We start from the raw sequence: 144,179 nt of genomic DNA, 5'->3' as shown, positions 1-144,179 counted from the left end.
GTTAAAGATAGGTGATGTTCTATAAACACGTAGGTCCAAGAAGTCTTGATGAAAATACACACATAGCTTAAAATGATATTACCTTATAAAGAAAATTTCACCAAATATTTAAGTCATATGTTGAGGTCAAGTGGTTTGTTTCCTTTTTGAATTTCGCGCAAAGATGCACGAGACAGCTAGTGCTATCTGCACTAGCCGCCCATAATTTAGCAGTGTAAGACGAGAGGGAAGGCAGCTAGTCATCACCACCCACCGATATCTCTTGTACTACTCTTTTACCAACGAATAATGGGATTGACCGTCACGATATAACATTCCCAAAGTTGAAAGGACGAACATGTTTGGTGACGGGGATTCGAACCCGCGATCCTCAGATTATGAGTCGAACGCCTTAACCCACCTGGCTATGCCGGGCCGTATGGTGAGGTCAAGAGGTTAAGGCATTGGACTTGCAGTCTGAGGGTTGCGGGTTCGAATCTCCGACACCAGACATGTTCGCCCTTTCAACTTTGGGAATGTTATAACGTGATGGCCAATCCCACTATTCGTTGGTGAAAAGACTAGCCCAAGAGTTGGCGGTGGGTGGTGATGACTAGCTGCCTTCCCTCTAGTCTTACACTGGTAAATTATGGACGGCTAATGCAGATAGCTTTCGTGTAGCTTTGCGCGAAATTCAAATCAAGTCAAGTGATATGTTATTAGAAGGGATGCCATGACATTAATATATATGAACAAAAGTGTTTATCTTGCCATAAATTTTAATATCTTTAAATGACAGCATTTTTATATAATTTAAATGGATTGTGAAGTGAACTGACATATTTTATTAAGTGTTTACATTTGATAAACAAGGTAGAGTAAGTTTGAAGTTCGTGTAATTAATGTCATAGGAAAGAATTGATGTTGCAGTAAAAATTAGATTTTGTTCATATATGATGAATAATAACATGTTTAAGGTTTTCACTTTATCATGTTTGTCACAATGCCTTCTTGCTGTCTGGAAATAATTTGAGTATAATTAATATGATCTGTAATTTTTCAGAATTTGTTTTAAAGCTGACAGAAAAAAGTTAAAGTTAATTAACAATGTTTAAAAACAACAACAACACGTTAATAGAAACCCTCTGTTGTTGTTTTTGCCTGTGGTGGAGTAATGTTGTGAAAGGGGCGTATACGAAGTGCTGATGTTGAAAGTGTTGGTATCGGATATCTAACAGCATCGACACAGTATCTTAACAAGATTCATGAACATTTTATGGTCGAAGTGTACTTTTGCTGTACAGTCGTTTTGCTTTATATATTTTCAAGTTTCGAAAACTAAAACTAATCTTTCTTCTGAAACAAGAAATAGGCTTTTATTTTTAACAAACTTTCTGGTATTATTCTACAAGTTAGGACTAGAAGTAGTACTGGTCTAGGTGAAATGCGGAAGGTTGAGAGGAACTTTATAAGGGTTTAAATTGAGTACAATTATATAGAGTCTAACAGATCTTCCTATATTTCTCGACTAATTTCCTACCTAGTTCTTGACGCGTAGTAGTTCTCCGCTAGTACAGCTGTAAGTCTACGGATTTACAACGCTAAAATCAGTGGTTCGATTCTCCTCAGTGGACTCAGCAGAGAGCCCGATGTGGCTTTGTTAAATAAAACATACACATACTTGACACGTTCTGAGTAGAGACTTAAGTGTGGCGGACAAAGTTCTATAGGAGGATGGATGCGTTATATTAAAACGGTTTTGAATATGCAGACCATTAAGACACGTGACAACCACAGCCATTATAAAGTCGTAGGTGGAACGGAATGTAAAAAAATTACATTTGAACGTTGTTTGACTTTTGTAAGTAGTGTTACGCCATCGATAGTTTATCGCTTTTGGGAAGTGTATAAACAGAATTTTCAGACAAAATATACACTAATATGACAGAGTTCAGTTTAGAGATGCAGAATTTTTAAGTTGGGGATGCCCCTCATGCTCTATAACATTGAAAAATAAACGAATATGGATCACCTTTGGGGTCAAGAATTATCTAGAAGGAAATTTGTAACAAGTCGAACCCTAGTTGTGTAAAAGTTTCTACATTAGAAATATTGGTTTACAAGATTGTGAATAGTCTCTTAACCATTGCTTTCCTGTTAATAATATAAAAAAACCTGGTCGAAGAAACAGACAATCTACAGACCATAATCTGGTGATAAAGATTGTCACCAAGAAAAATGCGATCCTCAGTTGCAAAAACCGCCAGTTTCTTACTACCATATTTGAAGTGCTCAAAGCCTTAAATGAACAGATCATACAAAGAATCCCTCAACTGTATAGCTTCTTCTAAAAGTATATATGTGTAAAAAAGACTCAACACCAAAGTCAATGTAATGAACATGGCTGTAAATTTCACTTTTTCTACTTAATAAAAGAAACTCAAAACTGTACCTCAAAGTATATTCATTAGTAGTCAAAGTCTTCAAGAAATCACCTAAAAACTAACTAAAGCATAATTACAAGTTTCATTATTGGAAACTATGGGTCATAACAGGCTCTCTTGTTTGTAAATTTTAGGATGACCATAAAAATTCTTTTATTTCAAAAAGCACTTCTATAACTAAATCTGTTTCTCCAGATCTACAAGGATTATGATATAGCTTCACGAATTTTGATGAATTACTTAAAACGTCTTCAGCCTTTCTTAAATATCCCTCTTTGCCAAAATTAATATATTATTTCTTTTAGCAGATTTAGAAGTAATATGATAGTTTCTATTTACATTATTCAAAGTTCTTGTTTTTTCTGTACTTGATTTTTTTCTCTTTTTTTGTAATTAGAATTTTAAAAAATTTAAAAAATATTAGGGTTATTTCACACACTTGAATTGTAACATTGCTTAAAGACTTGCCAGTTTTAGACAAGAGGAAATAATGCAACAACGAAACAAAAACCACTCAGACAATACAATATAATCCCAGAACTTAATCCTTCAGTGGGTTTTATTTGTTTTGTTTTTTAATTTCGCGCAAAGCTATAAGAGGGCTATCTGCGCTTGCCGCTACTAATTTAGCAGTGTAATATTAGATGGAAGGCAGCTCGTCATCGCCGCCCACCGCCAATTCTTGGGCTACTCTTTTACCAACGAATAGTGGGATTAACCGTTATATTATAACGCCCCCACGACTAAAAGGACGAGCATGTTTGGTGGGACGGGCTCTCAGTAGGTCAGCGTCAAATTTAGGGACTCACTACTCCAAAATCTGAAGTTTGTGGTGGGCACAGCACGGACAGCCCATTGCAACTTGTTTGAAATATTAAATTTTAAGCAATAGGCTAAAAGTTTCTTTCTAGTATCGTTTATAACACACTTTAAATATTTAACAACAACCTCAACTGGCAATTCTATAGCCAAATGGGTGTTTTTTTAATAGTAAACCACATTGGTATATCTGTTGTTCATCAGGAAATCTTACACCTGAGTTTCATGCTGCAAATCCGAAGATTTACTGTTGGACCACCATGGACATAGCTAAATGTTTACCTCACTGTTGTTTAAACTTCGTGAACTTAACAAACTGTGTTTTTTATGTCGTGTTTCAATTAAAATTTAAAACATCTAAATCATTTACTTGCTTTTTAATGGAGTGAAGGCTACTTTATTGTTGTTTTAACAGTGCAAAACAATGGGCTGTATGTGTTGTGTCCACCAAAAATATCAAAACCAGAATTTTAATGATTTATCGTACAGTATACAAAAACTCAAAGTTCACATTTCATACTTTAAGAGGCGGCTAAGGCTTGTAATGTGGGTATTTCCCCTCCGTCTGGGGACATTACCCAATAAAGAGAGTCTACTGTTGGTACAGCAGTAAGTCTACGGATTTACAACGCTAAAATCAGGGGTCCGATTCCCTTCGGTAGACTTAGCAGATAGCCCGATGAGGCTTTGCTATAAGAACACAAACAATCAAGAGAAGCCACATATTTTTGGACAGCTGAATTCTTAGATAATTCAACATCAAATCTAATATTTCATCAAATAGTGTGATTCCTTAATAATCTTTGCCGGTTAATATGATGGAATTTTAAGACATGGGCCAATGTACAGAAAATCTTTCTGGTGTGGGGTTCTGACTAAATGACATCGGTACTGTATGATGTTCTTTCAGTTGGTGTGAAACGCTAACCAATATTTATCTCAGTTGTCATGCTTTCGTCTTCCGAAAACAATATTTGGACATGAGATGTTATTACACTATTCATCTTGAAAGCCATTTGATATATAAATTCAAATGTTCACTTACAATGACTAGAAAAAGACAGAATTCCAAGTCTAAAGTTTTTCAAAGCAATAAAACTCACCAGTTGTCCACAGCCACAATTATCATCGTAAACAACAAATTCTACTGTGCTTTTTCACAGTAATTTTGCCGTAAAATACAGTGCAATTTTATTCCCTTTGAATGATTTTCAAATGACAATTTCATTTTGCGCTGCCTTCAATAAATAATAGCAGTTTCTGGACTACTGCAAAGACATTTCTTGTCATTCTGGGCTTGAAAGATGTGTCCCAAAACATGCAAAGCACTGGACAAAATATGCCCTTGGAGTCAAATGATTCATACGCGTGTGTAGTCCATTGTAGTGGTCAGACATAGCTGTGCATCCATTACATCCTTGACCATATATGTTGCCAAATAAAAGCACATGAAGATCATGTTGCCGACTGAACATGCTCTGAACACACTTACTTCAAGATTCCTGTAACAACTAAACCATTATTTAAAAGAAAACCGAAAGTAGGCTTGAATAAGTTGCACTGATATCTGGTATCAACTAATAGTTCAGTACTGTAAGCAATCTTATAAATCACAGAATCTTGATGGCAAGCTGGGGATTAGGTAACTATGCTTTGTTTTACAATCCGTAGGTCAACGAGGGTTTGAAGATTGTAATTACATATAGCACAAGTAATATAAATATTTACAGTTATGTAGTCCCAAGGTGTTTCAGCAGCAAGTCTGCAGACATAAGATGCTAAAATTCGAGTTTTGATACCCATGTTAGGCAAAGCACAGATAGCCGAATATGTAGCTGCGCACTTAAAACAATCAAACAAAAAACAATGTGTTACGACTTAAATGTGAGAGAAGCGTGGTAACTGGACAAAGTAATTACGTGACAAGTCGCATACTGTAGCCTCCACTTTGTAATAACGTTCATTTAAACGACAATTTTAGCTTCTATCTAATTTTATTTTGTTTTACAAGAAGATAGAGCTAAAATGCATAATTATTCATGAAGTAAACTTCTGAAAGGCCCGGCATGGCCAAGTGTGTTAAGGCATTCGACTCGTAATCCGAGGGTCGCGGGTTCGAATCTCGGTCGCACCAAACATGCCCGCCCTTTTAGTCGTGGGGGCGTTATAAGTTACGGTCAATCCCACTATTCGTTGATAAAAGAGTAGCCCAACAGTTGGCGGTGGGTGGTGATGACTAGCTGCCTTCCCTCTAGTCTTACACTGTTAAATTAGTGACGGCTAGCACAGATAGCTTTCGTGTAGCTTTGCGCGAAATTCAAATCAAGTCAAGTGATATGTTATTAGAAGGGATGCCATGACATTAATATATATGAACAAAAGTGTTTATCTTGCCATAAATTTTAATATCTTTAAATGACAGCATTTTTATATAATTTAAATGGATTGTGAAGTGAACTGACATATTTTATTAAGTGTTTACATTTGATAAACAAGTTAGAGTAAGTTTGAAGTTCGTGTAATTAATGACATTATAGGAAAGAATTGATGTTGCAGTAAAAATTAGATTTTGTTCATATATGATGAATAATAACATGTTTAAGGTTTTCACTTTATCATGTTTGTCACAATGCCTTCTTGCTGTCTGGAAATAATTTGAGTATAATTAATATGATCTGTAATTTTTCAGAATTTGTTTTAAAGCTGACAGAAAAAAGTTAAAGTTAATTAACAATGTTTAAAAACAACAACAACACGTTAATAGAAACCCTCTGTTGTTGTTTTTTGCCTGTGGTGGAGTAATGTTGTGAAAGGGGCGTATACGAAGTGCTGATGTTGAAAGTGTTGGTATCGGATATCTAACAGCATCGACACAGTATCTTAACAAGATTCATGAACATTTTATGGTCGAAGTGTACTTTTGCTGTACAGTCGTTTTGCTTTATATATTTTCAAGTTTCGAAAACTAAAACTAATCTTTCTTCTGAAACAAGAAATAGGCTTTTATTTTTAACAAACTTTCTGGTATTATTCTACAAGTTAGGACTAGAAGTAGTACTGGTCTAGGTGAAATGCGGAAGGTTGAGAGGAACTTTATAAGGGTTTAAATTGAGTACAATTATATAGAGTCTAACAGATCTTCCTATATTTCTCGACTAATTTCCTACCTAGTTCTTGACGCGTAGTAGTTCTCCGCTAGTACAGCTGTAAGTCTACGGATTTACAACGCTAAAATCAGTGGTTCGATTCTCCTCAGTGGACTCAGCAGAGAGCCCGATGTGGCTTTGTTAAATAAAACATACACATACTTGACACGTTCTGAGTAGAGACTTAAGTGTGGCGGACAAAGTTCTATAGGAGGATGGATGCGTTATATTAAAACGGTTTTGAATATGCAGACCATTAAGACACGTGACAACCACAGCCATTATAAAGTCGTAGGTGGAACGGAATGTAAAAAAAATTACATTTGAACGTTGTTTGACTTTTGTAAGTAGTGTTACGCCATCGATAGTTTATCGCTTTTGGGAAGTGTATAAACAGAATTTTCAGACAAAATATACACTAATATGACAGAGTTCAGTTTAGAGATGCAGAATTTTTAAGTTGGGGATGCCCCTCATGCTCTATAACATTGAAAAATAAACGAATATGGATCACCTTTGGGGTCAAGAATTATCTAGAAGGAAATTTGTAACAAGTCGAACCCTAGTTGTGTAAAAGTTTCTACATTAGAAATATTGGTTTACAAGATTGTGAATAGTCTCTTAACCATTGCTTTCCTGTTAATAATATAAAAAAACCTGGTCGAAGAAACAGACAATCTACAGACCATAATCTGGTGATAAAGATTGTCACCAAGAAAAAATGCGATCCTCAGTTGCAAAAACCGCCAGTTTCTTACTACCATATTTGAAGTGCTCAAAGCCTTAAATGAACAGATCATACAAAGAATCCCTCAACTGTATAGCTTCTTCTAAAAGTATATATGTGTAAAAAGACTCAACACCAAAGTCAATGTAATGAACATGGCTGTAAAATTTCACTTTTTTCTACTTAATAAAAGAAACTCAAAACTGTACCTCAAAGTATATTCATTAGTAGTCAAAGTCTTCAAGAAATCACCTAAAAACTAACTAAAGCATAATTACAAGTTTCATTATTGGAAACTATGGGTCATAACAGGCTCTCTTGTTTGTAAATTTTAGGATGACCATAAAAATTCTTTTATTTCAAAAAGCACTTCTATAACTAAATCTGTTTCTCCAGATCTACAAGGATTATGATATAGCTTCACGAATTTTGATGAATTACTTAAAACGTCTTCAGCCTTTCTTAAATATCCCTCTTTGCCAAAATTAATATATTATTTCTTTTAGCAGATTTAGAAGTAATATGATAGTTTCTATTTACATTATTCAAAGTTCTTGTTTTTTCTGTACTTGATTTTTTTCTCTTTTTTTGTAATTAGAATTTTAAAAAATTTAAAAAATATTAGGGTTATTTCACACACTTGAATTGTAACATTGCTTAAAGACTTGCCAGTTTTAGACAAGAGGAAATAATGCAACAACGAAACAAAAAACCACTCAGACAATACAATATAATCCCAGAACTTAATCCTTCAGTGGGTTTTATTTGTTTTGTTTTTTAATTTCGCGCAAAGCTATAAGAGGGCTATCTGCGCTTGCCGCTACTAATTTAGCAGTGTAATATTAGATGGAAGGCAGCTCGTCATCGCCGCCCACCGCCAATTCTTGGGCTACTCTTTTACCAACGAATAGTGGGATTAACCGTTATATTATAACGCCCCCACGACTAAAAGGACGAGCATGTTTGGTGGGACGGGCTCTCAGTAGGTCAGCGTCAAATTTAGGGACTCACTACTCCAAAATCTGAAGTTTGTGGTGGGCACAGCACGGACAGCCCATTGCAACTTGTTTGAAATATTAAATTTTAAGCAATAGGCTAAAAGTTTCTTTCTAGTATCGTTTATAACACACTTTAAATATTTAACAACAACCTCAACTGGCAATTCTATAGCCAAATGGGTGTTTTTTTTAATAGTAAACCACATTGGTATATCTGTTGTTCATCAGGGAAATCTTACACCTGAGTTTCATGCTGCAAATCCGAAGATTTACTGTTGGACCACCATGGACATAGCTAAATGTTTACCTCACTGTTGTTTAAACTTCGTGAACTTAACAAACTGTGTTTTTTTATGTCGTGTTTCAATTAAAATTTAAAACATCTAAATCATTTACTTGCTTTTTAATGGAGTGAAGGCTACTTTATTGTTGTTTTAACAGTGCAAAACAATGGGCTGTATGTGTTGTGTCCACCAAAAATATCAAAACCAGAATTTTAATGATTTATCGTACAGTATACAAAAACTCAAAGTTCACATTTCATACTTTAAGAGGCGGCTAAGGCTTGTAATGTGGGTATTTCCCCTCCGTCTGGGGACATTACCCAATAAAGAGAGTCTACTGTTGGTACAGCAGTAAGTCTACGGATTTACAACGCTAAAATCAGGGGTCCGATTCCCTTCGGTAGACTTAGCAGATAGCCCGATGAGGCTTTGCTATAAGAACACAAACAATCAAGAGAAGCCACATATTTTTGGACAGCTGAATTCTTAGATAATTCAACATCAAATCTAATATTTCATCAAATAGTGTGATTCCTTAATAATCTTTGCCGGTTAATATGATGGAATTTTAAGACATGGGCCAATGTACAGAAAATCTTTCTGGTGTGGGGTTCTGACTAAATGACATCGGTACTGTATGATGTTCTTTCAGTTGGTGTGAAACGCTAACCAATATTTATCTCAGTTGTCATGCTTTCGTCTTCCGAAAACAATATTTGGACATGAGATGTTATTACACTATTCATCTTGAAAGCCATTTGATATATAAATTCAAATGTTCACTTACAATGACTAGAAAAAGACAGAATTCCAAGTCTAAAGTTTTTCAAAGCAATAAAAACTCACCAGTTGTCCACAGCCACAATTATCATCGTAAACAACAAATTCTACTGTGCTTTTTTCACAGTAATTTTGCCGTAAAATACAGTGCAATTTTTATTCCCTTTGAATGATTTTCAAATGACAATTTCATTTTGCGCTGCCTTCAATAAATAATAGCAGTTTCTGGACTACTGCAAAGACATTTCTTGTCATTCTGGGCTTGAAAGATGTGTCCCAAAACATGCAAAGCACTGGACAAAATATGCCCTTGGAGTCAAATGATTCATACGCGTGTGTAGTCCATTGTAGTGGTCAGACATAGCTGTGCATCCATTACATCCTTGACCATATATGTTGCCAAATAAAAGCACATGAAGATCATGTTGCCGACTGAACATGCTCTGAACACACTTACTTCAAGATTCCTGTAACAACTAAACCATTATTTAAAAGAAAACCGAAAGTAGGCTTGAATAAGTTGCACTGATATCTGGTATCAACTAATAGTTCAGTACTGTAAGCAATCTTATAAATCACAGAATCTTGATGGCAAGCTGGGGATTAGGTAACTATGCTTTGTTTTACAATCCGTAGGTCAACGAGGGTTTGAAGATTGTAATTACATATAGCACAAGTAATATAAATATTTACAGTTATGTAGTCCCAAGGTGTTTCAGCAGCAAGTCTGCAGACATAAGATGCTAAAATTCGAGTTTTGATACCCATGTTAGGCAAAGCACAGATAGCCGAATATGTAGCTGCGCACTTAAAAACAATCAAACAAAAAACAATGTGTTACGACTTAAATGTGAGAGAAGCGTGGTAACTGGACAAAGTAATTACGTGACAAGTCGCATACTGTAGCCTCCACTTTGTAATAACGTTCATTTAAACGACAATTTTAGCTTCTATCTAATTTTATTTTGTTTTACAAGAAGATAGAGCTAAAATGCATAATTATTCATGAAGTAAACTTCTGAAAGGCCCGGCATGGCCAAGTGTGTTAAGGCATTCGACTCGTAATCCGAGGGTCGCGGGTTCGAATCTCGGTCGCACCAAACATGCCCGCCCTTTTTAGTCGTGGGGGCGTTATAAGTTACGGTCAATCCCACTATTCGTTGATAAAAGAGTAGCCCAACAGTTGGCGGTGGGTGGTGATGACTAGCTGCCTTCCCTCTAGTCTTACACTGTTAAATTAGTGACGGCTAGCACAGATAGCCCTCGAGTAGCTTTGTGCGAAGCCCGGCATGGCCAAGCGCGTAAGGCGCGCGACTCGTAATCCGAGGGTCGCGGGTTCGCGCCCGCGTCGCGCCAAACATGCTCGCCCTCCCAGCCGTGGAGGCGTTATAATGTGACGGCCAATCCCACTTTTCGTTGGTAAAAGAGTAGCCCAAGAGTTGGCGGTGGGTGGTGATGACTAGCTGCCTTCCCTCTAGTCTTGCACTGCTAAATTAGGGACGGCTAGCACAGATAGCCCTCGAGTAGCTTTGTGCGAAATTTCAAAAACCAAACCAAACCTTTGTGCGAAATTAAAAGAAACACTTCTGAAAATATAAGATATAATACAAGTATTATAGCGGTTTTTTAAAATAAAACTTTATTATTAAATATAAGTAATTTTTTGAACAATAATAAAAAATCGATAATGATATAAAAAGTATTATAATAATTTAAATAATTATTTAAAATGTCAAAAGTGTTTTCTGTTAAAAATATAATGAAATAAACACATAAAAAATAGATTAAAGAAAGACATAAGATCAAATTGCTTACCATAGGACTAATTAAGGTTTAATACTAGCGCGTGAATATTTGAATTTCTTAAAATTGCTGGTTGTTGGCTTAACTTTTGGATAAATTAGAAAAATCGGTTCGTAAGGTTCCAGAAAACAAAGTCATCATTTATGTTTTACCGACAACAGAACAAAAGTTTTTCTAACGTCTTGTAATGACTTTACAAAATAAATTTTAAGGCAATTTTCTAAGTTTTTCGCTAGGCGGAAGATAACTTTAATAAAAACACTTTAAGCATAACAATATACAGGGTGGCCCGTAAGTATCTACCCATCCATATGTTATTATGTTATATTCAATTACGCATGTATTATAAATTTGTTTTTTTTTAGAGAAATATGGCCGATTATGCAGTGAGAATAAGGGACATCACACAGATACACTGGATACATGAGATATATGGATGGGTAGGGACTTACGGGCCACCCTGTAGAATATCGCAAAGCTTGGAACAATGAACCTTGCTTAGCTGTCTTACGTAGTTATTTTAAGCCTAACAATGTAGAATATCGCATAACTTGAAACAATGAATTTTGTCAAGCTGTCGTAATGGGGAAACGTACAAGAGATGGCGTGTTACACCACAGTGGTATTGTTTTTTAGCACAAAATACGCAATAAGTTACTTGCGCTTTCTACACCACGAATAACAGAGCCCTTGATGTGACGACTTATATAAATAAAATAATTATATGTGTTTCGCATAATTGATTAAAACAAATATGAACTACTCTTATATTCAAGTTGTCTCTCGTCTAAATTTGAAAGCTTGCGCTCAATAAACGTATTTTGTAGGTAACCACAAAGTTTATTTTTCTAAGTTTATGCCCATTGTAAGAAAAAAATTCTTATTACTTACTTTATAACGACTGTATTGAAGTCAGTGTACGCAGAATTGAACTTTTGCATCATTAAAGTTCATTTGCTAAACGATAAGACAGCAAGACTATTCAATTATATTAATTCATATTTTCAGAGAGCTCAATTTTTGTTCCGGATGTGAGGGCCTAAAGTTCCGATACTGCTGCTTCTGAAAACGATACTAATTCTGTTTTAAGACTTATTTACGATTTTCCCATGACAACCCTAATTCTTCTCAAAATCTCTCTCTATATATATACATATATATATGTATATGCCCCCCAGTGGCTCAGCGGTATGTCTGCGGACTTACAACGCTGAAAATTGGGTTTCGATACCTGTGGTGGGCAGAGCACAGATAGCGTATTGTGTAGCTTTGTGCTTAATTCAAAACAACAACAATGTATATATATTTATCTTTAAATAAAGATGACTATACATAAATTTAAAACGCTACACTAATAGAAAGGATGTATAAAAGGGGTATAAAATGTACACTAAGTTTCGCAGGTGACTGCGAAGTAGGACCCACATTGTGATGGGGACACACCATCTACCAATCTTATCATTTGTTCACAAAAAGAATAATAAAACAATCAACGTCCCACATCTATATCATCATTCACTGTCTGCAGGGAGTTGTTGGAAGGTATCTGTTCTCCAAAGTAATGAAGAAAATAAAATAATAATAAAGTATTATTATTATTATTAAACTTAGGGGTTAATTAAATAAACTTATCTCATTCCAGCGCCTATTATGTTGGTAAGGCACTAATTAGTAGTCCACTAGGCATATTATACTAGTAATGATGAAGTTAATAACTTACCTTGTGAGTGTGAAAATAGTGTATTTATTGGTACTTATGATAAACTTATTATTCCTGGTAATTTGGAAATTATAAAAATAAACTATTATGTGAAGTACTTAGAAAATGATTTAAATGCAGTGTAGCCACAAAATGTAGAAAGCAAAATATTCCAAAGTCTATTGAAAACAAAATTGATGAATATATATTTTGAAGCTTCACGATATTACATCTTGGGCACCTAGATGGTTTTTGGAATGGAAGCTTAATGTACTTTTAAAAACAATATTTACATTATCCCGTATAAATTTAAAGAAATACCATACAGATTTATCATTTTCTTAGTTAAAAACATTGGATTCAAGAACTAAAAGACAAATATGTTGTAGTTCCTATTGTTAAACCTAACTGTAATTTGGGTTCCATTTGTAAAAACGTTTTACGCATTAATTATGATAAAAGAAATCAATAGTACACAAACATTTAAACGCATTAACTAATCTAAAAATACAGTAATTAATAATTTCGTTAAAGCTTATAGAAACTTTATCCTAAACAAAATTATTATTTAGATTTACCTTTTCTATGCGCTATCCCTAAACTTCATAAATCTCTTATTAAGTTTAGATTGATTTTTTAGTTCAATAAGAACAGTTATTAAACAACATTTAATAATAAATTACTTAATATTTTATTTGATAAAATTAAAAATGTAAATATTAGTAATAAGAAACATATGTTTTGGATAACAAAAAATAATCAACCCATTTTAGATTACCTGAGAAATTGTGAACAAGTAAATAATATTCAAATATTTTATTTCACCTTACAGGACACCACAATTATTAAAAATTCGTTAACAGAACAGTTTCGTTATCCTTTCATAGGATTCGAAGAAAGAAAATTTAGCTCTACTGTTCTACTTGTATTGTACATTTATATCTTTACTATTATGAGAACAGATTTATCGAAAACTACATAAACCCAGATATTTTTGCTTTAACTTACAGATATATAGATTATTTAATTATTACAAACAATCCTGAGAAGAATCTGGTAGAATTAGAAATTGAAAATATTTCAATGTCTAACGTATGGACACATTATGTAGAATTAAAAATTAAAATAATTGATAATAATATCAATATAAATATTTTTGATAAAAGAAAATATTTTGTTTCAACACCATTAAGTTCACCTTCTTTTAATACTAATGTACCATACCATTCTGTTATAAGCATTACAACTTCACAATACTAATGTACCACACCATTCTGTTATAAGCATTACAACTTCACAATACTAATATACCATACCATTTTGTTATAAGCATTACAACTTCACAATACTAATGTACCATACCATTCTGTTATAAGCATTACAACTTCACAATACTAATGTACCATACCATTCTGTTATAAGCATTACAACTTCACAATTATTTAGATTTTGTAAAATTTGAAAGAAATTACAATATTTTATTATTAATGTTGAAATATTGATTCAAAAATTACTATTCAATAGATTTAAATAAAAACTATAAAAACTTATTAAAATATTGTGTGTTTGTTTGTTTGGGAATTTCGCACAAAGCTACTCGAGGGCTATCTGTGCTAGCCGTCCCTAATTTAGCAGTGTAAGACTAGAGGGAAGGCAGCTAGTCATCACCACCCACCGCCAACTCTTGGGCTACTCTTTACCAACGAATAGTGGGATTGACCGTCATATTATACACCCCCACGGCTGGGAGGGCGAGCATGTTTAGCGCGACGCGGGCGCGAACCCGCGACCCTCGGATTACGAGTCGCACGCCTTACGCGCTAGGCCATGCCGGGCCAATATTGTGTGATAAATGTAAGAATGTATTAAATAAATGTAAAGTAGTTAAAAATTGAGAAACTTTTACTGAAATTTTCTGATAACTATTTTCAGTTGACGTGTGTGTTTTCTTATAGCAAAGCTACATTGGGCTGTCTGCTGAGTCCATCGAGGGGAATTGAGTCCCTAGTTTTAGCGTTGTAAATCCGTAGACTTACCGTTGTACCAGCGAGGGACGTTACAGGTGACACTACTTTACGCAGATGAACACCTTATCGTGTATATATATAGTGATAGTTATAATAACGTTAGTGGCTGGTGGTCAGAAATTATATTAGTTAGTTTAAATAACTGGTTGGGATCCTCTATGCTTGTAAAATTCGTCTGAGGTGCTTTTTGTGCTGACTTTGTTTAATTTGATTTAATACATTCAAGAGTTGTGTGCGTTGACCATGATCGAGTGTGATCCATGTTGGGAAAGTGGGCAAACCTTTTATGCGTCTTCTTCGAGCAGGGTCTTAGTAAATGGATACTTGATTACTCCCTTAACATCTGTCAGAGTGTTCGTCAAGGATGTCCATTATCACCATCTTTCTATACATTGGTGATAATGTCTGCTCTCTTATCTGTGTCACTCGGTTTCGATGCATGGCCTTCAACTGCCAAGAGGGGTGTAAATCAAGTTTGTCAGCCATGTGGATGATGTGAATCTATTTTTGGCGAACCAAACATCTTTGGGTTCAGTATTGGCAATTGTTAATGAGTACTTTCAGCCCAGTGCAGCCCGACTTAATTACGCCATGTCTAGGGCTCGGTGGGTTGATAAATGGGCCTCATTGCAGACACCTCGTTTGGATTGGCATGGAATTCCTTCCTCTCCAGTTAAATGTTTTGGCATTCACTTCTTTGCAAGTCTTGAGGCTGTCTGGGAAGAAGTGGTGCAACGTGTCAGTTCGACAGTTAGGGACTATCGTTACAGCCCTGCTAACTTGTCCAGGAGGGCAGAGGTGATGATGAGGAGGATACTTCCCTTGGTGTGGTATCTTGGGGCTATTCTTCCTTTGAACAACTGCAATGTATAGGCTGTTGAGGAGCATGTCTACACCTTCCTGTGGAGTGATAAGTCTGAGGCAGTGCCTTGGTTATCTTTAAATAAGCTACTCCACAAGGAAATTCTGGACATCCCATGTGTCCAGACCAAGTGTCTTTCCCTCTTTCTGTCTACGACTATCTGCTGTCTGTCTTGGGAGGATCATCCCTGTAGCCAACTTGCTCGTTTCTTGATTAGCACGGGACTTAGGCATGTTGGTATTTCGCCAGGCTTGAGTAGACAAATGTATTTTGATCTTCCTGATTGGTACACTGGCGCTGTTGCGGCGATCAGACGTTGTCGCGCCATGTTACGTGACTTTTCGATGGACTCCATTTCTCTCTACCGTCTGCTGGCGCTGGAATGTACTCACAGGATAGAGCAACACTACCCTGCTCTTCCGTGGGACGTTATTTGGGACCGAGTTGCGATGCGCCATGTTGATAGTTACCTCCAGGATTTCAACTGACGAGTCATTCATTCGTAACATCCTACCGGTAAGAGAACGTTTACTTCTTTTAAATAAGAGTGTTACCAAGTCGTGTCCATTGTGTTACACTCGGGTGGAGTCTGTCTTCCATGTGTTGGTTCTTTGTTCAACGTCGGAGGCAATATGGAAAAAAGGTGGCTCGCCTTTTCCGTGTCTCTCCGATCTCGGCCAGGACCATATTGTATCACGTGCCGGTCCCCGTTCGCAGTTACCTGGCCATCACGTTTCATTACACAGTAACGGTTTTCAAGTACGTCGTCTAGCTCGTTCGAAATCAATTTGTTTTTGAGCAGGCCCCGGTAGCGTACTTTAAAATACTGGTTAAGGCCAGGTACAAGCTGTTACTGCGTCTTCAGGCCCGCTATCAGCTACTGTATCCGAGGTACTTTTATCATCGGTGGCACCCGGATGTTTCGCCGATATGCACGCTTATAGGTGATAGGATTAGCCTGTTTTTTAGACTGCCCCTATAATAGGTGTATTTTTTAAATAATATTGTTTTTCGTATTTTCTTTTTGCATTCCTTTTTTTATAATTTTTCTATCGTATTTTGCGTTTATATTTTTGTAATTATTTCCTTTAAGTAGTTATAATTTTTGTTTTTTGTATTGTTATTTTCAATTTGTACACATTTGTATATTAAATGTAAAGTTGCATGTAGAGTTATTCGTTGTAATTAAATTTAAAAATTTTGATTTCATTTTTTTAACTTTGTGAATATGTTTCTTATAATTTTTCGACTTGTATGTTTTCGTAATTTTTCTGTTGTATTTTGTTCTGATATTTTTATTCTTTTTAATTCAGGTTTTATTTATGTAATTTTGAATTTAATTACATGTATATAAATTTGCCTTAATTGTCATGTTGTTGTATGTTAATGTAATATCCACTTTTCGTGTATTCTTGTAATATTTTTGTTATAAATAATTTCAGTAAAATACCAATTAGTTTAGACAACTGGTTGGGACCCCTTATACTAATATAATTTGTTTACTAGGCTACAAATTAGTGTCTTACCACCATAAAGGGCGTTGGAATGCCAACTTTAGGAGGTAAATTTGTTCAATTTACTTATCTCCAAGTGGTAATAGTTTTTTTTTTCTTCTTTACTTGGGAGAGCAGTCTCCTTCTTAGAACTCTCTGCAGGCAGTAGGGCGTTGTAGGCTTCAGCACTCACATATCGCTCTCCTAATTTATATTTTTATTCCTTTGATTAAATTATTGTTCTTCATGTGAGACTGGTGAACGAAGGCTAATGGACAGTGTATCCCCACCGCGATGTGGGTCCTATTCTTCAGTCATCTCCAAAACCTAGGGTATATTTATATCCCACATTATAGCTTGTATACTGGGATCCTTTCGAAAAGTGCAGAACTTTTAATTTTTGTTTGGGCTTGTTTATAACAAATTATCAGTAATTAGAGGTTTGGATTTGCTGTTTATAACACAGTCATTACTTTTGATTTTGTTTTATTTTTTTGACTGTCCAGTATTAATATTCTTTGTATCTCCCTATATATATATATATCACTTTTGCAACCACTCTAAACCCATTAAAGACCTATTATGTAGCCTTCAAGCGACCATCATATTCCCATTTGAAATCATTCTAATCTCATTACGAGATATATGCAACCTTCAGATTACTACACTGAACTCATTACAAGGTTCATATTTGACCTTCTTACGTCCACCCTCGTTCTATTAGCAAATTGATATTTTACAATTATTCCATTAAGGTTTGTAACTTAGATGTTTAAATGGAATGGCGAATTTACTTTAATTATAACGAACTGGATATTCGGTAAAATGTGGTTCGTTTTCAGCCTAATATGTGACTGTTGTGTACGATATTCAAACGAATTTCAAGTAATCTTTAAATAGCATAAGGTAGTTGACACTCTTCAAACGAGTGTTAATCTTATGTCAAACATCATTCATATTTTACATTAAAACGACAATTAACACAGTAAATATATGAGAGAAAACTCTCTTTGATGTTTATCTTGTCGTGTTGGGATTACACAAATATTAATGAATCTCACACTGATTATCGCCATCTGACGAATTAGATAACTCATGGATTACAAGTATAACTTAGAATCACCATCAAGCATAGCACTAACTCTAGGTTAGGCTTAACATTTAAATTTACGATTTAATACATTTAGATTTTAAAAAATCTACAAATTATTCGACAGGTAAGACATATATTTAAATATATAGGTTTAAAAATGTTCCTAGTCTAAAAAATAAATCACGGATGAGTCTTAAAGCTCAAGACAAATGAGGAATTAGCACAGAAATGTAAGTTTATCGTCTTATTTTCATAACCAAAACTTTCAACACGACGTTTATATATATTTGTACCAGGAATATCTTAATCTAATGAAGGACTAAGCATCATTTTTCTATTATTGTTAACCACGATATACTTCAACATTTGAAGACTACTTTTAATTCATTGTTTATAGTTTCGTTCATGAAGCAGTAGAACCTGGAATCAATGAAGTATTTCATAAGGTCAGTTGAAACGAATAAAACGATTATTCCTATTCAATAAAAGGTACAGTATATCTGTTAGACACAAAGAGACGTTTCAGTGGATGGCTAGATGGAGAGCATCACGTCCCATGAAACAATACTCAAGAATTATAAATTAAAATACCACGTGAGGCCTGTCGTATAATTTCGATGCGAACCTCTAACATATTGATGCTAAGGCGATACGTACTGATGAGTTATGAAAGCTGGTATGAAGAAAATAATTCACTGAAAAGTTTTCGTTTCTTCTCCAGAAATTAACATCACGATTCCGGACGTTTCGTTTGCTTGCAACCCAAAGTGGGTGATTACCATGAAGTTCATCATCTAATCATGATTCCATTAGGCTTTAGATACAAGCAACACATTCTAGTTTCAATAACGTTTCTCAAACACAATTAATATGAGTGTTTTAACGGACCCAACACTGTTATTCTTTTTCGTGTGGGAGTGTGTGATTTCTTATTGCAAAGCCACATCGGGCTATCTGCTCAGCCTATCGAGGGGAATCGAACCCTTGATTTTAGCGTTAGAAATCCATAGACATACCGCTGTACTACAGTATAGGAGCTTAGGGTGATGGGGTATATTTTAATAAATGCGTATAGTTATGTATATATTTCGTTTTTATAACCGCATTTTATGTTTCGATCTTCGGTTCTATCAGTTATAATGTTAAGATTAAGGCTTTCCCCTAGGTTTTATTAAATTAGACTGTGCGTTTTATAATTATACTGCAATTAAGAATTACAAGTTCTTTTGACTATTTATGAATAAAAAATAACATTACCTTCTTTGAAGTGCAAAGCATAGGAATAAAATGTGATTGGGTGGGAGTTTGAATCTCCACTATGTTTCTCTATTTATTTTAAACAGATATTTTGTAATTTTTAGTCCATGAGAAAACAATGAATATAGTCGTTTAACCATTTACTTAATATGTGACAGTGGTTCTTCGAAAATACTGTCAGTGACAAACAAATACTACCAAAGATCGCAGGAAAGTAGTCTTTATACCAATACTATAGGATCGGCGATAATAAAATACCACTACTAGCAGGCAGGCCCATGAGAGTTAAATACAACCAAATATAGTAGGAATAGAGTATTGATACCACTACTAGAAGGTCAGTGACAGTCACATACTACCAAAGATAGGAAGAAGGGAGTATCGATACCACTATTAGAGAGTGACAATCAGATACAACCATATACTACTACTAGAAGGTCAGTGACAGTCACATATTACCAAAGATAGGAAGAAGGGAGTATCGATACCACTACTAGAAGGTCAGTGACAGTCACATATTACCAAAGATAGGAAGAAGGGAGTATCGATACCACTACTAGAAGGTCAGTGACAGTCACATATTACCAAAAATAGAAGGAAGGGAGTATTGATACTACTACTAGAAGCCAGCGACAGTCAAATACTACCAAAGATAGGAGAAAGGGGGTCTTGATGCTACAACTGTGCAGAGTTTTTATTTACTGTTAAACACAAAGCTACACAACAGGCTATCTGGGTCCTACTCACCGCGGGTCTCGAAAGTGGATTTTTCTCCTCTAGCCATACCTTGAGCCACAAAATGAAAGATAACTTCCACATTAAATGTTTAAAACTGTGTGCATTTAGGTATTTGGACACATCAATCGATAATAAGAAAATACGTACCGCATGAAGTCATTTTGCGTAACTAAACGAAAAACGCTCTCAATGCACTAACATATGCCACAAATTTTATTAGTAGTTAAATATTAACCTAATAGAAAATTAACTGGCCAAATTGTTACATAAATATTTCATTGAAATGAATATGGAATTATTAACGTTCCTAATCGAAGATTTTGTTTATGGATATAATTTAATTCTCTCCAAAAACCACTTACTTTCTCCAAATTTACATGTTCATGAATACATGGGTATATCCTTCTGCTTCAACCCATAAATAGTAGTCACGCGATACTGTCATCTAGTTTTAAAACTCTATCCTTATACAGGTTGCTCGAACATGAAAATTATAATAAAATTACCTATGATTAAATTTAACTTCCCATCTTATACAATAACTGCGCTTCCGTTTAGATAATTTACTTTCTGTATTCGTTATTTAGTGTTGTTAAAGATATAAGCAAGGCCTTTTGGGTCTTACTTATTTGACTTGGGATGGGCTGATGGTTAGCCCACTTGACTCTTAATCAGGTGTGGTAGACGATATAAATACGAAGTTCAATTCCATTATTCGATCAGAACAGCCCAAGAGCTGGCGGTGGGTGGAGCTGACTAGCTGGCGGTGGGTGGAGCTGACTAGCTGCCGTCTTTCTATCCTGCCGCAGGCCCGGCATGGCCAAGCGTGTTAAGGCTTGCGACTCGTAATCTGAGGGTCGCGGGTTCGCATCCCTGTTGCGCCAAACATGCTCGCCCTTTCAGCTGTGGGGGCGTTATAATGTGACGGTCAGTCCCACTATTCGTTTGTAAAAGAGTAGCCCAAGAGTTGGGGGTGGGTGGTGATGACTAGCTGCTTTCTCTCTAGTCTCACACTGCTAAATTAGGGACGGCTAGCACAGATAGCCCTCGAGTAGCTTTGTGCAAAATTCAAATCTATTCTGCCACTTCAAAATTAGGGAAAGCTAGTGCAGATAGCCCTCTTTGCGAAATTCAACGAACTAATGTATTGTTCTACTTTTATTTATTAATATTGAATCTTCCCTTTTACCATCATGCGCCTTTTAAAATTTTCTAGTATATCACTATACTCACTACCAATGTTACTGTGTTTCTGTTCTTTTGATTATTTTTAGGCTTTGCCCAAGGAGGGAATGAGATTCTTCCGAATCATTAGATGACTTCTTGGTTGTGCCATTTCTTTTTGCAACATAAGTTGCTTTTACTAAACCTCACTAAAATAACGTTATGTTAATTTACATAGACAAAACGATGTAACTGGAAAACGTGGTAATAAAATTTCTAAGGGTTGATTAACAATTTAATGGGTGGTAGTTATTAGAAGTGAAAATGGCGTAGTAATCCTTTAGTTGAGTTGATAGAGTACTTTTGTTGTAGTGCGAGGTTCGATCTCCGCTTCACCAGAAATGTGGATGTTGGAATATTATTACTGCATAAACATTATTCAAACAACGTTAAAGTTAGGGTTACCTCATTTCTTATTAAGTGAACAAACACCAAGAGAGAGAACATAAACAGCTACAATTCTAAGAACTAATGAAAGTTAGACATGTCTGAAGCTTATAATACGCTATAATGTGTTTACAATTATTGGAAGTAGCTAAAATTAAATAAAATATATCAAAAACTTGTCTAATATGAATTAAGAGTCAAATAAAACCTACTACAGTTTTAATGACTGGTATTAATCTTCCACGTTATGTAACCCTAGTATTTAATATACCTACATAACGTATAAAGCTAAGTACAAAGGTAAATCTAATACTTAATATTAAGTTGTATACAAATAGAGGTATCTCGTATTTAAGAGTTAAAAATTATAATGTAAATAGCTTAAAAAGGGTGCCTAGAAAAAAAAAAAAAAACGTTTAGAGACAAGAACACCTGAACACTTACACCCACGACACAGTGTTTCACCACCATTAAGAAGGCAAAGTCTTGAGGCAACCATGCTCATTAGTGATGCCGTGTTTAAGGTGGCAAAAGGTGGTAACCTATGGTGTAATTTTCTTTTAAGTTTTGTCTTTAGCTGTTTTATATAGATATTTGTAGATGTGACACTGAGATTGCAATAATCAATATAACACTCTGTCTTCATTGCTTGGGATAGAACAATACGCATGAATGTCTCATATTTCTTGTCATCAACAGAGCCAGGAAGCTGACTTTGCATGCATCGCACAACCATGTTGAAACCTTGCAGGGTTTTCACGTTCGTGACAAAATGAAGGATTTCAACAAACGTCTTGTGGTACCAGCCACTTAGACAACATGTATGATTACGTGACTTAAGGAAGAAAGGCAGCCCATTAATAGCCTGTTTCTGTTATTGTGAAATGCTAAGACTCTTTGATCTAAGTTATCCTATTAAAACAGTCACCTTGAAACTTTAATTGTATATTGCAGTATTACTTTGGATGTAACTAATACCTCACTCTCTTAAAATATATAATGCCTCTTAGCAGCAGCTACAGTCAAAATTATATGTTTATCAGGTAATGCAAGGCTTCGAACTCCAAAGACACATACGTTGCAGTATTCCCGATAGAAATAAAGCGTTATATTAGCTATCACATGTGCAGTAATTGCCGACAAATGTCTGAAAGCTTCTGACTGGTACACGTTAAAATACATCCATAATAGTGAAACTCTGAAAAGTTTTCCTTCATCTTGCTTTTGTTGTTAGGTTTAATCTCATGCAAAGGTTTTTAGTTGCATTCAGAAACTTTCTAGTTTTGTATTGATTTAGCACATAACCGTTAAAACTCAGCAAAATAATTTCAACCCATAGACTGCAGCGTGATCACCTGGATAACTTTTAACCAACCCTTTAACAGACCACGTCCTCATTTCCAGGTATTTTTTTTCCCCAAGTTGTTATATAAAATGTTTACTTTTAAAATAACCACCCTAGTAAACAAACAAGAAATGTGAATGTTTTATAAGATTAATAGTAATCTTTATTCAAACACTAGTCAAAACTATTGTTGATATATAACTTATCATACTTGAAAACTGTTTAAAGAAAATTCTCTTTCCTATGCAGGATCTGAGAGAATGACATAAAAAAAACAAGACAAATTCATCAGACATCATCAGGAGATACCTGTTAAAGTTATCATGTCAGATTAGCTAAAACCCCGTCGCATTTTTGATAAATTTTATCATAAATCTCAACCAAAATAACTTCATTTTGGGCATTAATACGAACTAACTGGTTGAAGCGTCATCTATTAAGTGGTTTGTCCTCTATCTCACTAACTTCAAATTTGGGAAGGCTCTTCAATAAGATATTTTTAACTGATTTCATTAACTACGTAAACAAATGCGATGAACAGTTTCGAACTCACATCATGGCGGAATTTTTTTTTTTTTTCAGAAGGTGACAGCAAATTCTTGATTTATAAGGAAAGAACGCCACCTTACGATGTTATCAACTTGGGTTTAAATTGGTAGAGAAAAGACCCCCCATACCTTAGCCTAGAAAGTCAGGAATACGAGTACGTAGAAGGTGGGCATTGCTCTAGCAATCACTACGGGAAACGACGCGTGCTGCTAGCAGGAACACCATCATTGTTGAAAACCTTTCATTGGTGCGACTTAGGTGATGATATGTAGCATGTTATTAGGGACATAAGAGGTGTGATAAAAGAACAAAAACATTGGTTTGGAATCTTACAAAAACAGATGTTGTTATAGCATGGTCTCATAGTTCGGATCTGAAAAGAAAAATACACTTTCGCAAATTAAACTTTCTAAGGTCAGTGTATTAGTTAAGTATCACACAAATATGAAATTTTTGTTTTTATTTCTTGTTCCCCCCCCCAGTTGCATAGCGGTATGTCTGCGGATTTACAACGCTAGAAAATGGATTTCGATATCCGTCATGAGCAGAACACAAATAACCCATTGTGTAGCTTTGTGCGTAATTCTAAACAAACTATTTAGTTTTACAAAACTTACCATTGAGTTTTCAACTTTGACCTTCAGATTAAACTGATATTCAGGCAATCTTCATATTAAATTGTCTATTTAGGATAAAATTTAACTAATGTAAAGGCGCAACTGTGATATATTTAATTACCGGATGACGAACATATTCCAAAATCATTTTTCAATACGAAAAACCTAGTGCAAATCTTTCAACCTATTTGTTAAGGTTATTAGCTGACCTTCATATGTACATCCATAAAATTGATACTTACGGTTTTTTTGTGTGTTTTTTTGCCGCGGCACCGCTTCTCATAGGATGACTCTGAGTGTTCATGTTTTTCTCAAGTACAAATTTGTGGCTCACAGCTCCATCTCTTGACCAATTTGAGATCTAATTACAGCCGCAACTATTGAGAATTTCCTCTTGTCTTTACATACATCGCATTATACATCTAACTTCTGTTTATATTACAGTTTTTGAACAATTGATAAGAGTGGTATATCGGTTTGTTTTGTTTATTTACTGGTATATGAGCGTGGATGTGTATGGATAAGAGAGTGAAGGTGTCGCTTTCTCAAAGGTTTAAGAACAGCTTCTCTGAGATGTATATGTAATTCTCACTGTGGACCTTGATAGTCGTGTTTTAAGTGACACATACTCTATACTACAGAATTAAATATTTATGTTTTTTTGTGTTTCTATGTTTACCAGACTATACTACTCGGTAGTTGCGTTATAAGCTACATATACGTTCACTTTACACGATCATATATGCACGTTCTGGGCTTTATACACATAACACAAAAGATCTCGAGTTTCAATGTTATGCATGATAAATAAATCATGACTAAGGGGGGCCTAAACACATTTTTTACTTTTATTTTTACATAGAAAAAATCGAGCTAAACATTACATCCACAAATATCTACAAACACCACACTTACGTTCTATCTCTCTCTGTTCTTTATTCGACAGCACGTGTAATGGACCAGTGGTTTATTTTGTGGGGGATAGCGGATCCAGAGTCTCTACTAGAAACACCTGTGTTGTGAGCTAACAGCTACCGATACTTAGTGGAAACTGGCACGGCTAACACGTGCGTACATTCAGTTCTCCTGTATTAAATGAAGATTGTTTGTTCTGTTTGCACGAGATCGTGTTTATGAAGCAGTTGGAGGGGAGGGTGATTGCCACGTGACCTTTGTAAATCATTGGATCTTTCTAGGTTGACATTAACAAAGCAAGCAAGTAAAGGAAGTCCGTTGTTGCGTAATCCATTATGGTCTCCTCTTCAGCCATATTTATGTATATTAATGTATATAAAATAAACTATCTGCAGTGGTATCCACGTGGAGAGTAGGGAGTTGGAAGTGGAGAACATTTCTAGCTATGTTGGGCATTAACTATTGAATGGATTATTTTTATCACGTGATATAAAAAGCAACGAATAAGAAAAATTCGAGTTTTTCGCTTGTCCTTGTTGGCGTTGTTCATCACAAGTTTATTTAATTTAATTTGAAAATTGTCATGAGACCAAAATAACCTTTCACTCCACCAAATTACTTTGATCATTTAGAACTTTAAACAAACTTAGTTCAAGGATTACAGTTTAAGAAGACATTTAAAATAAGACTAGAAATATCAAATTTGTAAATCAAACTTTTTATCAGTTACGTGACTTGTGTGTTAAGATACCTAGATAATCTAGTTTTTAGCCGTCGTATAGATACTCAGTGAACAGGATCTGAACAATTAGACATGTATTGAGTTATTACACTTACTGGGTTGTTTATTGAGATGTTATACGGTAGTGATGTTGCTACTGTTCTTACGAAATGTTTTGGTTTGATTTTTAATTTCACGCAAAGCTACACGAGGGCTATCTACTAATTTAGTAGTGTAAGACTAGAGGGAAGGCAGCTAGCTATCACCACCCACCGCCAACTCTTGGGCTACTATCTTACCAACAAATAGTGGGATTGCCCGTTACATTACAACGCCCCCGCAGTTGAAAGGACGGGCATGTTTGGTGTGACAGAGATTCGAACCCGAAACCCTCAGATTGCAAGTTGAGTTCTTTACGAAAAGCTAAACGTCTTTCGTATTTTAGGATATTTTTATATACAGTTTCAAAACATCGCAGATGAAACTTATAAATTTAGTTTTCATTCTCATACATCTTAAACTATTAAGTGCTACTTCCATTTATATTATAATATAGTTTTAAACATTATCGCTGACACAATAACCACTGAGATCGCAAAAGGCTCACCTACTTGTCTTTTACTCGGCATTGTGTTTTACTTACGTGTGGTTTTCTCAGTTTCGTGGAACATAGTGTTTTACTTACGTCTGATTTTCTCAGTTTCGTGGAACATAGTGTTTTACTTACGTGTGGTTTTTTCAGTTTCGTGGAACATAGTGTTTTACTTACGTGTGGTTTTCTCAGTTTCTTACCAAACTCTGGTTGATTAGATAACGTTGTTGTTGTCTTGTAGGTTTCATTATTGTATTTTTGTGAAGTAACTTGTTGTTTTTTGCAGTTTTACCACTTAAAACTGCGTTTGATATTTGTGGTAAACACAGCACGGATAACAGCAAACAAAACAAATCTTAGGTGATTATATAACGCTGTTGTACACTGGCAGGTTTATACCAGGTCTTGTTACTGTAATTTAGCCATGAGCATAATCGAGATGTTGGAAATCTGCATTTTCGAGAAATCTCTTTGGATGTTAAGGCTCAAAGTTGCGAATCGTACAGTCACTAACCACGACTCCCGCTAAATCTAAAAATACGGATGGTAGCAAGAATTGTCAACATAAATAACCATAATAATAATTTGCTGTTTTAAAAAAACTTTTAGCATTTTAAAGAATACGCAAGAATTGGTTGCTCTCTTATGAAGTTTAATTTTTTTTTAGAATCTGTGATAATATTAAATTAAATATGTCTCATTTATGTTGTCTTTTCTTCCGGTCTGAGGCGTGCTTAAGGCACGCAAACATGGACACTCAGCAACTGGTTTTTGTGTGTTTTCTTACAGCAAAGCCACATCAAGCTACCTGCTGAACCCACCGAGGAGAATCGAACCCCGGAGACTTACTGCTGTACTAGCGGGGGACAACTGGTCTTTATATATATAATTTGTTATTTTGACTCTAAACACATATATATATATATATAATGTGCTTATGTTCAAGGTCTCTCTCCCCTCCAAGTAGCGATCAAATTTAAATTTTAGCGCTTGTTTCTGCTATCGACCATACATCTGAAAAAAAATCCAAATTCCGATTAAACAAAAATTAGGATTTTTTTTACCAACTAGATCCTTCAGAGAAGTGACATGATTATCAAATTCAATCAATATAAAATATAGGCAATCGTATCAACAATATAATAATATTATAATATAATATTATGTAATACAATATAATATAAGCAAAGAATAAAACGAAAAAAAACACACACACAAAACCAAGGTTGTGCTGAAAACAAACTTAGTTTTGATGTGATTACTGGAGTTCAGGTTTATGTATTTTTTAGCTGTATTTGGGTATCACGTAAGAATGTAGAAGTTTTGCCAATAATAATAACAAATGAACGTGAATAATTTTGCGTTACTAAATTTATATAAAGTCTTAATTTTATCAAATATTTTACAATTGTTTTTCGGTAGTTTTAGAGTTTGTTGACATTAGAGCATGTATGATAATACTACATACATTACGTTAAATATATCAAGGTTTTCTTCCCTTTTTCATTAAAAATATTTTATATTAAAATTTATCCAAATGTATTTAATACTCTTCTTTCGCACAAAGCTACAGAATGTATTATCTGAATTCTGTCCACCACCAGGATTCAAACTTCATGATTTAGCTTTGTAGATCCGTAAACTTACCGCTGACCCACCAGTTGGTTCTTGGTTTTGTTATTGTGTTAACCACAAATTACACAACAGGCTATTTGTGCTCTGCCTATCACGGGTATCGAAGAAGGACTTGTAACGTCGTAAGCCCTTACAAGACTTGCCGCTGAGTCACTGGAAGGCCTCACCGGGGTGAGGTGGGAATCTTTTATAGAGGCCTTTAATGTTATCTGTTTCTTTTGAGTTTTGTGAGACTGTTGACCACTGAATTCATCATAAATATAAAATATAAAATCAGACATAAAAAAAACGTAAAATATTAAAATAAACACATGAAAGATAAAAAATATATAAAGACAGGCGTTGAAAGTAGTAAATAGAAAAGCTGAATATGTTTTAACACTGAGGACATTAATGATAAAAACCTCCTATTGAGCTACTGAAGGCTTCGGCTGAAAAATAAAACAATGCATGAAAGGGCAAGTGGAAACAGCTCTGAAGCACGTTCTAGTTCACCATACAAGTATTTCCAGTTTTTTTCTGTTTTTTCAAGAGCATCCTTTACGTAGAAAGTGGAACACACATTCACTCGAACCAGTGTTTTATTCCCATTTGTTATAACGGGATGAACTTTAACCTTTTCACCTACCTTGTCACAGAAGTTTCCACCTTCATTTATCATCGATAATGTCCTACAGATAGGTTAGTTGTTCTTATTTTTTGCCTTCTGCTAGCTGATTTTGTTCAACGAACACACACTTTCATAAGCTTATCGTGAGCACCTGGTACGAAAAAATAAATAAACAAAGGTCAAAGTGGCACATCAGATGAGCTTTGAAAGTAAATAAACACAGAAAAATGTTTCACTCCGACAAACACATTTGTCTGTCACGATTGCTGGTTACCTACATGGAAAGATACAAAAACGAAACAAAAACCAACAACAAACACCTGGTTTGAAATTGCTTAGGACCGATTTGATGTTTGTCACATTAAAAACAAAATCCCACTTACCCCGTTATTATGAAGCGCCAATAAGAAACAATGTCTTAATAAGTTTATTTTAGTAATTTTCTGAAGAAATTCTTCGTTTTTTTAAAGAACCTTTGTTTTAGCTTTATTTCTGTCAGTTTGGGATTCCGGAACGCTTTATTTTTCCGTAGAGATTAATTACTGAGCAAGGTTATCCGATCCGCCATGATTGTTCTAACTCGTGCAATCTTCCTTGAGGTTTTATAGTCCAATATTTACCTTTACCAGTATATGATATTAGTTTCTAACTAAGCGAACAGAACAGGATATTGTGTTTACCTTGACTTAATCCTTGTCACAAGATATTACTGTTATAACGAAACAAGAGAAACATTTACTTAATAAACCAGTACACTAATCCCTGATGTTCGGATAATGAAAAACGATTGTTCGTGTTCCGTGAATGTAACTCAAGACATAAACCCAAGAGATAAGAGATGATTTTGTTGTTGTTGTTGCTCAGAAATCTTTATTAAATATGGACAATAAATATGAAAAGTGACATTATTAATATTGTAAAATAAATTGCTGAATTGTTAATAAAATTGTTCAAAGAATTTTCATGTTGAATGACTTATCTTGGCATGGCTCTGACATCTGACGTCCCAGATAGATAATTTTTTATTGTTTTTTTTTTAATTTTGCACACAGCTACATGAGGGCTATCTGCGCTAACCGTCCCTAACTTAGCAATGTAAGACTAGAGGACCTTCACATTTAACGCCCCCGCTGCTGAAAGAAAGAACATGTTTGGTGGGGCTGGAATCAAGCGTCCTAACCATGTGATCATGCCAAGCTTTATGTGTTACTAAACAACAAACATTGTTAGGCTCGGCATGGCCAAGCGTATTAAGGAGTGCGACTCATAATCTGAAGGTCGCGGGTTCGCATCCCCGTCACGCCAAACATGCTCGCCCTCCCAATAAACATTGCTTGACTAACTGTTGTAAACCTCTGACAACTTATTCAGTTCTTTAATAATATTTCTTCTTGTTGTTTGTTTTTGAATTTCGCACAAAGCTACTGGAGGGCTATCTGTGCTAGCCGTCCCTAATTTCGTAGTGTAAGACTAGAGGGAAGACAGCTAGTCATCACCACTCACCGCCAACTACTGGGCTACTCTTTTACCAACGAATAGTGGAATTGACCGTCATATTATAACGCCCCCACAGCTGAAAGGGCGAGCATGTTTGGCGCGACTAGGATGCGAACCCGCGACCCTCAGATTACGAGCCGCACGCTTTAACACGCTTGGCCATGCCAGGCCAATATTTCTTCTTAGAAACTCTTTTTATTAACTTAACAGGAAAATAGTCTAGGATTCTAAATTGGAATTCTAGCTACTCGTCACCACGCACAGCCAACACTTGGGTTACTATTTCACCGGTAAATAGTGGGACTGATCATGACATTATAACACCCTAATGGCTGAAAGGACGAGCATGTTTTGGTGGACGGGATTCGAACCTGTGACTCTCAGATTACAAGTTCAGTACCCTAATCACCTGGCTATACCAGACACACAGATTTGTAAAGCATATTAAAATTAATGATGGTATGAAACTTGATTGATTGATTGATTTAGTGTTTTATGGCACAAAGCAGCGAGGCTATCTGCGCCAGACATTCGGTAAAAATGTAAAAAAAAAAATATAAATAAATAAATGTAGTAATAGACATAAATGGAAATGAAGGTAAAACAAAAAAGTATAAAACCAATGTTGACACCTAGTCTACAATGTTAAGATAGAAGGCAGAGTATAAGAAGTTGTAAGGTATTTACTCTAGCAAAAAGGTAATGATCATAACCCACCAGGAAGACTAACAGGTAAGTTCAAGAACCACTGTCAGTCACCTGAAGTTGGTCTTTCCAGTCCTGGTTCCGGGTTATGTGTCATAGCAGCTATTATCAAAATGTAAAAGAATAAAAGTTTTAAAAGACACTCCGCAAAATCGTAATAATGAGTAGCCAAATGTCCAGTAAAAAGATAAAGTCAAGTAAATGGAGTAAAATTTGTAAAAGTAAATGAAGGTAAAAACAAAACAGCAATTAAAACAGAAAATGGTGTAAAAACCAATGGTGACATCCAGTCTTCAAAGTTGTAAAATATTTACTCTAGCAAAATGTTAATGATCATAACCCGCCAGGAAGACTAACAGGTAAGTTCAAGAACCACCGTCAATCACCTGAAGTTGGCTTTTCCAGTCCTGGTTCCGGGTTATGTGTCATAGCAGCTATTATCAAAATGTAAAAGAATAAAAGTTTTAAAAGACACTCCGCAAAATCGTAATAATGAGTAGCCAAATGTCCAGTAAAAAGATAAAAGTCAAGTAAATGGAGTAAAATTTGTAAAAGTAATTGAAGATAAAAGCAAAACGGCAATTAAAACAGAAAATGGCGTAAAAACCAATGTTGACATCCAGTCAACAAAGTTGTAAAGAACTACCTGTAGCAGAATGGTAATGATCATAACCCGCCAGGAAGACTAACAGGTAAGTATAAAAACCACCGTCAGTCACCTGAAGTTGGTCTTTCCAGTCCTGGTTCCGGGTTATGAGTCTATATGGCCAGTATTAAAAAGTTAAGTAGTAAAAGTGTGAAATGATATGCAGCAAAAGTATAATAACAACTCGCCAGGATGATTAACGAGTAGTTCAAACAGGAGCGTTAGTCACCTGAAGTTGGTCTTTCCAGTCCTGGTGTCGAGTTATTTAATGTTCTGGCCATTGTCCAATGTCAAATTGAAGGAGAGAGATTAAAACTGTAATAAAGGAACCACAATTAAAAAGGTGTAATGAATAAATATGCAACACTTAAATGAGATTAAAAAGGTTAATGGCCATTAAAAAATTAAAAACATTATCAAGGTGGACAGAGTCACCATCACCAATAACTCTGTCCAATGTTACAGATTGACCCTGGGAAAAATATGTTTAAAATATTGCCGTCGTTGAGAATTGTAACGATGGCAAGAAAGTAAAACGTGGCTGATAGTGATTTGAGTGTTACACAAACTACACATTGGTGCATCAGTTCCAGATAAAAGAAAATGATGAGTTAAAAAACTGTGACCAATGCGTAGCCTAGTGAGAACAACTTCCTCCTTCCGAACTTTACGGAAGCTAGATGGCCAAAGTCCAATTTTGGGTTTGATTTGAAAAAGTTTGTTGTCGCGTTGCTCATTCCAAGTGGACTGCCAGCTGGCACGGAGCCGAGCCTTGAAGACAACACCATAGTCCATGTACGGAATAGGCATAGGAGTGATGGTGCTGAAGCAGACATATTTAGCTGCCATGTCTGCAAGCTCGTTCCCGCGAATACCAACATGGCCTGGTATCCAGAAAAACTGGATTGAAGTAGCTGCTAATGAGAAATGGGCCAGTCGGTTTCGAATATCAACGAGAATAGGATGTGAGCTAACGTGTAGCGATTCCAAAGCAAGTATAGAACTAAGCAAATCAGTATAAATAGTGCAGTTGGAGTACTGCTCAGCTGCAATATGATCCAGGGCAAGAGATATGGCATACAGTTCAGCAGTGAACACAGAAGCTGTAGAAGGGATTCTGCGCGCAACTACTGACCCATAGCAAACCATAGCAGAGCCCACTGAATTACCTGATTTGGAACCATCTGTATAAATGGGAACTGAATGATTGTTTGAAAGATATTCATTGAATAAAAGACGGTACTTCCAATCTGGAGTATCTGCCTTTTTAGGTGACTGAAAGAAAGGTCACATTTGGGGGCTGTAATAAGCCATGGTGGGATGGGCCAACCTGTGGAATCTGCAATGTTATCAAGGACAGACCCATTCATCCAATTGCTCCCGGATGCGAAGGCCAAACGGAGCAATGACAGATCGTCTGTTCTGAAAAAGTACTGCCCACCGAGGAAGGAAAACACATTTCCAGGTGGGATGCTTTGGTAAGGAATGAAGTTTCGAAGTATATTGTAAAGATAGTTGCAAACGGCGAAGGTGTAGAGAAGGTTCATGAGATTCAATGTATATACCTTGAACTGGAGAGGTACGGAAAGCTCCAGTGCAGAGTCGAAGTCCTTGGTGATGAACGGGGTCCAGCATCTTTAAGGCCGAGGGTCTGGCAGAGCCATAGACCATTGATCCATAATCGAGTTTCGATCTAATAAGAGCACGATATACCTTTAACATTGAACAGCGATCTGCCCCCCAACTGGTAGAAGAGAGAACACGGAGGATGTTCAGCGCTCTTGTGCATTTGACCCGAAGCTGCTTTAAGTGTGGTATAAAGGTCAGTTTACGATCAAAGATAAGCCCCAAGAACTTGGTCTCCGGGACCACTGGCAGCAAAACTTCACCGATATGAAGTTCAGGATCAGGGTGAATACCCCGTCGACGGCAAAAGTGCATGCATACAGTTTTGAGAGAGAGAAATTAAAGCCGTTCGCCAGAGTCCACTTCCGTACACAATTGAGGGCGGTTTGTAGTTGCCGCTCAATATATCTCATGTTTGACGACTGACATGAGATGTGAAAGTCGTCGACATACAGCCCATTCGCAACAGTGAGAGGGAGTTGTTCAGTGATGGCATTTATCTTTATACTGAAGAGTGTAACACTCAATACACAGCCTTGAGGGACTCCAAGTTCCTGTACAAAAGAACGGGAAAGTGTCGAACCCACACGAACTTGGAATCTCCTGTCCATTAAAATTTTTTAATAAACATGGGTAGATGGCCACGTAACCCATATGTATGGAGGTCTCGCAAAACGCCATACCTCCATGTTGTGTCGTAAGCCTTCTCTATGTCAAAGAATATTGATACAAGATGTTGGCGGTTGAGAAAGGCTTCTCTGATAGATGTTTCAAGACGAATTAGGTGGTCTGTGGTGGAGTGCTGTCGACGGAACCTACACTGGGTGGGCGAGAGGAGGTTGTTTGATTCAAGGAACCAAACAAGACGAGCATTAACCATCCTTTCTAATGTCTTACAGAGACAGCTTGTCAAAGCAATTGGACGGTAGTTTGAAGGAATCTTGGGATCTTTCCCTGGCTTAGAGAAGGGTAAAATAATAGCCTGGCGCCAGGCATCAGGAAAAACATTCTCCTGCCAGATCCGGTTGAAAACAATCAGAAGGACATCAAGAGAAGCAGGAGATAGATGGTGCAGCATGTCATAATGAATATCATCAGGTCCAACAGACGTACTGGCAGACCGATGAAGGGCCATTTTTAGTTCCACCAGGGTAAAGGGACAATTATAGTCAAAGAAACAGTCAGTTCGAAAGGAAAGAGGTGATCGCTCTGCCCGAGTCTTGATGGCCAGGAAGGTGGAGGAACAAGTAGAAGTGCTAGATACCCGGCAAAAGCTTTCACCTAGAGTGTTAGCGATGTTCCGAACATCAGTCACCTCCTGACCATCAAAGAGTAAGATCGAGAGGGGGATAGAATTGTAGTGTCCATTAACCTTTCGAATCCTGTCCCATATGATCTTGGAACTGGTGGTAGAAGATATACTGGTTGTGAACTTAATCCAAGATTCTTTCTGGCTGTGACGTCTTACCCACCTAGCATGTGCACGGGCCCGTTGGAAAGCAATCCGGTTTGAAAGTGTGGGATATCTACGAAAAGTATCCCAGGCCCGCTTTTGAGCCTTCCGTGCTAAGTGGCAAGCAGGATTTCACCACGGACGAGGATATCGTGGAAAACGTGTCGAGGTTTTAGGAATACACTGAGCAGCTGCATGTGTAACACAGTCAGTTACCGCTGCTACACAGTCGTCTATTGATGGCTGATTTACGATGGCAGGATCAAGTTCTGCGAGAGCAGTGAAAGTGGACCAGTCTGCCTGATCCAGCTTCCACCGGGGCACGCGGGTAGGGTGGCATCGACCACGGCCAGTCTCTCTCAAAAGGATCGGAAAATGATCACTGCCTAGTGGATTACTGTCAACCCTCCATGAAAAATGTGAGAATAATGAAGGGGAGCAAACTGAGAGATCAATAGCGGTAAAGGACTGACTAGGTGCATGAAAGTAAGTGGAAGAACCAGTATTGAAAAGAGAAAGATTGTGATCAGAGAGCATCCGCTCTACAGATCGGCCCCTCCCATCAATAATAGCACTTCCCCAGAGGGGATGATGTGCATTAAAATCCCCTAGAATTAGAAATGGAAATGGCAATTGTTCAATGAGAGCATCAAGATCTGATTGATCATATGTCTTTCCAGGGAATAGGTACAGAGAACAAACAGTGATGGTATGACCCAAGGAAACACGGATGGCTACAGCTTCCAAGGGTGTGTTGAGTGACAAAGACAGGGTGGGCACGTGTTGATCAACCAACAGTGCCACCCCCTCCATGTACTCGACCATCACACAACCTGTCATCTCTGTACAGAGAAAACTGCCGAATGGAGACAGTATCAGCAGTTTTGAGAAATGTTTCTTGTAAAGAAAGACAAACAGGATGGTAGGAAGCAATCAGCGTTTTGATATCATCCAGATTAGAACGTAAACCTCGACAGTTCCATTGTATCAAGGTGGCCATTTTTAAGAACGGGTAGGTGAAGTGGCTGGAGAATCCTTCGGTTTACGACCACGTCTTTTTTCTTTACTGTCTTTAGTCGGAGGAGGTCTATCAACCTCCATGGATCCTGCTCTGTGTCGGGTGGGCAGGTTTTTGTTATTGGAAGGGGAATCCAGTGACTGAGGACATGAACGAATAATTGTTTTGTCTCTTGTGGTGGGAGAAAAGATGTACCAGAAGAAATGCCTGTATTTGAAACTGAAGGACGTGGATCTTGAGGTTTGTTGGAAGGTATGGGAGGAACAGAGATGGGTGTGGAAGTCGATTCATCAACCTTTTTAACCACGGAGGTCAAAAGGCTTTTCATTTGTTTTGAAAACGATTCTCTTGGAGGCACAGAGAGATCTGTCTGCACTCCCACTGTAGTTGTGGAATGAAGTGCAGCAGCATATGTCCGAGATGGAGTTGTGGACAGCAATTTCCGAGCCTCAGGATAACTAATGTTATGTGTCGTTTTCAAACGCTGCACCTCTTTTTCCTCCAACCATTTTGGGCAAGAATGAAAGTAAGAGGGGTGAGAACCATTACAGTTTACGCAATGTGGGTTCATGTCACAGTCATAGGCATCGTGGTCCTTGCCTCCACAACAAGCACATGTCAGGGAACAACGACAGGATGTCTTTGAGTGGCCGAATCTCTGACATTGGAAACATCGAAGAGGGTTTGGTATGTATGGCCTAACCCTGCAAATGAGATAACCTGCCTTGATGGTGGCAGGTGCACGTGGTGAAGTAAATGTTAAAACGAGGGTATTTGTTGGCAGTGTAATTCCATCTTTGCGAGTGGAGATGCGCCTCACTGCAGAAACTCCTTGAGTGGAGAGACCAGCGAGAATCTCTGACTCGGGAACGTTCTTCAAATCCCTTTCAACAATAACTCCTCGTGAAGAATTCAAGGTAGCATGGGGTGTAACCTCAATAGGTATATCCCCAATTGCCTTTGAATTCAAGAGGAGTTCACTGTGTTGGGATGTGGATGTTTCAACTAATATGTCACCAGATCGAAGTTTCTTTACTGATTTTGGAGAACCAGCAAGTCCCTCTAGTCCCTTTTAAATAAAAAAAGGGGACATTTGCCTTAAAGGTTTTTTCTGAAAGAGAATGTAATATAAGAAAATGAGGTACGTGTGTTACTGATGTTGAAGATTGCTGTTCTGAGTATTCAAGACGTGGTCGCTTACCCATTGACTTTTTTTTTACAATTTTATTTAAATTTTTAGAGGATCCATAGGAAAAAGAAAAAATTTCGGTACCCACTGACCCCACCCACCATGGAGCCCTACAAGGGGACGCACTACAAAGTCACGCAAGGACAATGCAGCAACGCCAGGGTTTCGTGAACACTATAACCAAACACCAGCATCAGGCACAATGTCCACAACACTCGTTGAGAACTTCCAACACTGGTACTTGGTTGACTCTAGCCCAAGTGGACCAGCCGATTGACCCAAGGGGGGCCACCCAAAGGCCGCCCGTCTACAGGAATTCGAGGCCAAAGTGGTGTGTTAGGGTTGGACCCCTCAACCACCAGGATCCTCTCCTCCCCTTCACGGGTCGCCACGCACGGCAAACACGTGGGTGGATGTTTAGATCCCAGAGAAGGTAACCAGATAGAACAGAACCTTCCCTGGGAGGTCCCCTCACCACGTACAGGAATCCACACCGAGGGGGTTATGAAACCTGTCCTTAAAATGTCTAAAATAATTTCTTAATATACGGTTTTAGCGAATCGCTGCGGGTTTACGAATATAACTATATTTATGGCGCGATGTCAGAAGCCAACAGAATAGTCATAAATGTAGACAGCCCCAGAATATTTTAGTGTACGACGTTTGTTGTTTTTCCCTTCAGTATACCTGAATAGTATATTGCAAACAACTCAACGTCGTAAACATCCGAGTTATCTAAAATATTTAATTTAGTGTGTGTTCGAGTCGTTGTTTATATTTCAGATACAAGGGTATTGGGATGATCAAATTTTTGTTTCACCAACGGTCAGGATCAAGCCTGAAATCTCTCAAACGCTTAACGTGCGCTCTACTGACTGAAGCAAAGAATTAACCGGCTACAAGTCGTTAAGTAACTTAACTCAGAACGCACTTCATGTATCCACAGGCTCTTTTCAGCGTTGAGCACTTGTTTGTTAGTAGCACTTTCCAAGAAAGGACCTTAAAACACATCTCTCTCATTTCATCTAGAAAGTTACACATTCAAGACGTAGTCATGATTGTGTGGACTCTACAAACTGTTGTTTGAGCTCAATACTCAAAGGGCATACGCAAAATACAATATATAATACAGTATATAATCGGTTGACCATTTTTCATCATTGCTTGCAAGAGTGTGATATTATTATCCCCAAGTGGCATAGCGGTATGTCTTCGGACTCACACCGCTAGAAACCGGGTTTCGATACCTCTGATGGGCACAGCACAAATAGCCCATAATGAAGCTTTGTGCTTAATTCGAAACAAACAAATTAATATTACATCAGACGAGTTCGACGTTTTGGGAAGTGGCGGCAAACGTACAGATGCTTAGCTCTAATGAGAACTCGTGAACATATATGTTGCGTCCCGAGTTAAATGTAAACCGATCGGTGTCATCTTTGATTCTGAAACTCGAATCATTACAGCATCACTCTTCTGATACCTGTAGTGTTGATAATTCTATGTCAGGTTTAAACCTTGTTTCGATGTTCAAAGTAAAGTAATTAATTTGTATATACTTAAAAAAAATTGAACAACCAAAAAGATATTCTGGATTTATATGCTTTACGTTGAAACATGATGAATGAATAAGATGTTTTGGACAATTCTTATGGGGCACTTATACTCCGGCCCGGCATGGCCAGGTGGATAAGGCACTCGACTCGTAAACCAAGGGTTGCGGGTTCGAATCCTCGTCACACTAAACATGCTCGCCCTTTCATCCCACTATTCGTTGGTAAAAGAGTAGTCCAAGAATTGGCGTTGGGTGGATGACTAGCTGCCTTCCCTTTAGTCTTACACTACTAAATTAGGGATGGTTATCGCAGATAGCCCTCATATAGCTTCAAAACAAACCAAACTACTTATCCTCCCAATTTTTTTTATGGGTATAATACAAAATTTTGATAGAAAACCTTCATTCATATCCTAGCTACATAAGTTACCCCAAACATTTTTCTAAAAGACGGAATAAAACTTTTGATAGAAAAGTCTCATGCATACATATCCCAGCTACAGAACTTGTCCCCAACATTTTTTTAAATGACAGAATAAAACATTTTGATAGAAAATCCTCATCTATATCCTAGCAATAGAAGTTGTCCCCAACATTTTTTAAAGGATAGAATAAAAATGTTGATAGAAATTTCTCATACATATCCTAGCTATAGAAGTTGTCCCCAACATTTTTTGAAGGACAGAATAAAAGTTTTGATAGAAATTTCTCATACATATCCTAGCTACAGAAGCTGTCCCCAACATTTTCTTAAAGGACAGAATAAAACATTTTGATATAAAATCCTCATCCATATCCTAGCTATAGAAGTTGTCCCCAACATTTTTTAAAGAACAGAATAAAAATTTTGATAGAAAATCCTCATTCATGTCCTAGTTATAGAAGTTGTACCTATTTTTTGAAACCAAACTGTAATTTATACTTAAAGATTCAATTTTTACGTGCAAGATAGTTTATCATAACGATGTCTAGTTAAAGTCCACGTATGGTATGGAACATGATATTTTATATGATATCTAAATTAAGTTTAAGGACAAAAATGCAGATAAATACGATGCTCGTAAAGTATCGTAAGATTTGATTGGCTAATGTAACTAGACTTTAGTCTTTCATTGAATTTTGCTACGCCTACTTTTGATGCCTAAGAGTAGAAAAACCATTCAAAGTCAGTCGCATACTGATATCTTCATGTGGATTTTTTTTCATATCCAACTCTTCAGGACGAGAGCAAACTTTTAAGTAATACCAAGTAAAAATAATTAATAAATTTGGGAAGTCTCACTTACTTAGTAACACTAGTTTAGACAAGAAAAGCTTTAGTTTAAGGAAAACTTAAAATTCGTGAAACTTAACCGTTCTGCTAAAGACTCAGTTCGTTAAAAGAAAACATACTTAACCTGTCAAATTAAAAACTCGCTAAGTAATCTAAACGTAGTAAAATAAAACGTTATAAAAATGCATGTTAAAACCGTTAGGTGACGCCTTTGAGAAAATTTGAATTATTCCCAGAAACGATAATCATTGACCTAATTTATATTCACTAGATTGAAGATATAAAATTAAGTGATGTTTACATCGGATGTTCTTTTATCTTATCATATCTCAGTCAGGCTTAACAAATGTGCTATCGTATACAAAATGGTTTGCCATTATAACGCTTGAATAGTTGAGACAAACTATCGAGCAATGCCATTGTAATATCTAAGTCAAGTTTTAAGCTTTGGCTATGTTGTAGAAAATGATGTGGCTTAATTATACCTCGGTGAATATTGCATTTATGGTAAGGTTATCTAAGCTATCAATCTGATACTATTCCTAACTCTGAAGTTTCTGGTGGGTCATCGGTAAGCTTAGGGACTAACAATCCTAAGACCCGTGGTTCGATCCTTTATCGTAGACGGGATGCAAAATATATTATTGTGTAGCATTGGTATTCAGTCAACATCACCATACCACACATAATCCACTGACTGTCACCTTTGTAACACAATCGAAGCTCCAACTACAAAGGATATTTAAGTCCGAAATTTAGAGATCCATCTCTTCTACACGATCAACTTGGTTGAGATACGATATACAAGTTGACTTGTTTTATATTTAAATTATGTTCACTGGTTGAATCGTGATACGACGAATAATATGGTTTTGATTAATAAAATCAGATTGGTCATATAGTTAAGATATTTAAGATAATCTCACGTCTAGTGTGAAAGAACAAAACTTTGTTAAGACGAAAATTTCTACTCTGCTTTCTCGCACGTTTTTGTGTCAAAAGTCAAAGGATGAAACATGGTCACTGTCATCTTCAAAGCAAGAGGAAAACTTGATATCTAGATAATTAGTAACGTTAACCATTCTCGTAAAGTAACGTAAACAAACGGAGTAAAGGGTCACTGGTATTTCTAGTATGTTTATTTTGGTTGAATTTTCGCGCAAAACTACACGAAGGATATTTGAGATAGCCGTCCCTAATTTAGCAGTATAAGACTAGAGGGACGACAGCTAGTCATCACCACCCACCGCCAACTCTTGGGCTACTCTTTTACCAACGAATAGTGGGATTGACCGAAACATTATAAACCTCCCACGGCTGAAAGGGCGAGCATGTTTAGTACGACGGGGATTCAAACCTGAGACCTTCAGATTACGAGTTGAGTGCCTTAACCACGTGGCGATGCGAGACCTTGCGAGAACTAGATCCGTCTGCGCAACCTTGAACTATAGAGTAGTATCTCGTGTGGCCTGATGGTTAGGACATTCCACTCGCAGGCCATAGAAAACGGGATCAAAACATGTCACTGAACACGCTTGTCCCTTCAGTCATGGTAACGTTATTGTATGGCGGTCAATTCCACTATTCGTTGTTAGAGAGTAGTCCTGGAGTTGGCGTTGGGTGGTGCTCATTAATTGCCTTCTCTCTAGTCTATGACTTCTGAATTAGTGAAGACCATCGTACGTAGTTCTCGAGTAGCTTTGCATGAAATTCAACAAAGAAACTGTGTTACCTACTTTATTGGAAATTAATAAATTTTGTTTAAGAAACAGCATCGTCTATTGTTAAAGTAAGGTACCGTTTAAAGTGTTAAACTGTTATTTAGAAACAACACGTGTTCTTTATATGTTAAGATTGTTGATGGATCATTTAATAAATTGTGCCATTCATTGTTAAATTAAGACATTGTTCAAAATGGTTGAAGGGACGAAACTGTATGTTGTTAAAAATTCGACATGAGTAATGTTAAAAAGACTGGTATGCATATTGTTAAACTATGGTGTTGTTCATGAGATGGGTTGCACAGTTAAATGAAAAGACAACTATGAATTTTAGCGCATTTTAATCTGGTATTTATTACATGTTTTCATATTTTTTTGAAAGTTCTGGTGGTCTTACGGCATACTACAAGTATGATTTCTTAGAAGTAGCCATCATTTGGGACCTTCCGACACTGAACCTGGAGTTATGACGATGTTTCTGGAATTCCAGACATTTCTTCTCAGAATACTTGACAGAGTCCCTGGTGGCAACCGGACGAGTCAGCCATGATTAATAAATCTTCAACTTGAAAGGAAGTGAAATCTATTTTTTTCTGATTTATAATGTAGTGTTTTTTCAAGAAAATATGTAAGAAAAGTTAACAAATGGAAAATTAAATAATATGAAAAGCTGTTTAACTCTTTGCACTGTGCTTTTTAATCTATTGTTTATTTATTCGTCCGTTATCCAAAGATTCGCCTAACTTTCTCTATTTTATATTTTGTAGCTAATCAGCAGAATTTAAATATGTTTTTAATGTGCAATATTTTTGGAACAGCCAACTTTAGCTACTTGTTAAATATAGACACTAATAGAACGGGTAATGTAACAATATTCACGTAAATGGAACAATACAGCCAACTAACAGAAATGACGTGAAACTATGAAAATACCTAAAAATTTCATACAAGTTTATTATAGTGAAATAACCAAACGGGTACTGATTTCAAGTATTTTAGCGTTGTTGTATAAACGGTATTAAAGACGATTTTTGTAAACAGATACGCAGCCGTTAAGATTAATATAAAAGTTAACCAAATACCTAATTCTTACAGATCGTATATTTATGTGTGTGTGAATGCGTCACGTACAGAAGTTCCCGGCCTAGCCAGGTGGTTAAGGCACTCGACTAATACCTTGAGGGTCGCGGGTTTGAATCCCCGTCACTCCTGAACATGCTTGCCCTTTCAGCAGTAGAGGCATTATAATGTGTACAGTCAATACCACTATTCGTTGGTAAAAGAGCAGTCCAAGAGTTGGCGGTGGATGGTGATGACTAGCTTACACTGTGGTCTTACACTGCTAAATTATGGATGTCTAGTGCAAATAGCCCTCGTGTAGCTTTGTGCGAAATTCAAAAATAAACGTACAGAAGTTTCCTAGAAATCACGGTTTTTGGATAGAAATATTCAGTGTATGAAATTAACTTCTCCTACAAAGAATAAGCCTAAGTCTAATTTCAAAATATTTTCGAATGCAAACACAAACATATATTTAGCAAGTTCGATTTACGTACGTAATTTCGACTGCTGCAACGACAAACATGGCCGAAGCAAAAATCCTTCATTTTTCTGACTTTCAAAATGTAAAAATCAAGCAAAGCAACAAACTTTCCATCTCGTTCTTTAAAACTAATTTCATTCTTTACTAAGAGGATTTCCGACTTCACTGCTAAAGAAGCTTTTGGAATCGAGAGAGCCGATTACTCTAACTGATTTACATATGTGAGGTTGTGACATTTAAACTTCAAGGTTCTCGCTGTGTTTAAATATGATTTTCTTAACCTTCGTGCACTTAACAAAGATGGTTCACAGAAAGCACCATTATCGGTTTGTCTACTGAACAAGGTATAAAGCATTAATTTAAACTGGAAAGAAAACCTTTTATTTTCTTTCCTTGGGTAGAGGAGGTGGGCGCGAAACTATTCTTTTTTATTCTCGTTTATTAATGTAAATCCCAATGATTAGAGAAGAGAATTCGAAATCGTGAGACTGCTGTTCACAGAAGAACATTTTGTTTATTGGCTAGAAACTGTTACGTAATAAAGTACTTGATATCGATTGTTTGCAATAATAATATATTAATGAGATACAGGCAATAGAATGAATAGTTGAAAAACACAGGTTTGAGTAAACACGGATATAACCCCTTTAATACTTATGTTTTAATTATCTCGGTGGACTGGAGTTCAGACTATTTGTTTGATGTTTGTTTTGAATTTCGCGCAAAGCTATATGAGGGCTATCTGCGCTAACCATCCCTAATTTAGCAATGTAAGACGAGAGGGAAGGCAGTCAGTCATCACCACCCAACGCCAACTCTTGGACTATTCTTTTACCAACGAATAGTTGAATTAACCGTCACCTTATAACGCCCCCACTGCTGAAAGGGCGAGCATGTTTGATGCAGCGGGGATTCGAACCCGCGACCCTACGATTACGAGTCGAACGCCTTAACCCACCTGGCCATGCCGGGCTACCTGGAGTTCTGATTCTGATATTACCGCTCGTCAAAAACATTATATCTGTATATGTATCCACATATAAATGATATTTTAAAATAATATATTTTATATCTGCATAAAAAAAAGTCTGTCTGCTCTTTCATATAGATGTAGAAATGCTCTTCAGGTTTCAGTTTCCTTTTTACTAATAATGCAAGACAACATTTTCTATTTTTTACATCATTAGAAACTGTTTTACCAACATTTCTCTTTATCTGTGTAAATGTTTATTAAACATTGTTTGTAAATTTGTAGACTCACACTTATTAAAAATTAATATTTTTGTCATACTCTTATGTTTTATATCTATGTGAAAAAATAGAATTTTTACCTCCTTAAGTTAACTTATAATTTGTGTGATGGTAATATTTCTGTTTGTTTGTTTTTTGATAGAAATATTTGTCAATTTCCTTAATTTTTTTAAATCATCTTTCCTTTCTCACAAAAAAAATGTTTGTGTAGTTCTTACGTTCTCCACATCCGTGAAAAATGTTTAATTTTCTATTCCTTTCATTCTATATTAAACGTTGTTTTTAAAAAAATTTCGTTTCTTAATAGCTATTCAGAATGTTTGTTAAACTCTTGTTTCACTACATTTACACTGAAATGTCCGACAGGAGCGCTGTTTCGTTCTCATATAAATGTATTTCCAAAATCTATGAGATCTTGAAAATTTGGACAGAATCAATTATTTTAGGACACTTTCTTTCTTAATGCTTCAAGGAATTCAAAGATCTGAGTATAAATGAAATCTTTCTTTCCTTATGTGTATGTCTCTCATCGATCCAATACTTGTGTCTTACTAGTCAAGAGGCCTTATAAAGCGCACTAGGGGGCAGCACTATCTATCGCAAAATATGTTAAAATGTGTAAATAAGCATAGTAAAAGGCTATCAGGATTTTTCTTCTTGGATATCCAGGAATAGAAAGCAATTATACAAAACAGGGGCACTGTGGTTAAATAACAAACACCTCGAAATATCGAAGACTACAAATTTCAAAATCAATCAAAACGTGTTTATTATGTCAGGTCAACGTCGTTAGAAAAAAAATTACCCTCGTCACTCATCATTGCTAAATAGATACTAACATCATCTTGTTCGAGAGTATCCATGAGAATAAGAGTTAGGGCAAGCGACTAAGTTATTTTCGTCTCTGCAGTTAAACCACTAGAAATATGTTATTGTCTATTTACCAAGCTTTACGTTTCCCGCCATTAAATACGCCGTATAATTTTACATAACATTCAAGCGGTGATTAATCAGTGTCTAGAATTAGTTACAAAAATAAAAATTGCAATTCATTTTCTACAAATAAAAACCGAAACCTTTCTAGCTTACACCGTAACTTTCCGATGAGTTTGTTTTGTTTTTGAATTTCGCACAAAGCTACTCGAGGGCTATCTGTGCTAGCCGTCCCTAATTTAGCAGTGTAAAACTAGAGGGAAGGGGCAGTTAGTCATCACCACCCACCGCCAACTCTTGGGCTACTCTTTTACCAATGAATAGTGGGATTGACCGTAACATTATAACGCCCCCACGGCTGAAAGGGCGAGCATGTTTGGCGCGACGGGGATGCGAACCCGCGACCCTTATTTACGATTCGCACGCCTTAATACTATTGCCCATTACCGATGAGAAGCTATTAAACAGACTTCAGATAAGCTTAAAAAATACATAGATAGCATATGAGAAATACGGAGTATACGATAAATGAAGAGTGACACACATAAACTATTACAAAGGATGTTGATTAAAGTGTAAAGAACATACACACATTGTGCTTTGTCTGCTTGTTTGAAATTCGTTTTCATTTAATATAACCAAAGTTTTATTTTATTCGATAGGTTAGTATACTAGTTTATGAGTGTAAGCAACCACCGTGACTCACTAATCAGTATGTATTTGTGTGACTGTGTCGGTGACTTTCACTCTCTGCCTAATCGCCTTGTGTTATTAGTCTGATTATTTACAGGTCTCTGTCTAACTAGACTCTACCTACTGTCTTACGCTCTACCTTAGTAATATGACCAAAGTATATGTTTTACTGAACATGAAAACTTTATTACTTCTTTCTTTGGCCCGGTATGACCAGATGGGTTAAGGCGTTCGACTCGTAATCTGAGGGTCACGGGTTCTAATTCCTCATCGTACCAAACGTGCTCGCCCTTTCAACCGCGGGCGCATTATTATCTGATGATCAATCCCACTATTCGTTGGTAAAAGAGTCGCCCAAGAGTTGGCGGTGGGTGGTGATGACTAGTGCTAGCTATATTTTCTCTATTATTATGCTGTTAAATTAGGGACGACTAGCGTAGATAGCTCTAGTGTAGCTTTGTGCAAAATTAAAAACAAATGAACAATAGTACACTTTTTGGGTAACTTACTCCCAGGTTCTGTCTCACCAGGATATAGTTAGTGTATTTGTTTGAGTAAATGACCCATTCTCTGTCTCAAAAACCTGGTCAATATACGTTTCAGTGAATATCCAAACTTCATATAATTAGAAGTCTTTGTATTTATCACGTTTAAGTTTCATCTTGCAGATTGCAGAGTAACAAAAAACAGTTAACCAATTAGGTAAGAAGCGAAGATTATTTATGAGTAGCGCAAAATTTAAAACCTAGCAAATAGTACTTCTAAATATATCTGAAATATTGCAGTGTTACAGAAAAGTGTTCGAAATAATACCTTAGAGACAAATATGTGAATGTACAATAGAGTGTTAATTGGAGGCCTTATGAAAATACATGCTGTATGATTCAATGTAAAATAACTTTGTGTATGAAATTTTAACAACAATCTTATTTGAATGTTCTAGTGTATTTATATCTTGTTCTGCAACCTTTCCGTTAAAAAAACAAGAGAGCAATCAACATTTTAGCAACGCATGTATGAAGATTACGCAACCGTTCTGTTAACCCAGAATAAAATAACAACTAACATTTTAAAACACTACATTTCAAGATTCTAAAACCGTTCTATTAAGAGAGAAAGAAGAGAATAATCTCTTAAACGTCCATTAGTACCGAAGAGAATAAGTGATATTTTACTACTTTCGAAGATCTTACAAGCATTTTGTTAAATCTGAAGAGAATTAACCTTTCAGCATCCTACATTTAAAGATTCTACATATTAAGAAACCGTTAGTATAGAAAAAGAGAATGAATGACATTTTAACAACATGCATTCGACGATTTTACAACTGTTCTCTTAAAAGTGGCAAAGAAAGTTCACTTCTCTCATACAAATGTCCAACTGTTACACTTCTATCATAAAAATGTCCTACTGTTACACTTCTATCATACAACTGTCCTACTGTTACACTTCTATCATACAAATCTCCTACTGTTACACTTCTCTCATATAAATCTCCTACTGTTACACTTCTATCATACAAATGTCCCACTGTTACACTTCTCTCATACAAATGTCCTACTGTTACACTTCTATCATACAAATGTCCTATTGTTACACTTCTATCATACAAATGTCCTACTGTTACACTTCTATCATACTGTTACACTTCTATCATACAAAACTGTACACTTCTATCATACTGTCCTACTGCTACACTTCTATCATACAAATGTCCTACTGTTACACTTCTATCATACAAATGTCCTACTGTTACACTTCTATCATACAAATGTCCTACTGTTACACTTCTATCATATAAATGTCCTACTGTTACACTTCTATCATACAAATGTCCTAACTTCTATCATACAAATGTCCTACTGTTACACTTGTTCATACAAATGTCCTACTGCTACACTTCTATCATACAAATGTCCTACTGTTACACTTCTATCATACAAATGTCCTACTGTTACACTTCTATCATACAAATGTCCTACTGTTACACTTCTATCATATAAATGTCCTACTGCTACACTTCTATCATACAAATCTCCTACTGTTACACTTCTATCATTTAAATGTCCTACTGTTACACTTCTATCATATAAATGTCCTACTGCTACACTTCTATCATACAAATCTCCTACTGTTACACTTTTATCATTTAAATGTCCTACTGTTATATTTTTTCTCACAGACAGTGAAACACATATTTCTGTGTTACAAATCATAAACAACTTTCAAAGTTTGTAAGTGAAGTCCCCAGTGGCACAAATCTGTGTTTCAATACTCCTGATAAACGTAGCTCAGGTGACCCATTGTGTAGTTTTGTGGATAACAACAAACAACAACTGTGGATAAAACTATTCTGATTAGAAAGTTTACTTTTTGTTAGATCCAGATATTTTCTGTGTTCTATTATAATCTCCTACATTCTCTACCTGAAAATTAACTCCATTACAACAAAGTACAATTCTTCTTTTTTATTCTGTTTTAAAAAAACGGTATGAATAAAACAATTCATCTTTTTTATTCTGTTTAAAAAACGGTATGAATAAAACAATTCCTCTTTTTTATTCTGTTTAAAAAACGGTATGAATAAAACAATTCCTCTTTTTATTCTGTTTAAAAAACGGTATGAATAAAACAATTCCTCTTTTTATTCTGTTTAAAACGGTATGAATAAAACAATTCCTCTTTTTATTCTGTTTAAAAACGGTATGAATAAAACAATTCCTCTTTTTATTCTGTTTAAAACGGTATGAATAAAACAATTCCTCTTTTTATTCTGTTTAAAAAACGGTATGAATAAAACAATTCCTCTTTTTTATTCTGTTTAAAAAACGGTATGAATAAAACAATTCCTCTTTTTTATTCTGTTTAAAAAACGGTATGAATAAAACAATTCCTCTTTTTTATTCTGTTTAAAAACGGTATGAATAAAACAATTCCTCTTTTTATTCTGTTTAAAAAACGGTATGAATAAAACAATTCCTCTTTTTTATTCTGTTTAAAAAACGGTATGAATAAAACAATTCCTCTTTTTTATTCTGTTTAGAAACGGTATGAATAAAACAATTCCTCTTTTTTATTCTGTTTAAAAACGGTATGAATAAAACAATTCCTCTTTTTTATTCTGTTTAAAAACGGTATGAATAAAACAATTCCTCTTTTTTTATTCTGTTTAAAAAACGGTATGAATAAAAAAATTCCTCTTTTTTATTCTGTTTAAAAAACGATATGAATAAAACAATTCCTCTTTTTTATTCTGTTTAAAAAACGGTTTGAATAAAGAAAGAAAAGAGTCAAATTTTAAGACGCTTTTATGTAAGCAAATCCAACTATATTATTTTATAAGTATCTCTTCTTACTTTTAAGAAATGCCTGCTTTAAATATAATAGTCCTTTATTAGTACAGACATGTATATACTCTACAATCAAAATCTCGTGCATCTCTCGAGATATTAACTTTTCTTTGAGTAGAAACGACAGTATGTTATATGTACTTTCAGCAGGGTGTAGAATACGTTATTAATTCATGATGTCTCCGAACTAGAGAGGGAAACTAACAAGTTTCTGGATAAACCACTGATAACTACAGGCAACAACACGGCTTGGAAAGTGAAACATCAGCTAAAGTTGCGGCCTACATATTCTAGTGACAGGAACTAGTACTTTGTTTTTATCAAGGTCTTTAGGAAGTCTTTTCTGCCGGAAACTTTAATGAATTATTTACAATGACGTAAACATCTTATGCCGCGTAAATGGAATCAATCTCAGCTTTTTTTTTTAGGAGTGTTATTCGAACACAGTGATTATTTCTTTATTACTTCATATTACAGGGCAAGTAGGCAAACATATAAACTGGCAGCTTTCACTGAGACAGCTAATTCCTGTTCCCTGAATCATAATCACTGCCACATTTTTTTCCCATTAAGAATTCATTGATTTTTACAAGAGGTCTTTCTTTCGTTTACTTCTTCCAACTGCACTCCTTAAGTTGTCCAAAAATTTCCGAGTAAGGTGGAATTCCCACTTGTATAGCTTGCCACCAGGTGGTTGAATTAGTACGCACATAGAAGAGCGGGTCACGAGCACTGCACGCTGTCTGCTGCGTCATCAATACACCAGGATGTGGTACTGGCTGGTATTATATGTGTGGGTGAAAGTGGGATGAACTTATTAAGTTTCCGCTAGCATTGCCGAAGGCTTCGAATCTGCAGCATGCGTTCTTTTGAAGAAGAGAAAAAATCGAATTAGCCCTAATCAAAAGAATAAGAAGGCATCTGCAGTCAGTGGTCATAAAAAGGGGAAGGGAGTGCATAGAGAGACCATTTTCCAAACACCACCTCATCATTCACTGTGATCTAAATCTCATAATTTTCAAGTAGACGCAGGCGCAATAGTTGCACTCGGCAGTACCTCATAGTAGAAGCGGGAAGTGGTATGGCTCATTGAGAAACGGTCTGTCTCGGCCGTAGCGTGCACAGAACAAAAGCTTTCCAACAGACGGTGCTTTGCTACCAGACCCGATGGGTACAGCACCACTGTGGGTAGTTCTGCCGCAACTCCTGATGATACTGTCACAGACTCCAGTCTTAGACGGTCAGGGTTCCTCTGACCTTCGCCGCACTCAAAACGACCTGTCCCCACAAGTCAGGCAGCAACATCCCGAGCGTAATAAACCGTTATTATTTCTCAGACCATGGCAACCTAAAGACATCCTCGACCAGTGGCCTTTGTCAGCTGTCGGCCACAGACAACAGAGAACGTTAAAGTATGGAATGTTTGTCCGACAGCGCCGGGGATCCCATCAATACGACGTACCCCAGATTGGTAAGTTCTTATAGCCTGACAGGTTTTTTTTTATAGTTACACTGAAACCATTACTTCCCAGAATAATCGAGAGGAGAGTTGATTGTATATTTGTAATGTTCAGTCAGATTACTGACCTTTGTTGGTTCATAAATTCCCCTGTAAAACTGTTGTTTCCTTTCGACTGAAAAACTATGCAAAGCAACTAGTGAGGGTGTTTGAGTTAAAATGCAGTTTGTATATTATAGTTACGGAAATATCTCGTAAACATTTCATCTCACGTGTTAATACAAACAAAAGCTTAGTGCATAAATTGAAATATAGCCTAACAACTGAGATACTTGTGGTAAAGGGATGAGTAATTTTATTTTTAATTAATCTTGTTTGTAGACACAAACCTCAGAGTTTTCTCTGCGTTTTATTATAGCTGGTGAGCAATCTTCACAAATTAATTTTGAAGTTATCACTTAGATATTTTTCTCCTACGTTTCATTCAAATTATAAACCTGAAGGTGGTATAGCGTATCATCTGCATTCGCTCCTGTCTATTGCTCCTGGAAGCACTTTAACAATGTGGACACTTTACTGGATATATTAACCGGCTTTGCATACCTCCCTTTGCTCCTAAATTCTCACAAAGACTCCTTTTTCATCACTGATACACAAATTTAGTGATAAGTAAAGATTCCGGAAACAAAATATGTTATCCTCCAGTGGCACAGCGGTATGTCAGCAGACTTATAACACTAGAAACCGAATTTCGATACTCGAGAAAGTGGAATATATTGTACAGCTCTGTGCTAAACTACAAACAAAAACAAATGTAACACAGATCAAATTCCATAGTAAATAAACCTCCCACAAATCAAAACCTCTATTGAATTTGATTTCTGATATTTGTCACACACATAATGTCTCCCGCTGGTATAGCGGTAAGTTTACGGATTTACAGCCTTAAAATAAGGAGTTCGATTCCCTTCGGTGGACTCAACAGATATCGCAATGTGGCTTTGCTATAAGAAAACTTATACACACAAAGAAAGTTGTAATATTATTATTTTTCAATCATCTTAGACTAGAAACGGTTTTATAAGCACTACGGTAGTCTGATGGGTAATTTTGTGATAACACGTTAGCATGGGAATATAATTTCGCTTGAAATTCTGGAGAAACGCACTAATCAAATAATCATGAGATGCTACCGAATTAGTTACGTATATCTTACATATAGCAGAAATAAGAGTTATTAAAATATGAAAGTAACTCACAACAGTTAATATTGTTCTTATTGTTATCATCAAACAACGCCTTCACTTTACAAATAATTAATGACTATAACTGCAGGTAATTCTGAAATAAAACAAAAATGATTGAGCATTGTGTATAAATAACGTTACACGTCTCTGTTCCAACGCTGTTCCACTGTTTGTTCCTGAACCTATTATGTCTATCTGTTTTAGCTTTCTGTGGTTATGTTTAACTTTTTTAGTTTCCTTTTATTATATTTATCTTTTCTGGCTCAGATTGGTTATGTTTATCTTTTTTTTTTTTAGTTTCCTTTGGCTATATTTATCTTTTTTTTAGTTTCCTTTGCCTATATTTATCTTTTTTTTTTTAGTTTCCTTTGGCAATATTTATCTTTGTTAGTTTCTTTGGTGATGTTTATTTTTCTTAGTTTCTTTGGTTATATTTATTTTTCTAGCTTCCTTTAACTATGTCTGTTTTAGCTTCCTATGGTTATGCTTATCTTTTTTATCTTCCTTTGGTTACGTTTATCTGTTTTAGCTTCCTTTGGTTATGTTTATCTTCTTAGTCTCTTTGGTTATATTTATCTTTTTTTAGATCCGTTTGGTTATACTTATCTTTTTTAGGTACCTGTGGTTATGTTTATCTGTTTCAGCTTCCTTTGGTTGTGTATATTTTTAAACTCCCTGTAGTTATATTTATAATTTTAACGTCTTTTGGCTACGTTTTTTTTATCTTTCTGTGGCTGTGTTTATCTTTTTTAGCTTCATTTAATTATGCTTATATTTTTTTAGTTTCCTTTGGTTATATTTATCTTTGCTAGTTTCTTTGGTTATGTTTATTTGTTTTAGCTTCATGTGGTTATATTTATCTTTTTTTTAGTTTCTTTGGTTACGTTTATCTTTTTTTGGCTTCATTTGGTTACGTCTATTTTTTTAGTTTCCTTTGGCTATGTCTGTTTTAGCTTCCTTTGGTTACGTTTACCTTTTTTAGTTTCCTTTGGTTACGTTTATCTTTTTTAGCTCCATTTGGTTATGCTTATCTTTTTTAAGTTCCTGTGGTTATGTTTATCTTTTTAGTTTCTTTGGTTATATTTATCTTTTTAGTTTTTATCTTTTTTAACTCCGTACACGAATCTTACACAGAGAATGGTTTATTTTTTTAGCATGCGTTGGCTCCCTCAGCTCGTTTCTAAATGTGGTGTATAATATGATTCTGTTCAGTTAGATTCACCTTCCATAAACCATTTCTGAGAGTTAGTTAAAAGTGATTCTTATTTAGTTTACACCAGCTTCCACCGCTGATCGAGAAATATGATTTCGTTTTAGCTTGCTTCACTTTTCTGTAATCGAAACTGATGTAAAGAATAACTCGCCTCAGATTTCTTCTCCGCTGTACACAAGCAGGTGTACAGAATGCTTATTCTATTTTATTTGAGCACTTTCTGTATGCTACTGCAGAAGCCTATTGACTAAAATGCAAGAAGTGGCACCACGGGAGTCATTTTTATTTTCTATTGGTTCACGACCAATGCCAGTATGTCGCAGCTATACGAATAGAAAGGATTATAGAGCGACTGATAACAATTCTCATACAATGACGTAGAACCAAAGAACATAACAGTTCAAAAAAAAGGTGTCTGATGTGAGGAAAAACTTTCTCAATAGAACATTTAGAACAACAATGAGCTACAAAAACACAATTCAACTCCATCTGAAGCAACGAAATTATTTGGGAGATTAAAATAACCACAAGCACTGTGCAACGCAGTTATAAAAGCAGATCATTCGTCTCAAAGAAGACAATGGAATGAACGATTTCTTTAGTGGAATAAGAAACAGTCCCATTAATTCTCAAATCAAAATTTTACGACATTGCAGACAAACTTTGTGACCAACGTGTGATGAGGATGACCGAAGGAGCTGAGATTCACAACAACACCGTTTGACCGCACATCTGTCAACTCCTCCAAAGCAGTTCCGATGGAGTTTGTTATTTTGACTGGAAGCCGCGAGCAGAGAGTGAATGCTAAATATCTTGTCAAAACGTACGGTGCAGTATTGTATGGTGCATCAACCTCGCTGGCTTTCGCAGAATCTTGTGACAATAGAATTTTAGGCGTCTGGTAAAATGTGTAATTCTGGTAATCAAACTGAGTGCAATTGACGAGGGAGTGAATAGTTCCAAAGGTAGCAATGGAACTGAAATATCGTTCGTAAAGAGCAATTAGCATTGGTGGTGTGTGTATCTTGTCTCAGCTTGTGTCGTCCGTGTTTGAACATGAGTTATAGAGCGATTTTACTGTTCCCATTGCCCGTGATAGAACCTAATTTATTGTATCATTTTGTTTAACTTTCCTCCGCTTCTGTTATCCGTGTTTGAACTTCACGTATTGTGTTATTCTGTTTAACTTTTCTCCGCTTCTATTATCCGTGTTTGAACTTCACGTATTGTGTGATTGTGTTTAACTTTTCTCCGCTTGTATTATCCGTGTTTGAACTTCACGTATTCTGTGATTCTGTTTAACTTTCCTCCGCCTCTATTATCCGTGTTTGAACTTCACGTATTGTGTGATTGTGTTTAACTTTCCTCCGCTTCTATTATCCGTGTTTCAACTTCACGTATTGTCAATCCTACTATTCGTTGCTAAAAAAGTAGCCCAAGAGTTGGCGGTGGGTGGTGATGACTAGCTGCCTTCCCTTTAGTCTATTATCCGTGTTTGAACATCACGTATTATGTGATTCTGTTTAACTTTACTCCGCTTCTATTATCCGTGTTTGAACATCACGTATTATGTGATTCTGTTTAACTTTCCTCTTCTTCTGTTATCCGTGATTAAACTTCACGTATTGTGTGATTTCATTTAATTTTCCTCCACTTCTGTTATCCGTGATTGAACTTCACGTATTGTGTGATTCTGTTTAACTTTTCTCCGCTTGTATTATCCGTGTTTGAACTTCACGTATTGTCAATCCTACTATTCGTTGCTAAAAGAGTAGCCCAAGAGTTGGCGGTGGGTGGTGAGGACTAGCTGCCTTCCCTTTAGTCTATTATCCGTGTTTGAACATCACGTATTATGTGATTTTGTTTTACTTTCCTCCGCTTGTATTATCCGTGCTTGAACTTCACGTATTGTGTGATTATGTTTAACTTTACTCCGCTTCTATTATCCGTGTTTGAACATCACGTATTATGTGATTCTGTTTAACTTTCCTCTTCTTCTGTTATCCGTGATTAAACTTCACGTATTGTGTGATTTCATTTAATTTTCCTCCGCTTGTATTATCCGTGCTTGAACTTCACGTATTGTGTGATTATGTTTAACTTTTCTCCGTTTCTATTATCCGTGTTTGAACTTCACGTATTGTGTGATTCTGTTTAACTTTCCTCCGCTTGTATTATCCGTGTTTGAACTTCACGTATTGTGTGATTCTGTTTAACTTTTCTCCGCTTCTATTATCCATGTTTGAACTTCACGTATTGTGTGATTCTGTTTAACTTTCCTCCGCTTCTGTTATCCGTGTTTGAACTTCACGTATTGTGTTATTCTGTTTAACTTTCCTCCACTTCTGTTATCCGTGATTGAACTTCACGTATTGTGTGATTGTGTTTAACTTTTCTCCGCTTGTATTATCCGTGTTTGAACTTCACGTATTGTGTGATTCTGTTTAACTTTTCTCTATTTCTGTTATCCGTGATTGAACTTCACGTATTGTGTGATTCTGTTAAACTTTTCTCTGCTTGTATTATCTGTGTTCAAACTTCACGTATTGTGTAATTCTGTTTAACTTTCTTCCACTTCTGTTATCCGTGAATGAACTTCACGTATTGTGTGATTCTGTTTATCTTTCCTCCGCTTCTATTATCCATGTTTGAACTTCACGTATTATGTGATTCTGTTTAACTTTACTCCGCTTCTATTATCCGTGTTTGAACATCACGTATTATGTGATTCTGTTTAACTTTCCTCTTCTTCTGTTATCCGTGATTAAACTTCACGTATTGTGTGATTTTATTTAATTTTCCTCCACTTCTGTTATCCGTGATTGAACTTCACGTATTGTGTGATTCTGTTTAACTTTCCTCCGCTTCTGTTATCCGTGTTTGAACTTCACGTATTGTGTGATTCTGTTTAACTTTTCTCCGCTTATATTATCCGTGTTTGAACTTCACGTATTGTGTGATTATGGTTAGCTTTCCTCCGCTTCTGTTATCCGTGTTTGAACTTCACGTATTGTGTGATTCTGTTTAACTTTTCTCCACTTCTGTTATCCGTGATTGAACTTCACGTATTGTGTGATTCTGTTTGACTTTCCTCCACTTCCGTTATCCGTGATTAAACTTCACGTATTGTGTGATTCTGTTTAATTTTCCTCCACTTCTGTTATCCGTAATTGAACTTCACGTATTGTGTGATTCTGTTTAATTTTTCTCCGCTTCTATTATCCGTGTTCAAACTTCACGTATTGTGTGATTCTGTTTAACTTTCTTCCACTTCTGTTATCCGTGAATGAACTTCACGTATTGTGTGATTCTGTTTATCTTTCCTCCGCTTCTGTTATCCATGTTTGAACTTCACGTATTGTGTGATTCTGTTTAACTTTCCTCCGCTTCTGTTATCCGTGTTTGAACTTCACGTATTGTGTGATTCTGTTTAACTTTCCTCCACTTCTGTTATCCGTGATTGAACTTCACGTATTGTGTGATTCTGTTTAACTTTTCTCCGCTTCTATTATCCGTGTTTGAACTTCACATATTGTGTGATTCTGTTTAACTTTTCTCCGCTTATATTATCCGTGTTTGAACTTCACGTATTGTGTGATTGTGTTTAACTTTTCTTTGCTTGTATTATCCGTGTTTGAACTTCACGTATTGTGTGATTCTGTTTAACTTTTCTCCATTTCTGTTATCCGTGATTGAACTTCACGTATTGTGTGATTCTGTTTAACTTTCCTCCGCTTCCATTATCCGTGATTGAACTTCACGTATTGTGTGATTCTGTTTAACTTTCCTCCGCTTCCATTATCCGTGTTTGAACTTCACGTATTGTGTGATTTTGTTCAATTTTTTTTCGCTTCTATTATCCGTGTTTAAACTTCACGTATTGTGTGATTCTGTTTATCTTTCCTCCGCTTCTATTATCCGTGTCTGAACTTCACGTATTGTCAATCCTTCTATTCGTTGGTAAAAGAGTAGTCCAAGAGTTGACGGTGGGTGGTGATGACTAGCTGCCTTCACTTTAGCCTTACACTACTAAATTAGGGACGGCTAGCACCGATAGCCTTCGAGTAGCTTTGTGCAAAATTCAAAAAACAAACAACAAACAAAGCTAACATTATCACGAGGTATTGCTTGAAAGCGATCAAGCAAAGACGAAAGTTTTCTTTTAGAAATGCCACATAGTCACGTATTTACGAAAAGTCATTTTCCCATCCTCGTATTTACTCACATCGAAATTCAGCTCTCTGTAAATGGTAAAAGCGTAAAACTCGTGATTTTTGTGGTACTTTAGTTGCGCTCTCTTTGCCCTCGTATATTCAGCTGTTCCTCTGCCTGCACTTATCGTGTTTGTTTTTTTGATTTCGCAACAAAGCTACACGAAGGATTCATAATCCTTTATCCTAGTGGATCGAGCGTGGTTCAATAGTTAGTGTGACGGGTCGTGAATCATCGAATGCAATAAAGAAAAAAACAAAATTCAATCCACACTTTGTTGCCGTGGATGCGTTATGAGGGTAGCAGTCAAATCCCACTAAACAGTAAATCAAGAGTAGCTCAAGAGATGTTAGTACGTGTTGTTGACTAACTGTCTATTCTCCAGACTACCATCCCCGGCCCTGAATGGCCTAGTAGTAGAGCACTTGACTCACAATCTGAGGGTCGCGGGCTCGAATTTCTCTCTCCCCTCCCACCAAACATACTCGCCTTTTAGCTGTGGAGGCGTTATAAAGATAGGGTTAATCCCACTATTCATTGGTAAAATAGTATCCCAAGAGTTGTCTATGAATGGTAATGTCTAGCTCCTTTCCTCTAGTCTTTTGCTGCTAAATTGGGGCAACCTAGTAAAAATAGTCCTTGTGTAACTTTGCGCGAAAGTCAGAAATAGAAAAACAAACTAACTAAATTTATGGATTGAAACAGTGGTAGTGAATCTGTCCATGGGACTTCACGAATTTCCGTAACTTTAACAATTGCTGTGATTTTCTTAGGTAGCACATTCTTCAATTTTTGATAGCATTGAAGTACTCCCTTACATACTGATATCAGTTGCTCAATGAGAGAAGTCACAATTTGTATGCTGTTACCACAAATGACAAGGCTGTTTGCTGTTTTGAATTCAAAACAGATAAATTATTGCCCCACCCACCCCACCCTAACGGCACAGCGACATGTCTACGGACTTACAACGCTTGAAACCGTTCTTCGATATCCGTGGTAGGCAGAGCACAAATAGCCCATAGGATGAGTATGGTTTCAGGGAAATTTCAAATGGGTCAAGTAGTCACATCCCGATGTGATTACGTAAGTGGTACTTAACGGAATTAGGGTAGTTGCAAGAAAATCATATAGATATATGAGGTTGTGGGAAAATCACATGTGGGTCTTGTGATATAATTACTTTCGTTGTGAACTCATAAATGAATATTGAAATAAAGTCGTAACAATCTCGAGTTGGTCATATTGATAGCAAAAAGTCCTAATAATAGCGTTGATGTGCCCAGAAATGATAGATTAAATATTAAAGGGTGTCGTAATGAGTTTAGGATGATTTTGTAAGATTACCCATTGATCCTGTACTAGGATTAAGATAGAGTTGTGAGGAGGTCATATATAGATCTTGTAATGGGACTATATGTTGGTTCCAGCAAGCACCGTAGTCCATCACAAGAGCCATACGTAATCTTCCAGGAACCAATATTATAAATGGATAATGATTAGTGTATATTAATTAGTGTGACTGACTGAAAGTGATATATAATCTAAGGTGGATTTGGAAGGTCACACAAGGGTCTTGCAACAATATTTTGGTGATTCAAGAAACAAATGTAAAGATTTTATTTGCGAGATAAGACTTCTTATTGATACTTATCACAGTTTTATGAATATGGGAAGTCAGCGTTATCCAATCTTCTGGTCATGTATCAAACATACAGATATTGGTGTTTATCTCTTTCAGTATGGAGTTTTCTCAGATGCAATACAAAAATATTGATAGTATTATTGGTATTTGTAAAACTAACCAAAAGGTACTATATTTTGATCTTTTTCGTTCAAGAATAAGAGTATTTTATGTAATAACTGCAATAATGTAGATTGGAACGTAAATATTCTGATCCGTAGATATTGTTTTTGTGAGTTAAGCACAAAGCTACACATTGGGCTATCTGTACTCTGCTCATCACAGGTATCGAAACCCGGATTCTAGCATTGTAAGTCTGCAGACATACCGCTGAGCCACTGGGGGCCTCCGTATATATAAATATACATACTAAATATTTATGTAGTGAAACAGTTTTGTATTTATTTAAGAGAGGAAGACTTTATGAACGTGATACTCCACTTCTCAATAAAATACGTTAATTAATGCCGGTATTACAATTTAAACTATGAATACTTACTTTTAGGCAACGTGTTTGTTTCGAATTTTCGCGCAAAGACACACAACAGATTTTGAACTGAAAGCTTAAGTCTATACAGATGAAAGCTACTCAGTAGTATTCATCTCCAACTCTTAATCTAGTCTCGTCTTACCAAACAGTTGGATTGGATTGTAACTCCTTTAGCTCACTCATAGCCCAAAAGTGCGGAGCGCATTCCTGGGGCGGTGGTGTGTGTTTTCTTACCACATCGGGCTATCTGCTGAGTTCACCAAGGGAAATTGAGTCCCTGATGTTAGCGTTGTAAATCCGTAGACTTACCGCTGTACCAGCGGGGGAAGGGGACAGTGGGACGCGAATCATGATTCTTCAGTTTCTCAGTACTGGCACTCTAACTGTTAAGCCACCATGACCAGACAACCTACTTTAGTTAGAAATTGTATGTATTTAGTTATTCACCATTAAGCTATTTTATAATTTGTATAAAGTTTTTGACACAAAGTTTTAACATTCACACATACACAACTTCAAAAGTTTAACAGAAGATTATAACGCTCTGACGCCACTTTCACGATAATAATATTGTTTCTTATGTAAAAAACACAAAACATTATTTAAAATATTCATACGTGATAGAAGGATAATTTAAATTAATCGATGGTTTTATTCTGCTTCATTTGCTACGTCGTAATTGGAAGCATGCACATACGACCATCTCTAAGTAAATGTTCAACAACTCAGTAGGTTATACTTATAGGCTTAGCTAAAGACGCAATTGTAAATAAACACGAATTTTCCCAACAAACCTTTTCTGGATCAGTTAATAATATTACTTTGAAATCTCGAAGTGCAAGCTTGCTGTTTATTGATGGAACACGAACAAATGGCCAGCACCTCAAACAAAAGAATATAATATTGTTATATATTTAGGCACGACCTATGTCTGAAACAACGCTAAAGTAATCCATATTGTTGATCGTTTAATATTGTTATTTGTACGAGGTGTCGTTGGACGATACTATTAATTTTTATTACATGTTCTTGATTATATAAGTTGAAAAAGAAACCTGAAAGAAGAGTTGTTGGCGTCATTTGTGATGAGTTAAATCGCTGCTCGTACGCAACGCCATTTTATCAGTGTGAAATATTCTACTGATATACGTATAACCTTAGTCAGTTAAATGTACTCTACGAGAGAAGTTAACCATTTCTCTATTTTTATATAATATTCTCATCTCAACATTGCTAAACCAAATTGTTTGAAGAAAGTTATATTTTGAGAGCATGGAATGGAAATCCTCAATAAATAAAAAGAAATAAAGTCCATTAAATGACCTAATGGCGCCACAAACTCTTATTAATATTTTTTTGGAAAATTAAGTTTAATTTTAATTTCCAGTAAAGTATTTTATCCTTTTTATTTATATTTTACTATTTTTAAAGTTTTATTATGAAACCGTTATTATTTTCAAGAATTTTACGTTCACCAAACGTTCTGCTATGGGAATAAAAAACCATTACGAATCCAAGAAAATGTAATAATAAAAGCCACCTTAGATGCCCCCTAGTGGCACAGCGGTATGTCTGCGAACTCAAACCGCTAAAAACCAGGTTTCAATACCTGTGGTAAGCAGAGTACGTATAGCCCGTTGTGTAGCTTTGTGCTTAATTCAAACAAACCAAACTCTTCGGAAGTACATTTTGCCATTTTGAATTCGACATTTGATTTACTGTAAAATCTAGTGTTTAGTTGTCCAGTCATTTTCTAAAATTATTCATAATTAATCCACGACGTAATGAATATCGATGTGAAAACAAATGTAAAACTTTCAACTAACACATTATTTTTGTAAACACGACTTGACGTAATCTTACTTACTCGCTGATGCAACGCCAAAACATTAGGGCCTGGCATGGCCAGGTGGTTAAGGCACTCGATTTGTAATTCGAGGGACGTGGACTCGAATCCCTGTCACATCAAACATGCTCGCCCTTTCAGCCATTTTGGCCTTATAATATGACGGTCAATCCCACTATTCGTTGATAAAAGAATAGCCCAAGAGATGGTGATGGGTGGAAATGACTTGTTTCCTTCCCTCTAGTCTTACACTGCAAAATTAAGGATGGCTAGAGCAGATAGCCCTCGCGTAGCTTTGCGCGAAAATTCTAAACAAAACAAACCAAGATATTAATAGGCTATTTTACTAAACACATTTTCAAAAAAAAAAAATTATGCTTACTGTACCTCAGGCTAGAACCAAAAAAATCAACTTATTTACAAGGAGTTTAATGGCTCCTTCAAAGTGTGTTATTTCTATTGAAATAATATATATTGCACACAAAAGTTACACAATTGGCTGCATGATGTACGTTCGCCACAGAGCTCGTGCTCCAAATGTTAGTGTGATAAGTTCTGATCTTATTTCTAAGCTACTGATAATAGTCGTATTAATATAAATTAAATTATTGCATCTATATTAATAAAATATTTCATTTTCTTTATGTGATTGAATTTGTACCTTATGTAGAAGTTTCAGTTTGTTTGTTTGTTTGTTTTGGAATTTCGCACAAAGCTTGAATTTGTACCAGTGTTATGTCATGAACTCTTGGGTTTCATTGACGCCCTCACGGCTGGGAGGGCGAGCATGTAGCGACGCAGGCGCGAACCCGCGACCCTGGGATTACGATTACGCGCTTGGCCATGCCAGGCCTTGAAGTTTCAGAATAGTAATATTTTGGTCATAAAATTGTTTTTAGTAATTGAAATACATACAAACACATTTTATAACTATATGATTAGTACCCGTAAAGGTAAAATTGTAATTCAAATTCTTTTCAATAAGAATAATAAAGTCTTTGAATATTTATATTAACTGAACCCAAAGTAACACGGAGATTAAAATAAATATACAATGTTAAAGTAACTAGTGTTTTAAATAATGAAATGACTGTATAATGACTGTACGAGCCGTAATAATATTATTACTATATTCAAAGTATAAATAATGAAAAACAAGAAGTTTCCTAACAGGAACATTTAGCAACTACATAAATACTACTCACAATGAGTGGTTCCATAGTTATAAGAGTGTGATAGAATGTAATACCGATTGACTTAGCAATTATATAAGTACTACCCGAATCGCATACCGAGTGTTTCCATAGTTATAAAAGTGTAACGGTATGTATTATTTGTTTAGAATTATACGCAAAGCTACAAAATGGTTTATCTGTGCTCTGTCCACCATGGGTATCGGAACTCGGTTTGTCGTAGTCTGAATCCGAAGAGATACCACTGATCCACGGAGGAGTAAAAATAAACAACCATCTTGTATTCATTTAGTTAGTAATTATTTATATATCATAGGATGTCAGGAGTTTAATATAGAATGAATTACACAATTCAAGAAAAATCCAAAAGCTTCAAAGGGAATGTCCCCCTCAGTAATACGCACCACATGTACACACATACATACTCATAAGAACACTAAATATATCAATAGCATCTGCTATTGAACAAGGTGTTTACACAACAAGACAAGTAATTAATATAATTTTAGCAAAATAATATAATAAAGTTTATATTGATTAAAACCAAACCGGCCCTCCATGAGTATCAAAACCCAGTTTCTAGTTGTATAAGTTCGCAAACATAACGCTGTGGCGCTGTGGCAGGAGTATTAAAAGGATTGTTTTGTTTTCTTAGAGCAAAGTCACATCAGGCTATCTGCGAAGCCCATCGAGGGGAATCGAACCCCTGATTTTAGCGTTGTAAATCCCTAGACATACCTCTGTACTAGCGGGGGGGAGGGGGCGAGTATTAAAAGGAAACATGTTTAGACTGCAATCTTTCAATTTAATATTCAGTGTACTGTGTTTTCCTAATAACCGGGTTTCTATACAGCACGGCTACTCGACTCGTAATCTGAGGGCCGCGATTTCGAATCCCCCACACCAAACATGCTCGCACTTTCAGCTGTGGGGGCGTTATAATATTACGGTCAATCACACCATTCGTTGATAAAAGAGTAGCCCAAGAGTTAGCAGTGGGTGGTGATGACTAGCAGCATTCCCTGTAGTCTTACACTGTTAAATTATGGTCGGCTAACGCAGATAGCCCTCGTGTAGCTTTGCGCGAAATTAAAAACAAACAAACGAGACCAAAGCAAACGAAGAGAAAAGTTAGGTCGTTTATTCCGTTAAGAGACAATTATACAGATAGAGAAATTAATTCCGCCAGGAAAATTGAATTTTTTGACCATGAATATTTTTATTGCACTAAAATTACTGTTTTTGTATGATAAAGAAACATACTAATGTGGAAACTGTTTTGACAGATTGAAATTTTTGCAAATACAGAATAAACGTATTTAGCTAACTTTTGAAAATAACAAGGAGTTATTCAAATAGGTAAAGAACCTTTCTTTTAATCATTATTTTTCGACAAATATCACTATATTTGAGAGAACTTAGACCATGCAGACATAGAATACTTGTAAACGTTTTCATCGGTACACAAAAACTTCAACGGGGAACAGTTTTTCGCAAGCTAGCGCTTTCAGTTGAACGATGAACATTAAGTTGCGAACTTTCCCATTTCTTACCATTTTTATAAGCACTATTGACGTCAGTCGGTTGTGAATGAACCCAATGTTCGTGCACGCGCTACTCAACATTCGCTGTTCAGATTTTCAAGAGTCAAAAACTCGTGTTACTGACTAACAAATAATCGAACATCGTTTCTTTTAACGTTTTTGTTTTGTTTGAAGTTAGGTACAAAGCAACACAAGGAGCCCGCTACGGGTATCAAAACCTGCTTTCTAGCAATTTAGGTCTGCGTACGTACCTCTGCGCCACTGAGGGAATTCTTTTAACGTAGAATAAGGATTTCTAAATGTTAAAAAATCAAAACAGGCACGACTTTAGTTGCTTTATTATTTATTGTATAGAAATAATTAAATTGCGACTTTTCGGTTTAGTTAATTTTGTTTTAGGTAAACGAAATTTCAATTAGGTTGAAACGGGAAATTTCCGACATGAATGTTATCTAACGACAAAAAATCTTATAAGAAGTGACAGATCCACCCATTAAAGACCAAATAGTGATAACCTTCATTCGAAGTCCTACGATATACGTAGAGAAAGTGTGGAGGGCCTCATTAATGACAGTGATTCTACACGAACAGAGTTGCAAATGGCTGTCAACTGGAATATCGTTTACAACATGAAGTGATGGCAGCTATTGGGAGCTTCACTGAAGACTGAATGGTGACCTCAATCACTTGCATTAGTTTAACTTATCTGTGCAGTAACTCTAAATAATCATTACTTTACTATGTGTGTGTGTGTGTGTGTTTTCATATAGTAAAGCCACATCAGGCTGTCTGCTGAGTCCACCGAGGGGAATCGAACCCTTGATTACATTAGAATGTTAACTCCGCTTGAGAGGTGACCCCAAGTAATTATTACATTAGAATGTTAACTCCACTTGACAGTAACTCCGAGTAATTATTACATTAGAATGTTAACTCCGCCTGAGAGGTAACCCCAAGTAATTATTACATTAGAATGTTAACTCCACCTGACAGTAACCCCAAGTAATTATTACATTAGAATGTTAACTCCGCCTGAGAGGTAACCCCAAGTAATTATTACATTAGAATGTTAACTCCACCTGACAGTAACCCCAAGTAATTATTACATTAGAATGTTAACTCCGCCTGAGAGGTAACCCCAAGTAATTATTACATTAGAATGTTAACTCCACCTGACAGTAACCCCAAGTAATTATTACATTAGAATGATAACTCCACCTGACAGTAACCCCGAGTAATTATTACATTAGAATTATAACTCCACCTGAGAGGTAACCCCAAGTAATTATTACATTAGAATGTTAACTCCACCCAGTAACCCCAAATAATTATTACATTAGAAGTTAACTAACCTGACAGTAACCCCAAGTAATTATTACATTAGAATGTTAACTCCACCTGACAGTAACCCCAAGTAATTATTACATTAGAATGCTAACTCCACCTGACAGTAACCCCAAGTAATTATTACATTAGAATTATAACTCCACCTGACAGTAACCCCAAGTAATTATTACATTAGAATGCTAACTAACCCCAAGTAATTTTACATTAGAACCTGCCAGTAACCCCAAGTAATTATTACATTAGAATTATAACTCCACCTGACAGTTACCTCCCCTGAGAGGTAACTCCAAGTAATTATTACATTAGAATGATAACTCCACCTGACAGGTAACCCCAAGTAATTATTACATTAGAATTATAACTCCACCTGACAGTAACCCCAAGTAATTATTACATTAGAATGTTAACTCCACCTGACAGTAACCCCAAGTAATTATTACATTAGAATGTTAACTCCGCCTGAGAGGTAACCCCAAGTAATTATTACATTAGAATGTTAACTCCACCTGACAGTAACCCCAAGTAATTATTACATTAGAATGTAACTCCACCCACAGTAATTATTACATTAGAATGCTAACTCCACCTGACAATAACCCCAAGTAATTATTACATTAGAATTATAACTCCACCTGACAGTAGCCCCGAGTAATTATTACATTAGAATGCTAACTCCACCTGACAGTAACCCCGAGTAATTATTACATTAGAATGCTAACTCCACCTGACAGTAACCCCGAGTAATTATTACATTAGAATGATAACTCCACCTGACAAACATTAGAATGCTAACCGACCTGACAGTAACCCCGAGTAATTATTACATTAGAATTATAACTCCACCTGACAGTAACCCCCAAGAATGCTAACTACCTGACAGTAACCCCAAGTAATTATTACATTAGAATGTTAACTCCGCCTGAGAGGTAACCCCAAGTAATTATTACATTAGAATGTTAACTCCACCTGACAGTAACCCCAAGTAATTATTACATTAGAATGCTAACTCCACCTGACAGTAACCCCAAGTAATTATTACATTAGAATGTTAACTCCGCCTGAGAGGTAACCCCAAGTAATTATTACATTAGAATTATAACTCCACCTGACAGTAACCCCGAGTAATTATTATATTAGAATGCTAACTCCACCTGACAGTAACCCCGAGTAATTATTACATTAAAATGCTAACTCCACCTGACAGTAACCCCGAGCAATTATTCTTTTAGGGTGCTGCCTCCAGTTGCTAACAGTAACTCCAGGTAATTATTACTTTGGAATACTAACTCCAGCTAACAGTAACTCCAGGTAATTATTACTTTGGGGTACTGACTTCAGCTGACAGTAACTCCAGGTAATTATTACTTTGGAATACTAACTTCAGCTAACAGTAACTCCAGGTAATTATTACTTTGGGGTACTGACTTCAGCTGACAGTAACTCCAGGTAATTATTACTTTGGGGTACTAACTCCAGCTAACAGTAACTCCAGGTAATTATTACTTTGGGGTACTGACTTCAGCTGACAGTAACTCCAGGTAATTATTACTTTGGGGTACTGACTTCAGCTGACAGTAACTCCAGGTAATTATTACTTCAGCTGACAGTAACTCCACTGACTTCAGCTGACAGTAACTCCAGGTAATTATTACTTTGGGGTACTGACTTCAGCTGACAGTAACTCCAGGTAATTATTACTTTGGGGTACTGACTTCAGCTGACAGTAACTCCAGGTAATTATTACTTTGGGGTACTAACTCCAGCTAACAGTAACTCCAGGTAATTATTACTTTGGGGTACTGACTTCAGCTGACAGTTATAGGAACGTCATCGACAACATTTGTTTCTCGTGAATAGTAACTACTTAAAAATTCCATCCACCTAGCAGTAGTACGAGAAAACAAGTTAATATAAGAAATACTAGGTCCACCTAGCGATGAAAAGTTTACTTTCAAAGTCACCAAGTGGTCCAAATGTTGGTAAAACACCTGTCCTATAAGACAGCTGTTAAAATAAAACTAAGCACACTTCTATACGTAAGGTCGATCCATCCTAAAGGTACCCGTTCTTAACTTCAATGTATAAATAACTTTTAAACTAAGCTATTATAAGCTGTACAGTAACAGCTTTTGGAATTGATTTTTATACGAAAAATTGTTTCGGAGTAGCTGTTAGTTTTGAGGTTATCTCTCTCCATGGTACGACTATTTTAGATCAACAAATCCAGATAAATTACTAATAACGATCCAACACCGGTAGTGGGGACTTGATTAATAATAAAGTCATACCCATACATTAAGTAAAATAGAGGAAAATGGTCCCATGTCAAAGATAAGAGTCGGTGATAAGTTTATCAGTTCTCATGTCGACATGCAAGACATCACATCTAAGTTTTCAGTGACGTATTTGTGACGTAAGTCATAACACAATTTCAAGCGATTTATGTCTTCTGTCTCTCTCTCACTCTATATATGTGTGTGTGTGGTGTGTTTATCTATACCTATACGTTAGACTTAGTACGTTTAATAGTTTTAGAAGATTATTTGTAAATTTAACTAACTGGTATAAATGAGGATATATTTGTTTTTTTTAATTTCGCGCAAAGCTACTCGAGGACTATCTGCACTATCTGTCCCTAATTTAAAACTACAACAATATAACTGAATGGTACACAGCGAGGCGTACTAAAAGTATTGTTGAAGGGGTTAGAGTCTCAGGTAATAAAAATAACAAAAACAGATCTTAAATTAAATAGTAATAGTACTACAGGAGACACACCTTTGGATTGAGCCAAAGTAGATTCCATGTTTCCTCTCAAGAAAGTCGTCACAAATCGCTAATATTTTGATACGATAAGGGGTATGTTGATGTAATGTTCAGTGACATGAATGAGTTCATTGAAGCCGTCAATATTGAATGAATGGATTCACCAAAATGTGTAGTTAAACAATGAATGAATGTTATTGTATAGGCAATATTCCTAAAAGTGTAGGGTCTTTCTAATACATTGGTCTTAACAAATTTCTTTTGGATTTGTATTGATTGTTGTTATTGAAGCCTGAACGAGTATGTATGCCGTTAGGTTTTTTACTGGATTTTTCTACGATTTGGATATTCAAACCAGATCTTCTAATCGCATCACTGAGTTAAAGGTTTATCCATGAAGTACATAATCCATGAGACAGTATTTTGATGTAGTGGTTCCTTTTTTAGTTGTTGTTTGTTAAAATCTTGTGTGTCAAGATTGTGTAATGTCTTAGTAATGTAATTATCCGGATGGCTATTGGACAACATTAACTTTTGCAGTTTTAATTCTACCCTGGTCCCTCTTTACGTGCTTTCTGAAGTCCATCTTCCCTGAGAGTTCGTTTGAAAAAATAAAGACATAAAAGTCCATGGAGGATGTCTGTGTATTGTTGAGCATGGTGTGTGATTGTACTTTGATCTTGCAAAAGGAGTAATTTTGTTTTTCACCTGGGCATTTATTGGATAGTTTGTTTTTATGGAGCCACACAATATTGGTAATCCGTATAAAGATGTTGTTTTTTTTCTAGTAGAGTAGCACAGCGTGTTAGCCGAATTGTATAAATAGCTCATTTGAACTTCTCAACGACCAGGATGTTTAACGTCCCATTGTACATTTATCTTGCAACTTCCATAAACCTCTTGAAAAATATTCGCTACACTCTCTGTGTATCATTTTATAAGTGCTGTATCATCAGTAGGACGACAATCCCTTCAAACACTTATGTGGACGTATGCTTCGTCCAATATGATGACATATTTCAATTCGTCACATGCTAGATACCGTTCATACAACTTCCAAAAATTGCTTTTATATGTGCTTTGTCAAATGTTTGCGCATCTTATCTTGTGAAGTATAGTGTTCATAGTTCCAAGGAAAGCTCCTACTTTCAGTGCAATATATCTTCTTGCATTGTTTTTGAAACCAGCGGTAAGAACCTTAACTTACTTAACTACCTTTGTTGTAACTCTGGTGGTCGTATAGCAGCTTCTTTTATTTTTTTGAAGTAATTACTAATATTTTTATCTTAAAGATTCGAAACTAAAGTTTATCATTTTTTCGAAACTAAAATTTTTTCTTGCATGGTTATACAATTACGAAATATGAGAATGTTGCATCAGAAATTCCTGTAAATGTAACTCCCTTCCCCCAGAAGGTGTCAACCGTAATCGTCATCTGCACTTATAAATACCTATAATTCAACTGAATTGCAGTAGGGGTCTGGACTTTTAATTTATTTAATCATAGGCTGCAGAAAAGTCCGCGGTAAATCGTTAGATATTCGAATTGCTGTCATAAATCGTGAGCAACTCTTTGCAGTTCATTTGTGAGAAAACTTCATAATCCGATGAAAAAAACATTAATTAAAAATCGAATCAGTTTTTATAACTTTATCTTATTTTCTAACAATAAAACGTTCGAAACTATCAAGTCTACATAATGAAGTTGGGAAAAGAAATGTTAGCCCAACGTTTGCAGGATAATTAGCAAGATACTTGTTGCTCATTTTTTTTAACTTGTTTTCAGCTTTTTGGCAAAACAAAACATTAGTTCCGCGGTAAGTCAGTGGGCTTATAACCCTAAAATGTGAATCTCGATACCCGTGATGGTGACATAGCACGGATGTCCCGTTGTGTAGCTGTGCGCCTAACTACAAACAAAAGAAAAAAAAAACTGACGAACGTTGTTATCATGAACATTCTACCAGTTATACAACAATCTTTCACGTAATGGGAAACATATAAAAATCCTTTATTTACAAATAGGCTTAGTTCATACATTTAAGGCTTATACTTAAGGATAAATACATGTAAAACTTTCAATTTTATAAATATTAACTAATCCATGAAACAACCTATAGCTTTGCAAGTTGTAACCAATAAATAAAAACTTCTATTGTTGCGCATAGTAATTGATATATATATAAAATTATGATTTTGTAAAAGTGATAAATTAAAATAACAAAATATTGACACTGAATATAATGAAAACATATAATACTCTTCTTGTGTTTCATACAATCATACCACAATTTCAATCTTTTAAATATTTGATTTAAAACTAATGAACCCACTACAATACTGTTACGCACTAGAATAATGTTTACATATTATAATACTTAGCAACATTCTATAATATATGTTCACGTACTATAATACTTTCTAGTGAATATTCTTAACAAGAACTTATTGCGGACCAAAGCCTCTGGTGGCTTTTATTTTAATCTGTTGTTAGAAAAGTTATTTCAAATTCTCTTATTTCTAATGAAGTTTTTAAGCACCGATCAAATAAACGGACCAGCAACTTAAAAATATTATTTTTAATATTAAACTTTTCTATAAATCATAAATAACAACAATAAAAACAATCAGATAACTCAATAAAGTGATGCCTTTGTAACCAACCATCACGAGACGACATTTTTCTTGTTTATTATTATTCGATGTTACGTTTGGTGCCAAAAATAAATACGTAAACCTTTATTCGAGCAGAACAAATATAGTGAAATACTTTTAAGCCTTTAACAATTTTGAGCAGAGTCTTTGCGACAAAATTCTGCTTCCCTTTAAACTATTTAATTGTATAGCTCTTCCAATATGTAAATTTGGAGCAATTGTGGAAAATCTGTCTTACCTAACTAGCAATATAAATTTTCGTACTTGCTTACTATTTATATAATTAATAGTGCGACAATTTATAATTAAATTATTCTTATTACAAACTATGCAACAAGATTCGAATTTTTGAGACACTTACAGCAATATTTCTGAGTTATTCCACTGGAATTTCATTTTTTCAACTTAAATTAGTTATTAATTATGGGAGGCTGCAATGAGAAAACGTTGACTGAAATAAAAGCTTCTTTTAATACTATTTGGAGAGTAAATGTTGTTCGTTTCTAACTTTCTTTGCAAAATTGTCTAACACCCTCAAGTATGCAAACAGAACGTAGGGTTGGTTGGTTTGGTTTTTGGAATTTCGCACAAAGCTATCTGCGCTAGCCGTCCCTAATTTTGCAGTGTAAGACTAGATGGAAGGCAGCTAGCCATCACCACCCACCGCCAACTCTTGGGCTACTCTTTTACCAACGAATAGTGGGATTGACCGTCACATTATAACGCCCCCACGGCTGGGAGAGCGAGCATGTTTGGTGCGACGCGGGCGAACACGCGACTCTCGGATTACGAGTCGCACGCCTTACGCGCTTGGCCATGCCAGGCCCAGAACGTAGGGTCTAATTACATAGGCTAGGTTCACTTTCTTAAACATTGTAAATTAGACAGTCAGATAAAGTCAACTTTAGAAGTTTTGTAATTCCCCACCCCCAGTGGAATAGCGGTGCATCTACGGGCTACCAGCGCTAGAATTTGGGTTTTGATAACCGTTGTGGGCAGAGCACAGATAGTCTATTGTGTAGCTTTGTAAATTATTTCAATGTTGGCTTAGTTGGGTTTACGTAGTATCAAAGGCTACGTTCCAAGGATAAAAATAAATAAAATTTTTTGGATTCCTAAGTCTTTGATGAGTTACGCGCGGTTCTTGTTTACTATCTTTGTAATGGGTAGTCGAAAAAAAATCATAGAGAGAACAAAATATTTATATTTTTATGTCGTTTAGTATTATTGCTGCGAAGACCATGAATAATGTCTTTCGATTGTGTTACAACCATAAGCCCATGAAGTGGCCAGCCATTTTCTTGTAAGGAAAATCAATGATCATTTTAGTAGGCCTAATCACTAAATTCTTTTCATGAAACATAACCATATAATCCTCTAACAGCCGAAGATGGCGTTCGTCATTAAGAAAATCCATCAAGAATCAAGATAAGCTGTTCATGTCCCACAAAGTTATACAAGTAGTGATATAAACACACACACACACGACTACTAGTACATTCGCATTATACAAAATGACATTGTAAAAAAAAAAATGGAAACACTATGAGTTTGTCTCGCATTAAGTCTTCGGATTTTTGTTGCGACATTTTATAGAAACTAGTCCGTAATGTAAACGTAGAGATTTTAAAGAATACATATATATATGTATGTGTTGTTTATAGATAGTTGATGAATTAAAAATAAAGGAAATAAATAAAGCATAGATGGAAAAAACAAAAATACGGAAAAATAGATAAATATAATGTGAAGGTTATAAAGATACAACGTATATAAATATTACAGAGTTGTAATATACAACATATATACTACAAAGCTGTATAGAATATGCGTAAATATTAGAGTTGTTGCACACAACTTATATACTACAAAGTTATTGCAAACAACATACACAAATATTACAGAATTGTTGTATGCTACATATATACTACAAATATGCTGTATAGAACATACATAAATATTTCAGAGTTGTTATATGCAACATATATACTACGAAGATGTATACAACATGCATAAATATTTCAGAGTTGTTATATACAACATATATACTACGAAGATGTATACAACATGCATAAATATTTCAGAGTTGTTGTATACAACATATATACTACGAAGATGTATACAGCATGCATAAATATTTCAGAGTTGTTATATGCAACATATATACTACGAAGATGTATACAACATGCATAAATATTTCATAGTTGTTATATACAACATATATACTACGAAGATGTATACAACATGCATAAATATTTCATAGTTGTTATATACAACATATATACTACGAAGATGTATACAACATGCATAAATATTTCATAGTTGTTATATACAACATATATACTACGAAGATGTATACAACATACATAAATATTTCATAGTTGTTATATACAACATATATACTACGAAGATGTATACAACATGCATAAATATTTCATAGTTGTTATATACAACATATATACTACGAAGATGTATACAACATGCATAAATATTTCATAGTTGTTATATACAACATATATACTACGAAGATGTATACAACATGCATAAATATTTCATAGTTGTTATATACAACATATATACTACGAAGATGTATACAACATACATAAATATTTCAGAGTTGTTGTATACAACATATATACTACGAAGATGTATACAGCATGCATAAATATTTCAGAGTTGTTATATCCAACATATATACTACGAAGATGTATACAACATGCATAAATATTTCATAGTTGTTATATACAACATATATACTACGAAGATGTATACAACATGCATAAATATTTCAGAGCTGTTATATACAACATATATACTACGAAGATGTATACAACATGCATAAATATTTCATAGTCGTTATATACAACATATATACTACGAAGATGTATACAACATGCATAAATATTTCATAGTTGTTATATACAACATATATACTACGAAGATGTATACAACATACATAAATATTTCAGAGTTGTTATATACAACATATATACTACGAAGATGTATACAACATGCATAAATATTTCATAGTTGTTATATACAACATATATACTACGAAGATGTATACAACATGCATAAATATTTCATAGTTGTTATATACAACATATATACTACGAAGATGTATACAACATACATAAATATTTCATAGTTGTTATATACAACATATATACTACGAAGATGTATACAACATGCATAAATATTTCATAGTTGTTATATACAACATATATACTACGAAGATGTATACAACATGCATAAATATTTCATAGTTGTTATATACAACATATATACTACGAAGATGTATACAACATACATAAATATTTCATAATTGTTATATACAACATATATACTACGAAGATGTATACAACATGCATAAATATTTCATAGTTGTTATATACAACATATATACTACGAAGATGTATACAACATGCATAATTATTTCATAGTTGTTATATACAACATATATACTACGAAGATGTATACAACATGCATAAATATTTCATAGTTGTTATATACAACATATATACTACGAAGATGTATACAACATACATAAATATTTCAGAGTTGTTGTATACAACATATAAACTACGAAGATGTATACAGCATGCATAAATATTTCAGAGTTGTTATATGCAACATATATACTACGAAGATGTATACAACATGCATAAATATTTCATAGTTGTTATATACAACATATATACTACGAAGATGTATACAACATACATAAATATTTCAGAGCTGTTATATACAACATATATACTACGAAGATGTATACAACATGCATAAATATTTCATAGTCGTTATATACAACATATATACTACGAAGATGTATACAACATGCATAAATATTTCATAGTTGTTATATACAACATATATACTACGAAGATGTATACAACATACATAAATATTTCAGAGTTGTTATATACAACATATATACTACGAAGATGTATACAACATGCGTAAATATTTCATAGTTGTTATATACAACATATATACTACGAAGATGTATACAACATGCATAAATATTTCATAGTTGTTATATACAACATATATACTACGAAGATGTATACAACATACATAAATATTTCATAGTTGTTATATACAACATATATACTACGAAGATGTATACAACATGCATAAATATTTCATAGTTGTTATATACAACATATATACTACGAAGATGTATACAACATGCATAAATATTTCATAGTTGTTATATACAACATATATACTACGAAGATGTATACAACATGCATAAATATTTCATAGTTGTTATATACAACATATATACTACGAAGATGTATACAACATACATAAATATTTCAGAGTTGCTGTATACAACATATATACTACGAAGATGTATACAGCATGCATAAATATTTCAGAGTTGTTATATGCAACATATATACTACGAAGATGTATACAACATGCATAAATATTTCATAGTTGTTATATACAACATATATACTACGAAGATGTATACAACATACATAAATATTTCAGAGCTGTTATATACAACATATATACTACGAAGATGTATACAACATGCATAAATATTTCATAGTCGTTATATACAACATATATACTACGAAGATGTATACAACATGCATAAATATTTCATAGTTGTTATATACAACATATATACTACGAAGATGTATACAACATACATAAATATTTCAGAGTTGTTATATACAACATATATACTACGAAGATGTATACAACATGCTTAAATATTTCATAGTTGTTATATACAACATATATACTACGAAGATGTATACAACATGCATAAATATTTCATAGTTGTTGTATACAACATATATAAGTACACAGAGTTGGTAAACACAACATATGAAAATGTTATATAATTTGTGGATGCAACATATAAAATATTATTGATTTAATGGATGCGACATATGTGAAGGTTACAGAGCTGATGGATACAACACATACGAATACTACATAGTTGTATACAGCATATATAAATGTTGCAAATTATTCGACAATACATAATTGAGTATTGCAGAGTGTTAGATACAACACATATTAATATTACAGAATTTTGTTCACACAGCATCTACATAAATAATACACTTGTGTTCGTATGTTTGGAACCTTTCTTACACATTTCTCGATCAAACGCTACAAATTCTGTACTGTTGAAATGCCTTTGTCGGAGGAGTTCGGATTGTATATTGGCTTTTCAATTGAGAATCACTTTACCTGTTTTTTGCTAAGTCAAACTTTTCAATACAACGAGTATGATACCCGATGATAGAATTTCGTTATCATCACATAACTGCTGGTTTCGATTTCAATCTTATATTTTTATTTGTAAACTATTTCAGACAAAAACACAGCCAGCGTGTAAGTTCCTAAAAAATTAACATTACAGTAAATACAATTTCTGTAGGCTTTCCCGACTTATTTAGGATATAATACGCATCCGCAATTCATTCAAAACTGTATGCTTATCACTTTGTGAATACGCATTTAGATGTTTCTGCATATTCAGCTAAGTTTGCCTTCACCACAACTTAATATTTACTTTACTTTGCAATAATTTAATTTCGGATCGTTTCATAGACTGCTATAAACACCTTATAGCTACTTTTTTTCTTTAGTACGGGTTTCACTCTTCGTTTTTGTGAGTTTCTTTACTTCAACTCGTAAAATCATGTCATACACTGGACACTCGTAATTGTTTCGTATCATAATAACTGTATTGGGCTAAATGTAATTATAACTTATGAAAGTAACATTTCGTGCCTCGTCATATTGTTGAAACTAGATGCTCTATCGTCGATAGTACTCAGTCTAATAGAATCATAGTAGATGCTACAAAGATACTAATTCTGATATAATAACAGTAACGTGCCGCAATCATACTGAACCTGATGGTGATTATATTACTTACCACAGTTCGCACCTCAGTCTTCATTGTAGCATCTTTCTGCAAAGAAGGGCGCAATCAGTCTTTAACTGACACTACAAGTTCCACTGTGTCAAGCTTCTGCGAAGGAAGAAGCGATAATCGTTAGACTCAGTATCTTAACAAGATGTTCACACACACTCAACTGTACGCGGACGTTGTCTTCCAAAACCATTAAACAATAGATTTGTTTAGCAATAGATTGTCCTTTGGAGTTTAATTTCACTTACGTTGGAAGACTGACAGCTCTTGAAGGAATACGATTGCTGTGGTTCTAGTTTCTTCAGCAACCTTTCTCTTAAAAACAGCTTTAGTTTCGAGATGTGACTGAGAAGGCTTTCCTCAGTTTAAAATTCTCGTTTATTGTTATATTAAGCCTATAAGGAGACAGAATTATTGACTTGACAGAAGATAATAATAATTATCTCACTTTGTTGCTGAGGGCGTTGCTTCCTGTGGTACTGTGAGTGCAAGATTCTGGAGTCGGTTGCCATCCTAAACGCTGTACTTTCTGAGTTTTTCCCACTCGTTTGGAGAAAATCAAGCACTTCTCTTTTTTTTGTAGACACTCGGGTCTTTAAATTCTATATTTTTTAATCATCTTGTTATATCAATATCCTTCATTGGATAAGTCCGTTATAAAGACCTGTTGTCATAAACTACCCTTGGCGGCATAGCACTGTCCTTTCCAGTAGGCACATATTTACCGTGAATCTATATATATTTATATACATGCAACAGATATTTTCAGCGAGACTTCACTGTATCAGTACACTCAAGTTGTTCTTGTAAAAGGTGAGTAACACTTTTACGTTTTTTTTCTCCAAAACGTCCTTTTATGTCTGCTTTAACCATAATGTTTATATTCTTTAAGTATTCGCTGCCTATAAAAAAATTATACATGATTTAGAACAAACTAATTTATTTACAGAACTATAATGTATATAAACTACAGTCTCAGCACTAACTTCAACAATGTGTCCCTTGATTGTGTAACTAAGAAAACTATGCATTTGAAATTTAATTTTTGTACTGATTTGGTAGTGGGGTTTGTATACTTGAGGAAACTACGTACACATCAAGCTAACACAGTTGTGTAGTAGTAACACCACTTATGTCTCTGAAGTGAAAAATAGTTGTCTAGTAGTAACACCACTTATGTCTCTGAAGTGAAAAATAGTTGTGTAGTAGTAACACCACTCATGTCTCTGAAGTGAAAAACAGTTGTGTAATAGTAACACCATTTAAGTGACATGACGAACAGTTCTGTAGTAGTAACACCATTTAAGTGACATGACAAACAGTTGTGTAGTAGTACCACCATTTAAGTGACATGACAAACAGTTGTGTAGTAGTAACATAATTTAAGTGACATGACAAACAGTTGTGTAGTACTAACATCATTTAAGTGACATGACGAACAGTTGTATAGTAGTAACATCATTTAAGTAACATGACGAACAGTTGTGTAAAATTAACACCATTTAAGATCTAGACATGATGAACAGTTGTGTAATAGTAACATCATTTAAGTGACACGACAAACAGTTGTGTAGTACTAACATCATTTAAGTGACATGACGAACAGGCAAGCTGCTGAGTCCACCCGATGTGGCCTTGCTATAAGAAAGCATATACATATATACACACCACTTTTTGATCAGACAAGAATGATAGTTGTCTACTGTTGACTAGTTGTCTTTCGTCTATCCTATCAGGGAAAACTAGGGAATGTTATGAGTAAATAGCTCTTATGTAGCTTTGTGCGAAATTGTTAAGCAAGTAAATAAAATCTAATTATGAATCGAACTAGTAGAAACACTCCAATAATACTAAACCATCTAAATAACTCCCTCTGTTCGTAGTGATGGTTATTTAAACAAAGAGATGAGGAAAACGCACAATAGCAAGAATAATATCCGTAAATTTACTGATGAGTAACGAAACAAGTTAGTTTAGTCTCATGAGCATCAAATTAGGCAGTTGGTGTTTATCAACTATTTTACATGGAACAGTATGTGTTTGTTATAGCAAAGCCATACTGTGCTATTTGCTGTGTTTACCGATTACAAATCCGAAGACTTACTGCTGTTCCACTTGGGGACCTACATGGAAAAGACAACAAAATAGAAACTACAGTGATAGTGAATGCTAGACAGCTGCTCATCATGTCTAGATCTTAAATAAAAATAGGAGCGACAGTCAATCCCTATTGTGCATTTATGTCCCAAGAGTGAAATAAGTACGCCTTTGTGCTAGTTGTTCGCGAGCCCCGAATCATTAGATTCACAATCCAGACACGCTTACTCTTGGTTTGGTTTGTTTTGAATTTCGCGCAAAGCTACACTACAGCTATCTGCGCTAGCCATCTCTAATTTAGCTGTAAAACTAGAGGGAAAGCAGCTATTCATCACCACCCACTGCCGACTGTTAGACTACTCTTTTACCAACGGATTGATCATCACATTATAATGCCCCCATGGCTGAAAGACCGAACATATTTGGTGTGACGGGGATTCAAACCCGCGACCCTCAGATTACGAGTCAAGTGCCTTAAACACCTGACCATGCCGGGCCCTAACTCTTAGACCAAACAACGTCCGATAATTGGAGAAAACTAAAGTGCAGGATGAGAAACTTAGCTCAGTAACATCTTATGGGAATAACTGTTTATCTCTAAAAATGAAGGGTCATGCTCTGAAGTCCCCAGTAGCTCAGCGGCAGTTCTTAGAACTTATAACATTAAACATCGGGTGGTTTCAATATCCATGGTGGGCGCAGCATAGATAGCCCATTGTGTAGCTTCGTGCGTAACAGCAAACAAACAAGAATTACTATAAAATAACATTTCATAACATTGGATATAAGTACATTTTGATGTCAGTATTTCCAACTTCGCAGATGCAACGTGCAATACATAAGAGCATAAAACAGAAAGTCGATTGAGCTGTTTCTTGGAGCTGTTCAGAAACTCCATTGTTTTCACTCTTGATTTATTCTTGCACTAACCAGTTGTACAGAATCTCATTCTTCTCAGAGCAATCATATAACAAAAAGGTATACAACTGAATAGTTTACACAATGCAATCGATGCCAAGATTGGTTAACGACAGAAGAATGGACGACTCTCTCCTCAACACTAGTAATCGTTTTACTAGGAAAATATAAACACGGACTAAAAATATACCCTACAATATTGTTTTGAATAACCAACTGGTAGACATGTCGTGCCGCACGAGGCTCACAAAGATCGTTCCTGTCATATTTTTATGTCGTGTGTAGTCATGTTTCTATCTGGAATAAAAAGGTTTTATCTAATTCGTACTGGGAAAAATGTTTATGATTTAGGCTTACTGAAAAGCGTGACGTTGGTACATAGCTCAACCACTAGGAATTTAATTTGTGCATTTCTCACAGTAACACGCAATTACATTACTAGGCCTGTATATATATATATACACACATACACTAAGGTCATTACTAGGCCTGTATATATATATACACATACACTAAGGTCATTACTAGGACTGTATATATATACACACACATACACTAAGGTTTATATGAATTAAATTTACCAACACGCATAAAACGTATAATTTAAAGTCTGGTTTCGGATATCGAAGATTTATTTATTTATTAATTTTGCAACAGCTTCTAGTGAAAATTTACAGTTAACAATATGGTTGCTGTTGCAAGCACAACGATTTAGAGTTTGACAACATGGTTTCTGTTACAAGCACACAAATTTCGAGTTTAACAATATGATTGTTGTTACAAGCACAAAGATTTCGAGTTTAACAATATGGTTGTTGTTACAAGCACAAAGATTTCGAGTTTAACAATATGGTTGCTGTTGCAAACACCTATTTCGAGTTTAACAATACGGTTGCTGTTGCAAGCACCTATTTCGAGTTTAACAATATGGTTGCTGTTGCAAGCACCCATTTCGAGTTTAACAATATGGTTGCTGTTGCAAGCACCCATTTCGAGTTTAACAATATGGTTGCTGTTGCAAAAACACATTTCGAGTTTAACAATATGGTTGCTGTTGCAAGCACCCATTTCGAGTTTAACAATTTGGTTGCTGTTGCAAACACCCATTTCGAGTTTAACAATATGATTGCTGTTGCAAACACCCATTTCGAGTTTAACAATATGGTTGTTGTTGCAAGCACCTATTTCGAGTTTAACAATATGGTTGCTGTTGCAAGCACCCATTTCGAGTTTAACAATATGGTCGTTGTTGCAAACACCCATTTCGAGTTTAACAATATGGTTGCTGTTGCAAGCACCCATTTCGAGTTCAACAATATGGTTGCTGTTGCAAACACCCATTTCGAGTTTAATAATATGGTTGCTGTTGCAAACACCCATTTCGAGTTTAACAATATGGTTGCTGTTGCAAGCACCCATTTCGAGTTTAACAATATGGTTGCTGTTGCAAACACCCATTTCGAGTTTAATAATATGGTCGCTGTTGCAAACACCCATTTCGAGTTTAACAACATGGTTGCTGTTGCAAGCACACAGATTTCGAGTTGATTTTTTAAGACTCAGATTTCTCCTCCAATCTTATTGCATATGATTGATTTAAAACAATTTCTTGTTCCCATTTTCCAGTTTCTAATCAGTCATTACTTGTTGTCTTGGTAATAATTTTATTCAAACTTATTAATTCACTGGAGAAAATTAAAAATCAATTTAAAAGGAGATACAGTTTTCGTGTTCTGATGCGTCACACATCAAGAAAACCTAAAAGTGATAATTATATTTTCAAGCTTCAATATTTATTATTTCGTTCTACAACATAGTTGACTATATTGGAATAGTTTTGATCATTGTTAAGCGCATAACGATAGCTATCGGCTCCGTCCACAAGGGTTATCGAAGTCCAAATTTTCCACCGTAATCTTACCTCTGAACCACTGGAGGACTTAGAATAGATAGATTATTGTGGCTTAGAATATTTAAACATTATATCATTTTAAAAGTGAATAACATGGGCGGGCCCGGCATGGCCAAGCGTGACGCGGGTTCGAATCCCGGTCGCACCAAACATGCTCGCCCTGTCAGCCGTGAGGGCGTTATAATGTGACGGTCAATCCCATTGTTCGTTGGTAAAAGAGTAGCCCAAGAGTTGGCGGTTGGTGGTGATGGCTAGCTGCCTTCCCTCTAGTCTTATACTGCTAAATTAGAGACGGCTAGCGCAGATAGCCCTCGAGTAGCTTTGCGCGAAATTAAAAAAACAAACAAACATGGACTTATTAAAATTCACTTCGAACGTTTAATTTTTAAAACAGTTAGTTGTACCAAACTTATTCAATTTTTAAAAAAATTAGTAAACCTATTTCGTTAAATTTTATTGTTTTCTACTTTTCATTTAAGTTAATAAAATCAGGGAAAAAAGAACAATCTCTGTATAAAAGACTAATGAGTCCATCAAAGTTCTATCCTATAATAATCAGTAAAGCAATTAGAAAATAAGAACTAATCAAAACGTAAAATGCATGGCCTGGTGGGTACTTTGACAAGGGCAAAAGTTGGCGTTGGCTGCTGTTAAATAGCTACCTTCCAACTAGTTTACCGGTTCAAAATTATGGAAGATTCTGCCAAGATAGCTTCTGCGTAGCTTTGCGAGAATTTTTTAAATATTAATAAACATAAGAAGGAAACCCTAGGACCGTCAGATTTTTGTCGTATTATGATCACTAGAATAACCTGTGAATACAAAAAACAAATCAGTAAGATCGTCAGAAATCTGACATGGTAAAGAAGGAAGGAACAAGAAATGTTAGATGTTACTGTGTATAGTGGCAGTCTGAGTCTACTGACACGCTAAAAACACAGTTACGTTTCTGAATAAATTACAAGATTTATGTGGTTTCAAGCAGGAATTTTGCAAATTAGGCTGAAATTATACGATCTACTTTAATTGTATCCCGCAGTGTATATATCATCTTAATTAAGTATGCCTTAGGCTTTTATTAGCATACTGAAAACCAGATCGGCCTTCCTAAGCCCCACACGTTGAAATACCACTGATAATACATTCTAGTAGAAGACTTAAGTTTACCTGTAGTAGTTATCGTCATGATAACAATATCCATAATGTTTATTAAAGATATACTGTATTTTTTTCTGTTTTAATTGCAGGAAGTTTATTGCTTAAAAATGCTCATAATTTGGGCATTTATCTACATATTTAACTTTATATATATAACCCTCTAGACTCTGAAGCAGAAGTAATCACACTTCGAATTATTCTTCAAGAATAATTTCAGTATATTTTTATTAACTTATGAACCGAAAAGAGTTCCTTACGACGCAGTACACGTAGGACAACTAAAATCCAACATGATATTTATTTTGTAATCAGACTGGGTTTATCAATAGATTTCGCAAAGGAAAACAGCTTCGTCATAGAAAATTGCTGAGTAATTTTCTTTTATCTTATTTTTTAAACCTGATACACTTTGAGTCGTTTTTGATAAGAAATTGACGTGGACTTACAGTTAAAGGCAAAATAAAAGAGCAATTAATTGAGTACATAAACTTAAAAGTATTTCAGTAAAGTGTTTTCGTGGAACATTAACATATAAATATTCCTCAAGTTGTTTTATACATAGTATATTTTCCTTTTCTAAACTACCTGGTACCTTCTCTGATATATATATGTATATATATCATTCTGTATACACCACTACAGTACCAACACTAAAGTTTCAAACTGTTGTTATAGTGACTCGTTATATTCTGCTGTTCACCAATTGCTGCATTTACAACTGAATTTGTCATTAATTTTTTTTCACATTCACAACGTCCAATCAGAACAGTAGCTATAGTAAAGCAGAGTTTGAGTAAGTCGGTGTTTCTCAGCTGGATTTGTTAGACGACCCCTCGGGTCTGGACTTTAATCGTCGCAAAACCGCATTATCTTTACAAGGTTGATAACAATGATCGCCATAGTTTATAACAAACATGATACATGTACCTCGCAGACATCTGTGGTCCGGCGTGGCCAGGTGGTCAGAGCGCTCGAATCGTAATCTGAGAGTTTTATTCCCCTCGGTGGACTCAGCAGATAGCCCAATGTGGCTTTGGTATAAGAAACAAACACACACACTCTCTTACAGACACCCCCCTCCTCTGGTGGGTGTGCTTAAAATCTGTTGAAGTGAAGATATAATAGTTCATTTACGAGATTCGTTCTCGTAAATTGGTTCAATATTTCAATATATGTGATTTGTACATCCAGGTAGACAGAATTAAATGGGCAGCACGTAAAAACATACTTCCTGAATTTCACCAACAATTACAAGAATTATCAAATGCACCATTTCCAATGAAAATTATGAAATGTATCCGAAAGGGCAATACCCTTGATCTCCAGTATGTTTTAATCATTATTCTAACTTTGTTCACAAAATGTATATCCCCTCCCTACACACCTATATATATTTCTTCTTACGCACCTGTTATATTTTCCAGATCATAGCGTTTATAATTGTTAGAAACCCCTTTTCCTTTTGGCCCGGCATGGCCAAGCGTGTTAAGGCGTGCGACTCGTAATCTGAGTGTCGCGGGTTCGCATCCCCGTCGCGCCAAACATGCTCGCTCTTTCAGCCGTGGGGGCGTTATAATGTGACGCTCAATCCCATTATTCGTTAGTAAAAGAGTAGCCCAAGAGTTGGCGGTGGGTGGTGATGATTAGCTGCCTTCCCTCTAGTCTTACACTGCAAAATTAGGGACGACTAGCACAGATAGCCCTCGAGTAGCTTTGTGCGAAATTCAGAAACAAACAAACAAACCTTTTGCTTCCATGCTTCCGTGAGTGGGGATCGTTTAGTGCTAAATGGCTACTTGTCATGTGACCCTGAATTAATAAAGAACTAGTTCAATGATTATTTGGTTGAACCTCAGGGAAACACACAAAAGAAACATATAGCTATTACTCTAAATCAACCAGTAAGAAATCATGAGACTACTAATTCATGTTTTATGTCCTCTAACATCGCTGTAACACACGTCGTAATTTGTGTATAAGTTAGCTATTTCCAGGTAATAGGGAAAAATAAATAGACAGAAATGAAAATTTACAGAAGTTAATTCTTACGAAACAAATTAGAAAATGCACATAGTAACTAAAATTAACGCTGTATTTGTTTACTTTAGTTTTCATTATTGACATCATAACACTCCCCTCGCCCCCACTCAGCGACACAGCGGCATTTCTGTGAACTCACAACGTTAGAAACCGAGTTGTCGTTGTTGATTATTTGACAGTTAGAGCTTTAGAGTTGACACAGTTGGAACAGTACCGTATTTTGTATGGTAATAGTAATTTACCGTTAATCATATCCAATTTACCGTACAGTCAATTAAACAATATTGTTTTCGACGTATATGGTAATTTCCCGATAACGTAGTCGATTTCGCCAGTGTATGGTAACCTCCATTTAACGATACAGCTTCTCTGAGAGAGGTTGTCAGTAAATATTTCTAACATTCAGTTAAATATTCATGAAAAGACATTCTTTATGATGAAGGTGGTAGCTGAAAGTTATGACATCCAGTCAACATGCTTAGAAACATGTTTAAAACAAAAAAAAAGAGAGGAAAATGGTAACTGAAGGATTTGATAACCATGGTTAAATAATATCGTTTTTAGTATAAATAAAACGAAACGATAGTCTGCTAAGAATAAAGATGTTGTACACAAACCACGTGATATCCACTTAGAATTATTGAGAAAACGTTGCTATTCAGTATAAATGATAACTAAAACCAGACGACATTCAGCTAAAGTGGTTAGAGTGCGGATGGTAATTGAACGTTGTAAATATCCAGCTGCAATCATGTCAACAACACTTATTTGATCTATATAATAACTGAATATACTTAGAACGCCTTATTTCTGGAGTGCAGACAGTTACCGAATGCTGGTCATACTCTGTAGATATAACATTGTTGTCTTCTTAGCTTAGATTATACATTGGAGGTGCTGTCGTCTAACTGGAAATGTTACACACTTTGGAAACAACGGTTTGTATGCGGTCCTGATATTCAAAACCAACAGAAAAGACACTTCGCAATGTGAGAAGTGTGGAGAATAAACCACCTCAAACGCTACTACTGTCCCAGATGCAAGTGAACCAAATACTATCAGAAGTAATATACTCATTAACAGCTAGACGGAAGCAAGAACAATTAACAGCTAGACGGAAGCAAGAACAATTAACAGCATACGTTTTAACACCGTCTTGCACTTTCGGACACTTGATTTTTAACCGAAAAGTCCAGATTTGCATAATTCTTAGACTGTGAACATACACACGTTTGAATACTATCCTTAAAAACTTTCATTGAACCGTTTGCAACCCAGAAGAATTTACGGCGGAATTTCTATTATGATGTAGGCGCCATTTTGTCAGCTGAATTATTACAGCTGTTGATATGAGAAGGGACAGTCACTGTTACTCCAGGCATCGTGAGAAAGCCTTCTTCTTGTCTACACCAAATAAGATGGACTCCTGCTCATTCAGCCCAAGTTACAAAACGATGGCTGGAAGATTGGGATATTACCACTTTCTAGACTCTACCAGTCGTCACATATAAACCCTGTGTGGTCCATCCTTACAGGTGTACGACCGGTATCAATACCCGTAGTGGGCAAAGTACAGATAGTCTATTATGTAGCTTTATACAAATCCTAATAAAGTTATTTGGCATGTTTGGGGTGCAGTGACAGGTCCAGGTGTGAGATCTTGCTAACACCAGGTGTAACCCTGTTTCTAACTTAAGTATTGCAAAATACAGATTCGCTAAATATCATAAGTAATCTGTAGCCTCTGATTCGTGTTTGTTCATTTAACAAAGCGGCACTATTTCTGGAAGGTATTTCTATTTAGTTATTGATAGGCAGTTTGTTTTGCAAACGCTGCCTTGTTAATATAAATACCTGTTCGAATTTCAAATATCGTTATTTGTGAGTAAATAAATGTGTATAAATACCAGTTATGTTTGTGAGAATTTTATCACTAGTATGTGACTACTCTAGATATCCTAAACCTTTCCATTAGCTGTACTAGTACTTACGTGTGCACGAAGTACGCATAGTAAATGATATGGTGGCTATATGTGTTTAGTTGTTCCTTAAATAAATTGTTACTAACTGTAACGAAATAAAACTCGATGTTAGAATATGTGTTTCTAAACCTTGAGGTAGATTATGGTTAAAGTTTTGAAATAGTTTTTTATATTAAATCTACAGAAGAGAACATTGATCGATTACGTGTAATGATATTTAAAATTGTGTAGAGGGTAAAAAAAATTGTAGTCCAAAAATAGACATATATAACGGAGCCTTATACAGTACTAAAATCGAATTTTAGACAAATAGATACATAAACATATATGTTTACAATATAGAGCAAGAAAACAAGCATCGATCGTTCATTAAATATTTAACAGCTGAGTAACAGTTTTGATATTAGGCATAATCCTTATTATATTATAATCAAAGCAAGCTACTTAATTAGGTCACAACAAAAATTAACCCGGGAATGAATGTAGCTAATTTAATACAGCGATCCATTTATGAGCCTGCAATGTCGTAAATAAAAACTAATAATAATTAGAATGCGTTGTTTCACCAGTTAGATACCATCACTGTTGTCAATATTTACGTCTGTAATTCCAATAATATCTCATGACGTTCGATCATTTAGAAGATTTATTGTAGTACTAAATACATATGCTAATAAGCTAACGACACAAAATTATCTTTCATAATAAAGAATATATATAAAGAAAACGGAAATTAATATATTATATGTATTAAACATTTAATTAATGTTATTAGTGGAAATTAATATATTATATGTATTAAACATTTAATTAATGTTATTAGTGGAAATTAATATATTATATGTATTAAACATTTAATTAATGTTATTAGTGGAAATTAATATATTATATGTATTAAACATTTAATTAATGTTATTAGTGGAAATTAATATATTATATGTATTAAACATTTAATTAATGTTATTAGTGGAAATTAATATATTATATGTATTAAACATTTAATTAATGTTATTAGTGGAAATTAATATATTATATGTATTAAACATTTAATTAATGTTATTAGTGGAAATTAATATATTATATGTATTAAACATTTAATTAATGTTATTAGTGGAACTGACAAAATAATAGAAAACAATTTACGAAATGAAAAAAACAAAAACAAGCTGATTTTTTTTTCATGAATTATCTCCGACTTTCTTTGGCCTAAGTTACGACGTTTGCGTACTTCGTTTTGCCAAAATCTTCTTGTAAAGTAAACGTTATAAGTATCTATCCACTGGAATTGCTAAAGTCACATTATGTTTCCTTAAAATATCTTTAATATACTGAAACACGAAAGACAGAATCTTATTTATTGCTTTCAGTTTCGAGTCTTATGTACATAACAATCGATTTTAATTCAGTACTTATGTAAGTTTGTTACGAGTTAACAAACGATTACAAGTTATAGATATGCATTTTTTATGTAGTTCATGTACAGTTATATACTTAACTGCCTTACCGTATGATTTAAAAACTGTGAAATTTCATGATTTTCAGGTAGGCTTAATATATGCGACAATCAAATAGTGTAATAAAAAATCACATATACTTCAAGAAATGCTGTGACAGCTATGAATTTATATTTTATATTGAAAATAGTCTATATTAGCAAAACATAGGACCTTAACAACTGGAAAAACTAATGTATTATTTATCTTATTAGTAGTTCAGAAATAAAACAAACTGAACTATAATACCAATATATATATATAGCAAGGCATAGGCGTCAAAAGTGAAGAATGGTTTGGTTTTGAATTTCGCGCAAAGCTACACGAGGGCTACCTGCGCTAGCCGTCCTTAATTTAGCATTGTAAGGCCAGAGGTATGGCAGCTAGTCATCATAACCCACCGCCAATTCTTGGGCTACACTTTTATCAACGAATAGTGGGATTGATAGCCACATTATAACGCCCCTAACGCTGAAAGGGCGAACACGTTTGGTGCGACGAGGATTCGAACCCGCGACCCTCAGATTATGAGTCATGTGCCTTAACCACCAGGCCATGCCGGGCCTTCTCTCAAGGCAACAAGAAAACTACTGAAGATTTAGTAACTTGATATCAACAATACTAGAACAGTTAAACCATACTCAGAAAGTACGATTCTTACCCAGCTATGCAATCAAACTTATCATATCTACCGCCTTTAATATGAATAACTTTTAACATCCTTGTTATGAAAGCTAAACGATCATGAAGTATTAAGTCACAAAGTAAATTAAATAATAACATCTACACTAATTAGTCTTGTATATCCAACAGCTACTCTAATTGAACAGCAGGATTTAATTATCGCCTGTATAACGAACCAACAGTTACAAAGCATGAAGCACAATTTTACAGCAATGATGTGCACCTTGCAACAGAGAGTGCGTTGTAATCCCGCTCTTCGGGGCCTGGCATGGCCTAGCGCGTTAAGGCGTGCGCTTCGTAATCTGAGGGTCGCGGGTTGGCGCCCGAGTCGCGTCAAACATGCTCGCCCTCCCAGCCGTGGGGGCGTTATAATGTGACGGTCAATCCCACTATTCGTTGGTAAAAGAGTAGCCCAAGAGTTGGCGGTGGGTGGTGATGACTAGCTGCCTTCCCTCTAGTCTTACACTGCTAAATTAGGGACGGCTAGCACTGATAGCCCTCGAGTAGCTTTGTGCGAAATTCCAAAAACCAAACCCGCTCTTCGATTAGAGTAGACCAACAGTTTTTGAGGGTGCTGTTGATTGGCTGCCTTTACTTTCGTCTGTCACTCTAAAATTCGTAACGGTTAACACAGATAGCCCTCGTGAAGGTTTGTTTTAAATTCAACAAAACAAATAAACAGTCTAGCTTGAAATTTTAATGGAATATAACAGAAAAACACCAGCAATCAAATTTCATATTAATGATGTGTGTTAGGCTTTATATTCTATTTTATTGAAAGTTCCACTCGAATGTTCAGTGATATTACTATACTTTTTAAATACAAATTCATAGAATTTTAATAAATATGTTCATTTATTTCGAAAGAAAAGGCTTGATTTTATTTGTTGTCTTAAACTAAACTTTTAGTTTTTTTACGTCCACATTTAAATATTCATTTTTACAGCCACTTTACATTAATTGATATATTTAACTCAACAAATATATTTTGCCATAATGGTTGTAAATGTTGTACTACTTAAAGTTAACTTATACATTTAAATCTACTTGGTGAATGATACAGTCCGAATTATTAAGTTTGTCACGATTAAAATGCCATAAAGAGACGCCCGGCATGGCCAGGTGGATAAAGCACTTGACTCGTAAATGGAGAGTCACGGGTTCGAATTCCAGTCACATCTAACATGCTCGCCTTTTCAGCCGTGGGGTCGTTATAATGTGACGATCAATTCCACTATTCATTCGTTAAAGAATAGCCCACGAGTTGGCGATAGGTAGTATGACTAGCTGTCTTCCTTCTAGTCTTACGCTGCTAAATTAGGGACGGCTAGCGCAGATAACCCTTGTGTAGATTTGAGCGAAATTCAATGACAAACAAACCATAAAGATAAATTACAAACACATTTTTGTACTCTGGAAGTGATAACCTATTCCATTTTTCTTGAGCGTGAATAAGTGTTCTAATGGTTAGTTTGATGATTTGTTTTTTATAATAAACCACATTGAGACATTTGCTAGGTCCACCGCGAGGAATTGAACTCCGGAGTTTATCGTTATAATTCCATAGGCCTACCGCTGGGAAACTACCGATTAATGTTCCAAACTACGAATCAAGAGGTGATCACTTTTTATCTAGTTGCCGCAAAATGAGGCCGTGGGTACTTTATACAGTGACAGTCAAATTCTACTATTCGGTTGGAGTGGTCCAAGAGTTGATGGCTCGTAGTGCCAATAAGCTGTTTTCCCTAGTTTGAAATTTTGCTATTTTTTCAATTTAGATTTTCTTTGTGTAGTTCAGTATGTTTTGCATTGTTTAATTTCTTTTCACTGTACTGTTATCAAAAGTCATTGATCGTTTTGGGTAATTTTGTCTGTTTTTTTTGGGAATTTCGCGCAAAGCTACTCAAGGGCTATCTGCGCTAGCCGTCTTTAATTTTGCAGTTTAAAACTAGAGGGAAGGCAGCTAGTCATCACCATTCACCGCCAACTCTTGGGCGACTCTTTTACCAACGAATAATGGAATTGACCGTCACATTATAACGCCCCACGGCTGAAAGACCGAGCATGTTTGGTGTGACGGGAATTCGAACCCGCGACCCTCAGATTACGAGTCGAGTGCCTTAACCCACCTGGCCATGCCAGGCCTTTTGGGTAATTAAAAACCTTTTCTCGAGTTTCATTTTACTTGCGATTAAAGTGGTCTGCTTATTTCTATTATATAACGATTTGTGTAAGAAATGTCTTCTCCGGCAACTGTAAACCTAGAATATTAACTGGTGAAATCATCAGTTGAAGTGACTGATAATTTAGGTGTTTGACATGCACAGATAGAAGGAAAGTCAACCAGACCATTTATCTTCGCCACTGCTTGGTTTAAACACTTCAAGTGCTTATTCTATCAATATATGTCTTGTTATTTCGGTTCTAAGTCTATTGTTCGTTTTTTTATTTGTATGTTGTTAAGCACAAAGCTACTCAATGGACAATTTGTGTTCTGCACATCGCGGGAATTGAACTCGGATTCTTAACGTTTTAAACATTCAGAATTACTGCTGACTTACAGTGCTAAAATCCAGGGATCTATTTCTTTTGTGAACAGAGCAGATAGCCCAATGCGGTTTTGCTCTAAAACAAACAAACAAATTTACTGCTGAACCACCAAAGGGTTGAAATTAAAACGACAACAACAAACAAACTAAAATTTCTACAGTAATTACCTCTATGATAAATAATGGAATCAATGTGAAAAATTGGAATAGAGAAAAAGAGGCCCCGGCATGGCCAGGTGGTTAAGGCACTCGACTGGTAATCTGAGGGTCGCTAGTTCGAATCCCCGTCACACCAAGCATGCTCGCGCTTTCAGCCGTGAGGATGTTATAATGTCACGATCAATCCCACTATTCGTTGGTAAAAGAGTGGCCCAAGAGTTGGCAGTGGGTGGTGATGACTAGCTGTTTTCCTTCTAGTCTCATACTGCTAAATTAGGGACGGCTAGCGCAGATAGTCCTTGTGTAGCTTTGCTCGAAATTCAAAACAAAGCAAAGCAAAGCAAATCGATACAGCACAAATATCTCACGTGTATCTCGACAACAAATAAACTGACAAATACTGTGTTTTTATTTCTTTCTCGTAGTTGTTGGTAAATTGCTGTTGAACATATTTAGCTTTCGATTGTTACTGTTTGTCCTTGTTTTTAGGTAATGGAAAAGTCAAGAACTTGATCAAGAAATATGAGAAAACAATTTCACACAGTACTTAAAAAAGAACTTAAATATTCACAAGCTTCGTTTCCGAAAGATTTGCTCGAATATTAACTTTTTATAAACTATAAAGTGAATTTAACAACAACAACAGATTGTCCATGTAACTGCTTATTCTTCTGTGAAATAGAAATAAATAAAAGTCTAGGTTTAACGGTGGATTCTTTGTTGAAGTTATCGCGGCCATATTGTTCTTGGTTTTCTATAAAAGCATCTAACACTCAATATTGACCCCCACCTTTCCATAGCGATCGTAGTGAATTGCTTCCGGTTTGCTTAGAAAGCTCCTTTGCCTGAATAAGAGATGTACAGAGATGACAGAAAGAGTTTACGTTTCAGTTTTGTGAAAGAACTGTTTAAAAAACAGAAATAATTCCTGAATGCATGTCTCCAATCCTATTAGCACTAAATCTTCAATCACTGTTCAGAAGTGAAGCCATCAGTTAACTTTAGCTGTATTTGTATTTTTGGCAAAGTACTAAGAATATATGCCGCCGTCGAAACTGACTAGCACTCTACTACTTGTTAGACACACTAAGGGAGTGACGGCCACTCCTATAATGCACCCACAACCTAAATAAAGACGAATAAAGTGCGTGAGGGGAATACTTTGTGGAATTGCACGGATATGAACCTATCTCGTTAGCTGCGAATTCCAGAGTTCTATCATAAGCCTAACTTGTTTCCTCACGTCTTTATGTTCGGCTATTAATATCAGTGTAATATAATTCAGATATTTCGTTTCAATTTATAAAAGAGGGCAGAATATATACGTACTCGAAATGATTTACAAACACCACTGTTAAAAATTTAGTTAAAGCCTATAGAAGATATACTCAGCAACGGCCTGTCAACGGATATTTTCAGGTTTGTCAGTTCGTTGTGACATGAATGTTGAATAGTTTGAGTTTTTAGTCGTTTTTGGACAAGAGATTGTGTTAAAACAATATTTTATCCAAAATATATTAAAACTGTTTCTATTTTCAATTTATAATATCATTACCAGAGAACTACAAATGCATAAGTCCATGTTGAAAACGTTAGAAAACGGGTTTCGGTATTCCCGTGGTAGGCATAACAAAGATTGTCCATTGTGTAGCTTTGTACTTAACTTCAAACAAACAATGTTGATTGAATAAAAAATAGCTATTTAAAGATTTTGGCGGTAAAATTTAGAATGCACGTGTTTCTCATCGACATTTTTGTAAAATACAAAAATAAGAAGAAAATTATTTTACATAGAACGTCTGGTGTACGAATTGGGAGACTCAAAGTTTAGTTCAAAGAGTTAGAGAGATAACGTTTTCAAATAATTTAAGTCTAATATGTCTATAATTTTAAAACCTGCTGTTCTTGCACTGGTTTGGCTGGGCCTAAAATAACACTGTTGCGTTTGGATTCATTGAAACGCCAATGATATTTTAATTAAGCTCATAAAATGAATCGCTGAATATATATCGTATAATTCAACCATACACGCGACACAGAATACTAACAATTAAGCACTTATAGCACGTTTGTTTATTTTATGAATTTCGCGCAAAGTCACTCGAGGGCTATCTGTGCTAGCCGTTCATAATTTAGCAGTGTAAGAGTAAAGGGAAGGCAGCTAGTCATCACCATCCACCGCCAACTCTTGGACTACTCATTTACCAACGAATAGTGGTATTGACCGTCACATTATAACGCCCCCACGGCTGAAAGGGCGAGCATGTTTGACGCGACGCGGGTTCGAACCCGCAGATTACGAGTCGCACGCCTTACGCGCTAGGCCATGCCAGGCCTCTAACTAATTAACTGTAAGCCTAACTTCATAAATAGCTATAAACAATCACTTACCTTTCTACCCTTCCGTGTCTCTAGTACTTTGTACAAACGTAAATTCAAATTAAAAACAAACTAAACAACACATCCACGCCTTTCCATGAGCACAACAGATGCGTTCCCAACTGAATGACAGTAAAAACTTTAAGTACAACGACACCGAATTCTTGACCACGTGTTATGTAAAACCAACAGATATACAGAAAAATTAATTTATTCAGAATGATACTATATTAAACAAGAAAGACAGAAATAAACACACGGTGTTTTTAGATATATAATGTGTACCATTATACAAGTAATGCGTTTCATTAATCAAAGTAATGACACATGTCTACACAAACTACAGTAACTGAGCTGTATATGTACGACTATTATTTACACAAGTTGAAGGGCATTAACTTTCGTATCATAAACTATTAAGCAATGATATTTCTTAAGACAGTTATATATACTTAGTCACAGTATCTTAATATTTAAATTATTTTTTAATTACTTAATAAGCAAATGAACAAAAATACCAAGATTTTCTTCATTCGATAGTTTTTTATTCTACTCTTTCATCTTATAGAAACAAAACACCTTACCTTAGGTGTAGTTGTTTGATTTCACAGTCCAACAGGTAAATAACCTATGTATTGTCAACAATACTTCTCCCACTCACTTTAATAACTTCATTATCCTGTCAACAGATATATAATATATGTATTATCAACAACACTTCTCCCACTCACTTTAATTACTTCATTTTCCTGTCAACAGGTAGATAATACATGTATTGTCAACAATACTTCTCCCACTCACTTTAATTACTTCATTATCCTGTCAACAGGTAGATAATAAATGTATTATCAACAACACTTCTCCCACTCACTTTAATTACTTCATTATCCTGTCAACAGATATATAATATATGTATTATCAACAATACTTCTCCCACTCACTTTAATTACTTCATTATCCTGTCAACAGATATATAATATATGTATTATCAACAATACTTCTCCCACTCACTTTAATTACTTCATTATCCTGTCAACAGGTAGATAATACATGTATTATCAACAACACTTCTCCTACTCACTTTAATTACTTTATTATCCTGTCAACAGATGTATAATATATGTATTATCAACAACACTTCTCCCACTCACTTTAATTACTTCATTATCCTGTCAACAGATATATAATATATGTATTATCAACAACACTTCTCCCACTCACTTTAATTACTTCATTATCCTGTCAACAGATATATAATATATGTATTATCAACAACACTCTTCCCACTCACTTTAATTACTTCATTATCCTGTCAACAGGTAGATAATACATGTATTATCAACAACACTTCTCCCACTCACTTTAATTACTTCATTATCCTGTCAACAGGTAGATAATACATGTATTATCAACAACACTTCTCCCACTCACTTTAATTACTTCATTATCCTGTCAACACATATATAATACATGTATTATTAATAATACTTCTCCCACTCACTTTAATTACTTCATTATCCTATCAACAGATATATAATATATGTATTATCAACAACACTTCTCCCACTCACTTTAATTACTTCATTATCCTGTCAACAGATATATAATATATGTATTATCAACAATACTTCTCCCACTCACTTTAATTACTTCATTATTTTGTCAACAGGTAGATAATACATGTATTATCAACAACACTTCTCCCACTCACTTTAATTACTTCATTATCCTGTCAACAGGTAGATAATACATGTATTATCAACAACACTTCTCCCACTCACTTTAATTACTTCATTATCCTGTCAACACATATATAATATATGTATTATCAACAACACTTCTCCCACTCACTTTAATTACTTCATTATCCTGTCAACAGGTAAATAATACATGTATTATTAATAATACTTCTCCCACTCACTTTAATTACTTCATTATCCTGTCAACATATATATAATATATGTATTATCAACAACACTTCTCCCACTCACTTTAATTACTTCATTATCCTGTCAACAGATATATAATATATGTATTATCAACAATACTTCTCCCACTCACTTTAATTACTTCATTATCCTGTCAACATATATATAATATATGTATTATCAACAACACTTCTCCCACTCACTTTAATTACTTCATTATCCTGTCAACAGGTAAATAATACATGTATTATTAATAATACTTCTCCCACTCACTTTAATTACTTCATTATCCTGTCAACAGGTAGATAATATATGTATTATCAACAACACTTCTCCCACTCACTTTAATTACTTCATTATCCTGTCAACAGATATATAATATATGTATTATCAACAATACTTCTCCCACTCACTTTAATTACTTCATTATCCTGTCAACAGGTAGATAATACATGTATTATCAACAACACTTCTCCTACTCCCTTTAATTACTTCATTATCCTGTCAACAGATATATAATATATGTATTATCAACAACACTTCTCCCACTCACTTTAATTACTTCATTATCCTGTCAACAGATATATAATATATGTATTATCAACAACACTTCTCCCACTCACTTTAATTACTTCATTATCCTGTCAACAGATATATAATATATGTATTATCAACAACACTTCTCCCACTCACTTTAATTACTTCATTATCCTCTCAACAGATATATAATATATGTATTATTAACAACACTTCTCCCACTCACTTTAATTACTTCATTATCCTGTCAACAGATATATAATATATGTATTATCAACAATACTTCTCCCACTCACTTTAATTACTTCATTATCCTGTCAACAGGTAGATAATACATGTATTATCAACAACACTTCTCCTACTCACTTTAATTACTTTATTATCCTGTCAACAGATATATAATATATGTATTATCAACAACACTTCTCCCACTCACTTTAATTACTTCATTATCCTGTCAACAGATATATAATATATGTATTATCAACAACACTTCTCCCACTCACTTTAATTACTTCATTATCCTGTCAACAGATATATAATATATGTATTATCAACAACACTCTTCCCACTCACTTTAATTACTTCATTATCCTGTCAACAGGTAGATAATACATGTATTATCAACAACACTTCTCCCACTCACTTTAATTACTTCATTATCCTGTCAACAGGTAGATAATACATGTATTATCAACAACACTTCTCCCACTCACTTTAATTACTTCATTATCCTGTCAACACATATATAATATATGTATTATCAACAACACTTCTCCCACTCACTTTAATTACTTCATTATCCTGTCAACAGGTAGATAATAAATGTATTATCAACAACACTTCTCCCACTCACTTTAATTACTTCATTATCCTGTCAACAGGTAGGTAATATATGTATTATCAACAACACTTTTTTCATTCACTTTAATTATTTCATTTTCCTGTCAACAGGTAGATAATATATGTATTATCAGCAGCACTTTTTTCATTCACTTTAATTACTTCATTATCCTGTCAACAGGTAGATAATGTATGTATTATCAACAGCATTTTTCTCACTTACTTTAATTTTTTTCATTATCCTGTCAACAGGAAGATAATATATGTATTATTAACCACACTTCTCTCACTGACTTCGTTTTTTCATTATCCTTATTCAATCCAACTGGTTGTATAATATTTTTAAATAATACTTATTTTACTAGCTTAACTTGTCCCATTCGTCATTCTAATACACAAATAGTATATTATCAACAATAATTCTCTGTAACCAGCATACTTTTATTTTGTTACATTGTAGTAGTGTTAATCTTAAAGACGTATGATCATACGTTAAAATATTTAAAACAGAAACACAAGAAGATATCCATTCGAGGTGACAGGTGTTTCATATGTTTTACCAAAAAATTCTAGTTACATACAATAGTTAATTCCTTGAACTTATAATTTTCCAAGACCAGTAAACAATAAAATATTTGTGCGGTTTTAAGCCACTCATTTTATAGTTCTTAAAATATTTTATTTTCCATAAATAAATTAGCAGATGAATAAATTGGGCTGTATATGTAGGAGGCTAAATGTGAGTACCATTAGTAATCCAATTAACATCTCGATTAACTCCATTAAACTTTATTTTGTGTCCCTAAATTCTGTGTGTCACACTGAAGGCTTGGCAGCTGTATAATCACGGGTAACACGTATATAAATCATCAGTGGCGGTTCAACAAGTTTGTTGCTATGGCGACGTTTGTTGAATGTCACTCAATTGATTCGTTTATGAGACAACATAATGTAAGTTTATTTGCAATTACGAACAGCATTCACACGCACACAAAAAACTGGAACAATGGCGTTAGAGGTCCAATATATTGAGTAAACGAGTAGGTAAACAGTAATGGCTCAATGAAATTGCCCTTAAATATTCCTTTAAATAGCAAAAACAAAAAATAGCGTAAAACTTATGCTTAATATTCAGAGTATTATCTTACTTATGAAAGAAATTGTCTTTTTTCCGGGAAACTAAAAAAAAAATTGAAAGCGTCATTTTACTTCTTTGAAATATCTAATTGGCAATGTGTATTACAGAGAGTCATGTGAATGTTCATCTTCTATAGTGCATCGCTGAAAAAATGGTAAGAACAGAAACTAAAGTCACCACCACTCATCAAAAGCTGCTCGCGACTTACAAGTCTCGAGATTTTTGAATCTCGCCGAAGAAAGACCGTATTTCCTGTTGAGAAAAAAATCACTCCATTATTCTTTACGAGCTGGATATTGATAATATATGAAGAATGTTCCTGTTTTCCTGTGCTTTCTACATCGTGTTTTACTGTTTCGAGACCATGACACAAAATAGAAACCTATACAGATCTTGTATATATCACAGTCACGCTTTCTAAGCTTTTGGAATTATTCTATAAAATTGTATGGTGTTCCACTTGAAGCAAATTACCCTTTAAGGCTTATACAAAATAACGAATTTATTTCTCCTGCTTGTGCTTTTGAATAACTCGAAGAAAACATCACGGGATCCTTTTACGTATAATAGGAAGAAAGGAAACAAAGTAAAATTACTTTTTGTACGAAACGTGCACAATGTTAAATTCGTGTTGAAAAGGAAACAAAAGGTTCACCCACCTCAAGCTAGTTGTATATCACGTGTCGTTGTTCTTATATGTAAACAATAAATCGTGTATACGTTTTCAGTAAATACAAGTCGGGAGTAGTATTCGTTGTATAAGAGGTTTATTAGCAAAATTCATATAACAAAGTTAAACTGAATTTTAATCTGACTGTATAGAGGAAACAGACTGGACGCATTTTCACGGAAACACGTAAACATTTATTTGTCCAAGCGAGTACAACTCACTCAGGAAACGAAAGCACAAGACGAAACGTCCTTGTGCTCTTTTTAAATATGAACGTGCGTATACACAAGGTAAAAGATGGTCGTACGTCAGTCATTCTGTATGAGGCGATGACTACACATAAAAACACGCCTTTCGCTAAATGTGGCGATGCGTACACATGACAATACACTTACCTCTAACTGTGAAGACACGTACATGTGACAACACACCTATCTCTAAGTATGGAGATGTGTACACAAGACGACAGAACCTTTTATAAACCCGGAAACAGCTGCACTTCTATCTGAAAGAGACAAAATATTGTCACAATTTTTATTTCTGAATGCAGATAAGGCCTAATTAAAATCTGTCTATGATCACGTCTGGTATATTTGTTCGAATAAGGTCAAATCTTCCACAGTGCATTTGCTACCGATATGGCCCCCCGCTAGTACAGCGGTATGTCTCCGGATTTACAACGCTAAAATCAGGGGTTCGATTCCCCTCGGTGGGCTGAGCAGATAGCCCTTTGTGGCTTTGCTATACGAAAAACACACACACGCCACCGATATCACTTGACCATCCCACAGAAATAGGACACCTTTTTAAACCGAAAAAAATAAAACATCTAATTTGTTTCACACATCACAATAAAAGGACAGCAATTTCTCTTGACCTCACCTTTTATTTCTTTACAAAAATTCCTGAGTATGCACGCGATGTACCACCCTTCAGATTTTCGAGTTAAAATATTAAAGATCGATACTTTCAACCCAAGGTAACTGACGAAACAAGATACAGAGTTCTACAAACTAACTGGCGCAGATTAAGGCACCCAGCCTCCTGGTGGCACAATGGTATGTCTGTGAACTCACTCCGCTAGAAACCGGGCTTCGATCCCTTAGCAGACAGAGTACAGAAAGCCCATTGTGTAGCTTTGTGCTTAATTCTAAAACAAACAAGGCATCTTTTCGGATTTCAAATTGGAGAGTCAATAATGAAAAGAGTGTGACATTTGAGGCGCTATGGTTCAGTTGGCTAAAACATATTAGAATCTATTACTGCTTCTAATGTTCATACCGCTTGCAAAACTACACAGTGAAAAATTTGCTTCGTGCCCACCTCAGGCATCAAACCCCAATTCTAACGCTATAAGCCTTCAGTCTTACCGCTGAGATACCATGTGCATTTTCACATCTTTAGAAGAAATTAATGGCTTCATTTAGCAATATACACTTCTTTGAAACTGCCATACTAAGCCAATTGTTCGTGGTATTTTATTGTAAGTAAAGCAACGAGAATAACGTGATATAGGGTTCAGCTTGAACTGGTAGGTAGGATACTCGGCATGAATGCTGTAGGTGACGAGATCAAATTCCGTCATCGAACATGCTCGTCCTTTCAGCCATGATGGCATTATAACATGATGGCCAACCCCTCTAGTCATTGGTAAAGAATAGCCCAAGAGTTGTTAGTAGGTAGTGTTGACTAACTGGCTGTCTTCTAGTCTATCAGCTCTAAATTCCCTTAAGTCGCTTTACGTAAAGTTCAATAAAAAATAAACTGATCAAAAGGTGCTAAGACAGAAACTAATAAATATTTCTAGCGATAACTCAGGAATATTTGTTTGGATAATCAGTGATGACGAAAAAACCCACTTGCAGAGAAATATATATGTAAAAATGGCTAGTTTGGGTTGAGAAAATATTTATGTAGAGGAACGAACAACGTTTCGACCTTCTTCGGTCATCGTCAGCCTGACATCTGGCGTACTTTTTTGAAGTTGATTAAAATATTATTAGCCTTATGATAAATGTTTTTGTTTGCCATACTAGGTTGATCACAAGCACCCAAACTGGAGAACTCAAGCTATGAACGACGGGATTAATACTTTTTCAATTGGAAAATTCATTAACGTTATTTTCTATATCCTTATCCGAGTCTCTTAAAAAGTCATATAAAAGTATGGATTGTATATATACATCAGGAGTAAATATTCTTTACAATAATGACATATTTCTCTCGTACCTTCAGTTAAAGTGCTCAAGAAATTCAGCCATAATTTCACCGTACCGAACCTATTGGAAAAGCGTTATAGAAATGCAGCGTCAGCAACAATACTCAATAGTGAATACATCAGCAACAATACTCAATAGTGAATACACAACCTCGTTATGGTATTTCTATTTTCCGTTTTTTTACCTCCTCCCCACCTTTTTTTTTTGCTTATCCTTTACTTTTCAATGTTAACCTCTTCCCTCTTGCGCATGACCAAAAATAATCTTGGAATTTTGAAACCTCAAATTATTCCCTTTTCTTCTGGATACTCATTTGAAAGAATAATGAATTACCTGTCAATAGATAGGAATGTCGAGATAAGGAAAATTTTGATAACAATAAAATTATGGTACAAAGATGTCGTTCACTCACGAGTTGAATATTATAGTATTAGTGTTTTGTGATAATAGTAGGTAGCTTTATTGCGTTAATTTAGTTTTTATTGTTATTTAGGCTTTAAAAACAATCAATTACACCCACATGTAGCATAACCAGCAAGGACGTGAGAATAAAACAATTCGAAAGCTTCAAATATCTTGGATATACTATAACATCAAATGCAAAGAGTGATACAGAAATAAAGAAAGGAATTGCAATGTCCAAGGATACTTTCTATAAAATGAAGTCCATATTCACAAACAGGAACATAACAAATGTCACTAAGATTAACACCTTGAAATCATAATATGGTCTATTCTCTTATATGGCTGTGAGAGCTGGACACTGAACAAAGATACAGAGAAGAGATTAGAAGGATGCTAAAAATATCATGGACTGAAAGAAAAACAAATGTGGAAGTCATGGAACTGGCAGGATACAAAAGGTCCCTCATGAAAACTATAAGAAAGAGACAAATGGAATTTCTAGGACACATCTGTAGGAAGAATGGGATAGAGAAACATATGCTATGTGGAAAAATAGAAGGGAGGAAAAGCAGAGGGTGTCAAAGAACTAAATATATCGACAGCCTCAATAACTATGTCACCAAGAACTCAATGAGCAACATCTATTTGATAAGGAGGACTGACAACAGAGAAGTCTGACATGCCATGGTCGTCGATGTCTGCCGCAGATTTGACACATGAAGAAGAAGAAGAAGTCTTTAAAAAGTTAATATTTTTGTGACGACCATGAACTATTGTTCTGTTGTTTCTATTCATAATTTAACATAGGTCTTCAAAGTTCAAGATTTTGGTGGTTATTGTATGTCTTAATTGTGTGAATCTTGTGGACCATTTTACCTTGTGTTGATTGGAATGCTCGTTGTATTGGGTTTATTTTCTAGATGAATTAGCTATATTAGAGATATCATAAATTACAGCCCCTAAAATAAACAAGAAGGGAATAGTGGCCTCGTATAAGGTTTTTCACTACCACGCTTTATCTGTTTGCATGCGTATATCATAGGAAGAACAACGGTTTATTGTATGTGTCCCAGTTAAAGATACTTCTCGCCCCTCGCTAGTACAGCGGTAAGTCAATGGACTTGTAGCGCTAAAATCTGGGGTTCGATTTCCATCGGTGGGCTCAGCAGGTAGCCCGATGTGGCTTTGTTATAAGAAAACACACACACACGTAGATACATCTAATACCACGATACAAACCGTTGTTATTTACTGTAAACAATACTTGATTATGTGAGTACTGGTTAATAACCGTCATTTTACTGTAAATGTTGATAGCATTATAAATTTTAATCCGAAAATTAAATCTGAATAAATATTTTATGAATGTGTTTTCTTAAAAATATTTATATTGTACTAACAACATATGTATGGAGAATGTCTATTTTTTTCTAACAGTTTACGAAAACAATATTTTTGTATTTATTTGTCATCTCGTGTAAGTTGTTCCTTATTATAAATTTTGACTTATGCTGTTTTTATGTGATATGTTCAAATATTCTTGATAAAACCTTACATAATGAACCATGCGAAAAACGCATTATCGAAGCAATATTTATACACTGTCAAATGTCTAACCCTGCGATTTATTAATTTGGTTTGTTTGTTTGTTTGTTTTAAATTTCGCGCAAAGCTACTCGAGGGCTATCTGCGCTAGACGTCCCTAATTTAGCAGTGTAAGACTAGAGGGAAGGCAGATAGTCGTCACCACCCACCGCCGACTCTTGGGCTACTCTTTTACCAACGAATAGTGGGATTGACTGTCACATTATAACGCCCTCACGGCTGAAAGGGCCAGCATGTTTGGTGCGACCGAGATTCGAACCCGCGACCCTCGGATTACGAGTTGAACGACTTAACGCGCTTGGCCATGCCGGGCCTATTAATTTGGATTTGAAGGGCAATGAATTTTATGGTGAAGGGCAAATTCACAAAAAGTTTAAATTTGATTAAAATGTTTATCATTTTTGCTTAATTTAAAAAATAATTCGTACTGAAGATGAAAAACGTCATAAATAAAGTGTCTATTGCATTGAAAAGATATTAAAGCTATTTTTAACTGTTAGAGTTTCATGTATAAGGGCTTGGATTTTTTACAGTAGATGTCTGTGACTCGTTGGTGATAAACTTGAACAATTATAGGACAGCATACAATCCACTTATTTTAAAATAATACATTCAGAAGAAGTCAAACGTATGTACAAAACCTCTTTACACTATAGGAAGTCACATCTCTGAATGATTTTATTTTCTTGTCAAAAGTCCATTCAGGCTGATTCAACTTCTTTAAAATCCAATTGACATGACGAATTATTTTTATGTAATCTTATCAGTGAATAATTCACTTACATTACCCCATGGGTTACCACTGTTGTATCTCGAACTTTAAATAACTGTCTCTTCTTCATCAAAGTCTACACAAACTGGCTAAATTTTATAACACCATTTGACAAGACAAGTTATTTTCCTTGTCTCTACTAAACTGTGAAACTTACTTAAATATCATCCATTACCCCTAAAACACTCACACGCCGGCTAACTTCACGTTTTCTGACTTTTTTTATAATAAACCACACTATACTTCTACGTTGTTCACTGAGGTCCCGAACTTTCTCTAAACTATGTGAGTCATCGCATAATGTAACGATACTCAGTTAAGATAATGAAAACATTACCGAAGATTCGAGTACCGTTACATTAACGATATGAGTAAAGCCTAGATAACAATGTAACAGCAAACACAATTCATACAGAGTTACGTAATGAAGTAATTTGTTAGTTGTGACAAATTTAAAATAACTCATATTTAATACTTATATCATAAAAACTAAACAATCATTAAATATCAAGTCACAAAATAATAACATTTACACTAAACAGTCTTGTATATCCAATACTGACACATACAACTGTTCGATTCTGTTTATTATGTAATATGATATTATATTTTATTTTAACGTTTAACTGTATTCATATTCGCCAAATAATCGAAGAGCTTGTTGTAAATATGATGATAACTATTATAAGAAATTAACATAAAAACTCGATGGAGATTTGAATTTGAGACTTACACCTAATAATCGAATGATTTAACCACCGCAACACCAATTTTAATGATCTAATTTTAAAAAATAATTCAAATGTACACCATGTTATTGTGTTCTGTGTTTTTTCCCAACAATATTGTAATATCTTTCTCTAAACATAATCAAGGAATAATATTTTTAAAAGGTTATAAAAAAATTCCCACTAGAATGGGACTTTATCCAGAGGCTTCTGCTTGAGACAAACCACTGAGAACCTTTCAACTTTACCACCAACGAGTGATTTTTATTATATAGACTACTTCTGCAGGTGTCTATAATACCAGTACAGTGACTACTGTTGTAGCTAACCCTGAATAGTGATTGATTATACGTTTAATAATTCTGCATATTTCTCTAATACCAAGATACAGATTATTTTGTAGCTGATCGATAACACAAGTGATACATTATATTGGTCCTTCTTCTGCATATACTTCTAACACCAAGACACAAATATAATTTTTCTTTTCATTGTTAAAAATCCATTTTCACATCTATGTGTACAACACGAGCATACGTACCAGTTGCATAATTGAAATTAAAACCATTAGTGAAAATTATCCTTATTCGATGATAATAAAATTATTCTAGTATTTCCATGACATAATATTAGGCCTGACATGTTTAAGTTCCTCGACTCACAATCTGCGAGTCACAAATTCGAATCCTTTTCACAAAACTTGTAAGCATTATAATGTGACGGTCAACTTCACTATTTATTGGTAAAAAAGTATTTCAAGACTGGCGGTGAGTGGCATTGACTAGTTGCCTTTCCTCTATTCTATCACTGCTAAATTAAAAATGGCTGATGCTCACTGAGTAGCTTAGCGCACAACAAATCAAACCAAGTCATAATATTGCTTAGGGTCTTAGAAACTTACAAAAATACGAAGTTAACAAAAGTGAAAAGGCTAGAATTCTTAAATGACAAATCTAAGTAGATTTTGGGTTTGATGCCCGAAGTAGACACTAAACAAATAGACCATTTTGCACCTTGCGCTAAAAGAAAAAAACCTAAACCTAAAAAATAACGGAGTAAAATACAAAACAATCGAAGATCTTTTTCTGCTAGTGTTGGGACATCTCGTTTATTAAATTTAAATTCTATTCGCAAGCCTTACGTGAGGATTGAAAATGAAATGTCAGCCAGACAGTCAAGTTATACAATCAAGTCACGCATAGTGTAGTATAATATACTATACCATTGATACAGCGTCAGAGGTGTTGCTTGACAATCGTGTTTTTGTTATACGTTTTACAACATTGTGAATGTTTTACTAAACATTCTCTATTTATATACTATACAATGTGATGTGTCCTGCTTTAAGCAAATTTCTTGTTTGTTCTTTACTATACCAATTACAAATGGCTGTTATGAAGTTCAGTTTGTGAATACAGCTCGATGATTGGTAGAGAGGATAGAAGTTACACTTAAATACACACAGAACCACCACGTTCTGTATGTCGCTGGGTTGGCCCGGCATGGCCAAGCGTGTCAAGGCGTTCGACTCCTAATCCGAAGGCCGCGGGTTAGAATCCCGGCCGCACCAAACATGCTCGCCCTTTCAAGCCTGGGGCGTTACAATGTGACAGTCAATCCCACTATTCGTTGGTAAAAGAGTATCCCAAGAGTCGACAGTGGGTGGTGATGACTAGCTGCCTTCCCTCTAGTCTTACACTACTAAATTAGGGACGGCTAGCGCAGATAGCCCTCGAATAGCTTTGCGCGAAATTCAAAACAAACAAATAATGTCGCTGGGCCAATCTAATATTTTTTAATATATAATCTAGTTCAGTATTACAGCAGTGATTAGGATCAATATATAATAAAATTATTATACAATCTAATATTTTTTAATATATAATCTAGTTCAGTATTACAGCATAAAAAATTAAGGAGTGATTAGGATCAATATATAATAAAATTAGACGAAATATATGAATTATTCTCCATACTGATTTTAATAATGCTTGGAAAATTGTTTTTAAATGTTAGGTTTTTAAAAAATCAATAAACTGAATCAGAGACGCGAATTTTTCCATATTTCAAAAATTGTGATTTTTAAAATTAAAATTACCTCGTGAGATACTTGATATTTTATGTTCTATGGTGTTTGAAACCCCTGTGTATCATCTTTAGATTGCTTAGTAATCACGTGATTTTTTACACGTATATATAATAGTAGTTTCTGTCACTTTGTGATCTACTATGTTCACTGCACTTTGTTCTGGTATAATGTAGTTTGAGCTACATACCTTTATATTATCGTGCCTCATTACTATAACCAATTCATAGCTATTATGTGATGACCCTCATTGGCACAGCGATATGTTTGCAGATTTCCAACTCCAGAAATCGGGTTTTCGATACCGCTGGTGTTCAGAGCATAGACATTGGTGCTTAGCTTCAAACAAAACAAACCAATCTTATGTGATACTATAATATCACAGTTTGTATGGGTTATAAATGGGTCACATTATTATCATAAAGTACACAGTTATTGTGAGACTACAATATTTCAGTTTGTTTGTTTGTTATTGGGCACAAAACACACAAAGAGCTATCTTTGCTCTACCCTCCACGGATATCAAAATCCAGCTTCTAGTAGTATAAGGCCGCACATATACCAATCTGCCATTGAAGAGCATCTCACTTTGTACAGGTTATGAATGTATAACCTTATTATCATAAAGTCCACAGTTATTTTCTGGGACTACAATATCCCAGTTTGTAAGAAATATCAATTCTGATAAAAGAGTTATCACACGAAACGCGCGAGGAATTAAAAAGTGAAAGAAATGGTTCCAAAACTCAGCACTTTAGAACATTTCACTATTCTTCACCTTGTAAAGAAGAATGAATTTATTCTGGTTAGAAACGTGTGAAATGTTCATCAGACGTGTTCGCACACTTATTGGCCACATCAACGTGTGCGATGTTTCACATTGTTTGAAAATGTTGCAATTTCGATAGATATATTCACAAGTGTGTTCTAATCACATCAGTGTGCTATTTTGTCGTTTGTGTTAACATCAGTCACGTTCAAAGGCGTGTTCTAATTAGAGTGGGCTATTTCATTACATCGCGGATGTGCAAGCATTTTAGGCACAAATATATGTATGTGAATGTTACTGTACATGCGAGCTTTTAAATTCAGGCAAAGCTCGATTAGTTTCACCTCCTAATCAACGGGACTAGAGCATAAGACTTTTAATCCTGATAAATGATCACTGTTTAATATATTTACGCCACAATTTTCGTGTATCAATTCTGCTGAGAACATATAAAGATTTCCAGGGTACTGGATAACAGTATGTTTTTATGCATCGTCAGCAGAAAATTTGTACAATTAATCTGAAATACCACCTTCACTATGGTATTTCAGTAATAAGGATATCACCAGTGATACATGTACTAATTTCTTTAAAAGAACACAATTAATATGTATATGTGTGTGTTGATCTGTATATAACTTGTATTGTGGATGAGTGGAAAACCATTATCAGTTATAGAAACAGTGGCGTTATTAGGGACGTGAATAGTGGTGTTGACGGAGAACAAACGGTTCAATTATTGGAGTTTAAAAGCGACACCTGAAATGTATATATTTTTCTCACAGTGAAAAGATAAACAATTAAATATTGCTTGTTTTAAATTTCGCGTAAAGCTACATCAGGGCTATCTGCGTTAGCCGTCCCAAATTTAGCAGTGTAAGACTAAAGGGAAGGCAGCTAGTCATCATCACCCACCACCAACTTTTGGACTACTCTTTTACCAATGAATAGTGGGATTGACCGTCACATTATAACGTCCCCACGGCTGTAAGGGCGAGCATGTTTGGTGTGATGGGGATTTGAACCCGTACCCCTCAGATTCATGGTCGAGGGATTTAACCACCTGGTCATGCCAATTAAACATTTGCCAGAATTAGTTAATGTGAGCTAAATATTTAAATATCATATCTCTAATAAAACTAAATATCAGTGTTTAGTTCCCATAATGAGAACATTAAAAACTAAATATTTTTCGTGAAACGTCAATGTTTCATGTTTGTATATATTGTAAATAAAACGTTTAATCTCTCCATACAGATGTGTGACGTCAGTAAAGAAAACGTTGATATGTAGAACACGTAGTGAATACTTTTTATTCTGTAATTGTAATGAAAATGAAACACTTGATACATGCAGGGAGATATTAATAGAAATTTATTGTCATAGTTTGTAGTTCTATAGCTCGATGATTTAGAAATAAACTGAAAATATAGAACCTTTTTTTTTATCCTTGTGGTAACAGAGTGCCCACCAGCAGAAGATGGAACTGATAGATTTGCCTGTCCCACCCCTGACAGAATGAGTCGGTACCGATGCATAGATGATCATGAGCTCTGTGATGGTTTCATTGATTGCCCACAAGGGGAGGATGAAGATAGACAAGCTTGCATGTTTTATAAAACCGTACGTGTAGTTAATAAGTTGTTGTAGTATTAAATATGTGAGTTCTCTAACCCTGTAAATATATTTCGCAGTTTGTTATGAAATATATATATATAAGTTTTACAATTATTCGTTAGGTAATTTATTATCAGCTCCAGGGGAAAAGTCTTTGCATTAAAATCTTCCGGCCGTAATTAATTTTTCTTTTTTGTAGTGTTTCTTTTAAGAGCGTAGTTTCACAACAGACTATTTGTGTTATGACTACTACAGGCATCGTGTACTTATTTTTAGAGTTATAAGCTTCAAGCTTGTCGTAAAGCTACCGAAGGAAAAACGTGAGTTTAACATAATTTTATGTCTAGTATAACTTCTTGGTGGACAGATAGATGGTTTTTTCACTATAACCAAATTGCATGTTTTCGACAGGCAGGATCTATACGAACATGTACAAAATGTTGCGTTAAAAAAACAAAACAGACCGAGGAATGATGGAAATATATATCTCCCAGAGGTAAAGACCAACTTGAAACACGTGTTTATTATAAAATAAAAACCAATACACTGCTCTTCTGTGTGGTTACCAAGGCAACAAAACCCTCTGAAATGCCAACGTTCGTTTACACTTAACTTCTTTGTATAAAAACCACGTGAACAGGTTGTTTGTTGTCTACGTAGAAAACACGGTTTAAAAATAAAGACAAATAAGCTAAAGTTTACAAAGTAGACTATATAAACAGAACATTGTCTACATAGAAAATTTAGCAAAAAACATAGTAAACGATGTGATGTGAACAAGATGTTGAATACATAAAAAAATCTGGCAAAAATACAATGAACAATGTGACGTTAATTTGTGATGAAGAGAAACCCACTTAAAATAAAAATGTGAAGACGGCTGGTATTGGTATTAACATTTAAGTTAAAATAAAGTAGAGAAGTTGCAAACACTCGTTGTTGACCTGAGAAGGTCAAAACATTGCTCTGTAGTTTATTTTAATTAAAGTTTTAATATCTATACCAACCGTCTTGAGAATACGTTAATGTGACGTTAAGATATTGTCGTCTACATAGAAAAACTGGTAAAAACAGTAAAATATATAGTGTGAACTTATTATTGTTTTTATACGTATAGAATTTTTCGAAGTAAACAATGTAAACAGGATGGTGCCACGTTTGATTAACGAAGTTTATTAAGGTTCGCGTAGAAACAATGTAAGCAGTGTCATTTCTTTGAACAATTGGTAAGAATCACGCATCATACAGTTTTTATCTAGACACACTCACATATGCACTTATCAAGAATGGGTTTTTAGGCTTATCAGATCATACAGTTTTCATCTTGGACATACCCCCATATATCTGTATTTCTTGTTAGAGTTTATGTAGGCTCATCAGATGATACACTTTTCAGTTCATCAGATAATACAGTTTTTATATTGGACATACCCCCATATATTTGTATATCTTGTTAGAGTTTTTGTAGGCTCATCAGATGATACACTTTTCAGTTCATCAGATAATACAGTTTTTATCTTGGACATACCCCCATATATCTGTATTTCTTGTTAGAGTTTTTGTAGGCTCATCAGATGATACACTTTTCAGTTCATCATATCATACAGTTTTTATCTTGGACATACCCCCATATATTTGTATATCTTGTTAGAGTTTTTGTAGGCTCATCAGATGATACACTTTTCAGTTCATCAGATAAAACAGTTTTTATCTTGGACATACCCCCATATATCTGTATTTCTTGTTAGAGTTTTTGTAGGTTCATCAGATGATACACTTTTCAGTTCATCAGATCATACAGTTTTTATCTTGGACATACCCACATATATTTGTACTTATTGTTAGTTTTAATAGGTTCATCAGTTGGTACATTTTTCAGTTCATCAGATCATACAGTTTTTATCCTGGACATACCCAAATATATTTGTATTTTTTGTTAGAGTTTTTGTACGTTCATCAGATAATACACTTTTCAGTTCATCACATCATACAGTTTTTTATCCTGGACATACCCACAAAAATTTGTATTTACTGTTAGAGTTTTTATAGGTTCATCAGATGATACACTTTTCAGTTCATTTGATGATACGGCTAGATTTTTCTCTTCTGTATATGTCTGCTTGCATTTGTATTCACTTGTGTACTTATCGTTGGAGAGTTTTTAGGTGATACATTTGTTTCCTAGAAACACCTACTTACATTTGCACGTATCGTTAAAGTGAATCTGATCTGATTTTAAACTTTCTCCTAAGCCTATCTTGACGGATACTGGGAACTGTGGTTGATTCAGCATATTATGACATAAATCCTATTTCGAATTAGAATCAGAAAAATAAATAGTAACAAGCCTCCATCAGTCGATCTACTCTCATTCACTCACTCCGCACACGTAGTCATGAAAATGCGATATATTCTTTTAAAGGTGTAAACGAATAACCGTTCTTACCTAAAATTTTACAATAGTTTGTATCTATGTTGTAGCGTACATTTTATTTGATATTGCATAATTTAAGCTGTGTGCGTTTCTGCACTTGTAAAAACAAAACAAAAAACGCACGTGTGTCATCCATCTTGCCTAACCACCTACGTAATCGCCAACTCATTCACAGAATAATTCACGAGGAAGATTACGCTTTATCATAGCTGTTTCACCCGAATAATGTTTTACTGCTTTATTTAATTTGCGTTTCTTTTTTTTTTGCGTTTTTTTTTCTCTTTGCATAGCACGCGAATTACAATTGTTTTGTTCTGTCACAGGAGAACAAAAGCGTATTACATTTATTTACCAAGCACTAAAATTAAGAGGTAGGTACAAAATGAAGCTTTATTGGTTTTTTTCAGGCTCTGAGCTAGTGTAATAACCTTTTCTGTTAGATAATTCCGGTTTTTTCACGTGTGTTTGAAACACCAGGAGTGCAACTTTATCAAATATAGAATGATGCATGTGACATTTTGTATTAGACTGACAAATGAAATTAGTTGCGTCTCACATTGAAATAAAAATGAAGTTATAAGAACGTAATAGACTTCCAGCAGTTTAGTATTGAGAACCGGGGCTTTCAAAGTGTGAAACAGTATGTACACAGCCGCGCTTATAATAATTAAGTTATGAGAAGCGACGTGGGCGTTTATAGAGAGAGGGCTTCTCAAAGTTACATGTATTAATAGCTTTTGCAGGTTTTGGAACGAAACGTTTCGTGACATAAGTTTTATAGATTAGTGAGATTTTTATGCTCACAAGCCTAAGCTAATTAAGAAAATGAAAGAGTTCGTTTCAGTAAGAACCGTATTAGTTGAACATTTTCTACAATAGCGTATATGTGACAACCTTTTAAACATTTTGATACATACTAGCAATCTTTTCATTGGATGATCAAGTTATAAGCTATAATTTTGTTACAACGGGCATACATCGTTGCTGATAAGAAGAAAGTTAATTTGGATAAAACAAATCACGCAACTAATTCTGTCACTGCACCAAAAAAGGAAAGTTAATTTCACAATATGGAAATACTGGATACGTTTACAACAAGAAAACTGAGGGAATGTTAATGAACTAACCAACTCGTCTAAAATAAATTACAGGGAAGTGGTCAATAGTTATCCCAACCGACAATTTTCTACACATTCATGGTCATTCGGAGTTATGTTAGATAGTAGCAATGTGTCACATCGCTGTGTTCTCAAACATAAATATTCATATTACAAAAACGTGTTAAATAATTTAAAACCGGTATTGATGCGCAACGAAAATTAGTCCTGGGTTCTTTAACTAATCCGCAATTAATGTTAGTACAATAAAGAGAATTAATTCAGAAAGGAGAATAATCATGTATTTTTTTATCTTTAGAACGATTATTATTATTTTTTCTACGACTCTTTTCGATAAAGTAGTAACATATCTTAAAGTACAGACACGTTAAACTTCATATATGCACAATTTAAAGGCAGATAAAACACTTAGTGAAGCTTGTCTGTGTTCTCTCTCTCTCTCTGATATTTGGGTATATACAATTTTTTTTAATACCCAGGAGGGTCAGGTACACCGAGACCTCTTTCTCCTTCCATTGCATTGTTGGAATTTGCCTGTGTTGTTTAGAGTTTTGCTTGTTTTTAAATTTCACCCAAAGCTACACGAGGACAATCTGCGCTAGCTCTCCCTAATTTAGCAGTGTAAGACTAGAGGAAAGGCAACTAGTCATCACCACCCACCGCCAACTCTTGGGCTACTCTTTTACCAACCAATAGGGGATTGACCGTCACATTATAAAGCCCCCACGGCTAAAAGGGCGAACATGTTTGGTGTGATAGGGTTTCGAACCCGAGACCCTCAAATGACGAGTCGAACGCCTTAACCCACCTGGCCATGCCGGGCCTTTTAACTGTTGAAAAAGTAGAAGTGTCATAGTTCAGAAAACAAGTGTTATCAATATTTAATCTTAATGTGACAACTTGTCTGCTGAGCTTGTATTGAATAGACACGCCCTGCTTTGAATCTTGAATGAAAACTATGGTCAGTACTAAAGAATTTAAGTTATTATTACTTTGTTATCTTCAATAGTTCTGGTGAAGAAATATAAAATTTGTTTGTTGTTGTTTTTATTACGAAATAAATCTAATTTCAATTCATATCAGTCACAGCACTATGCGTTACAGCACTTCCGGTTTCTTATTCCTATACTTGTGTAAGTAGCTATATAAAATCCGGTTGTTGATTTTTATACTGTATAGGTAGTTACATGATATACAGTTGTTGATTTTTATAGATGTACAAGTAGTTACATAACATCGGTTGTTGACTCTTATACCCGTGTGAGTAGTTACATGACATTTATTAGTTCTATATTTGTGTAAATATCATAATTACGTGACATCCTGTTGTTGATTCTTAACGTTGTGTAAGTAGTTACATGATATTCTTATAGTTATGTAAGTAGTTACATGACATCGGTTGTTGATTCTTATAATCGTGTAAGTGGTTATCGTTGTACAACCTCTTATATAATATTCTTTATTGTCCATTACTATTTTGTGATACTAAGTATCGTTATTAGCCTATTATTACCAGTTTTGTTTTAATATTCTTTCCGTTGTTTTAACGTTCTTCATTACTTATTAACGAGAAACATTCAATTTGTGGAATCCAATGATAAGTACCAAAGGTAAGTTTTGAAAGAAATGAGTTAAATAACAAAATGAAGTAGTTTTAAAACTAACACTTCCCAGGTTATCGTATTTAACTTTTTGTGCCTTCAAAAATTTTCACTCATTTTGTTTAACTTCGTGCAAGAGAAAAAGTAGAAACATATTAGCAGTTTAAAATCATATGTTGACCATAGTGAAGAAACTGGCAAAATATTTAAAATCATTTATGCACCATAATGAAGCCAGTAGTGCACTTCCATATTGTTACACATAAAGACAGTGATAAAATTTTGTGACACAAATAGGTTTAAGACCTAACGTTAAAAAACTGAATAAACACATAAATAAGCAATGGCGCAATAATATATAAAAATAGTATGAAAATTCTCACTATCATTTACTAATCTGTTCCATTTTTATTAGGGTGGCTGATACATTAACATTTGTTGTTTCTTTTGTTGTTTTTCAGACGAAAGCACATCTCGATGTATTAGCTGATGCTTTATTAAGATGGGCCCGGGGACGCTATTAGAGAGAAAAAACGTTCCAGATGAAAATCCATTCTTCAAGTTGTTGCCCCAATTAAGATTACAACCCGTGCTTTTTTTAAGTTTAGCCTCGGGCTTGTGTTCTGTTTTCATTCGCCACCACTAGGGAGAAAAAGTATCTTTCGAAACTCCAAAACAAAATAATATTTGTGTATGGTTAACCATTAGGTTAGGATTATTTGAAAGTTGTCTTTTTAAATGTTTTGCCATCTTCGCGCTTCTTCAAATAATTTCTGGCTAGTTAAAGGTGATTTCTTCAATAGCATTAGTGCGGTGTCTGTTTGGCTGAACTCTCTGCCTAAAAGGTCACAAAGTCTGTCACGAGAGGATTAAAAAAAAACCTTTTAAACTTTGTACACGCAAATATTTTTACATTTGTTGTGCCCTCATTTGGCTTCTATGTTTTAGGTTGTGTTTCTGAGATTAAAGGCAAGTAAAATAATTTTAAATGTAACTTTACGTCACAAGTCAAGCTCTAGTTAACTTTCCCTCCTTTGCTTGTCATAGTGCATATCAAGAAAACTGGAATAACTGCTTATTTTTTGTGAAATTTAGTTCAGCTACTATACCCTTTGTTTTAATCAAAATATACACATTTTCAGATTTTTAGTTTATTATATCGCTTGTCAACTTGCCCTTTTTTAGTTGCTATTTCTAGCGTGTGACTTACTCGTCAACAGTAGTCTGACTGGGGTCCGATTTATTATCACCAGATTATTCACAGAAAATAAGCTATCCTTCAGGGTGCTACAAATGGGTAATCAATGCTGATGTTGTCTGTTTAATTTTAAACTTGTTAACTATTGATGATATGATATTCAATGTTAAACTTATATTTACTAAGAATAATGTGGCTAACGGTGGCATGAAATAAATATTATGAAGGAACCCGTTAGAAAGTTTCCACCGTTGTCATGACAGTTGATTTACGTATACCTCATGTTTACGTCATGTCCAGTGACAGCCTATAGTAGCGTTAGTTCCTGTGTATCAGAAACTGTGAGTTATATATTCGATATATTTAACTTATCTATTGTGAGAGACTTCAATGCGAAAATATTATTCAGTGTATTCCTGTATATCTCTTAGCAAACTAAAACAGCCTTCACGTTAAGCAGCTGTTACCGTGTAAAACTGTATGTCTCCTAGCAACTATAAAGTATATTTAATCAGCTGTTACAAATGTGCACGTGTTTCGAGTAACTAGATAGTTTGCAAGTGAAACAGAGGTTATAACAAAAATCATTTGTTTCTTAGCAACTAGGGTAGTCTTCAATTAATACCATGACGACAATCCGGGTTCTTTTTCATGCCCATTCTTGTATATTTTATTTCATGACAACTAGTAATAACAATCTATGTTAATAGGACCTTAGGGCAACTTGAGTGCTTAATTTTTGTAGTGTGAGAAGACATCTTTATAATCAACGGATGAAATAGCTGTTTAATATAACTATATGTGTATTTGTTTAAACTAAATAATTTTCTTAACAATACTAAATGTATCATAAAACGTATAACTATTGCTCTGTTGGCTTGATGTTCGCTTGAAAATATCAGGTAATGTTGTGGCAAAGTACGATTTTACTTAAAATGTTGACTTTTAATAACATTATGCGAAATTAAACGTTATCTATTTACTTTTTGTGCCTAAAAACGTGCATGTATTGTAAAATCGTTGAATTTCACTTTGTGTTTTATTTCTCGTACCCAAAATATTTTAGCCACATTTACAAAGTATAAATTTTGCCCAGTGTTCTGTCTGTTTGCACCCAAAAAATCGTAAAACATATCAGCGAATATAGAGAATAACCAAGTTTTAATATGTGCCCAAAATATGCGAACGCAGCAACAGAATATAAATCACAAGTTATATTTAAAACCAAACCGTATTAAACGGATTTCTGAATGTCAGGATATCAGTACTTCCTACCATGTAACTTCTAAAGACCTTCTTCCAAAACAAGATCTACTGAGTGTAGGCTTTAATGTTATTTATCATAATTATCTAGTATTGTTTAGTGTCACTTAGCACTATTTTTCTATAACAAAAACTGAGACCTTCGCGTGTATTTTGTTTAAATAGTTGTTTTGATGATATTGTTGTTTCCAGTTGTCTAACAAATAAACAGGCGTGACTTTCACCAAGAAGTTTCCTAATTAAATATCTCGTTACTATTCAAATATTATTATCAATAAAGTTAAGCATATAAATGTCCAATTCGAAAAACGAAACCAGAACCTTATTCACAAACACAAAAAAGTCACACGAATAGAAATATTTTACAAGCTCCATAAAGCTATGAATTTGGTGAAAATCAGAGAAAACAAGCTAAGCCTACTTTTAAGTACATACGGCATGCGTCCAGCTATTTGATGTAAACAAATTGACTTCATTGTGAATGCCAAAAAACATAATTATTGGTCATTGTACTAATCTTAAGAAGTGTTTATTTAATAAACTCATTATCTCAAAACTATTATTGCATGAGCGTTTTACTTAACACATTACTCAAAAATGGAATGATTATTTATTTTTAAACATATGTTTTTTTTAGAACTTACGCATTTCACAAAAATAGTTTGTATTGTTTGGCGTTTGTATAAGGAATCAATTATATTTCTGTACAAATTTCTTTTTCATTCATGTTTATTTATTAGTGTTTTAAAGTATTTTAAGCACAGTATTATGAGTATTAATATACCTTTACTGTCAAGTGCTACATCTTTAGTGTTATTATTTTTGTCTGGGTTATTTTGATTTGTCAGTTTCCGTCAAGTCCCACAGAGAGAAACTAAATAAGGACAGGTCGTATTTTGGCTATGTAAGTAAAACTTTCTCAAAGCTACGTCGCTCGCGCGTAGCATGAAAAGACGTCAATTTGATTGCAATACTTCTAAATTATTCACTCGCGCGTCCAGTGTGGGTGAGTCCTTATATCAAAAGTTGCGTCATTTTTCAGTGTTTATAGGCTTTCGACAACAATGACTTATCGCATAAACAATGTGAAAGGTAAGAAAAGCTGATATTTTTATCTTTGTGTAAACTATGCTCATTCGTTCATGATACGTGTAAGAAATTACTGTTAAAATTTATATTGCAATAAGATTATTAGATAACAGAGCAAAATACAAAAGTGACTCAGATATTATTGTTTTAGCAACTCGGTAACTAACATGACAAAACGTTATTTCCCTGACAATAAAATTGAATAGCCTAATTTTTTTAACGTTCAAGTTCAACATTAATTAATGTACTTTGAAATTTTCTTGAGATTTTCGATATCAGATTTTTATCAGTTTTCTGTGTATATTTTGTAAAAAAACAAACAACAATAAAACATTTTGGTTACTGTTGTCAGCTGAAATCACTAAGTTCTAATAACTGGTATGGGACCCTAATTATACATGAATACATCTTACTATATTTACAACTTTATCAAAGATAGTCTCTGATCAGTTCTTATTGTAACCTGTAACAATGTCATACTAAAAGTTAAAATTCAGAGCTATTATTGTATTTTCAATTCATAAATAAAATAAATATATATATATATATTTTCTCTGACTCAGACGAACGGCGTGTGCCTGTTTTATTTCTGACATAAAAAATGTTAAGTCAACATATTGTTACCTACATTTCAACACTAAAAAAAGCATTGTTTGTTTGTTTTTTGAATTTCGCGTAAAGCTACTCGAGGGCTCTCTGTGCTAGCCGTCCCTAATTTAGTAGAGTAAGACTAGAGAGAAGGCAGCTAGTCATCACCACCCACCGCCAACTCTTGGGCTACTCTTTTACCAACGAATAGTGGGATTGACCGTAACGTTATAACGCCTCCACGGCTGAGAGGGCAAGCATGTTTGGCGCGACGGGGATGCGAACCCGCGATCCTCAGATTATGACTCGCACGCAACACAAAAAAAGCAACAGTGGTAATTCTATCACTACTCTCTTTAATTCATTCAGATATGCTAGATATCCCAGTTGCCGGGTCACCTCTCCACATACTAGATACCCAGCAGTCCATAACTTTACAGTCATGAATATTTTATTTGTGTGAATTTTACCCAAAGCTACACTAGGGCTATCTGCGATAGCGGCCCCTAATTATCAGTGTAAGACCAGAGGAAAGGCCGCTAGTCATCACCAACCACCGACAACTCTCGGGTCACTTTTTTACAGACGAATAGTGGGAGTGACCTTCACATTATGACGCCCCAACGGCTGAGAAAGCAAGTATGTTTGGTACAACGAGGATTCGAACCAGAGACCCTCAGATTGCGAGTCGAGCACCCTAACTGCCTGGTCATGCCGGGCACCTCATGAATATGGTAATATATATATATAAATAAATATATACAATTTGTTTTGTTTTTGGAAATTATTATTAGTATTATTACGACTGCTCGGCATGACCAAGTGGTTAAGGCATTCGAATTGCAAACCCGATGGTCGTGGATTCGAATCTCCGTGACTAGCTTCCTTCCCTCTGGTCTTACACTGCTAAATTAGAGACGGCTAGCGCAGATAACCCTCGTGTAGCTTTGCGCGAAATTCAAAACGAACAAACAAAATTTTACGACTATTATTATGATCACTATTGTTGGTGTAATTCGTCAAAATTTCGAATTTTCGTACTAGAGGAGGGCATCTCATGAGTTTCGGCTGGATTAGGTGATTTAGATTAGTCCTAAATACACGTATTGAGGCAACAATGCAAAGCATTTTTGATAATAAAAATATATAATAGTAGCAAATTAAAAACAAAAAATAATAATTATCTTAAAACTATATCCAATACCGTTAATGCAAATAGCATGGAACATAAAAAAAAGAATAAAAACAACTTTCAGAACACATAAAAATTTGTTTTTGTTTTTAACAGTTCCTAATTATGAAGTTTGTGAAAAATATAAATATGTGATTGTATAACAATTGATAATATATTTATTATTGAACAACAAAATTAAACCTTTCTTAGATTTTTGATGCTAGATTAACTGTGTAATTCTACAGTGTGTAAGAAATAAAGCATAATAATGAAAACACATTGAAACATCGCACTTAAAGGACCTGGCATGACAATCTGTACGTCCGGAGTTCGAATCTCGTGACAAAATATGCTCGCCCTTTCAACTATAGAGAGGGGATTATAAAGTTACAGTCAATCCTTCCACTTGTTGATAAAGAGTATCCCAAGGACTAGTGCATTTCCTCTGGTATATCTCTGTTATATTAGGAAAGACAGGCGCAGATAGCCCTTAAGCAACTTTGCAAGAAATTACTGAAACAAATGAGACCATGTATATTATCGGTCTCGCGCTCAATAAACTCTATTGAGAATAAGAACTAGAATAAGTTATATCAGCAAGATCGGTCGTAAGACCTCCAGATGCAGCTCTCACTTACTACTTCATGTCTACAATCTTTACCTCAGACGTGTCATATACTATGATCCTATGATCGTATAGAACATGTTAAAATGTTCTAAATATCTAGTGTAACTAAGGGCAATAATGTTATACTATTTTAACTATCTAAAATAAGAGCAACAATGTTACACTATTTATAAGATCTGAAGTAAGAGCAACAATGTTGTACTGTTGTTAATAAATAAAATCACTAAGAGCAATAATAATGTTCTACTTTTCTTAACATCTAAAGTTACTAAGAGCAACAATATTATACTTTTCTTAATATGTAAGGTAACTAAGAGCAACAATGATACACTATTTTTAACATCTAAAGTAAGTGCAACAATGTTATACTGTTGTTAACATGAAAAAGTCACTAAGAGTAACAATATTATACTTTTCTTAGTATCTAAACTTTAGATTCTAAAGTAACTAAGAGCAATAATGTTTACTGTTCTTAATATCTAGGGTAACTAAGAGCAACAATGTTACGCTGTTTTTAACATCTGAAGTAAAAGCAACAATGTTATACTTTTCTTAATATTTAAAGTAACTAAAAACGATAATGTTATACTTTTATTAATATCTAAAGTAATTAAGAGCAACGGTATTATACTGTTCTTAATATCTAATGTAAGTAAGAGCAATAATGTTTTACTGTTCTTAATATTTAAAGTAACTAAAAACGATAATGTTATACTTTTATTAATATTAATTAAGAACAATAATGTTTTATTGTTCTTAATATCTAAACTAACTAAGAGGAACAATGTTACACTGTCTTTAACATCTAAAGTAAGAGCAGCAATGTTATTTTCTTAACATATAAAGTAATTAAGAGCAATAGTGTTTTACTGTTCTTAATATCTAAAGTAAGTAAGAGCAACAATATTATACTTTTATTAATGTCTAAAGTAACTAAGAGCAATAATGTTATACTGCTTTTAATATCTAAAACTATAACTAAGAACAGCTATTTATAGTGTAATTGAAGCGCTGAAAATAAAAAATCAGTACAATTACATGGCTCTACTTTTAACTTACCTTATCATCTGACAGAATGGTAAAATGCTTGGTATTGAAAATATTAGATTCCAAATGATAATTATTTTCTCTTATAGCCCTAACTGCTGTACAATCATTTTATTTAACTATTAAGTCCTTACCTGTCGTACGAGTTACAAATGTTGTATATTGTAGCCCTTCCTGTCGCATTTTCACATTACTTTTCTCTTGTAGCCCCACTTGAAGCTAGTTTATTATCTCTTATAAACCTAAATGACGTATATATCTCAGTTCTAGTCTTCTGTCGCCTCACCTGACGTACAATTCTTATATTTAACTGTTGTAGCCTACCTGATGGGCGATTCTTCTATTAAGTGCTTTTAGCTCTATCTTTCTTCCTCTTTACTGAAATTTAGCTTTTTTTTTCTTCTTTTTCATACGTGGATCAGGAAGGGTCTTCCTTTTCGGTTTTTGTTTTTTCCTTCACAGCTGTCGATATTGCAGTACGTGAAAGTACAGCTTATTACTGCATGTGAGTCATGGCTTATATCCCGCACATAAGTACAGCCAGTAGTGACCCATTCCACCACTAGTCTATATATGTAATATATTAGTATTTAACTGCGTAATCAGCACTGCTTCGTTATTCTATTTGTGATTCAGTCTTCTGCATTGTGAACAGTTCCAATGATGAACGTACGCTTTCATTATTTTAACCTAAAACGTATGTATTTACGTAAATTTCTTATTTTTCAATACACGTATGATTTATTAACCTAGTGAGGGGATTACTTGCTAGCAGTAGGGGCATTATCATGAACTACGATAGTGGTTCATAATAGTGATCGCCTAAAAATTTGCTCAAAACTGTAAATGAACATTTCAGCAAAAACACCTTAAGAAGCAGACAGACTTATTTTTGAAACAACATTCAAAATGTTTTTTTTTTTCAATAGTTAAGACCCTAAAGACTGATAATAATCAAAATAAGTTATTTAAAGATTGTAGACAAATTTTAAAAATTCCCATTTGTCATATTGTTGTTATTACTATTATTATTATTTTACAACCCTACAGCAAAATCAGCTGGGTACTCTACACCCAAACCTGGACAAATATACTATATGAAGCGTCGCGTTTTCGTCCATGACCTATTAAAAGGTCGATTAAATTTTACTGAAAGTTTATTTATGTAGTTATAAATTAATAATAGATATGATGTGTTTCTCAACGGCTGCTTTTGTACTATACGCGTGTGTGATGTGTTTGCACGAAGCCACAGGCACAAAGCTACGTGGCTTGGTTAAAAGGCACGAAGTTTTATTTAAAACAATGTGTTAGACGTATTTGTTTTTTTTTTTTATAAAAGCTACTTATCTACCAATAAAACTTTATATGGACTTACTTGAGAGTTATGTCTTACTCTAGGCGCATATTTGCCTGTTGCTATGGGTTTAAAAATGCAAAGAGACAAGAAAATTAAAAATATAAATATACCACTCACAAAAGAAAAATTAAACAAATAAGGCTGGAGATTACTGGTGACAGTTTACTGAAGCTAGAAAATCCTGTTATCACTCCACTATAAAATTATTACAGATGGTATCTACAGTACTATAGAATCACACAGGAATTGTGCAAAAAAAAAATTCAGAAAGTGGTTTTTTATTATTATTATTTTTTAATTGACATCCTCAATTTTGTCGACTTTCGAAGTTCACTTTTCACTATCAAAAACAAATCTGGTATTTTCCTTGTGTGCGCGTTAGTTGGAAACTACAACTGGTGCACTTTCTAGCACATTAATTGGAAACTGCCTCGTGAATGATTGCAGATTTTTCTATTACGTATCGTTACTCGATTCGCTATTGTTTTTGTTACTCGTGGATTTCCGTGATTATATTTCAGTAAGTTTTTTAAACAGTGAACGATTACTGTTGGAAACTTCCGTATTGATAGGACGTGGTGATCCTTAATCTCTACTGTTTCTTATACTTGGCTAAAATCGTGAACACAAATTCAGTATTTATTAACACAACATACAACACTAATTCATATTGCTATTTTTAAATAGTTGGTATTAAGGTTTATTTGTTTTTAATTTCGTGCAAAGCTACATGAGGCCTATCTGCGCTAGCCGTCCCTAATTTAGCAGTGTAAGCCAACTCTTAGGCTACTCTTTTTACCAGCGAATTGTTCTTACAATAGATGTTAACTGGAGCAAGATGTTTAAGATTATTTCTATCATTTATAAGGTGCCCTCTAGTGGCACATCAGTATGTCTGCAGGCTTACAACGCCAGAAATCGAGTACAATACTGGTGGTGAGCAGAATACAGAAGGCCTATTATATAGCTTTATGCTTAACTACAAACAAACAATTACCAATAAGTATAATTTATATTCAAAATAACATTTTAAACAGTTCAACTATATTTTATTTAATTATATTTTCAGAAAACAAACAAACAATTTACGTGGTAGAGATCTAAGACGTGTAACATCCGTTTTCATGGATATATTGGTGGAAGTAACACAGCCTGCGAATTTAAACTTCATAACTCAGCTAGGCAAATTTCAAACACCCTACGTTAGTACAGCGGTACGTCTCCGGATTCCTACCGGTAAAATCAGCAGTTCGATTCCCTTTGGTAGGCTCAGCAGATAGTCCGATGTGGCTTTGCTACAAGGAAAACACACACACAGAGATTTCAAAAACATTATTCTCTTTTTTATTTATCACATAAATATTTTTATACAAATCAGGAAGAAAAAACCCTTATTTAGATCAAATGATTATTTATTTTACCACAATGAACATTTTTTATTATTATGTTTGGGTTCTAGACGATCGATTAGACTATCATGTCGTGATTGGCCTAGCAAAATCAAGGGCCAGTGATTGTCAACATTTTAAGCCTAACAAAATGTGACCCGATTTCAATGAAAATGATTCACTTGTGTAAAATAACGTATGACGTTGTTTGAAATATCTGAACATGGTGGAGAAAAATAGATATCAGTTTAAGATTCAGCGTACAGAAAATACTCTAGAATCTATAGTAAAAAACATGTGAAAATTTCAAGACAATAAAAATATTGCAGCCTTATGTTATTGACAATTTTATGTAGGAATCTGTCAGATAATGGTTGTGTATTTATATTATTATGTAAAAACTGATGGTGTTGTTCTGGGGACTCTGAATGCTGCTGTGAGCAGTTAATAATATACTATTTGTAATTTACTTTGGACTAATGAAGGGACAATGTTGCTCCACCCCAGGCATGTACATTTCATAATTGTATGTTTATTGATGACGTTCTTTGCCGTTGTTAATTTATTTTTACCTGTCAAACTTCTAGTATAGTTGGTGCGTTCCCATGCTCGTGTTTTTAATTTCACCTATGTGTTTGACCAATGTTAAGCTTAGAGTCTGGAGAAATATTTCGTTTAGATATAGTTCTGGTGGGTGTCTCTGGGTTTCAATTGATTTTTATAAACAGAACTATTAGGATTAATTTTAGTATATTAATTTTATGCGATATTTTTTAGAGCATTCAGTTATTTTGTTTAATCGTGTTTGTAAATTTGTTGCCGATATCCACGGGTGGGCGAACGTTTCCATATGCCCACATCTTCCGCGAAACGAAGTGCGAAACCAAAATTTGAATCTTTTAGTGGTATGTTGTTAGTTTAATTCTATGAACACGGGCTCGGTCTATATGACAGATTACGTGACTTCTTTATAGTCGTTTAACATACATAATGAATAATGTTGAGTTAAATGCCTCTACCTGGGATACACCTTCCTGAGGAATAAAGCACACCCAGTAGATACCCTCCACACTAACTCAAGATTTCCTGTTTTCCAAAAACTTTGACAACTAGCTAATAATAAGTAGGAAAGTTCCATTCCTAGCATACGGAACCTTATGCTATTATTGAGAAACCAAGCGACAGTACATTCATTTTTTTAATTAAAGCTATCTACTATGGTTTCAGTTAACCTAATTAAATAATCAGCAGTTTGTCTAAATTTTTTGAAACCATTTTTTTACTTCGGGTAATTTTGAAGTGTTTTTCCAAAATGTGGGTAATCTGTTACATAATACTCCTTGAAGAATTTTACCCATATAGCAAGTCAAGCTTGGGGGACAGTAACTCCCCTGTTTATTGGCTGGTTTACTTTCTGTAAAGAATATGACGATAAGTTGAAAAGTGCCATTAAGTGCTCACATAATCACTAAATGTCACTTTAGAGGAATACGGCACGTATGCCATCGTCTCATGGCGCTTTGTTTTTGTGTCTTTGATTTATTTTTTGTTTCAGTTGTCATGATAATTTTAGTTACTCGGTATGCAATGTCGTTGTTGTCGTATTGTCCTAGAGGTGATATTAATGCGTGTCGAAAATTTTGGTTTGCAGGTACTGTTGTTTCGAGTTACGTTGTTATTCACTTGGTTATGTATTGGTATCTGAATCCGAATGTGTTTTATATCTGTATTTTGAATTGCTTCTGTTTTTCACGTGTGCTGATGTGTGTTTGGTTATTAGCATTGGATAGGTATGATTTCTTTTATCATTCTTTGTGAACCATTTCGGATGTTTCAGAACTTCTTTCGGTCTGTTTTGTTGCTGAGTTGGAAACAAAAAATATGCCATCTTTCCTGTTTCAATTGTTCACTTCATTTTGTATCTTGTTTCTCATTGTATTAATGTGTATGTTGATTGTTTGGTTTCCTATAGTCATATGGAGTCTGCGTAGTTGTCGTCTTTCGTTCATATTTTATAACAGTTGTGTGTGCGGTTACCATTTGTGTGCATTAGAGTTTTGTGTATGTTTTGGTACACATTTGCTTGCTAATTTGATAACACGCTCCGAATCTGTTTGGCAGAATTCGTCAATTATGGTTCCACATCACTTTCAGTGATCGAATCAAATAGTAACTGGTCTAGAACGACAGTTCGCTTTTTGTAATTGAATTTGAATGAACTAAATTTTCTATTTAGGGGGGGGGGGCTATACCCAAAACACTTCAGACTGGTAAGTTATTGATATCAATATCATAACCTACATTAAAAGATAAACATATCTGGATGAGTTGAAATAGAGAACCAACTTGTTACTGGTATGATTTCAATAAAACTGAAATGCCAATGGCATGATATCGATAGAACCAACATATCACTGCTATGATATCGATAGAACCAACATATCACTGCTATGATATCGATAGAACCAACATATCACTGCTATGATATCGATAGAACCAACATATCACTGGTATGATATCGATAGAACCAATATATCACTGCTATGATATCGATAGAACCAACATATCACTGGTATGATATCGATAGAACCAACATATCACTGGTATGATATCGATAGAACCAACATATCACTGCTATGATATCGATAGAACCAACATATCACTGGTATGATATCGATAGAACCAACATATCACTGCTATGATATCGATTTGATGTATGTATTGGAGTTGCATCATTTACAGAACTATAATTTCTTCTCTTCAATAAATTTAGAAGCTAACGACCATTTGTTTGTTTGTTTTTGTTGTTGATTTTTTTCCAACAGAAGTTAACATGTTAAAGTCTTGTTACGTGTAATGATGTATTTCGGATGAGTCTCTGATTTCTTATGCTACGCACACCAGGTACTAGGATTTCAATTTGCCAGAACTTTTAAGTTTATTTAGAAGGTAATTAAATGTTCATATGTGTCACATTTATGACAATCGCCCACGAGAATGATACACACAATTTTCTTGTTTAACACAAATATATTTTCATATACAAAAAAAAAATACAATTTATAATAATGTTGTTTGTTTGTTTTGGAATTTCGCACAAAGCTACACCGAGGACTATCTGCGCTAGCCGTCCCTAATTTAGCAGTGTAAGACTAGAGGGAAGGCAGCTAGTCATCACCACCCACCGCCAACTCTTGGGCTACTCTTTTACCAACGAATAATGGGATTGACCGTAACATTATAACGCCCCCACGGCTGAAAGGGCGAGCATGTTTGGCGCGACGGGGATGCGAACCCGCGACCCTCAGATTACGAGTCGCACGCCTTAACACGCTTGGCCATGCCGGGCCTATTTATAATAATGATTAATACTAATAGTTATTACAAATAATGATTTATATACAACAGCTTTTCAAACTTACAGAAGATACTGAGTCCGGTTTAGAACTTAATATTTTATCGACGATCAAAACACTTCTCTATTGATATTGTCACATCTCGCTTCAGCTAGCTAGCTAGGTTGGCCTCACGCCGGTTACAAGCTGACGTTTTACCGATGATGATATTTAATGTCTTCTTAGAAATAATAACATCCGAAGTAATTCACTAAGTTAAACGGTTTGTAATGTTCGAAATCTATGAATGATCTTGGTCCAATTCTGTAGTTTTCCAGTTAATAAGCGTGAATCACAAGTATAGATTCCGAGGCCTATACCACACTGAATATAGCTGACTAATAATATTGGCCCGGCATAGCCAGGTGGTTAAGGCGTTCGACCCGCAATCTGAGGGTCGCGGGTTTGAATCCCAGTCACACCAAACATGCTCGCCTTTTCAGCCGTGAGGACGTTATAATGTGACAGTCAATTCAATTATTCGTTGATAAAATAGTAGACCAAAAATTGGCGTTGGGTGGTGATGATTGGTTGGCAGTCTTCCCTCTAGTCTTACAGTGCTAAATTAGAGACGGCTAGCCCAGATAGCCGTCGTGTAGCTTTGCGCGAAATTAAAAATAAATAAACAAACTAACTAATAATATTCTTCTAATGTCTCTCGGCTAGCCGCTTTTAAACGAATCACGCAAGTTTCTCGAAGTTTGAAACAAATATTGTTGATTCTTACTCTCAAGAATCTTCAACAAATTTCGAGAACGTGCAGGACATGAGCAAGACACAATTAAGAATGTATGTTGCATTAAAAACAAAAGTACACTGAAAAAATGGTAGGTATTAAAATAAATATATCGGCTAATCTGTTACAGTCTCCAATGAATTCATAATTCATCTTAGTTTTAGTCATGTTATTAAATAAACTGATATCAATATTTTTCGTGGAAAAGCAGTGAGAACCAACTATTGTAATATTTGATTTTAAGTAAATGTCTGCAGCATTGGTTTAGTTTTGATGTATTTATTTGTAGATCAGTCATAAAAAGTACAGTTTAGTGTATTTATTTACACATCAGTCACAAAAAACCGTTTAGTGTATTTATTTATATATCAGTCATCAAATATAACATTTGTTCTATTTATTAATACACCAGTCATCGAAAGCATAATTTGATGTATCTATCCGTACACTATTAACTGAAAGTACCGTTTGATGTATTTATTTGTATACTGCTAACCAAAATCTTAAGGCCAACGAACATAAAAAAATATACATTTTGCGTTGCTAGACTCAACCACTTATTTGAGTAGAGCTTCGAAAAATGAAAATAAGAAAAAGAAAGTAAAAATTAAAAACTTTTTTAGCGTTTAATAGGGAAAATGTGAACACTTAGAAATTAGTCTAAATACCAGCTTGTCAAAAGTTTAAGACCATACTGAAACGAAGCGTTAATCGGTAAACACGTAATGAAATTTAGTCATTTGTGTTCAAGCATTAGCGTTGTTAACATCTCCCACTGACATCTCCTGTGTTACAATGGGCAAAAACATGGCAAAGGTTAAAAAGTTGACAGAGTTTGAACGTGGCAGAATTGTCGAGCTGCAAAAGCAAGGTCTCTCTCAACGTGCCATCGCTAGTGAGATAAGGCGTAGTAAAACTGCTGTCGCAAATTTCTTAAAAGACCCTGAGGGATACTGGACGAGAATTTCAAGTGGTCGGCTGAAGAAAATTTCGCCGGCGTTGAGCAGGAGGATTCGACGGGTTGTCCGGCAAAACAGCAGCTGATCGTCGAACCAGATTAAGACCCTTACGGACGCAGAATGCAGCTCAAGAACAATAAGACGGCATCTACGAGAAAAAGGCTTTAAAAACCGTAAACGTCTTCAAAGGCCACGCCTACTTTCACACTACGAAACAGCTCGGTTAAACTTTGCTGAGAAGCACCAAACATGGGATGTAGAAAAGTGGACGAAGAATTTGTTCTCTGATGAGAAAAAAATTTAACCTGGATGGTTCAGATGGCTTCCAATGTTTCTGGCACGATAATAATATCCCTCCGAAGACATTTTCTACACGACACAGTGGAGGAGGTTCCGTCATGATCTGGGGTGCTTTCTCCTTCCATGGAACAATGGAGCTTCAGGTTATACAGGGGCGTCAAACAGCAGCTGGCTACATTGGTGTGTTGGAGAGAGCATCCTTATTGACTGAAGGCCCTCGCTTGTGTGGAAATGACTGGATCTTTCAGCAGGACAACGCTGCAATCCACAATGCCCGCAGGACAAAGGACTTTTTCATGGCGAATAACGTGATTCTTTTGGACCATCCATCGTATTCGCCCGAACTGATCCCAGTTGAAAATGTTTGGGGGTGGATGGCAAGGGAAGTCTATAGAAATGGACGTCATTTCCAAACAGTGCATGATCTTCGTGAAGCCATCCCTTTAGAATAACATTCCAGCCGGCCTTCTGTAAACGCTTATATCGACCATGCCAAAGCAAATGTTTGAAGTTATTCGCAATGACGACCGTGCAACTCACTACTGATACCTCTTGTTGAGCATATCCTACCCTGTTTAGGACTTCTTTTTGGTATGGTCTTGAACTCTTAAGCAACTAATATTTAAGCTAATTTCATAATGTTCACATTTTCCTTACTAAATGCTAAAAACGTTTTTTATTTTTATTTTCCTTTTTTTTATTTTCATCTTTGAAGCTCTACTCAAATAAGTGGTTGAGTCTAAAAACGCAAAATGCATATTTTTTTCTTTATGTTCATTGCCCTTAAGATTTTGGCCAACAACGTACATCAATCACCTATACTACCGTTTAGTGTCTTTATTTGTACACATCACTACCATTGCACATCACTACCATCAATACCGTTTAGTGTATTTATTTCAACATCACTACCAAAGGTACCGTTTAGTGTATTTATTTGTATATTAGTAACTAAATGTACCGTATGATATACAGTAAAATCTGTATAAGCCGGAAACTGCATTGGGCGGAAACCTGTAGAAGCCAGAAATATCAAACTTTTGCAGCATTATCTCAAGATTTCTCTTATAAAAGGCCATCTATATGGCGGAACCTGCGTATCATGGACGGAAAAAAACTGTCTTTCACCTTCCTCATCTATCAATTAGTAGGATTAGAACCTGAATAAGACGGAAAAATGTTTTTGATTAAATATTAATTTATTATTTATTTAATATATTTTTTAAAAATATTAATAAATTCTTGCTAATTAATACTCTGTTTAAATATTAATATATTCTTGTTTAATAAATACTCTGTGTAAATATTAATAAATTCTCGGACATTTTGTTACAGTAAGTTTGGTTAAGTATATTGTGTTTTTTTGTTCTGCCGTCATTATTTTTGCAGTTAAATTAAACAAAAGAATGGAACAAAAAAATAGGAATATTCTGCTTTTCCTAGATAATGCAACTTGTCACCCAAAAGTTTAACTTTCAAATGTTCGTTTAGTCTTTCTACCTCCCTGTACAACATCAGTTCTACAGCTACTAGATAATGGAATTATACAGTGTATAAAAATTGAAATACAGAAAATTGATGCTTCAGCATATTATTGCAAACATGGACGAATGTAAGAGAGCATCTGAAATGACCATAAAAATAGGCATAAAAATTGACATGTTAAATGCAATTACATTTTTAAGTCATTCAATCAAATACGTAAAAGATGAATGCGTAATATTTAGTGTTTTCGATACTGTATAATAGCAGAAATTGTAGAGAAGTTGTTTGTTATAATGATTTTAGTGAAATCCAAACTCTGATTGAGAAGATTGATGCAGATGATTCTGTGAACGCGAAAAGTTTTGTTAACGTTGACAAGAATGTTTTAACAGAAACTGATGAAATTGATTTTAAATCTATAATAGAATCACAAGATAGTAGCAGTGTGAGAGATTCAAAAGATGAACAAAATGGAAAAGATAGTGAGGAAATAGAAATTCCTACTTCATCGCAAGTGTTAAGTTATATTAATGTTATCAAATTGTTTGTAAAAATGAAGGAGGAAGATGAACTTCATGAAGAGGCTGTAGAATTGGCGTTCTCTTTTAACCGTATGAGAAATATCATTAAAAAAACAAAACAGTTGAAATTGGACACTTTCTTCAAATAAATTTGATTATGATTTTGTGTACTTATGTATATTTTGAATGTCTATGTTTATTCTTATTCTAATAAATATAGAATAAACAGTATAATAATTTTATTCACAAACGTCTTACTTCCCTTGAGTCAAGCAAGTATAACGTTCCGCTCAAAAATTACATATAATTAAGGAAATGCATGTTCACTCTTTAAGCCGGAAATTTTACTCGGTCTCGTGCGATTCCGCCTCAGACAAGTTTTGCTGTATTTATTTAGTTATAGTCACCGAGTGATACAAGAAGAACATTCTTCTGTTTGGATTGTTCTCACTGCTCCATTCTTTTCTTATAACATTATTTCCAGAGGAACGTAATTTATTAGTTTTATAGAGTAAAAGTCTGTGTAATACACAAAATGTCATGTGTTAGAAGCAAGAACACTTTGAATTTTGACATACATTACAGTGAATTTTTGACAAAAGTGTCTCTTGAGTGATGAGCTGATGCAGGATAGGGATTCTGTGATGTGTGTTTGTTGTTTTTTGCGTTCATTATTAGTGTACGGAAAGCACTTTCTGTTTGTTGAGGTTTCGTGTACTGTGCTATGAAATATTTAACGACATTTATAACTGCTTCCGTGGCTATGCTTGATTTCGTGTTATTGTTTGAAACTATTGGCGTAAATGTTGTTGGGTTTAGTGTTGTATTTTCAATAGAGTCTGTTTAGTTTATTCTTGTCTTTTTGTTGGTGTTTGATAAGTATGTGTGTGTTTATGTTTTTGTGATTTTAATGCGCCTAAGAGAGGTATTTTATGTAGTGCTGTTTGTATAGGCTGTGCCTGTGTGTTGTTCTCAGCTGTTTCCTGTGGGGCCCGGCATGGCCAAGCGTGTTAAGGCGTGTGACTCGTAATCTGAGGGTTGCGGGTTCGCATCCCCGTCGCGCCAAACATGCTCGCCCTTTCAGCCGTGGGGGCGTTATAATGTGTCGTTCAATCCCACTATTCGTTGGTAAAAGAGTAGCTCAAGAGTTGGCGATGGGTGGTGATGACTAGCTGCCTTCCCTCTAGTCTTACACTGCTAAATTAGGGACGGCTAGCACAGATAGCCCTCGAGTAGCTTTGTGCGAAATTCAAAAACCAAAAAACAAGAACAAGTTTCCTGTGGATGTGTAATTTGTACAAGCGTGTTTCAGTTGCCTTGTATTTTGTACAACTCTTGTAGTTGGTTATGTGTGTTTCTCAGCACTTACAGAATTTGGCATTGTGCTTTCCTTCCGAAACTGGAGGTATGGTTACCTCTTTCACATCTCGAGGATACGTTGCATGCCTCTGCTATACGTGGCCGAAACGCTGGCATTGAAAGCATTGCGAGCTGCAGTTGCCGGAGTTTTGATCTTCCGAACATGATACCTATGGTATTTTAGTATAATGTTTATAATAAGGCGTTGTATAGTCTGTGTTTACCGAAAGAATTAATTCAGATTATATTAGTTGGTTTCTATGTGATGTTAAATATAATTCGTTCTATTTATGTGCATACTTGAATTAGAAACACAGTATACTGATGTATATTCATATTATATATGTTTGATTAGCGTTTTCGATTATGGTTTGTTTCCTGGTAATATAATATTGTTGAAGCGCGTCCGCCCGCCATTCTTAAACCAATTTATAGAATGTATGTTTTCTTATAGCAAAGCCACAGCGGACTATCTGCTGTGTCCACCTAAGGGAATCGAACCCCCTGAGTTTAGCGTTGTAAAACCGAAGAGTTTCCGCTGTCTTATCGGGCGAGAGATAGAGAGAGCCAATTTAAACCAATTTAGAGAGGTTTGCTATTTTCTTTCTTCTCCGACTATCGCTCCCTCTTTTGACATTCGTCTGAAATACGACTGTAGTTGTCAGTTTTCGTAGCTCTATCTTTATTCTTTTAAATTATGTTGAAAACACCCTAAATTCCAGCAAAACATACGAACTGATGAAAATAAAGCATTAGGGATCGTTAGAACCATGTTTATGTACGAGTTGTGGGTATACTTCTCTATACTTCATCAAACATCTACACACATTTAGTCCTAATGTTACTCACGTTAGCACCTTACATACCCACTGTTTTCAACAAAACACGTGTATATTTAGGTTAAACGCTTTATGGTAACTGAAAATTAATCATTATGATGTCACAAATATATTAATTTAAAAAATTACAAAAGGTTTATAAAAAGTTATGTTCACCATTTATATCCGTTTGATACTTTGGTCAACATAAAAGTCAATGTTCTTAATAATGTTTAAAGTCAACTTACCTCAGGCAAGAAAGAAAGTTTGGTTTGAATTTCGAGCAAAGCTACACGAGGGTTATCTGCGATAACTGTCTCTAATTTAGCAATGAAAGACCAGAATAAAGATAAACAACTATCATCACCCACCGCCATCTCTTTTATTACTCTTTCACCTTATTAGCGCCTCCATGGCTGAATGGGCGATCATGTTTGGTAAGGCGGGATTGGAACCCGCGACCCGCAAATATTAAATAGACGATCCTCCTAACCACTTGACAATGCTAAACCTTCAGCCAGAACGAATTCTTTATCAAACAGACCAAGATATTCTTCACTTTAAGAACTATTATTAAGAGCTCAGTGACAAATTAATGAAGAACTAAGCTCACTGTTGGATTCCAAATCAACTTACCTTTCTACCTCACGCTGTACATATCTTATATATATAGTGAACCATGCTTTGTTTGTTTTTTGAATTTCGCTCAAAGCTACGCGAGGGCTATCTGCGCCAGCCGTCCCTAATTTAGCAGTGTAATAATAGAGGGAAGGCAGCTAGTCATCACCACCCACCGCCGACTCTTAGACTACTCTTTTACCAACGAATAGTGCGATTGACCGTCAAATTATAACGCCCCCACGGCTGGGAGGGCGAGCATGTTTTGTGTGACCGGGATTCGAACCCGCGACCCTCAGATTACGAGTCGAACGCCTTAACACGCTTGGCCATGCCGGGCACGTGAACCATGGTTTCTGTCTGAGAGTTCGTCTGTTTCCATTTTGAAAAGCTGTTTACTCAGGCAAAGCTAAACATTCACTTTTGGAATGACAGGATAACAGGCATGAATAATGTCGAGGCTAAATTATTTGATGTGCAAGGAATTTTCCACAGGTTTTATTATTATTTCTTCTTATGCAATTAAGTTTATATTTTGAGAAGAGTAAGAAAACTTCTACAATTTTGATCGAACAGTATTAATTATTGAATATTTCATCAGTTCTCAGAAATGTTACTATTATAATAAATTACTTTTTGAAATGCAAGACAAATATAATAAAATTAACTTACCAATAGAAACTTCTTCGAACAATTAGTAGAACCAACTAACTTGAAGAAAAGATGGCGCCATACTACAAGTAACTTTTTAGTCATTGAAAACATGAACGATCGTTTCTGGTGGAATTTTTAAATTAAAGAATCTTTGATTGCTATAAAAACAATGATTAAAAAGTCTGGAAACAAAATAAAAAAATGGTTACATAAGTTCTGGCAATCATCATATTAGCATAAAACTTAAAAGAATGAGATATAACTGACCAAAATTTTTATTACCTATGACAGTGACCCAAAACAAGACATTTGTAAACTAAACCACTGCTTGAGAAAAGTTTGATTATGTGTTTGCGCCCACTTATAAATGGCAAAAACTCTGAACCGATTGTCACGAATTTTGGCTTGTAGCGTCAGGGCACATGAGGAGCTATTCGTTATGATCTGATTCATTGTGCCTCCCCCTGGTGTCAGTTGATTATTATCTAAAAGAAGGACATTGCTCTCTAACAACTTAAACACAACAATGAATAATTATACAGGGTGTGTCGGAAAGTCACTGTGTACTTATATATTTATCAACAGACATGTTTCAATATAGAATACAGGAGGTAAATATGAATGACAATTATAAACAATGTTGAAAGTGATCCCCGTTGGCATCAATACAGGCTTGGATCCTTCTTATTTTGTTTCTAAACAACGCTATCAGTTGCTGGCTTGAAATAGACTGAATGAATGCTGTTATCGCTGCTTTCAAACTGCACAGCGACTTTCCGAACACCCTGTACCAGTTCTGTCTCATTCTAATCTAACGCAGTTTTAAGGCACAAAGTTATTGTTACCATTGAAAATGTTTTGTTTCTGACACCTTATTTTAACAGGTCCGGCATGATCTTGTGGTTGAAGCGCTTGACTCATAATCCGAGGGTTGCGGTTTCGAATCCCCATCACACCAAACATGCTCGCCCTTTTCAGCTGTGAGGGCGTTATAATGTGATGGTCAATCCCACTATTCGTTGGTGAAAAAGTAGCCCAAGAGTTGGTGGTGACTGGTGATGACTGGTTGCCTTCCCTCTAGTCTTACACTTCTAAATTAGGGACGGCTAACGCAGATAGCCCTAGTGTAGCTTTACGCGAAATTCAAACAAACAAACCTTCTTTTAACATAAAAAAAAATAGTTATGTGAAATTATTATAGCCAGAAAAAAAATGTTGTTTTTTTTCACGTCGATATATGACCGAGCGCGTAAGGCGTGCGACTCGTAATCCGAGGGTCACGGGTTCGTGCCCGCGTCGCGCTAAACATGCTCGCCATCCCAGCCGTGGGGGTGTATAATGTGACGGTCAATCCCACTATTCGTTGGTAAAAGAGTAGCCCAAGAGTTGGCGGTGGGTGGTGATGATTAGCTGCCTTCTCTCTAGTCTTACACTGCTAAATTAGGGACGGCTAGCACAGATAGCCCTCGAATAGCTTTGTGCGAAATTCCAAAACAAACAAACAAACAAACAAACAATTCATGTCGATACAACTTCCTTATCTGCAACAGTTATTTTCGATTTCTGGAAACGATGTAATTTCTATAAAGATGCGGTGACGAAACGTATCTGTCCACTTTTGGAATTCGAAATAATAATAATAAAAGAGAATAAGTAATGGTTTAAAAATAATTGTTTCTTTGTTTTCTAAAAAATTATTTTCCCCTTTATAGTTAAATTGTTTACAATGTTATTTTGTATACAAATTATTCTTAACGATTTTTGTTTGTTTGTGATCAAGCACAAAGCTACACAATGGGCTATCTGTTCTCTGCCCACCACGGGTATCGAAATCCGTATTTTAGCGTTGGAAGTCCGCAGACATATCACTGTATCACTGGAGGGCAATCTTAATGGTCAGCAATTAAAATTTGATAACCTGAAGATGACCTAAGAATACCGAAGCATTGTTCCATACTTTATTTATTAAAAGTTTAATACCCATACCAGTTGTCTTTAGAATACATTTTTTACATCAAGTGGGTTTCGCATCATCATGAAATGAACTGATTGTGTTTATACTAAGCACGTACCTTCAATCTTCTTGAGCAGAGCAAATTTTTATGGAATTTTTCAGTGAGAATTTCATTACCTTTTTCTTGGGGGAAAATAACTTAATTACGTAATTTTATTATTTTTCTAATTTCCTATGGTTGGACATTAGTGCAATTTTATTATTTACGGTACTCATCATTCATATGTAATTAATGTGGGACCCCTGAGTTAGAAAATAACTAATATATTAACGTCCCAGTGCCTGTTTTTGTTGTCATTTTAATTCTGACAACGTAGTAAAAATATCAATTCGCTATCCGTCAGTTTTAATACCCGGAAATGACTTCGAACTTTCAATCTAGCATTTTGTGTCATTATTGTAATTACTTAAATCCAAATAATTAAATAAATATAGTTTCAAATGCATAACCGTTCATACAGGTGATATTTAACCATTGTTAGTGTAATAAATATAATGTTATATATCTCAACTCATTTTTACTATACAGTGAAATCCGTTTGTTTCGTTACCAAATATGTATTGAATAACGATTTCATTTTGGATAAAAAAGACCGGGAATGATCTAATGGGTAAAATATCAGGTCATGCATCCAAAGGTCAATGGTTAAAAATTTTCGCTGTAAGTGAGCTATAAAAAATGGCAGTCAGTTCCTTGATAATCTCAAAGACCCAGACAAAGACCTTGTAGCAGAGAGTGCTATTAACTGGATGCACTTTTTCAGGTCATTAGTACAAAATAAGATAAAGTTATATCTGAGTTTCAGGTGTTTCTGATATGAACCTTGAGCCCTTATACGCAAAAGATTTCATTGAATTTTAATATCGTATGTGATGTTATTTGTAGGGTTTTTATATATGCATGGGTTGGATTCTTTACAGTAGGTGTCTGTAGGCAACAGATTTCAACAATGAACAAATAACACATTGTCTAGTTGTTTTAACATAACATGTTTATTACACTGTTAGTTATCCAGTTGTATTCAGAGCTTTAAATAATTGTCTAATTTTTCGTCAAAATCCACACAGGCCGGTTCGGTTACTTTAAAACACAATTTGAAAGGAGAAATTATTATTATCTCCTCTGTTATTACAATACAACCAGTAATAATTTCACGTTAAAAACCGCCACAATACACTCTTTGCAGCTAAATTCGCAATCACATAGTCCAGGCCTGTCTATCTTTATCTAGCTATATGTCTTACTCGAACTATGTTTTGGAAGTGTATATGTAACTCGACCAAGATGTCCCCAGTAGCACAATGGTATGTCTGCGAACGTAAAATGTAAGAAACCAGGTTTCGATATTCTAGGTGTGCAGGGCACAGATAGTTCACTGCGTAGCTTTGGATTTAAATGCAAACAAGCAAATCCGATTGAGAGCCAGCGCGTTCCACATACACTACGATATATTACGATACAACAGAACTAAATTAAAACAACGAAGATAAGTTGGAAGATTTTAGTAACATGGTGCAATGATATAACAATCGCTAATTCAAAATTGAACAACAGAACCTATTATTCGTAAACTATTGCTTTCAAAAATAACTAAATTTAATACTCGCGCTATACTTAAAACTAAACTTATGGTGATTAAAAACAAACAATTACTATCAGAAAAAAACACAACAAACTTGTGCAACTCAAAATTTACAAAGACAACACTCCACAAAATTACCAAGATAATGCATAATAATACACACTAACCACATGTAAATATTGTGTTATAACTGCATATTAAACAAGTCTTAATGTATGATAAATCAATGTGCTCACTAAATGCTTTTTACACAACTTATTTGCAACATGGAAAATTATGGTGATATTCAATTTAAGATAATTTTGTCATTATTAAACACAAGAACAAATGATACAACAAACAATTAAGCATTACACTGTAAATATATATGTTCCCATAACAACAAACACTTGTTTATATACTCACAATGGACACCAAAATAGTTTAAAATAACCTTTAATGTTGTGAAATAGCATTTGTTAAGTAAAGGAGAATTCACAACCTATGTTTAGAAGTAGCAAATATGAAAGTGAAAAAATACAGAAAAAGAATGGACCAGTGTTTTACTTTAAACATTTGTATTGCATGCTGTGATTTTTTTTTACATACAAATGAAATTAATAAAAAAATCTGTTAAACAAGATCAATTACCATAGCCAACACTGTCTAATGTAATTTATTTATTCATTCACAAGATATTACATATGATTGACTTTAAAGTTATGAGTACAAAGCCTAGAGAAATTTTAATAATTTTTATTCCCCTTTCCCAAATTCCAGCATTTAATGCTAATCTATGTGAATGTTAATGTAAAATAAGAGAACATGAAACTATAAAGAAGCATATCTAAACATTTCCCAAAATTCGTAAAAGAAAAAAAAAGCCTCCAAATAAATAACTGAAAATTGATTTATTAATATTGTTTCACACTAACAGTTTCAAAGTTTATAATTAAAAAAATGTCTTATTTAAAGATAAAATGTGTGATACAATTTTTAGTTAATCACTTCAAGCTTTTTTTTGTTATTCATAATGTTCTGCATCATTAGACACATATTAACTTAAACAGTCGTGTAAATCTAACAATAATTCCTTTATTATAATTTATGATACACAGATGTCAAGAAACTATATTCAGGCATATTAAAATTATTGTATCATAAGAAATAGAAAACGTTTTTATTCAGGTCATTACAGGTGATATTATGATAAAGAGAGTTAACAAAAAGTGATTACAACTCATCAAGGCCCCCTGGTGATTCAGCGGCAACATTTAGGTGTTTATAATACTAAATTTCATAGTTTGATCTTGCAGGGGGCATAATGCAGATAGCACATCGCGTATCTTTGTTATTAAAACTAAACAAATTTAAGTTTTTGAACCTTCACCAAAAGTTTCGAATTTCAATAATTGTATTCTCCAGAGAGGACTATTAATGTTAGATACGCCTTCAAGTTTGTTTGTTTTTGAATTTGGCGCAAAGCTACAGGAGATATATTTGTGCTAGCTGCCCCTAATTTAGCGGTGTAAGGTTAGAGGAAAGGCAGCTAGTCATCACTACCCACCGCTAACTCTTGGGCTACTCTTTTACCAACGAATTGTGGTATTGACCATCATATTATAAAGCCCCCACAGCTGAGAGGACGAGCATGTTTGGTGCCTATAATGCTATTAATAATTATATGTTTGTTTTGTTTGTTTTTTGGAATTTCACGCAAAGCTACACGAGGACTATCTGCACTAGCCGTCCCTAATTTTGCAGTGTAAGACTAGACGTAAGGCGGCTGGCCATCACCACCCACCGCCAACTCTTAGGCTACTCTTTTACCAACGAATAGTGGGATTGACCGTAACATTATAACGCCCTCACGGATGAAAGAACGAGCATGTTTGGTGCGACGGGGATTCGAACCCGCGCCCCTCAGATTACGAGTCGAGCGCCTTAATCCACCTGGCCATGCCGGGCCCTAATAATTATTACGAAGTTCATTAAGAACATGATAATTTCAGATATTTTATTGATAAGAATATCTGTTTCAAACTGCATCAATTTAAACAAACTCTACATTCTTCCAGTGTTACAATTCGACATGCCCAAATATTCATTTTGTTTGTATTTTTATAGCCGCTGCGTAGTGACTCATAGAACTGATCTCAGTTTATTTAGTTTTTCAATTACAAACTTTTAGCTCATAGCTCCATCTCCTGACCGTTCTCAGAGCTAATTGCAGCAACGGCATTTGAGAATTACCTCCCATTTAACTTTCTTATTTGTTGGTGTTCATTGTTGTTAGTTGGTAAAAGAAAATACTCTTAAGTGTATTTTACAGGCTATTTTCACGAGTGTCTTTCAAATTTCAATAATTATTTCGTTTTAAACTTCAAATTATTTCAACGATCTTGTTTAATGTAGCATTCTTATATACACTACATGGCCAAAAGTATGTGGACACCTCTTCTAATTAGTGGGTTCAGCTATTTCAGCCACACTCATTGTTAACAGGTGCAAATTTAAGCATACAGCCATGCAATCCCCACAGACAACATTCGTAGTTGAATGAGTCGTACTGAAGAACTCAGTGACTTTCAAGGTAGAACTGTCATAGGATGCAACCTTTTCAACAGGTCACTTTGTCAAATTTCTGCCCTGCTAGAGCTGCTCCGGTCAACTGTAAGTGCTATTCTTGGGAATTGGAAACGTTTAGGAGCAACAACAGCTCAGCCACGAAGCGGTAGGCCACACAAGCTCACAGAACCAAACCCTGAGTGCTGAAGAGTTTAGCGTGTAAAAATCGTCTGTCCACAGTTGCAACACTCACTACCGAGTTTCAAACTGCCTCTGGAAGCAACGTCAGCACAAAAACTGTTCGTCGGGAGCTCCATCAAATGAGTTTCCATGGCTGAGCCTGAGATCCCTATGCGCAATGTCAAACGTCGGCTGGAGTGATGTAAAGCACACCGCCATTGGATTCTGAAGCAGTGGAAACGTGTTCTCTGGAGTGATGAATCACGTTTCACTATCTGACAGTCTGACGGATGAATCTATGTTTGACGGATGCCAGGAGAACGCTACCTGCCTGGATGCATAGTGTCAACTGCAAAGTTTTGTGGGGGAGGAATAATGGTCTGAAGCTGTTTTTCATAGTTTGGGCTCTTCAGTTCCAGTGAGGGGAACTCTTAATGCTAAAGCATACAATGATATTCTAGATATTCTTTCTCGCTGATGCTTTTGTGGCTGAAGAGGAGCGAATCCCCACAGCCATGTTTCAAAATCTAGTGAAAAGCCTTCCTAGAAGAGTGGAGGCTATTATAGCAGCAGATGGAGGACCAACTCCATATTAGTCCGTGGTTTTGGAGTGAAATGTTCAACAAGCACATATGTGTGTGATGATCGGGTGTTCACATACTTTTGGTCATGTAGTGTATATATATATATAACATCTGAAGCATCGAGAACTGGCTTCCAGAAGTAACTCAGAAATGAGAGGTTTATTGTTTCTTCTTGAAATATCTGCTCTTCTGTAATACTCTTCCCCTTCCCAAGGTTTTGCTCAGTTTCAATTATAGCTTGATATCATTGTCTAGTTCAATAATAAAAAGTTGTATCCGAATAAGCTTTTGAAGTTTTGTGCGGTGGTTGATAGACTCAGCAAAGAACGGCAGAAAGAGAAACGGTTTATTTTTGCTTACCAGATTTATGCTGAGGATTGTCATGATGCATTCACCAATGTCAGTTTCAAGATTGTTTGTGTGCAGTGTCACTGATACTAGGACTCGATGTATTTAAAGAAAACCTCCATCAAGTTCTGAAACCGAATATGAACACTGCGTTTAGTTACACCATGCACTATAACAACTCTCTCACTCTGTGTTGAATTTCTAAATTTTGGATCAAATTTTCTCTTAAATTTTTGTGATGAGTTAACAGTTCTCTACTCATTAAATTTGTTACAAAATACAGTGAACAGAAGAAAAAGACCAAAGAGAAGTTTAAGCAGCATCATTGCTTTTGTGAAGTTTGTCCAACCAATAAATGTCAAGTAAATAATTTCTTACAAGGAAATGTAATCAGTATTGCCTCATTTTCCTAACCTAACTAGTCTAGGGACCTTAGTGCAGTCACCGTTGTTCACAATATAAGTATTAGTTGCAAATGTGTGTGTGTGTTTGTAATTATTTTCTAATAAACAAAAACAAGACCAAAAATAAAAACTGGAAACACGGTACAAATCAAAAAGATCCTCAGGGTGCAGGCTATAATGTGATATATAAAATGTATCTTAGGTTTTGGAGGTAATTGTGGAAGTAGGACCCACATTGCGGTAGGAATGCACCGTATATCAATTTTAATCTCGGTTCGAAAGTCTCACGAGGAAATTCATAAATGATAATAATAAAATAATAAAAAAATATAAAATAGGAGATCGAGATGTGCTCATGCCCACAATGTCACACATCTATATCACTCTTCACTTTCTGCAGACAGTTCTGAAAAGGTGCTCTGCTCTCCAAAGTAAAGAAGAAGAAAAATAAATGAAAAAAGAAAACAAAATAAAGTATTACCACTTTAGGGTAAGTAAGTTAAACATACTTATCTCCTAAATTTGGCATTCCAGCCTTCATTATGGTAATAAGACACTAATTAGTAGCTCACTAGACAAGTTATACTGGTATAGAAGGTCCCAACCAGTTATCCAAACTAGTGTAACTTCCAAGCACCACTCGTATCGTTAATATGCCATTTTTACTCTTTATAAGCTCTGCTCACATCGAACAGTTTTTAGATTATTTAAATTAGAAACACCTTAATATTAATTTTACTTGTGAAACTGCAAAAAGGTAAATTGCCTCTACTTGATATCCAAATCAACAGATTAGATAACCACTTTATAACATCTGTTTATCGTGAAACAAAAAACAAATACAGATACACATACTCGATTCAACAGTTTTATTCACATTTCCTTTAAATGCAACCTTAATCTTAGCCTTTTCAATGAATCATATAACATCTGTTTTAACTACCTCCCTTCGTTTACGGAAATCACCATTTTGTAGAATGTTTTAATAAACAACTGCTATCCCATTCATGTTATTCAAGCTCCAACAATCAAGTTCCTTTCTCTCAAATATGAAACCCGCCCTAAAACAAACATACACCGTTTATAAATGTCCATCAAGATTGGTTGTTCCTTTTAGGTAAGAAAAGTTTCATAGTGAAATCACAAATTTAAGAATAATTAAAACGTTTTATATGCAACTTCAGCTACAAATGACATTAAAATCACTACAAAAGTATATTCCGATCTAATGACCTATTACCTATTCCCATGTGTTCCATGTGGTGGCTGTAATGCCAATTACATTGGCAAAACTATATGCGAATTACACCTGCGAGCCTGTGAACATATTGGAG

The 144,179-nt window shown here is 34.9% G+C and overlaps 1 protein-coding gene across 1 annotated transcript; it reads left to right on the top strand.

Annotated features, from left to right (window-relative positions):
* Positions 1–49,944: 49,944 nt before the first annotated feature.
* On the top strand, positions 49,945–116,911 carry LOC143223565 (uncharacterized). The gene is made up of 3 exons (XM_076451672.1): positions 49,945–50,668; positions 109,298–109,458; positions 115,067–116,911. The coding sequence occupies exons 1-3, from the start codon at positions 50,365–50,367 to the stop codon at positions 115,127–115,129; spliced, it is 528 nt and encodes a 175-aa protein (XP_076307787.1). The 5' UTR covers positions 49,945–50,364; the 3' UTR covers positions 115,130–116,911.
* Positions 116,912–144,179: the final 27,268 nt, after the last annotated feature.

Source organism: Tachypleus tridentatus, chromosome 8 (assembly GCF_004210375.1).
Source record: "Tachypleus tridentatus isolate NWPU-2018 chromosome 8, ASM421037v1, whole genome shotgun sequence".
NCBI lineage: Eukaryota > Metazoa > Arthropoda > Merostomata > Xiphosura > Limulidae > Tachypleus > Tachypleus tridentatus.
This window is presented reverse-complemented; position numbering and strand designations above follow the sequence as displayed.

Bases quoted from the DNA above. Each gene is read 5' to 3' on its own strand.
- LOC143223565 (XM_076451672.1), top strand. From the start codon at position 50,365: ATGGGTACAGCACCACTGTGGGTAGTTCTGCCGCAACTCCTGATGATA. The intron at 50,669-109,297 runs GTAAGTTCTTAT...TTGTGGTAACAG, and splicing joins ATACGACGTACCCCAGATTG to AGTGCCCACCAGCAGAAGAT. The intron at 109,459-115,066 runs GTACGTGTAGTT...GTTGTTTTTCAG, and splicing joins CTTGCATGTTTTATAAAACC to ACGAAAGCACATCTCGATGT.